General features: G+C 32.3%; 15 protein-coding genes, 1 non-coding gene and 5 pseudogenes across 34 annotated transcripts in view; 16 read left to right on the forward strand and 5 right to left on the reverse strand.

Moving 5' to 3' along the window:
* The first annotated feature begins 456 nt into the window (after positions 1–456).
* LOC111305414 (Ubiquitin carboxyl-terminal hydrolase family protein) lies at positions 457–3,095 on the forward strand. The gene is made up of 2 exons (XM_089750933.1): positions 457–2,484; positions 2,604–3,095. The coding sequence occupies exon 1, from the start codon at positions 762–764 to the stop codon at positions 1,989–1,991; it is 1,230 nt and encodes a 409-aa protein (XP_089607059.1). The 5' UTR covers positions 457–761; the 3' UTR covers positions 1,992–2,484; positions 2,604–3,095.
* Positions 3,096–4,895: 1,800 nt separating this feature from the next.
* LOC111305415 (ER lumen protein-retaining receptor-like) lies at positions 4,896–8,136 on the forward strand. The gene is made up of 6 exons (XM_022902947.2): positions 4,896–5,148; positions 5,265–5,530; positions 5,613–5,728; positions 6,669–6,742; positions 7,707–7,770; positions 7,857–8,136. The coding sequence occupies exons 1-6, from the start codon at positions 5,058–5,060 to the stop codon at positions 7,891–7,893; spliced, it is 648 nt and encodes a 215-aa protein (XP_022758682.2). The 5' UTR covers positions 4,896–5,057; the 3' UTR covers positions 7,894–8,136.
* A 188-nt stretch (positions 8,137–8,324) lies between these two features.
* LOC111305416 (small ubiquitin-related modifier 1-like) lies at positions 8,325–9,353 on the reverse strand (annotated as a pseudogene). Its single transcript, XR_016331401.1, has 3 exons — positions 9,050–9,353; positions 8,804–8,966; positions 8,325–8,615 (listed from the first exon to the last, which is right to left on the reverse strand). The product of XR_016331401.1 is annotated as a small ubiquitin-related modifier 1-like (transcript).
* Positions 9,354–10,724: 1,371 nt separating this feature from the next.
* Positions 10,725–20,362, reverse strand: LOC111305417 (uncharacterized; annotated as a pseudogene). The gene is made up of 14 exons (XR_016331400.1): positions 20,185–20,362; positions 19,008–19,201; positions 18,723–18,850; positions 18,540–18,580; positions 18,021–18,114; positions 16,832–17,679; positions 15,925–16,056; positions 15,274–15,346; positions 14,711–14,783; positions 14,226–14,292; positions 13,080–13,157; positions 12,819–12,991; positions 11,259–11,511; positions 10,725–11,166 (listed from the first exon to the last, which is right to left on the reverse strand). The product of XR_016331400.1 is annotated as an uncharacterized LOC111305417 (transcript).
* Positions 20,363–25,596: 5,234 nt separating this feature from the next.
* Positions 25,597–27,442, forward strand: LOC111306609 (putative xyloglucan endotransglucosylase/hydrolase protein 1). Its single transcript, XM_089751093.1, is given in 6 exon segments — positions 25,597–25,641; positions 25,689–25,758; positions 25,935–26,035; positions 26,153–26,355; positions 26,482–26,858; positions 27,093–27,442. Coding segments are annotated over 6 exon segments (1,146 nt in total).
* LOC111305833 (xyloglucan endotransglucosylase/hydrolase protein 2-like) lies at positions 27,442–30,722 on the forward strand. Its single transcript, XM_089751094.1, has 8 exons — positions 27,442–27,507; positions 27,664–27,774; positions 28,360–28,420; positions 28,476–28,528; positions 28,609–28,885; positions 29,451–29,551; positions 29,633–29,754; positions 30,194–30,722. Exons 1-8 carry the CDS (start codon positions 27,442–27,444, stop codon positions 30,585–30,587), a joined length of 1,185 nt encoding a protein of 394 aa, XP_089607220.1. The 3' UTR covers positions 30,588–30,722.
* A 2,657-nt stretch (positions 30,723–33,379) lies between these two features.
* On the reverse strand, positions 33,380–38,837 carry LOC111305427 (uncharacterized; annotated as a pseudogene).
* Positions 38,838–39,910: 1,073 nt separating this feature from the next.
* Positions 39,911–41,558, forward strand: LOC111305421 (putative xyloglucan endotransglucosylase/hydrolase protein 1). Its single transcript, XM_022902959.2, has 5 exons — positions 39,911–40,036; positions 40,169–40,323; positions 40,485–40,585; positions 40,702–40,901; positions 41,079–41,558. Exons 1-5 carry the CDS (start codon positions 39,966–39,968, stop codon positions 41,458–41,460), a joined length of 909 nt encoding a protein of 302 aa, XP_022758694.2. The 5' UTR covers positions 39,911–39,965; the 3' UTR covers positions 41,461–41,558.
* Positions 41,559–41,970: 412 nt separating this feature from the next.
* On the forward strand, positions 41,971–45,070 carry LOC111305424 (xyloglucan endotransglucosylase/hydrolase protein 2-like). Its single transcript, XM_089751095.1, has 6 exons — positions 41,971–42,103; positions 42,835–42,887; positions 42,968–43,244; positions 43,807–43,907; positions 43,989–44,110; positions 44,550–45,070. Exons 1-6 carry the CDS (start codon positions 41,971–41,973, stop codon positions 44,941–44,943), a joined length of 1,080 nt encoding a protein of 359 aa, XP_089607221.1. The 3' UTR covers positions 44,944–45,070.
* Positions 45,071–53,866: 8,796 nt separating this feature from the next.
* On the forward strand, positions 53,867–55,664 carry LOC111305423 (putative xyloglucan endotransglucosylase/hydrolase protein 1). The gene is made up of 5 exons (XM_022902962.2): positions 53,867–54,024; positions 54,157–54,311; positions 54,473–54,573; positions 54,684–54,883; positions 55,061–55,664. Exons 1-5 carry the CDS (start codon positions 53,954–53,956, stop codon positions 55,440–55,442), a joined length of 909 nt encoding a protein of 302 aa, XP_022758697.2. The 5' UTR covers positions 53,867–53,953; the 3' UTR covers positions 55,443–55,664.
* A 1,379-nt stretch (positions 55,665–57,043) lies between these two features.
* LOC111305422 (xyloglucan endotransglucosylase/hydrolase protein 2-like) lies at positions 57,044–59,039 on the forward strand. Its single transcript, XM_022902961.2, has 4 exons — positions 57,044–57,248; positions 57,799–57,899; positions 57,981–58,174; positions 58,532–59,039. Exons 1-4 carry the CDS (start codon positions 57,053–57,055, stop codon positions 58,923–58,925), a joined length of 885 nt encoding a protein of 294 aa, XP_022758696.2. The 5' UTR covers positions 57,044–57,052; the 3' UTR covers positions 58,926–59,039.
* A 692-nt stretch (positions 59,040–59,731) lies between these two features.
* On the forward strand, positions 59,732–64,892 carry LOC111305420 (uncharacterized). Its single transcript, XM_022902955.2, has 5 exons — positions 59,732–60,091; positions 61,147–62,406; positions 63,176–63,325; positions 63,412–63,592; positions 64,534–64,892. The coding sequence occupies exons 1-5, from the start codon at positions 59,840–59,842 to the stop codon at positions 64,713–64,715; spliced, it is 2,025 nt and encodes a 674-aa protein (XP_022758690.1). The 5' UTR covers positions 59,732–59,839; the 3' UTR covers positions 64,716–64,892.
* A 2,348-nt stretch (positions 64,893–67,240) lies between these two features.
* Positions 67,241–70,542, forward strand: LOC111305425 (uncharacterized; annotated as a pseudogene). Its single transcript, XR_016331056.1, has 11 exons — positions 67,241–67,400; positions 67,473–67,568; positions 67,748–67,824; positions 68,442–68,521; positions 68,729–68,789; positions 68,881–68,948; positions 69,070–69,151; positions 69,275–69,355; positions 69,456–69,533; positions 70,026–70,140; positions 70,242–70,542. The product of XR_016331056.1 is annotated as an uncharacterized LOC111305425 (transcript).
* Positions 70,543–71,120: 578 nt separating this feature from the next.
* On the forward strand, positions 71,121–74,635 carry LOC111305418 (G-type lectin S-receptor-like serine/threonine-protein kinase At1g67520). Of its 5 annotated transcripts, XM_089749879.1 has the most exons (8): positions 71,556–71,769; positions 71,890–72,806; positions 72,899–72,997; positions 73,092–73,273; positions 73,370–73,580; positions 73,658–73,916; positions 73,996–74,149; positions 74,247–74,635. In XM_089749879.1, the coding sequence occupies exons 1-8, from the start codon at positions 71,603–71,605 to the stop codon at positions 74,550–74,552; spliced, it is 2,295 nt and encodes a 764-aa protein (XP_089606005.1). In that variant the 5' UTR covers positions 71,556–71,602; the 3' UTR covers positions 74,553–74,635. The 5 variants fall into 5 exon arrangements, with proteins under 5 accessions (XP_022758687.1, XP_089606003.1, XP_089606002.1 ...); XM_022902952.2 differs by having other exon boundaries at positions 71,121–72,806; positions 73,679–73,916; XM_089749877.1 differs by having other exon boundaries at positions 71,512–72,806; positions 73,095–73,273.
* On the forward strand, positions 74,555–79,281 carry LOC111305430 (uncharacterized). Of its 8 annotated transcripts, none has more exons than XM_089749883.1 (7): positions 74,555–74,703; positions 76,631–76,692; positions 76,800–77,071; positions 78,103–78,177; positions 78,289–78,351; positions 78,621–78,663; positions 78,862–79,095. In XM_089749883.1, the coding sequence occupies exons 1-7, from the start codon at positions 74,555–74,557 to the stop codon at positions 78,927–78,929; spliced, it is 732 nt and encodes a 243-aa protein (XP_089606009.1). In that variant the 3' UTR covers positions 78,930–79,095. The 8 variants fall into 8 exon arrangements, with proteins under 8 accessions (XP_089606009.1, XP_089606010.1, XP_089606007.1 ...); XM_022902969.2 differs by lacking the exon at positions 74,555–74,703 and adding an exon at positions 75,219–75,705 and having other exon boundaries at positions 78,862–79,281; XM_089749884.1 differs by lacking the exon at positions 78,621–78,663 and having other exon boundaries at positions 78,885–79,281.
* A 238-nt stretch (positions 79,282–79,519) lies between these two features.
* Positions 79,520–83,957, reverse strand: LOC111305428 (uncharacterized). Its single transcript, XM_022902967.2, has 13 exons — positions 83,755–83,957; positions 82,987–83,641; positions 82,723–82,807; positions 82,543–82,632; positions 82,230–82,303; positions 81,864–81,948; positions 81,680–81,769; positions 81,244–81,374; positions 80,914–80,995; positions 80,790–80,837; positions 80,599–80,671; positions 80,390–80,493; positions 79,520–79,940 (listed from the first exon to the last, which is right to left on the reverse strand). The coding sequence occupies exons 1-13, from the start codon at positions 83,921–83,923 to the stop codon at positions 79,821–79,823; spliced, it is 1,806 nt and encodes a 601-aa protein (XP_022758702.2). The 5' UTR covers positions 83,924–83,957; the 3' UTR covers positions 79,520–79,820.
* Positions 83,958–84,049: 92 nt separating this feature from the next.
* Positions 84,050–84,122, forward strand: TRNAK-UUU (transfer RNA lysine (anticodon UUU)). Its single transcript has one exon. It is a non-coding gene; the product is annotated as a tRNA-Lys (tRNA).
* Positions 84,123–84,442: 320 nt separating this feature from the next.
* On the forward strand, positions 84,443–87,472 carry LOC111305429 (Tetratricopeptide repeat (TPR)-like superfamily protein). 2 transcript variants are annotated; one of them, XM_022902968.2, is made up of 2 exons: positions 84,443–86,917; positions 87,092–87,472. In XM_022902968.2, the coding sequence occupies exon 1, from the start codon at positions 84,891–84,893 to the stop codon at positions 86,682–86,684; it is 1,794 nt and encodes a 597-aa protein (XP_022758703.2). In that variant the 5' UTR covers positions 84,443–84,890; the 3' UTR covers positions 86,685–86,917; positions 87,092–87,472. The 2 variants fall into 2 exon arrangements, with proteins under 2 accessions (XP_022758703.2, XP_089606006.1); XM_089749880.1 differs by having other exon boundaries at positions 84,509–86,917; positions 87,089–87,472.
* On the reverse strand, positions 87,465–91,211 carry LOC111305432 (uncharacterized; annotated as a pseudogene). The gene is made up of 2 exons (XR_016331055.1): positions 90,788–91,211; positions 87,465–88,046 (listed from the first exon to the last, which is right to left on the reverse strand). The product of XR_016331055.1 is annotated as an uncharacterized LOC111305432 (transcript).
* Positions 91,212–96,969: 5,758 nt separating this feature from the next.
* LOC111305433 (RPM1-interacting protein 4-like) lies at positions 96,970–101,772 on the forward strand. 3 transcript variants are annotated; one of them, XM_089750319.1, is made up of 4 exons: positions 96,970–97,481; positions 100,054–100,623; positions 101,160–101,354; positions 101,460–101,772. In XM_089750319.1, exons 1-4 carry the CDS (start codon positions 97,476–97,478, stop codon positions 101,487–101,489), a joined length of 801 nt encoding a protein of 266 aa, XP_089606445.1. In that variant the 5' UTR covers positions 96,970–97,475; the 3' UTR covers positions 101,490–101,772. The 3 variants fall into 3 exon arrangements, with proteins under 3 accessions (XP_089606445.1, XP_022758709.1, XP_089606444.1); XM_022902974.2 differs by lacking the exon at positions 96,970–97,481 and adding an exon at positions 97,501–97,655; XM_089750318.1 differs by lacking the exon at positions 96,970–97,481 and having other exon boundaries at positions 99,677–100,623.
* A 1,936-nt stretch (positions 101,773–103,708) lies between these two features.
* The window catches only part of LOC111306161 (cell division control protein 45 homolog), a 2,456-nt gene continuing 2,443 nt past the window's right edge, over positions 103,709–103,721 (forward strand). The window contains exon 1 of the mRNA XM_022904067.2: positions 103,709–103,721. This exon is cut by the window's right edge and continues 2,443 nt beyond it. The gene's annotated coding sequence lies outside the window, so the exon portion shown is untranslated.

Consider the following 103,721-nt stretch of genomic DNA (forward strand, 5'->3'; position numbering starts at 1 on the left):
TGATATTCATCTTAATAACAGAGAACCATTATTGACAATGCAATTTATATATTTAACTTTTTTTTTAATTGATAAAAAAAAAAAGAAGTGTTAAATAGTGTTGCTCCATTTGCACCAATTAAGATGATATATATTTAAATAAATATTTTATGTAATCAATGTACTAACCATATAAAAATAAAATTGATTAAGAAAATACATTAAATGAAAATTTATTTTTAAAATAAAATCTTAATTAACTTTAACAAATTCTTATAATTATTTTTTTAATGTATACACCTTAAATGATGAATCTAATTTCATTAATTGCCCAAAAAATTTTAATTTAATTAGAGAAATATAAAATATTATTGTAAAAATTAGTTTATTTTACTTATTTTATTTTGTTTCTCTTGAAATACAATTCATGGCCAAAAAAAAGAAAAATCAGTAATCACTTCTTGAAAGATTGTACCCCAAAAAACGTCTCAATTCCCTATTGCTTCCAAAATGGAAAAATTGCCATAGAGGCCACCCAATCTCCTTTTTTTTTTTTTTTTTTAATCCTTTCGCCCTCTATCTTCAGTGTCTCGCCCCCTTCGGTCTTGGGTTTGGCTCTTGTTACGTCTCTTTTAACTCTCTAAAACCCTAAACCCTAAAATTTTGCTCATTCACAAATTCTGATCTGAAGTCAGCTTCCCACTGGGAATCCTAAGAATTATTGCTGTGTTTTTTTAATCTGATCAATTGCTTTGGGGTTTGTTTTCCTTTAATGCTCAGGTATGCTCTTCAAATCCCTAACCATCTCTTATTCCGTTTCCAATCCAAACCTTACCTTCAAATCTTTCTTAAACCCTAAATTCGCCCTCCAAATCAACCCCATTTCAAGTCTCAAAGTCATTTGGAGGAAAGATTGGAAGTTAGACCAAGCCATAGAAAACGATAAACGATACAAGCTCTGTGCCCGGGTCGTCAAGGAAGTCCTAAACGAACCGGGTCAAGTCATCCCTCTCCGATACTTAGACAAAAGGCGAGAGAGATTACGCCTTAATGTCAGAGTTCAAACCTTTATTAACAATAACCCAGGTCTTTTCGATACTTATTATGATCGGATTAAACCCAAATCCGAGCTAGTCCCCTTTTTGCGGCCAAGTAATAGGCTGAGGAATTTTCTAGAAGAGGAAAAGCGGATTTATAATGAAAATGAGGAGTTGGTTGTTTCTAAGCTTTGTAAACTGTTGATGATGTCTAGATATAAGGTGATTAGTGTGGATAAATTGGTTCATGTGAAGAGGGAATTTGGTTTGCCTAATGATTTTTTAGTTAATTTAGTGCCTAAGTACTCGAATTATTTTAGATTAACCGGGTCCCCTGGAGAAGGGCCATCGTTTTTGGAATTGGTTGAGTGGAATCCTGAGTTTGCAAAGTCTGTTATTGAGCAAAGAGCTGAAGAGGAATCAAGGTTAACTGGGATTCGGGTTAGGCCGAATTTTATCTACAAGTTACCGGCAGGCTTTTTTCTTAGGAAGGAAATGAGGGAGTGGGTTAGGGATTGGTTAGAGTTAGACTATATATCTCCTTATGAGGATGTGTCACATTTGGATCAAGCTTCACGAGAAATGGAGAAGAGGATGGTGGGGGTTTTGCATGAGTTGCTTTCCCTCTCATTGTTGAAGAGGGTTCCAGTGCCAATTTTGGGGAAGTTTACCGATGATTACAGGTTTTCCAATGCTTTTTCTAGTGTGTTTACTAGGCATTCAGGGATATTCTATATGTCATTAAAAGGTGGGATAAAGACTGCAGTGCTAAGGGAGACATATAAGGATGATCAGTTGATTGATAAGGATCCATTGCTTGAGATAAAGGATAGGTTTGTTAAGTTGTTGGAGGAAGGGTGGCAGAAGAGAGTGGAGATGTTGAGGTTGCAAAGAGAACAGGTTAGGAAGGACATGGAAATGATGGCAATGAGAAATGAGGAATTGAGTGAACAAAGTTGTGACGAGGAGCTTTGAATGTGAAAGGATAGAGGATTTGAATAGTATTAATCTGATAGAGCACATTGGTTTAGAGAGGAATTCATACAATCTTTTATTGGAACCACAATAGAGGCCAAAACATTTTTGTCCAGGATATCTTCGGATTGTTGAGTCAATTTTTTAGAATAAGGAGGGGGAATTGCTTTTTTTATCCCAAGTGTTGGGCCTTCTGTATTCTTATGTGGTAAAGCTGCTTCTCAACTCCACAACTGATGATAAATCATGCTTTGTAACTTTCCTTTACATATGAGAAGTAACCCAATTCCAGCTTTTAAAATCTTAAATACCTTTCGTATTGTGTAGCAATGAAAAGAACTTGCATTGTTGCATGCTTTCCTATCATTATATGGTATCTTGAAAAGAAAAATAATGAATTTCAATGAAACTTTACCCGAACTCTTTTATGTTCGAAGCTGCAAGGGAAGATGTTTGTGATGTCAGATGATCGGCTAATTCAAATTAAATCAAGGTAATCGAGAAGGTCTGTATAAATAGCTAATATATCCATGGTCAACTTGAATGTGTACTACAAACTTGGATATCTGCTTATTTATTGATTCTGATTTGAGACATGTAATGAACTCTTAGGAGTGCCTGCAGAGGAAATAATAGGTATGGCAACCTATAGATGGTTAAACTGACAATGCAGCATAAGAATAAGACCGTGTATTAGATCACTGCATTATATGAAGGCATTGTTCAGAACATCACCTCTTTGGTTTGGCGCTAGGTTGACTTCAGTTGGGTGAAAAAGAAAGGCTCCAAAGCACCAGTAATAGAACAGGTAAATGTAATCCTCTGGTATTGTCATGTAATTTGTATTCAAATGAGAGTTGAAACCTCTTGTTTTAATCTGTGGGATCATTTCTCAGCATTACATGATATCTAGGACTAAACAAACTGTGTTCATAATTGTCATGTGGGACTGTCCATCTGGTTTTCCGTTTGTTAACTTTTGTCATGGTTTTGAGGTTGCATTGCAATTTACCAAGGGAAAGAGATGGCGAGATTGTTTGAATGTACCGTGTATGACTTGGATTATTAATTCAAGTGTTCCCTTTTCCTTCTTTCTGTATCAAATTCATAATACCTTGAATACTTTTTGAAAGTATTTATTTATTTATTTATTTTACTTTGGAAATAAAAGAAAGAATAAAGAACAACGAGAGCAAGTAACCTCAAACTTTCCCTAATAGGGAAATGGTCATTTTCTCATTTTCCTCACTTTCTTCTATTCCTAAATAAGTGTGTCCTAAATAAGTGTGCGATTAAACATTTTAATTATTTTGGTATAAATGTGAAATAATGTTGTAAGAAATTAAAATGTCCAAAAATATATACACAATAATAAAATATTAAAAATATAAAAAAGGATCAACTTAAAAAATTTTTATATTTTTTTAATTATTAATTTTAATAGATTCAAAGAATAAACTGGACTCCTTTTTTTTTTTTTTTTTCACTTAACTTTTTAATCTTTTTATTTAATGAAATCAACAGTTAAAATTTTTTTTATATCAATATAAATTGATCTTTCCCTTTAAAAAATATAGTACTAATATAATGATTTTCTCTCTTAAATATATTTTTATGGAAAGTACATCTTAAGGAGCCTTTTAATTTGAACTAGAATGTGTCCCGCACTTCGTGGCAGGATTATATATATTTATGAATATTTACTTTTTATTTTATATGTAACTGAAATAAAAAAATAAATTTTATAAATAAATACATATTTGTAATAATTTATTAGATGTTAATCTAATTTTTATTTTTTAATGATTAATTTTTATTCATTTTATAACTATAGCTAAATATTTTAGAGTTACGGACTTATCTAAAATATCATTTAAAAAAAATTGAAATACATATACATTTGAAAATTTGCATCATTGTAATGGGAAAAATTTAAAGAAAAAAAGTTATAGATATTTGCAACATTTGATATTTATATTATATACATAGATAGAGAGATCGGTCAATACTCCCGTGCCAACATTGTATTCGAATATTTTTGTATATTTAATTAATTATCGTATTGAAAGATTTTAAAAACACTTTTATGGAGCCAATAATTATTTTTTGCTCAAAATATATTTAGAAAAGTTATAAATTTTTTATTCGAAGTTCTACTCCTTAGATTTTTAAATATTAATTTATTATACATTTTGAATATATATTTTTTCAATTTTATTTTGTATAAAATAATTGAATAAATTATCACAATAATAATAATAATAAATTATTAAAGAACATAAAAAATGTTATAATAAATATAACTCAATGAAAAATTTTTAAGAATTATTTTTTATATGGTTTGGGGGCTTTGAGCTTAATATTGGAATTGATTGTCTAATAAATTGGATGATACTCAGATTAGATCAAGCTAAAAATTGTTTTTCTAAAGTGCAGGCTATTTACTTTCCTTCAAAACCAATAAAAAAAATTAATTATTAAACCAGTTCATAAAACTAGACCGGTGTCAATCATTAACATGTAAGGGATTCTTTCAATAAAAAAGTATAGATTTGTAAATTAAAATTTTAAATTAAAAATTATAATTTTATTATTTAAATTAACATTGAATCAAAAGCCAAAATGAAGGCAAAGAATAATTTAATAAAGTAGGTCACGATAATGTTCCAAGGTGAACTTCTTTTGACAGTACGCCAGGAATTCACCCTTTTCACCGTTTATTGGAAAAGTGTCAACTCAATTCAGTCTTCGGGAGAAAAAAAAAAAGAATTCAGTCGCGCAAGGACCGGACGCTGACTGCCTGTCTGGAAATGGTGATGACGTGTCAGTATCTTATTGGTAAAGAAACGTTGTCTCCAGTTCTTCCGTTAAGTCGTTCGATTTTAATTAATAAAAAAATACAAATGAAAATGAAAAATCTTGGAAACTGCACGATCTAATCTAACCCGATCTCCCTCTTTAAAGAACAAAAACAAAAAAAAAAAAAGAAAACCCGTTGGAAACGTTTTGACATTTTTGATTTGGGAATTGAAGAAAATTTAGGGTTTTGGATCTGGAAGAGCGAAAATGAATATATTCAGATTAGCCGGTGACATGACTCACCTGGCCAGCGTTCTTGTCTTGCTCCTCAAGATCCACACTATCAAATCTTGCGCTGGTAATATTTCCTCTCTCTCTCTCTCTCTCTCTCTCTCTCTTTTTTTATTTATTTTCAATGCTGATTTTCTCAGTTTTTGAGATTCAATTTTTATTTTTATTTTTCTAAATTGGCAGGTATTTCTTTGAAGACGCAAGAACTTTACGCCATCGTTTTTGCTAGCCGTTACTTGGACATTTTTACTGATTTTATATCTCTTTACAACATTTTGATGAAATTAATATTTTTGGGAAGCTCCTTTTCCATTGTTTGGTACATGCGTGGCCATAAGATTGTTCGAAGGTCTTATGATAAAGACCAAGACACTTTCCGCCATTATTTTCTTCTATTGCCTTGCGTGCTTTTGGCCCTTGTCATTCATGAGAAATTCGCCTTCAAGGAGGTCTCTTAATTTTTTAAACTTTTTTTTTCAATTATGATTCATTTTATATTTTTATTTTGATTTATGAAAAATGGGGTTCCAGGTAATGTGGACCTTTTCGTTGTATCTAGAAGCTGTTGCCATTCTTCCTCAGCTTGTACTCTTGCAAAGGACTAGAAACATCGACAACTTGACTGGCCAATATGTGTTTCTTCTTGGGTATACTTTAAAATTTTCCAATGTTCTTAAACTACTATTGTTTATATAATTAATTGACAATATCTTAGATTTTGTGCTTTGTTTGCTTCATTTTAGGTTAATGCATTTGTTGTTTGAATTGGTTCTGTTTATGTTTAAACTTTTTTTTTTTTGGTTTGATAAGGGGGCAGAACCCTACAACAAGGGGAAGGGAAGAGGCTGGGGTTCGAACCCCAGTCTTCGTGTCTTCTTAAGGCTCGCTTGGCCACTAGGCCAAGAAGCTGAAGACTATGTTTTAACTTTTAATCATATATTAGAGACAATATCTTTTCGATTAAAAGTCTGTAGTTTGAACAGGAGACTTATCATTTGACAGTCTCAGCATCAACACTTGGGGCTTTCCTTTGCATCACATTTTGGATTCTTAACTAATGTTGTTCTTTAGGACTCAATGAAGTTTAGAATCTTTGTGAGTTTATCATTTCTCCAAACTTATGAAGGTTTAGTTTGAAGCTTCAAAACAGATAATGACTTAAGATTTTTGCTGCCCTTAGCCTGATACCGTTACTCTTCTTCAGGGTTAGATATCATCTCTGCCATAGGACCAAAAGAGAAAAGAATGATAGGCCTGAATTAGAAAGCTATAGCTTAAATTGAAGAGAGCTAAATAAAATGAATATTTTACCTAACTAAAAATAGAAATTATAAGCAGTTGTTCTGCATACGGTTCCCATGTAAACTCCAAGTATTGTATGCAATATGGTAGCAAAAAACCAATGCATCATTAAGCATGATATGAAATTTGTGAATGCAAAAATTACTTATTCTTTTTTAGAATATTTACTTAATGATGCCTTCCGAGATGTGTAGAGGACTTTGAATTTTCCTTTTGGTATGTGCATGTGCATGTTTATGTGTGTAATGGACAGATTTGCTTATATGTCTTTCTCTTCTATTACAGTGCATATCGAGGATTATACATTCTTAACTGGATTTATCGATACTTCACTGAACCACACTATGTCCACTGGATACGTAAGTCTTCTCTCTTTCTCTCAGAGCATGTATTGCTTTGGATGCCCTACATTCATCACAAGGTTATAAACTGCAAAGAGGGTCTTTCTTCTCTTTCCTTTTTCTTCTCCCTTTAAACTTTGAAATATTGGTGGGAGAGGTGAGCAACCCTGACAATTCATCCCTTGGCATATGTTTCTAGAGGCCTCCACATCCAGTTTATACAAATCCGAATATTTGTTTTTGATCTATTTATGCTCAATATGGCAGATTTTTTTTAATGGTTGATTGTTAAGATTTCTATGACCTCTTTGTCTGCCAATAGTGGTTGTTACACCATTAAAAAAATTAAAATTTAGAATGTTGCTATTATATGAAGCTGATGTTTGTAGCATAGTGCATATGTTGATATGGTCACTCCTTTAATGTTGTAAATAATGATTTTCATCTCTTGGTATCTAATACTGGAAATAACTGTAGTAGTAACTCAAAAAGCACTTGGTTTGCATAATCCGTGAATTGCTTCACTTGGCTCTGGACCTAGCCTTTTTCCCTGCTTTACAAAACTGGACAGGGTGATGATCATGGATTTACCTTGGCAAACATCATTAGCATCTTCCTGGTTGTGTTGGTTAGCTACTAGCAACACAGCATATTGTGATAGTACTAGCTTTGACATTCTCAAGAGGTTGGCTTTTTGTATGTGGTATAATAACTTTTGGAGGAATCTTCTGGCTTGTAGATCTGTTTGCATCTCATAAGTTATCCCTGGTTTGTGAATGGTTGAAATTGATGACCAACTTTATTATACTGAATAAAGCTAATTCTAGAAAATTTAACTCTTTTGAGTACTATACTTTGGATCTATTCAATTACCCTTGTGCACATGGGCTTTTACCTTCTCTTGATATATTCTTGTGTGCTTCAGTAGGCGTTTGCTTCTTACATCATTTCTTTTTCATTCATTCTTTTATGGCTATTGCAGCTTGGATTTCTGGGATCGTTCAGACACTCCTTTATGCCGACTTTTTCTACTATTATTTTGAAAGGTGAAAGTCTAAAATTTTGATATATGAAGTTATGCTTGTTAATCTGAATCATCTCTTTTATATCGTATGCTTCTTGATGGTTGCAGCTGGAAGAACAACAAAAAGCTAGAGCTGCCAGCTTGAGTTCCTCATGCTTCATGACATGCAAATGATTCCCAAGTTCCTATCAATATCAGTGCCTGGGATTTGCTAATTTCTAGCTAAACTTATGTTAAATTTTTTTATACTATCATCACATTTTACATTACATTTAGGGATGTATACCTTTTTAGATCAAAAGATCTATTAAACTGCTCCATTGTTAATTATGTGCACAAATTGCTGAATCAGATATCCGAATTACCGGATTGTATCCCTTTATTTTGAGATTTGCGGTCTATGACTAGCAATTAACTTCATGGTCACGGCATGGATTGAATTTTACATTATCTGGATGACCAACCATATGGTTAGAGTCTAAAAGCACTTGGTCATTGAGATTTGGTGATTCAATAAACCTCGAAGATCGAAATTGCAAGCTAAGCCAACGATGATTTGCTTAAGAAAACTTAAAATGACCACAAAGCCAAGAGCAATATTTTTTTGGACGCGTCTTATCGATATATACTTCTTCATGTAGTATTAAAACACAAGGCCAGACTAGGCATAAGAAATTCACTACTAGAATAGCTAACCAACAAAACTACTGTTTCATTTACATTGATATAACAAATTATGGTACTCCTACTTTGCTCCCAGTCTTCCCTCCCTACCTGAGTATTTTAAATGAGCAGCTATGGGCTTCCACATCCGCCACCAGTCTGGTGCAGCATTGCATCAATTTCATCTCCATCCTCCATCTCGAGCTAACCACCCATTGAAAAAATCCAGAAAAAAATCACATGACCATGATTTATCAGCTCAAAAAAAAAAAAAAACAATTTACATTTAAGATGTCTCCTCAGAGCACTTGTTGAAATTATCAGTTCAAAAGTAAAAGTTGCAACTATCAAGACAAGTAGAGCGGTGTTTGGAAACAAGTAAGGAAATATACCTCATCAGGAGTCTGCTCTCCTCGGAGCCTCCGCCCATCAAACAAGAAGGCAATTGAGCTCAAATCAACCGATTGCCTATCGCAATATGCAATCATCAGTTTTCTAAGCTGAGTGCTTCTCTTAATCCTGTCTCTTAATCCTGAAAAACACTTCATTTCCATCCTACGAACAAACCACCAAAAAGAATAAATAATGAGAAAATTAAAAATAAAAGGAAAACAAAAGAGATGATCTAAAAGTAAAACCTGGCCCTTGACTTTGAGATTAATGTGGGCAGATTGATCGGCCAGCTTCTTATCCTCCTCCTGTCCTCCGCCACCAGCTCCGCCGCCTGCGCTTCCTGTCGCTGACATTTTTCACTGTGCCGCTGTCTTTTAACTTTTAGGGCTCGTCACCGTTCATGTACTTGTGCGTATGGATTTAAAAGGGGCAGTTCGAAGGGTAGCAGAGAAACCATTGGTTTTACGCCATATATACAACTGTAAACCACTAAGTTGACTCCAGTCTCTCGATTCACACTCCCGGTGTCCTCGCGTCGCGGCATTTAGATAAGTTAATCTAATTCATATTAATAAAAAAATCAGATTTTTTTATTTAAAAATAAAATAAATATTACATAAGTTTATTTTGGATATATTATTAATATATAAATATTATATATTATTGATAAATCAAATTATAATTTATTAATAAAATGAATCAAATTATAATATCTTATTAATATTTCATTAATGTTAAGTTATTTTAAATTGTGTATATATTTTTTTAAGAATTGAAATTTATTCATAAATTTATTGATAGTGTGTAAAATTTATACATTAATAATATATCAAATATAAATTAATAGTTCATTATGGGTATGCAATCGACATAAATATGAATTTAAATTTTTATTAAATACAAAAATAAGAATGATAATATAGTATTTGTCTCGTACACATACCTTACATGTATATTTATTTATATTTAATAAACAAAAAAATTTTAAACAATATAAGTTATTATGTTAAATTAATTAAAATGAATATATTTTTATTAAAAAATATATTAATATATATTTATAAAAAATTTAAAAATTTAAAAACTAAAAAATAAATTTTTATTTTTATTTTTTTAAAAAGTTTTAAATATGAAAATTACTCATATATGTTAAATATTTATAAAAATAAAAATAAATTTTAAATACTCATTATATAAATAATAAAAATATAAATAATATAAAAATATAAATTTACTATCAATAAATTTCTGAATCCAATTATTAATGTGGTAACTACCCAAACTCGGATGGTTTATATTTAGAAATTTTAGAAAATATATCTTCTTTTGTTTCCATAAAAATGCTAAAGTAGGGTATTAAAAACTTGGTTCTAAATCCAACTTAATTTGATCTAAAAGTTAAAATTTTCAAAATGACTTGAAACAAACCAATTTAACTTGTTTAACAAAAATATATCAATCATGTATGATTTAATTTGTTTAATTAAAATAAATATTAGATGTGACATTTTTTTAACTACTAGTATGCTTTGCCAACTGAAAGACGCATCCCTTGCTTTAGAAGTGAAATCTTTGAAGAAAATGGCATTGACCTATTGCTCATTCTTCATGGTTTTTGGTTTGTGCATGCTTTGAATGTATTTAATCAAACCGAAGGAAGATGGTAATTGTTCTTGATGAGATTTTAAGAAACAAACAATGTTATGGAATATTTTTCTATGAAAGGAAGCTGTATCTGGGTTTATTTATGGTATCCAGGTTTTAATAAACAGTTACTTTGTTTTCTTAATTTGATTATTTTCATCCACTTCAAGGCATATGTGACATTATTTCTGACCTTACATAGGCATGCACACTAAGTTCGACTTGAGCTCAGTTATTGTGGAGTGAAAGCTTTTGAAAGAGAGGTTCTTGACTAAATTTAGGGCTAAAAAATAAAGCGGAAAGGCCATTATATTGAATATGGAAAATTACCTTTACATGTAGACATTGTCAAAATATTGAAGCTTGTAACGTTCTTAACTTTTTCTAGCTGATTTCTTATCAGCATCAGGAACTATAATCTCTTGACATCGAACAATCCTGGCTGCTCCTCCATAGTACAGCCATCTCTCACTACCCTTGTTCATGTACCATCTCACTCTATGCATTGCCACAATCTTGGAAGGAAATACTTCTATTTCATTTCCAGTTTGTTCTTTCTGTGTATTTCTTGGTTCTTCAGTTCTGATTGCCAATACTTGATCATCGTCAGCTTCCTTCTTCCCGTTACTTTTAGATTTTTGTTTCCTTTTGCTTTGAAGAGCTGCCAATGTTTCCTCATATTCAGATTCCACACCAGGATCATTGCCATAAAAAAGGGCTGCAACAGATTTAAGAACTTGTTGGCTGTTAAGAAAGAAACAGAGCAGTTGACTAGGAATATCTGATTAGCAACCCAATTGTCAAGCTTACCTAAAGTTTTCTTATTGGATGCTGGAACTTTTGCCTTCCTATCCTTTGCATTTTTACCCTGGTTTGACTCAGTTAAGAATGCCCGCATGGACCTTGGGCCCTCCCCATAATCATTACTCGGCTTCTTCAATGTCATAGGAATATCTGGTAATGGAGTGTTAACCATTACAGCGGATTCCTCAGTCAAGGATCCGCATGGGAAATGCGGCGCTCGATGTCCAGAAAAATCTTTGTCCACTGCTTTTGATGTAAGCTGGTTATAAAAGCAATACCATCAATCGAAGCAAAAGCTCAGAAGCAGCTTACCAATTTACAGTGAATGGTTTTAAATTATATTTTGAAAGAAATTTCAAACATTGATGACACATAATTTAATGATATGCAGCATCAATGAAAGGACTTCAATAGTTTTAGGCTCCATTTGGATGGGTGATGAGATTATCTTTGGTGAAATTGAAAACAATAATAAAAGTTACTGTAACTGTTATTGGAAAAAAAATTACTGCAATTGTGATTGAAAAAAAAAAATCAATGAGAAATTTATGCTAAATGGATCTCACTAGTGCTAGTATTTGGATTCAACTAGTAGTACGGTGAGCTCAATTGTACCACACTGCACCTGTGGTGGAATCCAAACTAAGGCTTACATTGCCAGTTGACTACCAACTAAAGCCTAAGGCTCGGTCTACTAGGAAATGGAGTAAACATGAATTACTTGAGAAATGCAAGCCGTGAAGCAACAAAAAGAACTCGGAAGAACAATTCTCAACCATCTCCAAGAGGAATTCTCAATTGAAGGCTAGGGAAAGAAAAGAAAATATTTATATTTTGGGCCCAAAGTCCGTCAGGGAAATATTATAGCAAACATTGTAAACAAAGGTAAACTAACTTGCCTGAAAACGGGTAACAGTACCATCTGCACTGCAATATGCAACCATGACTAAAATATAAATTCACTAATCAATATATATTTGAAATAACACGCTGAAAAATCAAGTTACAAACATATGTAGTGACATGCAAAGACACAAAATACTAAGAGAATTTATGACTATCTGGTAATGTTGCAGCAAAAAAACTAGTTCAATAAGGAACATATCACAAATTAAAAAGAAAATGTAGTTATTTTTCACATTTAGAACAGTTTTATGCTTGTAAACAATTTAATCTAAAGAATGTAGAACCCATTTTATATAGCATCTACCTCGAAGGAGCAAAATTTCTTTCTACACTATGCCCATACAATTTTGAACACATTTCTAGTCAAAACAGACTTAAACATAAATTCATTGATTTTGCTACCTTTTGTTTGATCTTTTGGTTTCATATCTTGTTCTTCAAAAAGTTTTCAGGTTTATGCACACTAAGATTTAATTTTTCTTTTAAAAAACAAACTACAATTTGAGTTATTAACTAGCATATTAGGTCCACTACAATTTTTATTTTAATGAAAAACAAAGTTAACTGTAATTTTTCGTGCACATATATTTTGTGTTTGAAGGCTACTTCTCTCATGAAAAGACAACATTAATAATGTAAGAAAATCAATGCCTAGCACACCTGTTAATCGTGACACTTTTACACTCAAGATAGCAAAGGACGAACAATTATAAAGGTGCAGTCCTTGTTGCTTGGTCCCAGTGGAAGGTCTTCCAGTGACAGGTACATCACATGCTGCATGAATTAAGCTGAGCATTTTCATTTTTCCATCATTGAAGGATAGAATGACACACCTAAAGACATAAAAAGTTGCCTCAAATCTAGTTGGAGAGAAGACCATCAATTCCAAAAATAATAGGAAAGATCTCAAGTATAGCCTACCTTGGTTCTGGCAGCCAATCCAGGCTATATATGAACTTTGGTGCTGGATGGGCATCCCACAAAGGAAGGAATGGATCACTGCAAACAACCATCAAACTATAGCTTAAGTGACATGTAATCATGCGACCATAGCAACTAGAACAGGTAAAATTCTTAGAGAAAAATGCTCAGTACAACATTCATGTGTGTGTGTGTGTGTGTGTATATATATACACACACACAGGCACACGCAACACACCAAGAGGACACACTTTCAGTCCTTTTAGTTGAAACGAAGCCAGAATTCAGGATTCCTCCCCTTAAACATCCATGGAAACCTATTTAATAGTTAACTTGTGCAAATTTGTCCTCCATGAAATCCTAGAGAATTCTCTAGAATTCTTTTAGAAGTACAAAGTTCAAATTTTGAATAATTCAGAACTTATAAGGAAATAGGAAATCACTCAAACTAAAAATTGCAATTTCCAACTTAAGAGGTCTGACAGTCAGATCAACCAAGGAAAATCAAGTACATGTAAAGATCAAATTAAGCCTCAAATTGATGTGTACCAGTATTTCATCTTAATTGCTAATTGCATCAGCTACTATATGCACAAAATACAATAGACATGCCTATTCATTTATCATCTACTTAGTTACAATAGTTGATATTCTAATTTGTAGTAATTTACAACTGGAGGTAAAATAAATTAGAGGAAACACTGACGAGAATCCAGCCAACTCCATTCACTAAATAAAGAGAAAAACATAATTTAATTTGACTTCTCAGAATATAAAAGCTTTAACTTCAGCTGAAGCTTCTATTAATCTGTAAAATTCATTAAATCATGGAAGTTTATGGCACTTGAAAAGAATCATGAAGAAAATGAAATACATAACAATAAATTAGAAGAGAAAACATTAAACTGTCAGTCTACACTACTTATGCTATGTCATACAACATGCCATCTCTAAGAAGATTTAGAAAGTTTAACTAAACTTTATAACTATACAGTGAAAGAGTTCAATCTTAAGAAATGAAATAGAAGCCAACAAGCATCTGAATTCAATTGAGATGAATGCATTGGGAACAGGAGAGGCAAAAGCTGAAAGATAAACGAGATACAAAGTGATCAAACTTAAAACCAAAACAGGCTATCAAGTTACCATTTGTCCCAAAACTTAAGACCTCCAAAGTCCAGCATTAAGAATAACATTTCTGCTCTCCATGTCACTGAAATTAAACAACAGAGTTTTATTTATGACAATAAGCAAGCATCACAGTATCAAACATAGTTGAGTAGGTCAACAGTTTGATAACGACAACAATATCATATTTTAGTTTCTTTATGTGCTCCTCAACATCCCCATAGAAAGGAGCTTGAATCTGGCTGACTGACAAAAACAATTGGCTAATAAAGTGGTTCCAATTCATTAGCAATTGCCCAGCAGAGGACAGATAGCCCATAAACTTGGAATTTTAAAACAATAAAAAAAAAAGAATAGATGCAATATCAACAAAGGTCAGTCTCCTTTGCATTTTAACCACCAAATTACCAAAAGGTACTTTTTGTGAACTGAAGAAAGCATAGCCACATATATAGCTATACAAAATTTTAGAATGGAAAAGGAACACTGAAGATATTACTGACCTTCCAGATGGGGCCCATGCAACTGATCTAATTGGAACAGTATCTGCACTAAAACAAAACAGAGGTCTTGTATCTGCATAATAACAAAGTTTGAAATAAAATTCATCTGTTGATTTGATGCCCATAATCAAAGCCTTCTATAAACCACATGAATAACCAAAAATAATTGACTAATGCATTGCCATTATCTTTAGGTGTATCACTTGCAGAGAACTTCCACAAAGCAACCCGACAAAAACTATGTTAGTACTAATACCAAAAAAATTCAAAATTATGAGTAAATGACAATCTTATTCATTGAAGTGATAATGTTAGGAAAAATCTAAGCAACTTAGCAGATGTTCAATCAACATATTAATGCAAAAGGAACTTAATTTACAAATATTCCCTGGAAAAGTTATATTGATTATAGACTAAATTCATAAACAAAAAGAATACTTCTACCCCATTTATGCAAAGGCATGATATCAATTCTCTCAAGAGTCAAAACAAATATTACATAAGTTAAATTTTTATAAATAAAAAAAAAAAGTAGATAAAATAACAACTAACTGACATTATACCATTCCATCATGGCATCCAGCTAGTAGGTAATCATGTGGAAATGAGGTTGACCACTCAACTGTTAAAGGGATGCTGTACAATAAATAGAGGCCTGTCTATTAGTGATAAACGAAGTAGAATTGAACACACAACAAGATCAAAAAGGAAAACTGTAAGCAACAAAAGGTTGTAGAACTAATGGAAGAATTCTACAGATTGAAGGATAAGCTTGTAGAAGCAACCAAAGTAAAGCTTTTAATTAGTAAACCATTTAGTTGAATTCTATGTTTGCACTGCATCTGCATGGCACATTCTATCGACTGCATCCAATCTATTTGCAATACTGCAGTGCACACTATGCTGCACTGAGTATCATGATATTAATTGCCTATATATAAATAGGGATCCATGCAGAATAATAGCCCACACTTCCACAACCTCCCCACTTCTTCCTCCATTTTCTTTCTACACATATCATAAAACATCCCTAACTCATTAATATTCTAATAAATCTTCTGTTTCCATCATGTTTTGAAAATTCTAAAGAATTATTGATAAATGTTTAGCCTCCATCATGTTTTAGAAATTCTAGAGAATTTCTGCAATATTAGAAGTAGCACGTCTATATCTTGAAAATTTTATTAGAGAAAAATGATAGATTTGCAGATTACCCCTGTATATCACCACATTTTAAGTTTAAGCACTTCAAAACTAGCTCCAATTTTACAAAGCAAGGATCAGTACCCTGCTTAGCAGAAGATGAATAAACATTCCTGATCATATTTGGAAGAGGAACCTCCTACCTGCATTGCATTGGTGGAATCAGGACATAGAATCAACAGACATTGTCAATGATACACCATAATGAAACATATAACCAACTAATTGCTATAACCTAATGCAAAAGTGGACGATATGGAACTGACTTAAAAATGAGAAACAGGGGTAGCTGTCATGGAAAGCTAAGATTCATAATAGGTTAGGGAAAAAGGATGCCTTTAAAATGATACAGCAGTCTAATTTTTTAATGTTTACTGCAGTATTTTTTATTTCTACATTTCAAGTATTTGACAAACACCTTCTACCCCTCTCATTTACATACATGTTATGCATCAAAATCAATTTGCCATATTGCAGAACCAAATTCTAATCTTTGCATAACATTCTACTTAACTTCCATCATTTACTTCAAAGTTTTACATTACATGGCTGTTAATATCAGAATTATTCCAAATATTTCCTTATTGTTGAAACCTCAAAATGACATACAATACCAACATAATTGTTCTTTGGATTATTATCCAATCCGCTGCTAGTGCAGTGCAAACACTCCACAAGCAGGATTGTTTGATGCAATGCTTCCATTTAACAAAATGGACATAGAATTATGAAGTTAACCTAACTGCTAAATAAGGCATGAAAACAGAACAACCCCTTGAAGAGCTTTTGTGTTCTATTATTGGTGTATAAGATAATGATGTATATTCTTTTATGACTAAGTCCTAAAGGATGATAGGAAAAAGTATAACGAAGAAAATTTTGAATACAAAGTCTAGACAACTAAGGCAGATGTCTTACACTTCCAAAGATCCATTTCCCAGTAAGACAGCCAGATGGCCCATCCGTTGGTTGCATTTAGAATCATTGACATCATAAGGCTTCCATTTTACATCCCAAGCAACTTTTCCATTATGAGCTAGAAAGAGGACAGCTCTTGGCAGTGCAATGTCACCTGGAATAGAAGAACCCAGGCTGACTTAAAACGAATTACTATCTAAACGATTATTTGGCACAGTAGCATCCTGCCCAGAGTTGTAACAAATTTGTTGGTTTATTGTCAATGAAGATTCTGTTTCTTCATTTTGAGTCAATAATGGGAGGCATTTACCACCACTATTAGCTTTTGCTTGTGCCTTACTTTTCAATTTTCTACTTTCCACAGATGTATTAGGGGCTGCATCAGATGAAAATGCTGCCTCTTTGTCACCCTTTTGTTTTTTATGATGATTCTTATCTGAAACATTTTCTTGCGTATTTCCAGGAGTGTTGTCCATAGAAACTGGCTCAAACAAACCTTCTGGGTACTGAACAGCGATAGGTTGGAAAGGCTCTGCATTCTGATTGCTGTTTAGAGTTTCACCAATTGATTTGTTTGTAGGTCTACCTGTTGGCCTCTTAACCTGATCTAGTTGAGATTCATCTATTGGCTTCTTTCTAGGTCTTCCTCTAGGCCTCTTTGACGAGCTCTCCTCCATGGCCCCTGTATTTTGAGATCTCCGTTTTGGCTTTTTCTTTAACAGAGGAGCTTCTTCCTCATTCACCCCAACATTTACCATACACCATATTTGAATGATGCCTCTACCAGTAAGTGGAGTGCCCATCTTGTGATAATAAGATTCAGGAGGATGAGTAGAGACAGCAATGAACTGGGACAAATAAGGCAAAAAAAAATGTCAAAACAAGGACAGCCACACAAGATTGCAGCATTAAGATGGTGATAATTATTATTAAAAATCCTACTTATTAAGCATGCAGGCAATATTTTAAACCATTGTTTAAGAACAAATCTAGGCTTTTGTCTCTTTCATTCGAAATACCCAAGTAGATTGAGGTTTGGGCTACAATAATGTGAAGCCCATCAACAAAAACATTTTAATGCAAAAACAAATTGAAGCTCAAATACACAAAAGAAAAAAAGAATAAATAAATGAATAAAAGGTTCCCAGAATTAGGTTAGGAATTTGAGAGGGGAGAAGTGGGGAAGTACCTCACATTTGACAGGACTGTTAGGGTTCTCATGAACTCTAGGACACCAATCTAATGCCCAAACAGACCCTCCAACGTACATCACAAAGTCCTTGCTGCAAGAAGATTGTACTTTAATCATGTCATTCAACAAATGTATAAAACATACCATTTTGCAGCGGTGTTGGCTTTGGCTCTAAATTTACTTTAACAAATAAAAATATTTGGTAGCCCATACACAGATCTTAAATAAGAGGAGCAATAATAACACCAAGTTCTTATCTTATAACATGTATATGCAGCACAGACTAACAAGGGCAAACAACATCCATAACATGTTGTTCATAAGAGTTAAAATTTTTTTTTAAAAAAAAGGAGGAATCCTGTAGAATAGCAGAACTTTTATGGCCAATTAACTTGCATTTATGCTGGTCAAGAATAAAACTAAGACCTTTTCCAAACCCAAAGTACACCACCCTTTTACCACCTAAACCCAATAATATTGGAAACTGAAATTGTTCAAACCAAAATCCAATCTTACCTGGATTCCGGAGATGCATTGCTTCCACATAGTCCTTCCTGCTGCTTCCATAAGACAAAAAAAAAAAACAATGAGTATTAACAGAATATTATGCTATAACAAGTAAAAACTATTCCAGAAGATTTATGCAGTCATTGAACATTCCTCCAAGTGGGGGACCCAAAATAAAAAGATTTCTTTCACCTTGGGAACAGTTGCTGATGAAAACTGAGGCAAGTTTATGCCACCAGAAAGATCTTTACCCAGTGAGTCTCCAGAGTTCGCTAACAAACCTAATGATCCTCGGTTCATAATTAAAATGCCTCCATTCCCTAAAAGCATGTTTAATAGTAAATTAAGAACTTGTACATTTCTATATTGGACAGATAAATCTAACATAAAAAAAAAAAAAAAACCTGACTTACATCAGCAAAGTCAATTAAATCACATATGGAAGTTCTAAATGCACAAAGTTATGCATAAATTTACCTTAAGAAAGTGATTGAAGAAGAGAATCTCTGGATATCAGTTTCATCAAGACCATCAGTCTTGGGCTCTTCACAAATCTTAAAGATCGTATCCATTGCCCTAAAATGTTTCTCAATTGAATAATCAAATATAGAGACCCTAACTCCAGAACCACCATTTAAGGGTCGTTCTTCCATTTTTCTATTCCTTTTTTCCTACATGTAACACATCTTTCATCAATCACTCAAATATGAGACATATAATACTTGAGAGTTGATTATAAGAAATAGAACCTAAACGATAACTCAATGCTAAATTTGATACTTTAACTTAAAAAAAATTCAATTCAAAAAATTTTTGGAGCCCTAACTCTGAGTTGCAATCAACAATATAATTTAATTTAAACAATATAAATGTAATATGGAACATCAGATTCAATAATAATTAAAATTCTTTCTAAACCTTTTTCATCAATAAACTTCAAGTTTTTCCCTCTTAAACAAAAGCAACAAAAATATAAAATAAAATCCATGAATTTCATATATTTTCCCTCTGAAAATTTCGTGACCCAAACATACCAGTAGGCAATGATAATTAGCTCAGATGTCCTGATTTTATTTCAAACCAGACAGATGGTGTGTAGGTGAGAAGCCTAGTCATGTATCAAAGGCTCAAGCATTTATAACCACCTAATGCACACAGAGCACGTCTATACATGAGCATGTGGAACTTGTATGTGATATTTATAAAGTGAAAAAATATATATTAAAATTTATAAATATGACAAACACATTGCAATGAGAAGCTAAACTACAAAATAAATTAGAATAATCACCAAGAAAGAAGTTCTTGGGATAAACAGAAACAACAATCAGTTTACGACTCTTACTATTGGTTGGAAAAAAAAAACGAAAAACACATGTATAAGCAGACAGAAGCACCAATTAAAACCCATTTAAACACAACAAAAGAAAAGCAACCCAGACAAATCAAAAGTATAAACTGCCATCAGAGGGAATATCTAATTAATTTTTTTTTCAAAGTCCCATGATGCTTTTGCATCAAAGGAACTCAAAGCCCTTGCGCAAATTTCCCAAACATCACTTGGCAGTTTCAGTTTAAGATTTGTTTTTTTTTTTTTTAAGTAAATAAACAATCACATAGAATAACAAGAAAATCGACTGCTAAAAGAGCATACCTTGAACTAAAAAAGGACAATAGACGAGAGTCAGAGGGTACAGCAGCGAAAGAAAGGAAGAAGAAAAGCTAACGGAAAACCAATGCCATTGGCAGAGTGAAGGTCTTTTACACTTGTTACCTTCATTTGTACGGCCACAGAACTGGGTCATTTGGGCTCCAATTCTCACTGAAGCAAAAAAAATTTTTTTTGAGGAAGGCGAGACCTGACCGTGAGGCGTGAGAGAGGTGGGCTGGAGCTATGATAAGAAGAAAGAAAACAAAGCTGGGCTTTTAACTCAGATAAAAAAGCTCCAGAGCCGGATATGGTTGAGTTTGGGCCTTTAAACTTTGTTTTCCTAATTCACTCTCATGATTTTTAGAAAATAAATTATTGTTACAACAAAACAAAATCTGAAAATTTAACTCAACCAAACAGCAGGTTTTCTTTGTAACCGAACATCACTCCAAATCAGAAGAAGGAAAATAAATTATTACAACATGGGTTACTTTCTTAGCCTTTTTTGTTCAGTTGGTTGAACTGTTTAGTAATGTGTAGCATCACGGCCGAATTAGAAGGTATCTTACATCTGAGGACTGGCCTGATCCTGCATCCTAGGGTAAACCATGGTATGGTCTGCTTATTTTGTTAAGAAAACATCCTGAACACTTTGTCATCAACACCAGATCCAAGGGCCAGCTAACCCTGGAGTTCGCCTCTTTTGTATCTTTGCTTTCATAGAGTAATGGTTTCTATTAGGGCGAAGCTCAACCACTTCCTCTTCGTTGCCACTGATGATTGATATCTATTCACGTTAGAGGCATATAATTTTGAAATAAAGACATTATTTTAGCCTCAAAAACTGCTTTTTTTTTATTTCTAAAAATTTAATGTTAATTAGAGGCAAATAATTTCAATTATAAAGACAGATATTATATGTGCCTCTAAATGATGAAAATTAAAGGTAAATAATATTACATTTAAAGACAAATATGATTTAATGCCTTTAATCCATTATTTTAACAACTAATATTTATGTGTAGCTCATTCTTTGCCTTTAATTATTGGTTTTGTTTTAATGTATAAAAAAATAATGTATATTATAATTTTAGTTATAATTAGCTAAGTTTAGGCTTTGAAGGTTGGACTCAAGGTTCGATTTACATTTTAAATGAACTTAAAGATCTCAACGAGTAGGGTATGAGACGAGTAGAATATTTTTTCTCATTCTTGAAATTTTATATTATATTAATTTACATATCCTTATTCAACAAATATTTTGAAGTTATTCATATTTTTGTCTACGCAAGTATTTAATCGATGCCAATAATTCTTATACTCTTAGCATTTTAAAAGAATAAAATTTATTTTTTAATTTATTTTAATTTTTATCTTACATATTCATATAAATTTTTAATAATATATTAATATATATTTAAAATAAAATATATATTAATTATAATTAATCTAAAATAAAATTTTATATTATTTAATATCAAATTTATTTACTAAATATATAGGTAACGGGTATAAGACAAGTGTTGTATTACTTATCTCTGTCCCTCTATCAAATAAGAAATTTAAAATCATATTCATCTCTTGCTTAAAATTTAATACTCATCCCCATCCCATTGGATAAAAAATTAAATTTTTTATTAGATATGGATAAAATTAATATTCTTAAATAAGTTTAATGTTTTGCACAAATCTATTTAACAATTTAATATTTTTGTTTAAACCTTCAAAAAAATTGAATGAGCCCTCAAACTTGAATGGATAACTTGACCATTGGATAAATCTATCAAAATATTCAACTTTTTTTATAAATGTAAAACAAAACAAAACAAAAATAATAGTAAATATAGTTTGAGTTTAATTCATAGATAATATGGATGGTATTACTTATAAGAGTAAGGATCCACTTATACCGAGGTAAGTTTTACATTTTTTTAATATTAAAATTAAATTCATGATTAATTTAAATTAAAATAATATTTTAATCTCAATTATTTTGACCTAATAATAAAAAGAATGTAAAACTTATTGCTCATCTTACCTGTAATGGTAGACAATGAAAGACTCTCTCTAAATTTCTAATTAATCCACTTTGATATTTTGCAAATAGATTTGTTGAATAAGAAAACAATCCAATTTAATTGCAATCAATTTACAGTCACAACAAAACCAAGTCCTAATTCCCATTTCTTTTTCAATTAGCCTATTTACTTGCCGTCAAAGATCTTTTTTTTTTTGTATTAGAAATTTTCGAAAAAAAAAAAAGACAGATTTCACAAGTAAAACATTAAAAGACATTAAATAAAGATTTAATTGAACAAAAATAAAAATAAAAATTAGAAAGACATGATGATTTGTTTGGAGTAAGATGATGGGTTTATAGCTTTCAAAAATTCAGTTTGATAATTACTCATGATAACAAGTAAAAAAATTGTTAGGCAGGTTTCTCTTTTATCTAGTTATCTTATAGAAATGTCAAGTAATCTATAAACTTCCATATAAAGTATATAAAGTAGGTAGGTTTCTCTTTTATCTAGTTATTTTATAGAAATGTCAAGTAATCTATAAACTTGCATATAAGGCTTTGATTGTGAGATTGATATAATAAATTCAAATAAATAATATAATCAAAATATTCTATTTCTAAAATGAACCTGCCTGATTTAAGAGAAATGGCCAATTAATTGAATTATAGAATGTGTAGACATCAAATTTATCTGAATTTTTAATTAGGTCTTGATTTAATAGTTATCGGATATCAAGTTCTTAGGTCGAGGCCTAATTTCGATGTAACCAGGTTGAAGGCCTTGATTTCGATTCAATGAGCTCGAGGCCCAATTCTAAATAAGTTCGAGGCCCAATTTCGTCTTTTTAAGGCACAAGCCTCTATTTATTATTTATTATTTTATTTTATTAAATAAAAAATAAAAAGAGAATTAAACAAAAAAAAAGAATAAAATAAAAGAACAAAATGCCAAACAGAAGAAATCAAAAACAGAATAAATAAGGGGACAAGAGTGCCTGGTGCCATGCACAGCACCACTAGCATCACCTACCCTTGCCAGGGCCCTGTGCTATACAAGGCCAAGGCCAAGTAGAAGGAAACAAAAAGGGCATGAGGGTTGGTACTTAGAGTGCCATACACGGTGCCTTCTTTTTGCCAGGCCCTATGCCACTTACTTAGGCATAGGACCACAGTTGGAGCTTTAGCTCTATAAATAGAGCTTCGTGGCCGTCTAAAAAAAAAGAAGAAGAGAATAAAACCTTGTAAAAAAAAAGTTTTCAAAGTTAAAAAAGAAAAAAAAATCACGCAAACAAAAATCACAGTCCTCGCCGAATTGGCGAGGAACCTAGTGCCAAGCAAGACCTGCAAAAATAAAAAAAAAAGTCAGTTTTAGTTTATAAAAAAAAAAGAGATCGAAACTTTAAGCCCCAATCTACGTCGATTGGGGCTATTTCGATGAAAAAGAGGTCGGATCTAGAGAGATGAGGTTGAGGGAAACATTTTAGTGTTCTTTCGATCACCGACAATGGGGATCGACTACCGATAACAACGACAATGGTGGCGAGACATCGATCGGCTTGCCCCGTGAGTTTTGGCTAAGAAAGAAAAAATGATTTTTTTTTCTAAGAAAGAAGAGAATGATTGAAAAATAATTTTGGGCCTTTTATATAAATTACAAAAACCAAAATGACGTCGTTTCAATAAAGACTAAAACGACATCGTTTTGAGTCCCCATGATCCGTGCGTTAGCTTATGACCAGATCCAGGGTCCACAAACCCAACTCGACGACCCGTTTCACCTTTAGCTTCTGACTGATCCAATTGAACTGACCCTGAACCATCGAATTGACTGGACCAAACTGGCGTTGACCGGATCATTGATAAATTTGGTTTAGGTAATTTTTTTTAAATTTTTTTTAAATTTTTTTTGTTATTTTAAATTTTTATTATTAATATTTATGCATGTTAAAATATTTAAATTTGTTAAAATAAAATTTTGTTGTTTTATAATAATAATTAATAAAAATAAATAATAAAATATAGTTAAAATTTTTATAATTTTGTTAATAATAATAATACAAAATTAATAAAAAATATAAGAAAAGAAAATTTTCATCCGACGATGAGATTCAAAAATATTCCGAGTAGTGATACTTATGAAATAATAAGGTGAGAAGATTTTTTTAAATACTATCAGTGTATTGAAGTATTTATAAAAAAAAAATTTCAATGCAATAAAAAATTTTTTTGTTATAAAATAGTAAATAAAAATTAACTCATAAATTAAGAATAATGAGCAAAGAGGAAATATTATTCGATGACGAGATTCTAAAAATATTTCAAGTAGAGATGCTTTAAGAAATTTCTACGTGAAAAATTTTTTTTTAAGTATTATCAGTGCATTAGAATATTTATAAGAATCTTCAATATAATAAAATTTCTCATTGCTTCAATAAAACAATAATAATAAAAACAATAATAATAAAAATAAATAAAATTTCTAAAAATAAAAAAAATATGTGCATAACATATTATCATTTGCATCACATGCATGGCATAGTTTTTTACCAAAAATAAAATTGAGCCTCCAATTATAATATTCTAAGGTATTTCGAGAAACGATGTCTAAGAAATCTCTAGGTGATAAAGAATTCTTTCAATGTTACCAATGTACTGAAACATAGAATTATTTCAATAAAAAAGGTTTTAATTTATTTTTCTCAAATAAAATTTGAATAATAAATTTTTAATAAATAAAAAAAATTACAATAAACAAAAGAAATCAAGGAAATTATTTTTCAAACACTGAAAATGAAACTATTTTTATCAAAATTAATAGATAACATATAATTAATTGATATCGTTTCAAACGGGTATCGTGGGATTACTAATTCTTCCCCACGTGTAACTAACTCTTAGATCCAGACTGTTTCGTAGATTATAAAATCATATTTTTAATAAATTTTAATTAATTTTAAAATCTTATTAAAATGATATATTTTAATAAGTAACCAATTACACTTAATCAAAAAAAATTTATAATAACTTCATTTTTATTTTCAAATTCGTCGAGCGGCCTATGACATAAGGCAACCAAATCGACTTACTCTTTTCTTTTCATGGATGAATCTAATACTATTGCTGACTATATAAGAGTCTTCTGATCAGATCACTAACATGCAAGTAAATTATAACAATCGCTTTTATTATTTTTTTAGTGAATATATGATAAGAAGTTCATTAAAACTTCCAATTATTTACAAGAAGAAATACAAAGATACGGAAGTTTTCTCCTTTTGCAATTTCTTATTCATATTATTGTTTCAGACATATATATATATATATATATTTCAAGATGATTTTACTGTTGGATTTTCTTTTTTATTAGTCATCAACCTAATTAATAAATAAATATGGAATTGCACAGGTTCTTCTTTGGTCTTCTCCTTGCAGCTATAGTAAGTGCAATCAGAGCAGGTGATGTTAGTTTTGATATCACGTCACATGGGGAAACTCTCATGTGACTTCTCTAAACCAAGGAAGAGAAATTAATCTTTTAATGGATAATTCTTCAGGTTCGATACATGAAAGCAACTAACTTATACATTTGCTTGCATGTATAAACGTATATAAAAAAGACACGTGCATATATATAATCACTCGTAGCTAGCCTTTTAATATATGAAAATATAAATTAAAAAACAAGGATTTACTAATTGTGGTTTTATGGCTTATTTTGAAAATAATGCAGGGGCTGGGTTCCAGTCCAATGTGGGGTATGCTTCAGGGTTTTTCCAACTGAAAATAAAGACACCCAACAAGGATTCTACTGGAGTTGTTACAACTTTTTATGTACATATTGCTATATCTTTTTCTTTGCTTAAAAAAAAAAATTCCTGTCTTCTCTAGCATGTATTAGTTAAAGTATAATTTAATGAAAATTTTCGCGGTTTGATGGCATGCATGCAGTTGACATCAAATCCACAAAACACAGGAAACCATGACGAGCTAGATTTTGAGTTTTTGGGTAGCAAAGGTCCTCCTTTTACATTGCAAACAAATGTTTTCGCTAATTATAGAGGAGGCCGAGAGCAAAGGATTCATCTTTGGTTTGATCCCACTGCTGATTTTCAAACTTATGGAATTCTTTGGAATCAGCATCAAATAGTGTAAGCAAAAACTATTCTCTTTAAACTAATTTGATTCTAATTTAACCCATTACAACATTACTTTGAAGTCCTTGGTTTTATGTTTTATGCATGGTTCATGCATGGAATTTAACATATCTAATTTACGTCTCTCCAAAACAATTTGATTCTTTAACCCTAATTTTCTTTCAAGAACAATACAAATATTGGAGTAAATTATCCTTCACAACAATTAGTGATTCAAGGAAGCCTATGGAATGGAGAAGGTTGGGCATCAGGTGGAAGAAAAGTTGATCGGAGTCAAGCTCCATTCACAGCCATTTTTCAAGGGTTCAACGTGGACGGTTGTCAATTACACGACACTGCGACCAAAGCGCAATGCTATAATTCTAACTTGTGGTGGAATGGAAACAAATATTTGGAACTAGACCCTGCTCAGCACAAAGCATTACAGTATGCAAGAACCAAGTACATGTTTCAAGACTACTGTACTTCTTCAAGTGGCCGGTACCATAAAGAATGCCGAAGTAATACATAAATGAAGAAATAAATATGTTAAAATTTCTGCTTAGTTGGATTGTTTTATATACAATATATAGATAGAAAATAAATTAGAATATTTTAATTAAAAAATTATAAACATTGGCATTCTTATCTTTGTACAAAAATGGAAATTATCATGTTTATGCCTTTTAAAAAAAAAGCAAAATAATAAATAAACCATACAAATGTCAAATTTGTTAGAAATTTGATTTTCAAAGTCAATCCCAAAGTTGCTTTTCCAATCACAAATGAGAATGACGTCAAGCCCATCTTTCTGGGTCACATTTGTTGGATAGTCAATCCCAAAGTTGCTTTTCCAATCACAAATGAGAATGACATCAAGCCCATCCTTCTGGGTCAGATTTGCTGGATTGTCAATCCCAAAGTTGCTTTTCCAATCACAAATGAGAATGACGTCAAGGCCATCCTTATGGGTCAGATTTTTTGGATAGTCCATCCCCAAGTTGCTTTTCCAATCACAAATGAGAATGACGTCAAGCCCATCCTTCTGGGCCCACAATGCGGTGTAATAAAGGCACTTTCACGGCGTTGGGTATCTTCTCCATGATGGCTGGATCCGACAAGCCACAATTTATGAACTTTGTTAGAAGGAAAGGGTCGTTCAATAAATTGGTAAGTGAGTTAAACGTTCAATTCCAAGCCTATCTAATAAAAGATTTTATATTTCGTACAAAAAATTTTATAAAAATACTTAGAGCATTAGAGCACCAAAACTAAAAAGCGCACATGAACATGTGGAGGATATAAAAGTTCTTTCTTGCACTGCAGTTTGTCTTTGTTTTCCCACGCTGCCAACTTTCTCTTCTGAAGGCCAACCCGTGTTTGTTATTTTCCATAGATGAAGCTCTAGGTACTCTCTTTCAGCCTTGCCGTTCCAATGTAAAAGGAGTCTCCTCCTATATATAAAATGCTTATTTGATTTGGTTTGCCCAACCGTGTCACCCTCAAAATGATTTTATTTTGGTTCGGTTGGCCTTAATTTGATGCCATTGGTACAGCACATGGAAATCGAGTTATTTCTGTTTAGTCATACATTTACCATTCGTGAAGAATTCAACTTTTTTGGTTGTTTTTTAATTTAAAGCTAAATTAATTTTGAGATTGTTTCTGACGTCTAAATTAATTAGACGCATACAAATATAATTTATTATGTTTGTTTGTTTCAAGAGTAATAAAATATATTTATAAGCACCAAAAATCAAATAGTTTTATATATACTCAACTTCTATTCCTAGAGTGATGAATCAATTAACTTGATCCAAATTTTAAAAAATTTATTTAATTCACCAATTCTAAAATCTAAACTAATTTAATTTGATTAAAAAAAATCATTGACATGGATCTATTCAACTTAAATTTAAAATTACCTAAAATTAAAATGATTTAAACTTAAAATGAATCAAAATGATTCAATCCAAACTCGTTTAATTACCATATCTCTTTAAGATCTTTTGAACTTTGCAGACTTCAAACTTGGGGATTGTTAATTCTTCAAGTTATGTAGGAAAAAGAAACAGTTTAATGTGTTAGTCCTCCACAATCATTTGTAGTTTGAAGTTTCTTCCAATTGTTCAAAGCAGTGCTGGATAGAATACGTGTAAGAGGTTTGTTATATGCGGATAACAATGAAGAAGTCAATAGCGTGTAGGCAAGTTGGATCAAATGGTGATACCTTACACTTTTCTTTTCTTTTTTGGCTTTTTTCATGGATAGCTCTTAGTTGGGAAGCTGGCAGATCAAAACATCGATTCTTATATAAACTCACCAAATGATAATGCAGTCGTTACTAAAGATATGGAAATACAATATTTTTCCCTGCAGCTAGGTTTACTTTCATCAATATTTTTCCTTCTTGGCTGCTGCAGCCTGTTCGCAAATGCTACTGATATTGTTAGATTTGATGAAAACTATGAAATTACATGGGGAAGTGATCATGTTTTGTCTTTAAATCAAGGAAGTGAAATTCAGCTCTCAATGGATATCTCTTCCGGTTATCTTCTTTCTCTCCTAACACTCACTTAATAGCTATAAATACAATATAATTTATGGTACAGAACATTATGCATGCTTTTTTTTTTTTTACTTTTTATTTTTTTTAAAGAAAAAAAGACATATTTTTCATTTGACTTAGTTGAAAATTATGTCACATGGTTTATGCCATCTTAGAGAATCTTTTATTTTTCTTAAAAATCTTAAATATCAATATTTATATGATACATTTATAGAGTACTAAATTATTAATTTCAATAATCAAAATTTAATTTTTAATAACTTTAAATTAATATATTAAAAATATTCAAACCCTAATCATTAATAAGAATCTAACACTATATGAATAGATACTATCATTGTTATCACTTATAAAGGATTGATTTAATCCACTGTTCTATCTTGAAGTGCGGAATGTTGAGGTGTTTTAAAATGTGGTGGAATTATTAAAAAAAAAAAAAAACCAATTACCAAATAAATCTTTGTGATATTCCCACTATATTTAACTTCTTCATTTTTTTTTGTCACTATTGTTTATTGAAGAAATTAAAAATGATCAATTACAGGAGCTGGGTTTGGGTCGAAGCTGAGTTATGTTAGTGGATTTTTTCATTTGAGGATAAAGCTACCCAATAAGGATTCTGCTGGAGTTGTTACGGCTTTTTACGTAAAATATTTTTCATTTCTGTTTAATTTCCTCTTTAATTTACCAATATTCTTATTGATTATTTGTAATGACAATTAACAGCTGACATCAAAAGGCAAGAGGCATGACGAGCTGGATTTTGAGTTCTTGGGTAATAGAGAAGGCAAGCCGATTAGCTTGCAAACCAATGTGTTCGCAGATGGTGTTGGGAATAGAGAGCAAAGGTTTCTTCTGTGGTTTGATCCTACTGCAGATTTCCACGATTACCAAATTCTTTGGAACCAACACCAAATTGTGTACAAATAATCTCCCCTTCTCCTTTTTCTGCATTGCATGCCTTAATTAATATGATTATTTTCGCATCAATAATTTTGTGAAAATATATTTTTTTGAATTTAAAATTTAATTAAATTAATTTATGTACTCATTTTTAAACAATGAAATCCAATGAATTTAATATTTAAATAAAAACATTTATAATTTCTTATTTATCATTAAATTACGCTTATGATTGACTATACGATTATATTTGAAATATATGTGGTTTTAGTTAAATGGGATGAGAATCTCTTTTCACTGCACTGAATTGCCTATCAAAATGGACACTATATATATAACTATATGTATAGGTATATTTATGCATATGGATGCCTGTGTTTACAGATTCTACGTGGACGACATCCCGATCAGGGCGTTCAAGAACAACGACGATATTGGAGTTGGGTACCCATCACAGCCGATGAAAATAGAATTAAGTTTGTGGGATGGAGATAGCTGGGCAACCGATGGAGGCCGAACAAAGACTAATTGGAGCATGGCACCTTTCAAAGCCCATTTCCAAGGATTTGATATAAGTGGTTGCCCAATAATTCAGAACTCGAGCAATATTCAACAGTGTTATTCTCCCAATTATTGGTGGAATTCAGAGAAATATTGGAAGTTAGACTCCAAGCAACAAGGAGAACTGCAAAATGTAAGAAAGGAATACATGAACTATGACTATTGTTCGGATAGGCCTAGATACCCTGTTCCTCCTCCGGAGTGCCTTCATCAATAGCAGGCTAGAGTTCGTGGGGATGGGTTAATTTAAGTTGCTATATTAAATAACAATGCAGCTGATGTAATAAAAGAAAATGTTAAATTGTTCCACTTTATAAAATTATTATAGTTACTTTTTAATACTTTTTAATAATACATATTTACCCATGATTATTGTTACATATTCTACTATGAATTAGGATCGATTATAGTTAGTAACAGCACAAGGTGACCATTTCTCTCATGGAAAACTCATGCTTGAACCGATCAAGTTACAACAAATTAACACAAAAATACTTGATTTTGGTTTTGATTTGATTGCTTCTTCTCTTTTACTATATTTTTCCCATAAAACGAAATTAAACATATCGATGAAGAGAAATGATAAAAAGTTTATTACAATTATCAAACAGTAATAAAAATTAAGGCAATATAATAAAATAATAAATTTTTTAATTTTTAATTTTTAAATCGATTAATTCATATAATTATATAATATTTTTTATATTCAAATTCTAAGGTTTATAATTTCTTCTTATACTCTTGTGCTATCTTGTTACAATCTCTTTAAAAAATAAATAAATATATTTTCACCGGCTAATTGCCTAATTTATAAAGTTGTCACATGCTGATTTGTTTTTATTATTCATAATCGAACGGGCTTATAAAGCCTAATCTACGATCCAAGAACTCCCATCTGTAATTGGCCGAAAAAAGAGAAATTGTATAATTAAAACAATTTCTTATACTAACTCATCAATTCATGCAATGTTGGATTGCTTTTGGATCCGTCAATGAAGAAGGCAAAAAACAAGAAGAAGAATTCAATGAGGAACTACTATTGAAGCCGTTGCCAGATCGCAAAGTGTTCGCCCATTTCCATTTTCGAAGCTCTGCCTCTCTTTCCACCTCTAATGGCGGCCACCACCACTTATTTCCCAAAGCCATTTCTCAATTGGTACTTTTTTTATTATTATTTTTTATTTTTTCTTTTGGGTCACCAAGAAATTTTAGGCTTTTTTTTTTGGGTATTTATGTTCTTTCATGTTGCTTTTGTTTAAATGGAGTTAGAGAAAAGTTAGCTTAGCCAAGTCAGGTGGCTTTCTTCAGTTTCTGATCTATTAGTAACTTAGAAAGGTGGTAGAAAAACCCAAGACTTAAATCTTTCCTTTGCTCTTCATACATTTATTAGCAAAATATTTAATCATTGTGTGGTGTAAAGAGGATTTTGGGTTTACTTGCTTTTGATCTGCTTTTGTCTGTATGTTGATTTTTTAAGTTAACGTAATGTTGGAATAAATATTAATAAAATAATAAAAAATAATATATGTATATGGATAATTAAAATTAACAAAAAAAAATTCTATTGATTATTATTTAGATAAATAGTAAATAATAAAAAAAATGATTCATTATAATAATTTTTTTATTTATAACTTTTTATTATTTATAATTTTAAAATATTTTTAGATCATGATATGTTTGTTATTTTATTTAGCCTCAAAATTACTATTATATCAATGATTTTTAATCAAGTGAAATATAAATTTATTTTATAAAAATGCATTAATAAATTTTTTGGTCATTGTCAAAATTTCAGTACATTATCACTTTGACGATGTATACATATAAAGCTATTAAATATAAAAAATACGATCATATGAAAACATTATATACTAATAATTATGTCCTTTTTGTACCAAACAAAAAGTAATAATATATTATTATATAATTGTTTAATATAAATTTATTTTACCAAAAGGAGATGATTTTGAAAAAATTATAAGAAAATTGTGATGTAATTTTATTTTTTTTTACTAATTTTCTAGTATTAATAATAAAATTAGATATAATAATCTTTTTATAAAAGTAAAATATTTTCAATTTTCAAATTTTTTAGCTTTTTTTCTAAATTGGAGTATTAAAAAAATGAAGATTACAAAAAAAAAAAACAAAAGTTATTGAGTTTTCACGTATTTTTTTTAATTAAAAATTTATCCACACAAAATTTTTTTTCTGTTTTCATTATTATTTTTTATTTCTCTTTCTTTTTCTTTTCCTCCCCTTAATCCAATCACACAGTAAGGATCAGGTTAAGTAGGGAGTAAGGACTATGGACTGGAGATGTCAACTTAGGCTGAGTCAATTTAAGTATTTAGTGGACTGCATCAAGGTACCAAATAATCGGGATTTAAAATTTTGATTTATTAGCTTTTGTTTCATGACGAAAAATCGATGCATTATAAGGTTAAATCTTATCATTATTGTCTTTGGAGCACTCAGCTTGGCCTGAGTCAATTAAGGTAGGTCATACAGGCTCTTTTTTTCTTTAAAGCCTTCTATTAGCTTATTTACATAAAAAATATCATTCAACCTATCTCTGCATTTTCCTAATCAAGTTATGATTAGTTCATTGTTTTCCGCATTCATAAATATACATGAGAATGAAATGTTCTTATGAACTCATCCAACCTTTTCAGCAATGTTATGTCTGACATGAAGTACAAAATTGGCTACAAGTTTACCTGAAAAATATTATGCACGAATTGTGTATGTCTTGCATTAATTTGTCTATCTCTCTTTGTGTAAGGTAAAGATAAGAGTCTTGATAAACTTCCCATTGTAGATTTTAAGAAATTAACAACTAAGATAAGTAGCTTTGTCGTAGGTATTAAAAGATTAACAATTACTCTAGTTGTTTTTATATAGGGACACTGGCCCTCCCCTGTGCCCAAAACAATTAACAATTAAGATAAGTCTTTGCAGTATTTGAAAGCAGTGCATGACGATGAATATATTTGAACAGGTTCAGAAATTTAGAGTTAAGGAATTGGAGCTGTCTTTCACACAAGGTCGCTGGAACTATGAAAGCTGGGGTGGATTTGATCCCATAACAACTAACTGACATTATACCGTTCCATCATGGCATCCAGCTAGTAGGTAATCGTGTGGAGATGAGGTTGACTACTCAACTGTTAAGGGGATGCTGTACGATAAATAGAGGCCTGTCTATTAGTGATAAACGAAATAGAATCGAACACACAACAAGATCAAAAAGGAAAACTGTAAGCGACAAAAGGTCGTAGAACTAATGGAAGAATTCTACAGATCGAAGGATAAGCTTGTAGAAGCAGCCAAAGTAAAGCTTTTAATTAGTAAACCATTGAATTCTATGTTTGCACTGCATCTGCATGGCACATTCTATCGACTGCACCCAATCTATTTGCTATACTGCAGTGGACACTATGCTGCACTGAGTATTATGATATTAATTGCCTATGTATAAATATGGATCCATGCAGAATAATAGCCCACACTTCCACAACCTCCCCCCTTCTCCCTCCATTTTCTTTCAACATATATCAAAAAACATCCCTAACTCATTAATATTCTAACAAATCTTCTGTTTCCATCATGTTTTGAAAATTCTAAAGAATTATTGATAAATGTTTAGTCTCCATCATGTTTTAGAAATTCTAGAGAATATCTGCAATATTAGAAGTAGCACATGTCTATATCTTGAATAATTTATTAGAGAAAAATGATAGATTTGCAAATTACCTCTGTATATCACCACATTTTAACTTTGAGCACTTCAAAACTGGCTCCAATTTTACAAAGCGAGGATCAGTACCCTTCTTAGGAGAAGATAAATAAACATTCCTGCTCATATTTGGAAGAGGAACCTCCCACCTGCATTGCATTGGTGGAATCAGGACATAGAATCAACGAACAGTCAATGATAAACAATAATGAAACATATAACCAACGAATTGCTATAACCTAATGGAAAAGTGGATGATATGGAACTGACTTAAAAATGAGAAACAGGTTAGCCGTCATGGAAAGATAAGATTCATAATAGGTTAGGGAAAAAGGATGCCTTTAAAATGATACAGCGGTCTAATCTTTTAATGTTTACTGCAGTATTTTTTATTTCTACATTTCGAGTATTTGACAAACGCCTTCTACCCCTCTCTCATTTACATACATCTTATGCATCCAAATCTATTTGCCATATTGCAGAACCGAATTCTAATCTTTCCATAACATTCTACTTAACTTCCATCATTTACTTCAGCGTTTTACATTACATGACTGTTAATATTAGAAATATTCCAAATATTTCCTTATAGTTGAAACCTCAAAATGACATCCAATATCAACATAATTGTTCTTTGGATTATTATCCAATCCGCTGCTAGTGCAGTGCAAACGCTCCACAAGCAGGATTGTTTGATGCAATGCTTCCGTTTAACAAAATGGACATAGAATTATGAAGTTAACCTAACCGCTAAGTAAGGCATGAAAACAGAACAACCCCTTGAAGAGCTTTTGTGTTCTAATATTGTTGTATAAGATAATGATGTATATTCTTTTATGACGAAGTCCTAAAGGATGACAGGAAAAAGAATAACGAAGAAAAGTTTGAATACAAAGTCTTGACAACTAATGCAGATGTCTTACACTTCCAAAGATCCATTTCCCAGTAAGACAGCCAGATAGCCCAACCGTTGGTTGCATTTAGAATCATTTATATCATAAGGCTTCCATATCCCAAGCAACTTTTCCATTGTGAGCTAGAAAGAGGACAGCTCTTGGAAGTGCAATGTCACCTGGAATAGAAGAACCCGGGCTGAACTCGAACGAATTACTATCTAAAAGATTATTCGGCACAGTAGCATCCTGCCCAGAGTTGTAACAAATTTGTTGGTTTATTGTCAATGAAGATTTTGTTTCTTCATTTTGAGTCAATAATGGGAGGCATTTACCATCACTAATAGTTTTTGCTCGTGCCTTACTTTTCAATTTTCTACTTTCCACAGATGTATTAGGGGCTGCATCAGATGAAAATGCTGCCTCTTTGTCACCGTTTTGTTTTTTATGATGATTCTTATCTGAAACATTTTCTTGCGTATTTCCAGGAGCGTTGTCTATTGCAACTGGCTCAAACGAATCTTCTGGGTACTGAACAAAGAGGTTGGAAAGGCTCGTCATTCTAATTGCTGTTAGGAGATTCAACAATTGATTTGTTTATAGGTCTACCTGTTGGCCTCTTAACCTGATCTAGTTGAGATTCATCTATTGGTTTATTTCTAGGTCTTCCTCTAGGCCTCTTTGACGAGCTCTCCTCCATGGCCTTTGTATTTTGAGATCTCCGTTTTGGCTTTTTCTTTAACAGAGGAGCTTCTTCCTCATTCACCCCAACATTTAGCATACACCATATTTGAATGATGCCTCTACCAGTAAGTGGGGTGCCCATCTTGTGGTAATAAGATTCAGGAGGATGAGCAGCGACAGCAATGAACTGGGAAAAAGAAGGCAAAAAAAAAACGTCAAAACAAGGACAGCCTCACAAGATTGCAGCATTAAGATGGTGATAATTATTATTAAAAATCCTACTTATTAAGCATGCAGGCAATATTTTAAACCACTGTTTCAGCACAAATCTAGGCTTTTGTCTCTTTCATTTGAAATACCCAAGTAGATAGAGGTTTGGGCTATAATGATGTGAAGCCCATCAACAAAAACATTTTACTGCAAAAATAAATTGAAGCTCGAATACACGAAAAAAAAAAAAAATGAATAAAAGGTTCCCAGAAGTGGGTTAGGGATTTGGGAGGGGAGAAGTGGGGAAGTACCTCACATTTGACAGGACTGTTAGGATTCTCATGAACTCTAGGACACGATTAATCTAATGCCCAAACAGACCCTCCAACATACATCACGAAGTCCTTGCTGCAAGACGATTGTACTTTAATCATGTCATTCAATAAATGTATAAAACATACCATTTTGCAGCGGTGTTGGCTTCACAAATAAAAATATTGGGTAGCCCATACACAGATCTTAAATAAGAGGAGCAATAAGAACACCAAGTTCTTATCTTATAACATGTCTATGCATCACAGATCAACAAGAGCAAACACCATCCATAACATGTTGTTCGTAAGAGTTAAAATTTTTTAAACAAAGGAGGAATCCTGTAGGATAGCAGAACTTTTATGGCCAATTAACTTGCATTTGTTCTGGTCAAGAATAAAACTAAGACCTTTTCCAAACCCACAGAACACCATCCTTTTACCACCTAAAACCAATAATATTGGAAACTGAAATTGCTCAAACCAAAATCCAATCTAACATGGATTCTGGAGATGCATTGCTTACTCGTAGTCCTTCCGGCTGCTTCCATAAGAAAAAAAGAAAGAAAAAAAAGAAAAAAAAAAACAAGAATGAGTATTAACAGAATATTATGCTATAACAAGTAAAAACTATTCCAGAAGATTTATGCAGTCATTGAACATTCCTCCATTTGGGGGACCCAAAATAAAAAGATTTTCTTTCACCTTGGGAACAGTTGCTGATGAAAACTGAGGCAAGTTTATGCCATCAGAAACATCTTTACCCGGTGAGTCTCCTAGTTCGCTAGCAAACCTAATGATCCTCGGTTCATAAATAAAATGCCTGCATTCCCTAAAAGCATGTTTAAGAACTTGTACATTTTCTATATTGGACAGATAAAACTAATATAAAAAAAAAAAAAACCCGACTTACATCAGCAAAGTCAATTCAATTACATATGGAAGTTCTAAATGCACAAAGATAAGCATAAATTTAACTTAAGAAAGTGATTGAAGAAGAGAATCTCCGGATATCAGTTTCATCGAGACCATCAATCTTGGGCTCTTCACAAATCTAGAGATTGTATCCATTGCCCTAAAATGTTTCCCGATTGAATAACCGAATATAGAGAACCTAGCTCCAGAACCACCCTTAACACATCAGATTTTTCTGTTCCTTTTTCCCTGCATGTAACACATCTTTTCCTCAATCACTCAAATATGAGACATATAATGTTAGAGAGTTTTTTTTTTTTTTTTTTTTGTTCATAGGAGCGCAAACGCTTGTATAAGAGAAAGGGGATAACGAAATTAGAATTTACGTTCACATATCTTTTTAAAAGTCTCTTAACCATTAAATCAAAAGATAAAAGATGTATAATGCTAGAGAGTTGATTGTAAGAAATAGAACCTAAACTATAATTCAATGCTAAATTTGATACTTCAACTTAAAAAATATTCAATTCCAAAAATTGTTGGAGCCCTAACTCTGAGTTGTAATTAACAATATAATTTAATTTAAACAAAATAAATGTAATATGCAACATCAGACTCAATAATAATTACAACGCATTAACTTAAAATTCTTTCTAAACCTTTTTCATCAATGAACTTAAGTTTTTCCCTCTTAACCAAAAACAACAAAAATAAAATAAAATAAAATCCATGAATTTCATATATTTGCCCTCAAAATTTCATGAACCAAACATACCAGTAGGCAACGAGAATTAGCTCAGATAACCTGATTTTATTTCAAACCAGACAGATATTATATGTACCTCTAAATGATGAAAATTAAAGGCAAATAATATTATATTTAAAGACAAATGTGATTTATAACTTTTATCCATTAATTTAACAATTCATATTTATGTGTAGTTTATTCTTTGCCTTTAATTATTGGTTTTGCTATAGTGTATAAAAAATAATGTGTATTATAATTTGAGTTATAATTGACTAAGTTTGAGCTTTGAATGCCGGGTTCAAGGTTCGATTTACATTTTAAATGAACTTAAAGATGTCAAAGGGTAGGGCATGAGGCGGATAAAATATTTTTCTTTTTCATTCTCCAATGTTTATATTATATTAATTCCTATATTTATATCCAATGAATAATTCAAATTTATTCACATTTTTGTCATGCAAGTATTTAGTTGATGCAAATAATTCTTATACTCTTAGCTTTTTTAAAAAATAAAAATTATTTTTTAATTTATTTTAATTTTTATCTTACATATTCATGTAAATTTTTTTATAAATATATTAATATACATTTAAAATAAAATATATAATTAATCTAAAATAAAATTTTTATATTATTTAATAACAAAGTTATTTACTAAATATATAGACAACGGATACAAAACAGATGTTGTATTACTTTTCTTTGTCCCTATATCAAATAAAAAATTTAAAATCATATTCATTCCATTCTTAAAACTTAATACCCATTTCCATTCCATTGGGTAAAAATTTGGATTTTCTATCATATATAAATAAAATTAATATCCTTAAATGAGTTTAATGTTTTGCACAAATCCATTTAATGAATTTAATATTTTTGTTTAAACCTTCAAAACTATTGAATGAGCCTTCAAACTTGAACGGATAACTTGATCATTGGATAAATCTATCAAAATATTCAACATTTTTATAAATGTAAAACAAGACAAAAACAAAAATAATCATAAATATAGTTCGAGTTTAAATTCATAAATAATATGGATGGTATTACTTATAAGAGTAAGGATATATTTATACTGGTTTAAGTTTTACACTTTTTTTATATCAAAATTAAATTTATGCATTAAAATAATATTTTAATCTCAACCACTTTGATCTAATAATAAAAAAATATGTAAAACTTATATTAATACAAGCGGATCGCTCATTTTACCTATAATGGTATACAATGAAGACTCTCTCTAAATTTTTAATTATCCACTTGATATTTTGCAAATAAATTTGTTGAACTTAAAAATTCCTTCACTGAATAAGGAAATAATCCAATTGAATTGCATTCAATTTACATTCATTGAATATGAATGGTACAACAAAACCAAGTCCTAATCCCCATTTCTTATCGAATTAACCTATTTACTTGCCGTCAAAGACTTTTTTTTTATTAGAAATTTTCGAAAAGAAGTTGACAAATTTCACAAGTAAGACATTAAAAGACATTAAATAAAGATTTAATTGAAAAAAATAAAAATAAAAAATAGAAAGACATGATGATTTGTTTGGAGTAAGATGATGGGTTTATAGCATTCAAAATTTCAATTTGATAATTACTCATGATAACGAGTAAAAAAAATGTTAGGTAGGTTTCTCCTTTGTATAGTTATCTTATAGAAATGTCAAGTAATCTGTAAACTTCCATATAAAGTAGGCAGGCTTCTCTTTTATCTAGTTATCTTATAGAAATGTCAACTAATCTATAAACTTCCATATAAAGTAGGTAGGTCTCCCTTTTATCTAGTTATCTTATAGAAATGTCAAGTAATCTATAAACTTGCATATAAGGTTTGATTGAGAGATTGATATAATAAATTCAAATAAATAATATAATCAAAATATTCTATTTCTAAAATGAACCTGCCCTGTTTTAAGAGAAATGGCCAATTAATTGAACTACAGAAGGCAACCAAATCGACTAACTCTTTTCCTTTCGTGCATGAATCTGAGACTATTGCTATCTATATAAGAGACTTGTGATCAGATCACTAACATGCAAGTAAATTATAACAATCGCTTTTATTATTTTTTTTAGTGAATATATGATAAGAAGTTCATTAAAACTTCCAATTATTTACAAGAAGAAATACAAAGATATGGCAATGGAAAAGAGGTTTTCTCCTTTTGCAATTTCTTATTCATATTATTGTTTCAGACATATATATATTTCATGATGATTTTACTGTTGGATTTTCTTTTTTAGTAGTCATCAACCTAATTAATAAATAAATATGGAATTGGACAGGTTCTTCTTTGGTCTTCTCATTGCAGATATAGTAAGTGCAATCAGAGCAGGTGATGTTAGTTTTGATAAGAATTATCACGTCACACGGGGAAACTCTCATGTGACTTGTCTAAACCAAGGAAGAGATATTCATCTTTTAATGGATAATACTTCAGGTTCGATACATGAAAACAACTAACTTATACATTTGCATGCATGTATAAACGCATTTAAAAAAGACACGTGCATATATATAATCACTCGTAGTTAACCTTTTAATATATGAAAATATAAATTAAAAAACAAAGAATCACTAATGGTAGTTTTATGAATGCAGGGGCTGGGTTCCAGTCCAATGTCGGGTATGCTTCAGGGTTTTTCCAAATGAAAATAAAGACACCCAACAAAGATTCTACTGGAGCTGTTACAACTTTTTATGTACATAAAACTATATCTTTTTCTGTACTTAAAAAAAGATTTCATGTCTTCTCTAACATGTATTAGTTAACGTATAATTTAATGAAAATTTTGGTGGGTTGATGGCATGCATGCAGTTGACATCAAATCCACAAAACACAGGAAACCATGACGAGCTAGATTTTGAGTTTTTGGGTAGCAAGGGTCCTCCTTTTACATTGCAAACAAATGTTTTCGCTAATGATAAAGGAGGCCGAGAGCAAAGGATTCATCTTTGGTTTGATCCCACTGCTGATTTTCATACTTATGGAATTCTTTGGAATCAGGATCAAATAGTGTAAGCAAAAACTATTCTCTTTAAACTAATTTGATTCTAATTTAACTCGTTACAACATTGCTTTGAAGTCCTTGGTTTTATGTTTTGTGCATGGTTCATGCATGGAAATTAACATATCTAATTTAAGTCTCTTAAAAACAATTTGATTCTTTAACCCTAGTTTTCTTGCCTTTTCAGGTTTTATGTGGATAATACACCCATAAGAGTTTTCAAGAACAATACAAATATCGGAGTAAATTATCCTTCACAACAATTAGTGATTCAAGGAAGCCTATGGAATGGAGAAGGTTGGGCATTAGGTGGAAGAAAAATTGATTGGAGTCAAGCTCCATTTATAGCCAGTTTTCAAGGGTTCAACGTGGATGGGTGTCCATTCCACGACACTGCGACCAAAGCGCAATGCTATAATTCTAACTTGTGGTGGAATGGAAACAAATATTTGGAACTAGACCCTGCCCAGCACAAAGCATTACAGTATGCAAGAACCAAGTACATGTTTCAAGACTACTGCACTTCTCCAAGTGGAAGGTACCATAAAGAATGCGGAAGTAATAAATAAATGAAGAGATAAATATGTAAAAATTTCTGCTTAGTTGGATTGTTTTATATGCAATATATAGATAGCAAATAAATTAGAATATTTTCATTAAAAAATTATAAACATTGGTATTCTTATCCTTGTACAAAAATGGAAAGTATCATGTTTATACCCTTTAAAAAAAAAACAAAATAATAAATAAACCATACAAATGTCAAATTTGTTGGATATTTCAATTTCAAAGTCAATCCCAAAGTTGCTTTTCCAATCACAAATGAGAATGACGTCAAGCCCATCCTTCTGGGCCCACAATGCGGTGCTATAAAGGCACTTTCACGGAGTTGGGTATCTTCTCCATGATGGTTGGATCCGACAAGCCACAATTTATGAACTTTGTTAGAAGGAAAGGGTCGTTCAATAAATTGGTAAATGAGGTAAACGATCAATTCAAAGCCTATCCAATAAAAGATTTTATATTTCGTACAAAAAATTTTATAAAAATACTTAGAGCACCAAAACTAAAAAGCGCACATGAACATGTGGAGGTTAGAAAAGTTCTTTCTTGCACTGCTGTGCAACATGTTTGTCTTTGTTTTCCCACGCTTCCAACTTTCTCTTCTGAAGCCCAACCCGTGTTTGTTATTTTCCAAAGATGAACCTTTAGGTACTCTCTCTCAGCCTTGCTGTTCCAATGTAAAAGGAGTCTCCTCCTATATGTAAAACGCTTATTTGATTTGGTTTGCCCAACCGTGTCACCCTCAAAATGATTTTATATTGGTTCGGTTGGCTTTAATTTGATGCCTTCGGCATAGCACATGGAAATCGATTTATTTGTGTTTAGTCATACATTTACCATTCGTAAAGAATTCAACTTTCTTGGTTGTTTTTTTTAATTTAAAACCAAATTAATCTTGAGATTTTTTCTGACGTCTGGATTAATTAGGCGTACACAAATATAATTTATTATGTTTGTTTGTTTCAAGAGTAATAAAATATATTTATATGCACCAAAAATCAAATAGTTTTATATATACTCAACTTTTATTTCTAGAGTGATGAATCAATTAACTTGATCCAAATTTTAAAAAACTTATTTAATTCACCAATTCTAAAATCCAAACTAATTTAATTTAATTAAAAAAAATCATCGATATAGATCTATTCAACTTAAATTTAAAATTACCCAAAATTGAAATGATTTAAGTTTAAAACGAATCAAAATGATTCAATTCAAACTCGTTTAATTACCATATCTCTTTAAGATCTTTTGAACTTTGCGACTTCAAACTTGGGGGTTGTTAATTCTTCAAGTTAGGTAGGAAAAAAAAGCAGTTTAATGTGTTAGTCCTCCACGATCATTTGTAGTTTGAAGTTGCTTCCAATTGTTCAAAGCAGTGCTGGATAGAATACATGTAAGAGGTTTGTTATATGCGGATAACAATGAAGAAGTCAATAGCGTGTAGGCAAGTTGGATCAAATGGTAATACCTTACACTTTTCTTTTCTTTTTTGGCTTTTTTCATGGATAGCTCTTAGTTGGTAAGCTGGCAGATCAAAACATCGATTCTTATATAAACTCACCAAATGATAATGCAGTCGTTACGAAAGATATGGAAATACAATATTTTTCCCTGCAGCTAGGTTTACTTTCATCAATATTTTTCCTTCTTGGCTGCTGCAGCCTGTTCGCAAATGCTACTGATATTGTTAGATTTGATGAAAACTATGAAATTACATGGGGAAGTGATCATGTTTTGTCTTTAAATCAAGGAAGTGAAATTCAGCTCTCAATGGATATCTCTTCCGGTTATCTTCTTTCTCTCCTAACACTCACTTAATAGCTATAAATACAATATAATTTATGGTACAGAACATTATGCATGCTTTTTTTTTTTTTACTTTTTATTTTTTTTAAAGAAAAAAAGACATATTTTTCATTTGACTTAGTTGAAAATTATGTCACATGGTTTATACCATCTTAGAGAATCTTTTCTTTTTCTTAAAAATCTTAAATATCAATATTTATATGATACGTTTATAGAGTACTAAATTATTAATTTCAATAATCAAAATTTAATTTTTAATAACTTTAAATTAATATATTAAAAATATTTAAACCCTAATCATTAATAAGAATCTAACACTATATGAATAGATACTATCATTGTTATCACTTATAGAGGATTGATTTAATCCACTGTTCTATCTTGAAGTGCGGAATATTGAGGTGTTTTAAAATGTGGTGGAATTATTAAAAAAAAAAAACCAATTACCAAATAAATCTTTGTGATATTCCCACTATATTTAACTTCTTCATTTTTTTTTGTCACTATTGTTTATTGAAGAAATTAAAAATGATCAATTACAGGAGCTGGGTTTGGGTCGAAGCTGAGTTATGTTAGTGGGTTTTTTCATTTGAGGATAAAGCTACCCAATAAGGATTCTGCTGGAGTTGTTACTGCTTTTTACGTAAAATATCTTTCATTTCTGTTTAATTTCCTCTTTAATTTACCAATATTCTTATTGATTATTTGTAATGACAATTAACAGCTGACATCAAAAGGCAAGAGGCATGACGAGCTGGATTTTGAGTTCTTGGGTAATAGAGAAGGCAAGCCGATTAGCTTGCAAACCAATGTGTTCGCAGATGGTGTTGGGAATAGAGAGCAAAGGTTTCTTCTCTGGTTTGATCCTACTGCAGATTTCCACGATTACCAAATTCTTTGGAACCAACACCAAATTGTGTACAAATAATCTCCCCTTGTCCTTTTTCTGCATTGCATGCCTTAATTAATATGATTATTTTCGCATCAATAATTTTGTGAAAATATATTTTTTTGAATTTAAAATTTAATTAAATTAATTTATGTACTCATTTTTAAACAATGAAATCCAATGAATTTAATATTTAAATAAGAACATCTATAATTTCTTATTTATCATCATATTACGTTTATGACTGACTATACGATTATATTTAAAATATATGTGATTTTAGTTAAATGTGATGAGAACCTCTTTTCACTGCATTGAATTGCCTATCAAAATGGACACTATATATATAACTATATGTATAGGTATATTTATGCATATGGATGCCTGTGTTTACAGATTCTACGTGGACGACATCCCCATCAGGGTGTTCAAGAACAACGACGATATTGGAGTTGGGTACCCATCACAGCCGATGAAAATAGAAGTAAGTTTGTGGGATGGAGATAGCTGGGCAACCGATGGAGGCCGAACAAAGACTAATTGGAGCATGGCACCTTTCAAAGCCCATTTCCAAGGATTTGATATAAGTGGTTGCCCAATAATTCAGAACTCGAGCAATATTCAACAATGTTATTCTCCCAATTATTGGTGGAATTCAGAGAAATATTGGAAGTTAGACTCCAAGCAACAAGGAGAACTGCAAAATGTAAGAAAGGAATACATGAACTATGACTATTGTTCGGATAGGCCTAGATACCCTGTTCCTCCTCCGGAGTGCCTTCATCAATAGCAGGCTAGAGTTCGTGGGGATGGGTTAATTTAAGTTGCTATATTATTAAATAACAATGCAGCTGATGTAATAAAAGAAAATGTTAAATTGTTCGACTTTATAAAATTATTATAGTTATTTTTTAATACTTTTTAATAATACATATTTACCCATTATTATTGTTACATATTCTACCATGAATTAGGATCTATTATAGTTAGTAACAGCACAAGGTGACCATTTCTCTCATGGAAAACTCATGCTTGAACCGATCAAGTTACAATAAATTAACACAAAAATACTTGATTTTGGTTTTGATTTGATTGCTTCTTCTCTTTTACTATATTTTTCCCATAAAACGAAATTAAACATATCGATGAAGAGAAATGATAAAAAGTTTATTACAATTATCAAACAGTAATAAAAATTAAGGCAATATAATAAAATAATAAATTTTTAAATTTTTAATTTTTAAATCGATTAATTCATATAATTATATAATATTTTTTATATTCAAATTCTAAGGTTTGTAATTTCTTCTTATACTCCTATGCTATCATGTTACAATCTCTTTAAAAAATAAATAAATAAATAAATTTTCACCGGCCAATTGCCTAATTTATAGAGTTGTCACATGCTGATTTGTTTTTATTATTCTATAATCGAACGGGCTTATAAAGCCCAATCCACGATCCAAGAACTCCATCTGTAATTGGCCGAAAAAAGAGAAATTGTATAATTAAAAAGAAAAAAGTCTTCACTGATCAGGTAATTTTTTTGAAAGCTACGGGGAATGGGTATTCCCATGGCGGATTTTCTATATCCAGTAGCATATTTTCAGTTTGCTACCCAGTAATGGCCCTTCTTCAAAGACCCTTTTTTGTGCTACTTCTTATACTAACTCATCAATTCATGCAATGTTGGATTGCTTTTGGATCGGTCAATGAAGAAGGCAAAAAAACAAGAAGAAGAATTCAATGAGGAACTACTATTGAAGCCGTTGCCAGATCGCAAAGTGTTGGCCCATTTCCATTTTCGAAGCTCTGCCTCTCTTTCCACCTCTAATGGCGGCCACCACCACTTATTTCCCAAAGCCATTTCTCAATTGGTACTTTTTTATTATTTTATTTTATTTTTTCTTTTGGGTCACCGAGAAATCTTAGGCTTTTTTTTTTTTTTTTTTGTATTTATGTTCTTTCATGTTGCTTTTGTTTAAATGGAGTTAGAGAAAAGTTAGCTTAGCCAAGTCAGGTGGCTTTCTTCAGTTTCTGAATCTATTAGTAACTTAGAAAGGTGGTAGGAAAGCCCAAGACTTAAATCTTTCCTTTGCTCTTCATACATTTATTAGCAAAATATTTAATCATTGTGTGGTGTAAAGATGATTTTGGGTTTACTTGCTTTTGATCTGCTTTTGTGAATGTTGATTTTTTAAGTTTAACCTAATGTTTGAATAAATAGTAATAAAATAATAAAAAAATAATATATGTATCATTATTTGGATAATTAAAATTAAAAAAAAAATTTTATCAATTATTATTTGGATAAATAATAATAAAAAAATGATTCATTATAATAATTTTTTTATTTATAACTTTTTATTATTTGTAATTTTAAAATATTTTTGGATTATGATACGTTTGTTATCTTATTTAACCTCAAAATTACTGTTATATCAATGATTTTTAATCAAGTGAGACATAAAATTATTTTACAAATATGCATTAATGAATTTTTTGATCATTGTCAAAATTTCAACCACAAACAACATTTCACATATTTTCCCTTTGAAAATTTCGTGACCCAAACATATCAGTAGGCAACGATAATTAGCTCAGATGACTTAATTTTATTTTAAAGCAAACAGATAATATATGTGCCTCTAAATGATGAAAATTAAAAGCATAATAATATTATAACGTAACGTTTGAATAAATATTAATAAAATAATAAAAAATAATATATATAATTATTTGAATAATTAAAATTAATAAAAAAAATTCTATCGATTATTATTTGGATAAATAATACAAAAGAAAAAAATGATTCATTATAATAATTTTTTATTTATTATTTTTTATTATTTGTAATTTTAGAATATTTTTGGATTATGATATGTTTGTTATTATTTAGTCTCAAAATTACTGTTATATCAATGATTTTTAGTCAAGTGAAACATAAAGTTATTTTATAAACATGCATTAATGAATTTTTTGATCATTGTCAAAATTTTATCACATTATCACTTTGACGATGTATACATATGAAGCTATTAAATATAAAAAATACGATCATATGAAAACATTACATACTAATGAATTATATGTCTTTTTTGCACCAAACAAAAAGTAATAATATATTATCATATAATTATCTAATATAAATTTATTTTACCAAAAAGAGATGATTTTAAAAAAATTATAAGAAAATTGTGATGTAGTTTTGTTTTTTTACTAATTTTCTAGTATTAATAAAAAATTAGATATAATAATCTTTTAATAAAAATAAAATTTTTTCAATTTTCATTTTTTTAGCTTTTTTTTTTTTTTAAATTGGAGTATTAAAAAAATGAAGATTACAAGAAAAAACAAAAGTTATTGAGTTTTCACATATATATTTTTTTAAATTAAAAATTTATCCAAACAAAATTTTTTTTTCTGTTTTCATCATTATTTTTTATTTCTCTTTCTTTTTCTTTTCCTCTCCTTAATCCAATCATACAGTAAGGATCAGGTTAAGTAGGGAGTAAGGACTATGGACTGGAGTTGTCAACTCAGGCTGAGTCAATTTAAGTAGTTAGTGGACTGCATCAAGTTACCAAATAATCGGGATTTAAAATTTTGATTTATTAGCTTTTGTTTCATGATGAAAAATCGATGCATTATAAGGTTAAATCTTATCATTATTGTCTTTGGAGCACTCAGTTTGGCCTGAGTCAATTAAGGTAGGTCATACAGGCTCTTTTTTTTCTTTAAAGCCTTCTATTAGCTTATTTACATAAAAAAATATCATTCAACCTATCTCTGCATTTTCCTAATCAAGTTATGATTAGTTCATTATTTTCCGCATTCATAAATATACATGAGAATGAAATGTTCTTATGAACTCATCCAACCCTTTCAGCAATGTTATGTCTGACATGAAGTACAAAATTGGCTACAAGTTTACCTGAAAAATATTATGCACGAATTGTGTATGTCTTGCATTAATTTGTCTATCTCTCTTTGTGTAAGGTAAAGATAAGAGTCTTGATAAACTTCCCATTGTAGATTTTACAAAGCGAGGATCAGTACCCTTCTTAGGAGAAGATGAATAAACATTCCTGCTCATATTTGGAAGAGGAACCTCCCACCGGCATTGCATTGGTGTAATCAGGACATAGAATCAACGAACAGTCAATGATAAACCATAATGAAACATATAACCAACGAATTGCTATAACCTAATGGAAAAGTGGATGATATGGAACTGACTTAAAAATGAGAAACGGGGTAGCCGTCATGGAAAGCTAAGATTCATAATAGGTTAGGGAAAAAGGATGCCTTTTAAATGATACAGCTGTCTAATCTTTTAATGTTTACTGCAGTATTTTTTATTTCTACATTTCGAGTATTTGACAAACACCTTCTACCCCTCTCTCATGTACATACATCTTATTCATCCAAATCTATTTGCCATATTGCAGAACCGAATTCTAATCTTTCCATAACATTCTACTTAACTTCCATCATTTACTTCAGCGTTTTACATTACATGACTGTTAATATTAGAAATATTCCAAATATTTCCTGATTGTTGAAACCTCAAAATGACATCCAATATCAACATAATTGTTCTTTGGATTATTATCCAATCCGCTGCTAGTGCAGTGCAAACGCTCCACAAGCAGGATTGTTTGATGCAATGCTTCCGTTTAACAAAATGGACATAGAATTAGGAAGTTAACCTAACCGCTAAGTAAGGCATGAAAATTGAACAACCCCTTGAAGAGCTTTTGTGTTCTAATATTGTTGTATAAGATAATGATGTATATTCTTTTATGACTAAGTCCTAAAGGATGATAGGAAAAGAATAACGAAGAAAAGTTTGAATACAAAGTCTTGACAACTAATGCAGATGTCTTACACTTCCAAAGATCCATTTCCCAGTAAGACAGCCAGATAGCCCATCCGTTGGTTGCATTTAGAATCATTTATATCATAAGGCTTCCATTTTACATCCCAAGCAACTTTTCCATTGTGAGCTAGAAAGAGGACAGCTCTTGGCAGTGCAATGTCACCTGGAATAGAAGAACCGGGGCTGAACTCGAACGAATTACTATCTAAAAGATTATTCGGCACAGTAGCATCCTGCCCAGAGTTGTAACAAATTTGTTGGTTTATTGTCAATGAAGATTCTGTTTCTTCATTTTGAGTCAATAATGGGAGGCATTTACCATCACTAATAGTTTTTGCTCGTGCCTTACTTTTCAATTTTCTACTTTCCACAGATGTATTAGGGGCTGCATCAGATGAAAATGCTGCCTCTTTGTCACCTTTTTGTTTTTTATGATGATTCTTATCTGAAACATTTTCTTGCGTATTTCCAGGAGCGTTGTCTATTGCAACTGGCTCAAACGAACCTTCTGGGTACTGAACAGGAAGAGGTTGGAAAGGCTCGTCATTCTAATTGCTGTTAGGAGATTCACCAATTGATTTGTTTGTAGGTCTAGCTGTTGGCCTCTTAACCTGATCTAGTTGAGATTCAACTATTGGTTTCTTTCCAGGTCTTCCTCTAGGCCTCTTTGACGAGCTCTCCCCCATGGCCTTTGTATTTTGAGATCTCCGTTTTGGCTTTTTCTTTAACAGAGGAGCTTCTTCCTCATTCACCCCAACATTTAGCATACACCATATTTGAATGATGCCTCTACCAGTAAGTGGGGTGCCCATCTTGTGATAATAAGATTCAGGAGGATGAGCAGCGACAGCAATGAACTGGGAAAAAGAAGGCAAAAAAAGAAAAAGACAAAACAAGGACAGCCTCGCAAGATTGCAGCATTAAGATGGTGATAATTATTATTAAAAATCCTACTTATTAAGCATGCAGGCAATATTTTAAACCACTGTTTCAGAACAAATCTAGGCTTTTGTCTCTTTCATTTGAAATAACCAAGTAGATAGAGGTTTGGGCTATAATGATAAATTGAAGGTGGAATACACGAAAAAAAAAAAAAAAGAATAAAAGGTTCCCAGAAGTGGGTTAGGGATTTGGGAGGGGAGAAGTGGGGAAGTACCTCACATTTGACAGGACTGTTAGGATTCTCATGAACTCTAGGACACCATTAATCTAATGCCCAAACAGACCCTCCAACATACATCACGAAGTCCTTGCTGCAAGATGATTGTACTTTAATCATGTCATTCAATAAATGTATAAAACATACCATTTTGCAGCGGTGTTGGCTTCACAAATAAAAATATTTGGGTGCCCATACACAGATCTTAAATAAGAGGAGCAATAATAACACCAAGTTCTTATCTTATAACATGTATATGCATCACAGATCAACAAGAGCAAACACCATCCATAACATGTTGTTCATAAGAGTTAAAATTTTTTAAACAAAGGAGGAATCCTGTAGGATAGCAGAACTTTTATGGTCAAGAATAAAACTAAGACCTTTTCCAAACCCACAGTACACCATCCTTTTACCACCTAAACCCAATAACATTGGAAACTGAAATTGCTCAAACCAAAATCCAATCTAACATGGATTCTGGAGATGCATTACTTACTCGTAGTCCTTCCTGCTGCTTCCATAAGAAAAAAAGAAAGAAAAAAAAGAAAAAAAAAACAACAATGAGTATTAACAGAATATTATGCTATAACAAGTAAAAACTATTCCAGAAGATTTATGCAGTCATTGAACATTCCTCCATGTGAGGGACCCAAAATAAAAAGATTTTCTTTCACCTTGGGAACAGTTGCTGATGAAAACTGAGGCAAGTTTATGCCACCAGAAACATCTTTACCCGGTGAGTCTCCTAGTTCGCTAGCAAACCCAATGATCCTCGGTTCATAATTAAAATGCCTCCATTCCCTAAAAGCATGTTTAATAGTAAATTAAGAACTTGTACATATCTATATTGGACAGATAAAACTAACATAAAAAAAAAAAAAATACCCGACGTACATCAGCAAAGTCAATTCAATCGCATTTGGAAGTTCTAAATGCACAAAGATGAGCATAAAGTTACCTTAAGAAAGTGATTGAAGAAGAGAATCTCCGGATATCAGTTTCATCGAGACCATCAATCTTGGGTTCTTCACAAATCTAGAGATTGTATCCATTACCCTAAAATGTTTCTCGATTGAATAACCAAATATAGAGAACCTAACTCCAGAATCACCATTAAATGGTGGTTCTTCCATTTTTCTGTTTCTTTTTTCCTACATGTAACACATCTGTTCGTCAATCACTCAAATATGAGACATATAATGCTAGAGAAGTTTTTTTTTTTTTCTGTTAGTAGGAGAACAAACGTCCGTATAAAGGAAAGAAAGACAGCGGAATTAGAACCTACGTCCATAAGTCTTTTTTAAAATCTCTTAATCATTACATCAAAAGAAAAGACATATAATGTTAGAGAGTTGATTATAAGAAATAAAACGTAAACTATAACTGAATGCTAAATTTGATACTTTAACTTAAAAAAAAATTCAATTCAAAAAATTGTTGGAGCCTAACTCTGAGTTGCAATCAACAATATAACTTAATTTAAACAAAATAAATGTAATATGGAACATCACATTTAATAATAATTACGACGCATTAACTTGAAATTCTTTCTAAACCTTTTTCATCAGTAAACTTAAGTTTTTCCCTCTTAACCAAAAACAACAAAAAATAAAATAAAATAAAATCCATGAATTTCACATATTTTTCCTCTCAAAATTTCGTGACCCAAACATACCAGTAGGCAACGATAATTAGCTCAGATGACCTGATTTTATTTCAAAGCAGACAGATAATATATGTGCCTCTAAATGATGAAAATTAAAGGCATAATAATATTATATTTAAAGACAAATATGATTTATGCCTTAAATCCATTATTTTAAAAATTAATATTTATGTGTAGCTTATTCTTTGCCTTTAATTATTGGTTTTGTTGTAGTGTATAAAAAATAATGTATATTATAATTTGAGTTATAATCGACTAAGTTTGGGCTTTGAATGCTAGTCTCAAGTTTCAATTTACATTTTAAAAGAACTCGAAGACGTCAAAGGATAGAATATGGGGCAGGTAGAATATTTTTCTTTTTTATTCTCAAATTTTTATATTATATTAATTCTTATATCTATATTCAATGAGAATTTTAAATTTATTCACATTTTTACCTACGAAAATATTTAATTGATGCAAATAATTCTTATACTCTTAGCTTTTTTAAAAAATAAATTTTACCTTTTAATTTATTTTAATTTTTATCTTACATATTCATATAATTTTTTTATAAATATATTAATATATATTTAAAATAAAATATATGTTAATTTTAATTAATCTAAAATAAAATTTTATATTATTTAATAATAAATTTATTTACTAAATATATAGGCAACGGGTACAAAATATGTGCTATATTACTTGTCTCTATCCTTGTATCAAATAAAAAATTTAAAATCATATTTATCCCATTCTTAGAATTTAATACCCATTTTAATCCCATTGGGTAAAAAGTTGGATTTTCTATCTGATATGGATAAAATTAATATCCTTAAATGAGTTTAATGTTTTACACAAATCTATTTAATGGGTTTAATATTTTTGTTTAAACCTTCAAAAATATTGAATGAGCCCTCAAAACTTGAATGGATAACTTGACCATTGGATAAATCTATCAAAATATTTAACATTTTTATAAATGTAAAACAAAACAAAAACAAAAATAATCGTAAATATAATTTGAGTTTAAATTTATAAATAATATGGATGGTAGTACTTACAAGAGTAAGGATACAGTTATAATGGTGTAAATTTTACATTTTTTTTATATCAAAATTAAATTTATGTATTAAAATAATATTTAATCTCAACCACTTTGATCTAATAATAATAAAAAAAAAAATGTAAAACTTATATTAACACAAGTGGATCGCTCATCTTACCTATAATGGTATACAATGAAAGACTCTCTCTAAATTTTTAATTATCCACTTGATATTTTGCAAATAAATTTGTTGAACTTCAAAATTCCTTCACTGAATAAGGAAATAATCCAATTGAATTGCATTCAATTTACATTCATTGAATATGAATGGTACAACAAAACCAAGTCCTAATCCCCATTTCTTATCGAATTAACCTATTTACTTGCCGTCAAAGACTTTTTTTGTATTAGAAATTTTCGAAAAGAAGTTGACAAATTTCACAAGTAAGACATTAAAAGACATTAAATAAAGATTTAATTGAAAAAAATAAAAATAAAAAATAGAAAGACATGATGATTTGTTTGGAGTAAGATGATGGGTTTATAGCATTCAAAAATTCAGTTTGATAATTACTCATGATGACGAGTAAAAAAAATGTTTGGTAGGTTTCTCCTTTATATAGTTATCTTATAGAAATGTCAAGTAATCTGTAAGCTTCCATATAAAGTAGGCAGGTTTCTCTTTTATCTAGTTATCTTATAGAAATGTCAAGTAATCTGTAACCTTCCATATAAAGTAGGTAGGTCTCCCTTTTATCTAGTTATCTTATAGAAATGTCAAGTAATCTATAAACTTGCATATAAGGTTTTGATTGTGAGATTGATATAATAAATTCAAATAAATAATATAATCAAAATATTCTATTTCTAAAATGAACCTGCCCTGTTTTAAGAGAAATGGCCAATTAATTGAACTATAGAAGGCAACCAAATCGACTTACTCTTTTCCTTTCATGCATGAATCTAAGACTATTGCTATCTATATAAGAGACTTGTGATCAGATCACTAACATGCAAGTAAATTATAACAATCGCTTTTATTATTTTTTTTAGTGAATATATGATAAGAAGTTCATTAAAACTTCCAATTATTTACAAGAAGAAATACAAAGATATGGCTATGGAAAAGAGGTTTTCTCCTTTTGCAATTTCTTATTCATATTATTGTTTCAGACATATATATATTTCATGATGATTTTACTGTTGGATTTTCTTTTTTAGTAGTCATCAACCTAATTAATAAATAAATATGGAATTGGACAGGTTCTTCTTCGGTCTTCTCATTGCAGCTATAGTAAGTGCAATCAGAGCAGGTGATGTTAGTTTTGATAAGAATTATCACGTCACATGGGGAAACTCTCATGTGACTTCTCTAAACCAAGGAAGAGAAATTCATCTTTTAATGGATAATACTTCAGGTTCGATACATGAAAACAACTAACTTATACATTTGCATGCATGTATAAACGTATTTAAAAAAGACACGTGCATATATATAATCACTCGTAGCTAAACTTTTAATATATGAAAATGTAAATTAAAAAACAAAGAATCACTAATGGTGGTTATATGAATGCAGGGGCTGGGTTCCAGTCCAATGTCGGGTATGCTTCAGGGTTTTTCCAAATGAAAATAAAGACACCCAACAAGGATTCTACTGGAGCTGTTACAACTTTTTATGTACATATATCTTTTTCTGTACTTTAAAAAAAAATTCCTGTCTTCTCTAACATGTATTAGTTAAAGTATAATTTAATGAACATTTTGGTGGGTTGATGGCATGTATGCAGTTGACCTCAAATCCACAAAACACAGGAAACCATGACGAGCTAGATTTTGAGTTTTTGGGTAGCAAGGGTCCTCCTTTTACATTGCAAACAAATGTTTTCGCTAATGATAGAGGAGGCCGAGAGCAAAGGATTCATCTTTGGTTTGATCCCACTGCTGATTTTCATACTTACGGAATTCTTTGGAATCAGCATCAAATAGTGTAAGCAAAAACTATTCTCTTTAAACTAATTTGATTCTAATTTAACTAGTTACAACATTGCTTTGAAGTCCTTGGTTTTATGTTTTGTGCAGGGTTCATGCATGGAAATTAACATTTCTAATTTAAGTCTCTTAAAAATAATTTGATTCTTTAACCCTAGTTTTCTTGCCTTTTCAGGTTTTATGTGGATAATACACCCATAAGAGTTTTCAAGAACAATACAAATATCGGAGTAAATTATCCTTCACAACAATTAGTGATTCAAGGAAGCCTATGGAATGGAGAAGGTTGGGCATCGGGTGGAAGAAAAATTGATTGGAGTCAAGCTCCATTTATAGCCAGTTTTCAAGGGTTCAACGTGGATGGTTGTCAATTCCACGACACTGCGACCAAAGCGCAATGCTATAATTCTAACTTGTGGTGGAGTGGAAACAAATATTTGGAACTAGACCCTGCTCAGCACAAAGCATTACAGTATGCAAGAACCAAGTACATGTTTCAAGACTACTGCACTTCTCCAAGTGGGAGGTACCATAAAGAATGCGGAAGTAATAAATAAATGAAGAGATAAATATGTAAAAATTTCTGCTTAGTTGGATTGTTTTATATGCAATATATAGATAGCAAATAAATTAGAATATTTTAATTAAAAAATTATAAACATTGGTATTCTTATCCTTGTACAAAAATGGAAATTATCATGTTTATGCCCTTTAAAAAAAAAACAAAATAATAAATAAACCAAACAAATGTCAAATTTGTTGGGTATTTCAATTTCAAAGTCAATCCCAAAGTTGCTTTTCCAATCACAAATGAGAATGACGTCAAGCCCATCCTTCTGGGCCCACAATGCGGTGCTATAAAGGCACTTTCACGGAGTTGGGTATCTTCTCCATGATGGTTGGATCCGACAAGCCACAATTTATGAACTTTGTTAGAAGGAAAGGGTCGTTCAATAAATTGGTAAGTGAGGTAAACGATCAATTCAAAGCCTATCCAATAAAAGATTTTATATTTCGTTCAAAAAAATTTATAAAAATACTTAGAGCACCAAAACTAAAAAGCGCACATGAACATGTGGAGGTTAGAAAAGTTCTTTCTTGCACTGCTGTGCAACATGTTTGTCTTTGTTTTCCCACGCTTCCAACTTTCTCTTCTGAAGCCCAACCCGTTTTTGTTATTTTCCAAAGATGAACCTTTAGGTACTCTCTCTCAGCCTTGCTGTTCCAATGTAAAAGGAGTCTCCTCCTATATATAAAATGCTTATTTGATTTGGTTTGCGCAACCGTGTCACCCTCAAAATGATTTTATATTGATTCGGTTGGCTTTAATTTGATGCCATCGTCATAGCACATGGAAATCGATTTATTTGTGTTTAGTCATACATTTACCATTCGTGAAGAATTCAACTTTCTTGGTTGTTTTTTTAATTTAAAGCCAAATTAATCTCGAGATTGTTTCTGACGTCTGGATTAATTAGACTCATACAAATACAATTTATTGCGTTTGTTTGTTTCAAGAGTGATAAAATAGGTTTATATGCACCAAAAATCAAAATGTTTTTTTTATATACTCAACTTTTATTCCTAAAGTAAATAATCGGTAAACTTGATTCAAACTTTGAAAAACTGATTTAATTCATTAAATTTAAAATCCAACCTAATTTAATTTGATTAAAAAAATCATCGATATAAATCTATTTAACTCAATTTTAAAATAACTCTCAAGTTTAAATTCAAAGTAACTTAAAATTGAGATGATTTAAACTTAAAAACAAATCAAAATGATTCAATCCAAACTCACTTAATTACCATACCTCTTTAGGATCTTTTGAACTTTGTGACTTCAAACTTGGGGGTTGTTAATTCTTCAAGTTAAGGAAAAAGAAACAGATTAATGTGTTAGTCCTCCACAATCATTTGTAGTTTGAAGTTGCTTCCAATTGTTCAAAGCAGTGCTAGATAGAATACGTGTAAGAGGTTTGTTGTATGCGGATAACAATGAAGAAGTCAATAGCGTGTAAGGAAGTTGGATCAAATGGTGATACCTTATACTTTTCTTTTCTTTTTTGGCTTTTTTCATGGATAGATCTTAGTTGGGAAGCTGGCAGATCAAAACATCGATCCCTATATAAACTCACTAAATGATAATGCAGTCGTTACTAAAGATATGGAAATGCAATATTTTTCCTTGCAGCTATGTTTACTTTCATCAATATTTTTCCTTCTTGGCTGCTGCAGCCTGTTTGCAAACACTACTGATATTGTTAGATTTGATGAAAACTATGAAATTACATGGGGAAGTGATCATGTTTTGTCTTTAAATCAAGGAAGTGAAATTCAGCTCTCAATGGATATCTCTTCCGGTTATCTTCTTTCTCTTCTAACACTCGCTTTAATAGCTATAAATATACATAACATTATGCATGCCTTTTTTTTAAAAAAAAAAAAAAGAAAAACAGGCATTTATGTTTTATTTTGACTTAGTTGAAAATTTTGTTACATGGTTTATACCATCTTAGAGAATCTTTTATTTTTCTTAGAAATCTTAAACGTCAATATAATATTTATATGATACGTTTGTAGAATATTGAATTTTTAATTTTAATAATCAAAATTCAATTTTTAATAACTTTAAATTAATATATAAATAAATTTAAACCCTAATCATTAAAAATAAGAATATAATACTATATTAATAGATAATATCGTTGGTATCACTTATAAAGGATTGATTTAATCCACCGTTCTATCTTGACGTGTGGAATATTGAGGTGTTTTAAAATGTGGTGGAATTATAAAAAAAAAAAACCAATTACCAAATAAAACTTTGTGATATTCTTACTATATTTAACTTCTTCATTTTTTTTTTTATCACTATCGTTTATTGAAGAAATTATAAACAATCAATTACAGGAGCTGGGTTTGAGTCGAAGCTGAGTTATGGTAGTGGATTTTTTCATTTGAGGATAAAGCTACCCAATAAGGATTCTGCTGGAGTTGTTACTGCTTTTTACGTAAAATATCTTTCATTTCTGTTTAATTTCCTCTTGAATTTACCAATATTCTTATTGATTATTTGTAATGAAAATTAACAGCTGACATCAAAAGGCAAGAGGCATGACGAGCTGGATTTTGAGTTCTTAGGTAATAGAGAAGGCAAGCCGATTAGCTTGCAAACCAATGTGTTCGCAGATGGTGTTGGGAATAGAGAGCAAAGGTTTCTTCTCTGGTTTGATCCTACTGCAGATTTCCACAATTACCAAATTCTTTGGAACCAACACCAAATTATGTACGAATAATCTCCCCTTCCCCTTTTTCTGCATTGCATGCCTTAATTACTATGATTATTTTCGCACCAATAATTCTGCAAAAATATATCTTTTTGAATTCAAAATTTAACTCAATTAATTCATGTACTTATTTTAAAAAAATAAAATCTAATAAATTTAATATTCAACTTTGAACATCTATAAATTTTATTTATCGTCAAATTATGCTTATCACTTACTGTATGATCATATTTAAAGCATATGTATCTTTTAGTTAAATATGACAAGAATCTCTTCTCATTGCACTGAATTGCGGACACTATATATATAACTATATGTATAGGTATATTTATGCATATGGATTCCTGTGTTTACAGATTCTATGTGGACGACATCCCGATCAGGGTGTTCAAGAACAATGAAGATATTGGAGTTGTGTACCCGTCAAAGCCGATGAAAATAGAAGCAAGCTTGTGGGATGGAGATAGCTGGGCAACCGATGGAGGCCGAACAAAGACTAATTGGAGCATGGCACCCTTCAAAGCCCATTTCCAAGGATTTGATATAAGTGGTTGCTCAATAATTCAGAACTCAAGCAATATTCAACAGTGTTTTTCTCCCAATTATTGGTGGAATTCAGAGAAATATAGGAAGTTAGATTCCAAGCAACAAGGAGAACTGCAAAATGTAAGAAAGGAATACATGAACTATGACTATTGTTCGGATAGGCCTAGATACCCTGTTCCTCCTCCGGAGTGCCTTCATCAATAGAGTTCATGATCATGGGTTAATTTAAGTTGCTATATTAAATAATAATGCAGCTGATGTAATAAAAGAAAATGTTAAATTGTTCCACTTTATAAAATTATTATAGTTACTTTTTAATACTTTTTGAGTGATGAGTTATTTAAAAATCAAGTAATATAAAATCTAAGGTGTAATTTAGTTGATTTGAAATAACATTCAAATTATAATATTTATAATTTTTTAATAATGTATTTACCTCTTTTGATTTATATATGTATTTAATAATGCATATTTACCCATGAGTTAGGAAGTAGATTTTTATTACATTATCTTCCATGAATTAGGAACTAGAATAGTTAGTAACAGCATAAGGTGACCATTTCTCTCTTCTAACACTCACGCTTGAAATGATCAAGTTCCAATAAATTAACACAAAATACTTAATTTTGGTTTTGATTTGATTGCTTATTCTCTTTTATTATATTTTTTCCATAAAATAAAATTAGACATATTGATGAAGAGAAATGATAAGAAATTCATTGCAATTATCAAGCAATAATAAAAATTAAGGCAATATAATAAAATGATAAAATTTAAAATTTCAGGCATATAAATTTAATTACATTAATTCATATAATTATATAATATATTTGAGATTTAAATTTTTATATTTATAAATTTTTATTGTCGTTTATAAAAAGAAAAATAAAATTTCACCGGCCAATATGTTTTTATTATCCTAAAATCGAATGGGCTTACAAAGCCCAATCCACAATCCAAGATCTGCATCTGTGATTGGCCGAAGAAAAGAGAATAATTAAAATGAAAAAAGTCTTCACTGATCAGGTATTTTATTGAAAGTTCTGGGGACCGGTAGCTCACATGGCGGATTTCGTATATAAAGCAGCATAGTTTCAGTTTGCTAAGAAAACCCAGTAATGGCCCTTCTTCAAAGACCATTTTTTGTGCTACTTCTTGTACTAACTCATCAATTCATGCAATATTGGATTGCTTTTGGATCGGTCAATGAGGAAGGCCAGAAACAAGAAGAAGAATTCAATGAGGAACTACTATTGAAGCCGTTGCCAGATCGCAAAGTATTGGCCCATTTCCATTTTCAAAGCTCTGCCCCTCCTTCCACATCTAATGGCCGTCACCACCACATATTTCCTAAAGCCATTTCTCAATTGGTACTTTTTTATTATTTTATTTTATTTTTTCTTTTGGGTCACCGAGTTATCTTGGGTTTTTTTTTTTGGGTATTTATGTTCTTTCATGTTGGTTTTGTTTAAATGGAGTTAGAGAAAAGTTAGCTTAGCCAAGTCCAAGTGGCTTTCTTCAGTTTCTGAATCTATTGGTAACTTAGAAAGGTGGTAGAAAAACCCAAGACTTGAAATCTTTCCTTTACTCTTCATACATTTATAAGCAAAATATTTAATCATTGCGTGGTGTAAAGAGGATTTTGGGTTTACTTGCTTTTGGTCTGCTTTTGTCTGTATGTTGATTTTTTAGGCTTAAGGATCAGGTTAAGTAAGGAGTAAGGGCTATGGACTGGAGTTGTCAACTCAGGTTGAGTCAATTTAAGTAGTTAGTAGACTGCATCAAGTTACCAAATAATCGGGATTTAAAATTTCGATTTATTAGCTTTTGTTTCATGATGAAAGATCGATGCATTATATTTGAGGTTAAATCTTATCATTATTATCTTTGGAGCACTCAGTTTGGCCTGAGTCAATTAAGGTAGGTCATACTGGTTCTCTCCTTTTTTTAAAGCCTTCTATTAGCTTATATACTTAAAAAATATCATTCAGCCTATATCTGCATTTTCCTAATCAAGTTATGATTAATTCATTATTTTCTGCATTCATAAATATACATGAGAATGAAATGTTCTTATGAACTCATCCAACCTTTTCAGCAATGTTATGGCTGACATGAAGTACTAAATTGGCTAGAAGTTTACCTGAAAAATATTACGCACGAATTGTGTATGTCTTGCATTAATTTGTCTATCTCTCTTTGTGTAAGGTAAAGATAAGAGTCTTGATAAACTTCCTTTTGTAGATTTTAAGAAATTAACAACAAAGATAAGTAGCTTTGTTGTAGGTATTAAAAGATTAACAATTACTCTAGTTGTTTTTATATAGGGACACTGGCCCTCCCTTGTACCCAAAAAAAATTAACAATTAAGGTAAGTCTTTGCAGTATTTGAAAACAGTGCATGACGATGAATATATTTGAACAGGTTCAGAAATTTCGAGTTAAGGAAATGGAGCTGTCTTTCACACAAGGTCGCTGGAACTATGAAAGCTGGGGTGGATTTGATCCCATACCAAGCAGCAATGCAAAGCCCCCTGGAGTTGAGTTATGGGCTGTCTTTGATGTCCCACAACATCAGATTGATGCTTCCTGGCAGAATTTAACACACACTCTCTCAGGTCTTTTTTGTGCCTCAATCAACTTCCTAGAGTCTACTACAACTTATTCTGCCCCAGAATGGAGTTTTCCACCCGCTTCAGGCAATCTGAGGTATGGTACATTGCCCCGTGAAGCTGTTTGCACAGAGAATTTAACTCCATGGCTGAAGTTGCTTCCTTGTCGGGACAAAGCTGGGATTGCTGTGTTACTGGATAGGCCATCAATTTACCGAGGATTTTATCATTCTCAGCGGTTGCATTTGACCTCAACTGGATCTGGTTCAGAGGGGATGGTTTCGGGCATCATATTAGAACAGACACTTACAGTTGTACTCCAGCCTAATAGTCAAAGGGCCGGTATGGCCTATGCTAGTGAAAGACATATTCAACCAAGCTGGTCTCTTACTTCAATTTTTGGGAAACAAGTTAGTGGAACATGTGTTCTTGCCAAGTCTAGTAATGTGTATCTTCTGCTTGACAGGGGCTTAGTTGCCGAACTAGAGCATCTACATAAAGAAAATGAAAAGTCTGCAGAAAATGGTTTTACCTCACAGAATTTTTGGACTAAGCCCAGCTTTGAGTTGTCTGCTGATCCAGACAGGATATTTATAGAAGAAAACAGTTTGCATAGCAAGGGCTCATCTGTTCTGTACAAGTTCCAAGTTGAGAAATACAGTGAATCTGAGCCATTTGATTTGAGCCTTACTTGGAAGATTCCTGTAGTTTGGTTGAGTCAACAAGCACCGTTACATGCTAGTAGGTTTTTGATGGGAAGTGGGAATGAGAGGGGTGCCATTGCCATTTCCTTAAAATCTACACAATTGAGTGAGGGATTCATGGGTGCTAATGCTGATGATGAAAGGTGTGACTTGCAAGTCAATGTTTTTCAAGTTGTGCCTTGGTATGTCAAGGTCTATTTCCATTCTCTGCAAGTGTTTGTTAATCAACAACCTAAGGCTATTTCAGATATTATTGAGAAGATACATGTTTCACCTTCCAAAGACAAAGTGTCTCCTGGCGTGATGGAGATGGTTCTGAAACTTCCTTGCAAAGTGAACTCAGCTGCTTTAACCATAGAGTTTGATAAGGTATGCTTTTCATTATGTCTATTTAGCTATTAGTTGATAGTTTTATAAATTCTATTCAATCAACACAAGTTATTTGTTTTACATGAGAAGTGAATTTGTTATTAAGGATTTGTTAAAACTTCTACTGTGGTCTGTAAAGGTAAGATGTTAGGCTAAGTAATATCAGCACTAAGTATTGGTGAGTTCTGCTGCTGCGTTGTAGTCCAATTTTTTTGCTTAAGACAGAAAATCTGTTTGTGTAAAAGCTACATCTGATAAAGTAGCCATATAAGATAGCAAATTGAATACCCTGAGTATACCTAATACTGACAGTCAGTGTATCTGAATTCAGACTTTGTCCATAAATGTTTGGAAGTTTGAACAAAAACCAATTAACTAATTCCATTTGATACAGGCAATCCTGAAACTTCTACCTATCCCAATCTATAGATTCTCAACCCACTGTTTAGTCCTTGAGCTGGATGCATAGGATGAATCCCACCGATACCTTCAAATTATATAATCTTTGCCTATGAAAAAAAAGGATAAATATTGCAGAAACTGCTGCTTCATTATAAAATGGAAAAGTAGCTGCTATCCTGATATACCACTATCAATCTAAGACATTCTCTGCTTTTGGATAATGACTATCTGTTTTGATGAAATTAATTATTTTGAACTGAAACAAAAATAGCATGCTTCTTGCTTGATGAATGATGACTTTAGTATGATTTCTGCTTCTTGGGGTATTGTTGATTAGTTGATCCTCTATTTTGATATGTCTGAATAGGGTTTTTTACATATTGATGAATACCCCCCTGATGCTAATCAAGGATTTGACATACCATCAGCTATTATAAGCTTTCCCAACTTCCATGCAAGCATGATTTTTCTCAAAGATGACTCTGTGAACAAGTCACCCTTGTTGTCAAAGTTTCAGGTATTAACCTCTTGATATTTCTAGTTCTAAACATGATCAATTTGTATTCTTCTTCTCATTTGATATTGACTTGATTTGTCATGCAGGAAAAGAGTCCTGTAATGTCTTACACAGAAGCATTACTGGTACCTTTGACAACTCCTGATTTTAGCATGCCTTACAATGTTATCACAATCACGTGTACAGTGTTTGCATTGTATTTTGGATCGTTGCTTAATGTACTCCGAAGGCGTGTTGCTGAGGAGGAGAGATTTCTTAAAGAAAAAGGTAAATTTATTTCATGAAATAGGTCATTATCAGTTCTCTTGAGAATGTGGTTTTTTTAATTATGGTTTTAAATCGTAACATTAATCTCTTATATTATCATGGCAATAGCCCTTTTTGTGTAGTTAGTCAATACCACACAAGTCCAATTTGTCAAGTTCAATGCAAACTTTGGTAACATCTAGTAACAGCCATGTCTATCAGTATATCTAAGTACTTAACCTCATGGTCAGATGAGCAGGTTTGGAGGTGAACCTGAAATGAAAGGTGTTATACTTCACTTGTAGCTAATCGATCTTGAATATTTGGTCCTTTTAATAGTACTAGCTTCTAGTTTCTTGTTCTGATCTGGGATCTCTCTCTATCTTTCTGGTTGGCAATAGGGATATTCTCTCTCTCTCTCTCTCTCTCTCTCTCTCTCTCTCTTCTTTGTTTTGATTTTTCTTTAACAGGCTTTCATATTTGTTGGGAGAATGCAGGTTTATTACATAATTTGTAGTTCCTCAGAACATCAATAAAAGGTCTTTAAGGATTGCATACTTGGTAGTGTACAAAGATTGGACTTTATTAAAAATCTGAAGTAAAAGTAGAAAACCACAATTTTTAATTTTTGCAGCTGAGTTCAGCTTTACTTTGTATGCTCTTGATTTGCTTTAAGATGAAATAGGCAGTTGAGGTCTGATATCTTCTAAACGTCCATCTTCATTAATTTTCCTCTCCCTGTCATTTCTAAAGAATATTGGTTGGAAAGGTAAATATTGGTTGGAAAGGTAAAGGAAGATCAGGAGCAGCCACCAGAAACCAAAATTTATGTGGTTTGGTTATTTAATTACATTATATATGGTCTGGCAAACCAGTGCTCATGTTTTGATTGCAGCTTTTGATGATTTAACTATCTCATCTTCCCTCAAACTGATATTTACCTTTTATTGTTCTGCTTGCAGCTGCCAAGAAAACTGGTCGGCTATCTCTGCTGCTATCGAAGTTGTCTGCCAAGCTTAGAGGTAGACAATGGGAACCTCCTTCTTCACCCCCAGCTTCATCATCCTTCATTAACGCTAAATTAGTATTCAAAGTCATACTGGTAGCTGGACTTGCTGTAGGTTGGCAATACTTTTTTTCATGAAGTTAAAAATATAGAGTTTTTCAGTACACAATATGAGCAGAACGACAGAATACTGAACCTCAGAATTTGTGAAAAGATCATGTTCTTCCAAAATCCTATGTGACTCAATTTTGTATCATTTTGAGCTACTCATAATATTCTTTTACTTTTTGAAATTTGACTAACCTTTGTTTCACATATCTATTCTCATCTGCATAAGGTCATTGAATTTCGAGCTCCTTTGGTTTAAAGGCTTGTATAAAGATATACTGGTACGAAAAGGAAAATTGATCAATTGTCATTTTTAGCATGTCTGCTATGGTTATTTCTTGAGGCTGTTCCTCACATTGCTGAAGTTTAACCCCTAATAATTTCTTTTCTCATCATTCATAAAGTGGCCATTAAGCTCAACCGTTGTGGGTCTAGCCCGAATGCTCGAGTATCGAACCAAGGTCCTGTTTCTGGCCATCCCATGCCACGAATCGAACTAACTTCGATACCGAAGGACAGAAAAGCTTGATTGATCTTGGCTTGTCTCTGCTATCACCAGACATCCATTTCAATCTCTCTTTTTAGCGTTTCTTCCTTTAGCTCTAGAAGCTTTGTTGCATGGGTACAGATTTTTTCTTTTTCATTTTGTATTTGATAATCTTACGCTAGTTTGCTTCTAACTTCCGCCGACTTCTGGAGCTTAACCACTTAAGGCTGTGACATGGCCCAGTTTACTTGCCTTACACATGGATCATGAAAAACGAAGGGATTAAAAATAGAGGTCTCAAACTATTGCGGGTATGTTTGTGTCACAGTCCTCACATGAAATCAAAAATCTCACATCGGTTAAGTATTAAAATTAATCTTGAGATATAAAAATAAGTTATGAAATATTTTTTATGAAATAAAATTATAAAATCAAATAGATTAAAGCGGATAATATTTTACAAAAGTATGAATTGTGACAAGTAAATTGATTTAAAATATTGAATGTGTGCATATTCAAGTCTTAGAGTCGGACGAGTCTAGAGGTTGAGTTTCGACTTGTGACAAGTGATATCAGAATTAATTTTGAGAGTACTAACAATGTACCATCAAGGACGATGAATCCTCATTAGAGTGAAAGAAGATGTCACAGTTCTGAAATGAAGTCAGAAATCTCAAATAGATTGAGTATTAAAATTGATTTTGAGATATTACGAATTTGAACAGATAATATATACATTCAAATCATTATCAACAGAAAAATAACTTTTTTTATTAACAGAAACATAAGATGAATAATAGATACATTCAAATCATTATCAACAGAAAAAGAATTTTCTTTATTGACAGAAACAGAAGATGAACAGGAAAATATCGATTCTGATGATTGAGTCAAAATTTTGAAATTTTTATTCAATATAGTTATAACTAATCCCGACAATCAAACAATTATAAAAAAATCTAATGAAATAAAAGAAATAAGTAAAGAAATTCCTCGATGGTCATACAAACTACTCGACATTTTCGAACAACACCATAGAGAAGGCGAGGAACACAGGGCAACAGATTATGCAATTCGTTCAAGAATCTTTCGGTACGCAATAATTTTTTCTAAGAAGGAGTTAAATGATGATTTTATTATACTAAACGATATACTTGTGACAAGTGATATCAAAATCAATTCTGATAGTACTAACGATGTACCACCGAGGACGATGAACCCTCATTAAAGTGAAAGAGGATGTCACAATTCTAAAGTGAAATTAGAAATCTCAAATGGATTGAGTATTTGAATTGGTTTTGAGATATAAGGGTTTATATTTTTTTTTTTTTAAGATAAAATTGTGAGGTTAGATAAGTCAAAATGGATAATATTAGGATTGGCATCAGGTCGGATTCGAGGCGGATTTTGCTCACCCCGAACTCGATCTTACCCGAAATTTTTTTTTTTTTTTCATACCCGAACTCGAACTCAACCCGATATTATATAAATCGTATCTAACCTGACCCAAAATTAATAAAATATTATTTTTTAAATATAAATATTTAAAAATATCATTATATAAATATATATATATAATTTTAAAAATAATTAAAAAATTATTTTTATATATATCGGGTCGGGTAGGGTCGGGTTTGCCTAAAATTCGACCCCGACTTTTTCTTCATGCCACCCGACCCGACCCTACACGATACCCGATTTTCAAAAAAAAAAAACCGACCCTAAAAGGTCGGGTCAGACAGGATTCTCGTCGGATATGAATTTTTTTAACTTTTTTAGACAATATCTTATAAAAATATAAATCATAGCAAATAAATTAATTTAAAATATCAAATAAATACATGTTCAGATCTTAAAATTACATTAGTTTGGAGGTTAAAGTTTCGGCCGTAACATTTGTAGGTGCTTGGAACGAAGGTTCTTTGCGTGTGAGCTAATACCGAGGGCGACCCAAAGATATATAAAGAGAGGGAATCAAATTATTGCCAAAGAAAAAGGCAAGAAGCAAAGGGAATGATCCAAACCCGAAATTGCCATGGCTTTCCAATGCTTGGAATACTTATAGAATCCTCATTCACAAACCAATTTCTGCACTTTTCAACGGTTAAATTGTTGGGTTTTCTTCCAAGAATCCCTTTTTTCATATAAACCCCATTTCTTGTCATTTTTCCCTTCATATCACGATCCTAACCTTTCTTGGATCTTGTCTTCGATGCAGCCCCAACAAGGTATGTTTCATTCATGCAGTTTAATTTAATTTTTGGAATTTATCATTTACTACTCTTTTCATTATACAATAGAAATTCCTGTTATGGTAGTAAAAATGAAATCGCTTGAAGAACTTGAACCATTGGGATTCCCACGGGACCGAGCAGTTCGGGCACTTCATTATTCAGGTGAGCTTTTGAATGCAAAATGTGATGCATTTACAATATTTATTCAAAAAATATGTGCTTTACTTTCCCATGTAATTTATTTTCAAGGTTAAGGATATAGTTTGTCTGATGTCTTCTTCTAGAGCTATTGTGAACCTATATGTATATTTTATTAACATGAATCTTTCTGAACTGCGCAGGTAATACTACCATTAAGGCTGCTGTAAATTGGCTCATTGATCATGAGAACGATGCAGAAATTGACCAGATGCCCTTGGTAGGGTTTTCACCTTCTTGATAGTGTTTCCTTCGTACCATTTTATTGGACTTTTCATAGGTAACACATCCCATTAGATGAGTACTTGGTTTTAGGTTTTCAATCTTAATCTTATAAAATGCAGTTGTTTTACGCCTTTTTTAAAAAAGTAACATAGGAATGTTCATTTACATAAATCATGACTCAGAGCAAGCTGAGAAAAAGTTTAGCCTATTGAAGGATGAAACCGACTCTCTTTGAAAGTTTTAAAAATTGTTAAAAACAATTTGTTGCTTTGTAGTGTATGCATTAGGCAAAGATGTATGGTTCCCATCCAAACCAGCCTCTCTTCCCACACCATAATCAGCTATTTAGTTTATTTTTCTTTTCTCTAGTTTCTCCTTGCCATGTTACTAGGTTCTAGGTTCCAGATATATTCTTGAAATTTTTACTAGTATCTTTTAGCTTCAATTTCATAGGTCTCATTGCTACATTTCATGAAAGAAGTATCCGATTTGGTTCATATATCGATATATTTTGCATGGAAGGGCTTGAAAATCTTCAGTTTTTATTTTGAATCCTTTGTCACAAGAATTTCTTCTCACAAGAATTTCTTCTCTTTGTTCAATTAAATCCAGGTGGCTCTAAACATGGATATCGAGTCCCCTCAGCCATCTGATATCACAGAAGCAATACAAATTAAAGAACAGGAACTAAGGTTTGACTTCAACAATCCCTTCGTGAAGAAAGCTCTTACACCCTTTCATGACTGTTAAGCTTTCCTATTTGATTGTCTTCCCTCAGCATCTATAACTACCCCTTTATGTTTTGATGCTTTATTCTATCTTGATTTTGACTTTGTTAAGACTCATACTACCCTTTTCAACCTGTTCCTTTTCATGCTCATTAAGCTGCTCACTCTTAGGGACTGAGTTCGCAAAAAGAAAGAAGAAGAAGAAAAGAAAAGTGAAAGTGAAAGGGAGAAGGTGTTGTTTAATCATTGATTTTGTTGGTTTTACCACTGTTTGCATCTAAGGCATTTTAGTTAGTATAACCTACCTTCTACACCTTTTGCAGGAAAGAATTCGGGCAGGTAAAGAACTGCTTGAAGCAAAGAGAATTGCAGAGGAAAATGAACGACAACGGTTTGTTTTAATACTCCATACATATGATCTTTCTATGCAGAAATTTTGTGCCTTATATCTCCTCTACTTTCTTAAAGCAATGACACCATTCCTTATCAATTTCTCGATGCATATTTATCAGCCTTTTAGCCTTGCGAAAAGCAGAGAAGGAGGAAGAGAAAAGGGTAAGGGAAAAAGTGCTTCAGCAGTTAGAAGTGGATAAGGTCTTTTCTAATTCTTACTATTTTCTGACCAAAAAGGGGTACATAAATTCTTACTATGTTATTTTGAATCTCATTATGTTCTTGAAACTGCATGTGATTCTAACAGTTCTTATAACTTCACAGTTAGAAAGAAAACGAGCACTTGGATTGCCACTTGAAAGCTGAGCTGTGAAACCATCTGGACCTATTATACAAGAAAAAAAGGTTATATATATCTTTCAAATAGTATCTCAAAACACAAGGAAACTGTATTTTATGGAGAATATAAGAGATCTTATTGGGCTTGATCCTGTTAAAGTTGCAGAATTCCTTGCCTGTCGAGTCTGTTAAAAAGGCTGACCGCATGAGAGAATGTCTAAGGTCTCTGAAGCGCACTTACAGGGTAAGCAATTTCTTAACTCATTGTTTTCATAGCTAATTGAACAGAACAACTAATAGCCTATATATGTTAGAATTGTCTTCATGTGTATGAAAATGTAAATCTGGAAACCAGATTATGTCATTGAATTTAGTAAATTACGGATAATCCTTCTAGACAACACTGATGCAACTAGAATTTTTAGAAACCTTTAATGAGGTGAATTGTCTTTATCCACACCTGCTTAACTAGTGTCACTGCTTGGTTTGAAAGCAATTTTAAATCCATTTTCTTATTAACTCACAGAACTTTAATCTTGAAAATATCCATACTAATTGCAGGTACACATATTTTAAGCTCTACAATCCCCCCCCCCCCCCCCCCCCCCAAGAGTCTGATAGAATTCCTACTTCCATTTTTATATTTTGCAGGCTTAAACAACATTGTCCGTTTTATGTACTCTGTCTAGTAAATTTTACTTTAATCAACATGATTCTCTGGTTAATTTTATTCCAGGGTGATAATGCCAGAGTTAAAAGGGCATTCCAAACCCTGTTGATTTATGTCGGAAATGTTGCAAGGAGTCCGGATGAGGAAAAGTTCAGGAAGATTCGACTTAGTAATTCCAGGTAAGGTGCCTTTTTAATTGGTGTCATTATCTGATTGAAGTGTGCGGAGACCTTCTCTATGTATGTATCAGTATTTTTTTGATGATGATGCACTTTTCTTCTGATCAGGAAAGGGTTGGAAGCCTGAAAGGAGGGATTGAGTTTCTTGAGCTTTGTGGGTTTGAGAGAAGTGAAGGGAACGACTTCTTGGTTTTTCCTCGTGACAATGTTGATATAGAATTGCTTAACTCAGCTGGTTCTCTGTTAAAATCTGCAATTACAAATCCCTTCTTTGGTCTTCTTGAACAGATAATAGAAGACTAGCGTTGTAATATCAGGTTTAATGGACATTAGTTGAGTGTGAATGCTGAGAGGGTGACCATAAATGAATAAAAGATTGGAATGTATAGCAAAACTTCTAGTAACTTTCATGTGTCTCAGTGTTTACTAATGTTGCACAAAGCAATTGCTCTGCACAATCTTTAGAGTTTGGAAGTAAGTGTTTGATGTATTTTCTTTATCTTTTCACGTCGAGAAAGTTAAAATTTCAGCAAATAAGGAATCATGAGAGGAACTTCTGGAAAACAGAACAAATAACAGTGACGAAGAAAGTTAAAAAGGCTTGCCTATCAGGACCTTCTCGACCACAAAAGTGGACTGTAAAATTATATTCACTAATGTTACATCCTTCTAACACCGAAACTCAACTAGCCTCCAATTTCCCTAAACTTATTAAATGCAGTTCACACTAACCAACGCGGATTCTCTTCGAGCTCTACATAAAACTCTTATCATCTGTCACCTAGTCTAACCCTGTCACCTTCCTGGCACCTTCCTATCACTGTCTAAACACCGTCATGCAGTCCTTATATAAGGTAAACAGGTGGTCCACGTATGCTCATGAATAATCCTTACAAGTTCTTTACTTTTAGGCTTTTCGTACACTCCATCTTCTTTCTCCTCCGACCCTCATATATTTACGTGTATCAATTAGTTCGTTTTTGTGTAGTTAAAACCTAAAAAATATACTTTTCTCCTTCCGATCTTCAGCATGCAGCTTGGATCCAGTTCTAATTGAGACTACATAACTGTTACTTTGAATGTTCAGTTCCATTTGAAGCCACATAAATGTTACTTTGAATGAACATTCAAGCCGAACCAAAAGGGCAGGTTGCGGCTAAAGAAGAAAATTCCGAAAATGCTGACTGTGGAACAGTTTGGTTGAATTGATACTTTCCAATTTTGTATGTTAAAGTTTTCACATTCCTTTCAATACTTTTCAAGAGAAGTATTAGTTTCACCCAAAGGGGAAGAGCTCAACTTTTAGAAAAATCAATTCAAAGGGCAAAAGAACAGGTCAAAGATAATTCCGTGTATGTAATTGGCTTTAGAAAGACCAGTCAATTCAAATGTCACCATAGTTTTTCTGACAGGTATATAATCTCATAGCACAAACATCAATCAGATGTTTTTGTCTACAATTTCATGGTGGTCATGAAAGCCAGAGGATTTAGCACTGTGGTTTTCTTCCTCATCCTATCATGTTTATGGATGGAAGGGCCTTGCACATCTCATGCACAGACTGACACCCTTAGACCTGGGGAATTCATCGGGTTCTTGGACTCACTTGTTTCAGCTAATGGGAGATTCAGGTTAGGTTTCAATCGTTTTGTCGACTCCAGCAACAATGATTACCGTTATTTGCGAATATCGTATGATGAAGATGGCGCAACAGTGTGGGTGGCTAACCGAACCACTCCTGTTTTTGGTAGTGGTGGCAATTTCACGATGGATGCAGATGGCTTTTTGAAGATTATGCACGACCAAGGGAGTCCAATAGTCTTGAATCCAAATCGAGCTTCGAGAAACTCATCAGCTCTCCTACAAAACGATGGCAATTTTGTATTGACAGAATTGAACCCGGACGGCTCCACCAGGCAAATCCTGTGGGAAAGCTTTGATTTCCCAACAGACACCTTGCTGCCTGGGATGAAGCTAGGTGTGAACTTACGAACTGGGCAAAGGTGGGTACTTACTTCTTCCATAAGTAATAATGTTGCTACCCCCGGAGCTTTTTCTCTTGAGTGGGGTAACAACGGGAGTGGCATAGAGCAACTAATTGCAAGACGTCGAGGAGAGGTCTATTGGACAAGCGGGGCCTTGAACTTGAATGATCGCAGCTTTGAAAACATTTTATGGATGACATTTTTTCCAAGCAACTATAATTTTAGCTATATTTCTAACGAGAACGAGAGCTACTTAAGCTATTCTGTTCTGGATGGGGCTCTTTCAAGATGGCGCTTGAACCCGGAAGGGGGGATTTCTGATATCCTGAATCCAGTCTTTTTGTCTAGTGCTGCATGCTACAGGAGTCCGGGTTGTCAACTCCAAGAACCAGCATGCAAAAGTGAAACAGATGCGTTTTTGCAGCGACCAGGTTTATTTAGGGGTTTTCCATTATCATCTGAGGGGAATTTAAGCATTGGTTTAGGAGACTGTTCGGCTCAATGTTGGAACACGTGTTCTTGCGTCGGTTATGCCACTCTTCATACAAATGGAACTGGGTGCGAGTTGTGGAGCAGAGATTTGAACTTTTCAGTAATTGAAACAGGAAATAGCCGAATTGTCTACGTGTTAAATTCGACGTTAGCAGAAGGTGGATCAGATGCAGTAAATGGTAATGGTAATGGTAAGTCTCTCCTGAAAAACATAATTTATCTTGCTTGATCTGGTTGCACTTTTTGTTTTAATCTCTTCTCTGTGTTCTCTTTTTTTGTTTAGAAAACAATTGGTGGATCTGGATCATCATTGCATTTGCAGCCGTGCTGATAATACTTGCCTTGGGCTTCTTGTGTTATCAGAGGAGGAAGAAACTCCAAGGTAAAATCCTCCCCTTTCCCGCAGACTCAGAGGCAATATGTTTGTTGATACAAAAATTGATTCTAACTCTAACCGTGCATCCAAATTTGAACAGAAGATAAGGAAAGGGAGGACGAAGATATATTACTCGAATTAACTACCTCAAATGAGATTGGCAATGATGGGAGGAAAGGTCATGATTTGAAGGTCTTCACTTTTGCTTCTATAATGGCTGCTACAAATGACTTTTCATCTGAAAACAAGCTTGGAGAGGGTGGTTTTGGCCCTGTGTACAAGGTAAATTCTAACAAGGACTATCAAGAAACTAAGTTATGTTCTAATTGACATCGACATTTGAGGCTTAAGTACTTTATTTCTATACAATCTTATCAGGGAAAATTACCCGATGGCCAAGAAATAGCAGTGAAGAGGCTGTCAAGGAGTTCGGGACAAGGACTAGTGGAATTTAAGAACGAACTCATTCTTATTGCCAAACTTCAGCATATGAATCTTGTCAGACTTTTGGGTTGTTGTGTTAAGGGAGGAGAAAAGATGTTGATCTATGAATTCATGCCCAACAAAAGCTTGGACTTCTTCCTTTTTGGTTTGTATTACTTTCCCACTTTCCACTCGTATCTTCTCCATTGCTAGTGTTTGATTCGATCATTATGAATCAAAAAGGGACACGTACAAAATTTGCAGATCCAACTAGAAGAGAGCTACTGAACTGGACGACACGGTATAGCATCATTGAGGGAATTGCTCAAGGACTTCTTTATCTCCATAGACACTCTAGATTAAGAGTCATCCATCGAGATTTAAAAGCAAGTAATGTTTTGCTTGATGGTGATATGAATCCAAAGATTTCAGATTTTGGAATGGCTAGAATTTTCGGCCGAAAAGAAACTGAAGCAAATACGAACAGAGTTGTCGGAACATAGTAAGTAGATGCTAAAATGATGATACATTTTCTTATTTGTATTCAAAAGGCCAAAACATTTTTATTTTCACTATTGCAGCGGTTACATGTCACCTGAGTATGCTATGGAAGGCAATTTCTCGGAAAAGTCAGATGTTTATAGTTTTGGAGTCTTGTTATTGGAGCTTGTCAGTGGCCAAAAGAACAATAGCACTTTTCATCATCTTGATCGGCCCATGAATTTAGTTGGATATGTTGGTTTTCTGAATCTCAACTATTTTTCTTTGTTGTTAATAAAGCTTCTGATCTTTCAGGCTAACCCATTAGTCCTTGGCTGGTTTCTACTTGCAGGCTTGGGAGCTTTGGAAAAGAGAAAGAAGCATTGAACTACTTGACTCCAAAATAGGTGACAAAAATTTTAGATCTCAGGCATTGAGATGCATCCATGTGGGTCTCTTATGCGTGCAAGAGTCTGCAATAGACAGGCCAAACATGTCTGATGTCATATCTATGCTTGCAAACGAAACCGTGCCACTTCCAGCTCCTAAACAAAATGCATTTTCCACTCATCAAAAATTGGTGGAAATATCACTGTCTAGATCTGTACAAGAAAGTTGTTCAATCAGTGCATCAGTTTCAGATATAGAATCTCGGTGAAGATGCATATATTCTTACAACAGGGAAGTTATACAGAAGTAGTAGCAGAAGAGCTCGTTCGTTCTGCTCTACAGAGATTTCAAGTTTCCCCTATTTTCTTTTATTTATTTCTGTACACTAGGAAAATGATCCCATCAATCTTTTATACGAGGTAAAATTATGTAATAGATCTTTATATTTTATTTAAATAGCGAAATAATTTTTTTTATCTTTTCGAATTAAAATTTTATATTTTAATAAATTATTAAATTTAATCAAATTATTAATGATTCAAAATTTTTGTATTAAAATTAGTGACCTGACCTATTAAATGTTTTACGTTGCATGTTGATTTTTTAACATTTTTCTTTGTGACTGTTAGCTTTATTAAATGTGTTAAGTCCACGTAAAAAAAATCATGACATGGCAAAAATTTTTGTCTAATAGATACAAACATTTAAAATATTGACTTGTTCGGCGTATCACTGGGATTAAGGACGAGACAAGACAAACCCAATTTATGGAATTTAGATTGATGGGCTTCTAAGGGGCATTACCGACTCTTTATCCTTTGTTTTTGGTTTTTTAACGAAACGCCACGTTTTGGTTCATCATTCTAGTCGGTTTTGTTAGAGGAACTAATTCCCAAACGCTCTTTATAAAAGGAGAAAAATTAAATTCCCAAACAGTCCCTTCGCTTCAATCATTCACCAAATTCGAAAGCCAAACAAGTGAAAAGAAAATTTTAGCTAATCTACAAACTGGGGGAGTGAGAAACTCCGCTTTTAAAACAAATATCTTCAAATTCCTAATAAGAAGAAATCAATGTATTTTTTTATGCATTTATATTTACTCAATACAAAATAAGGGCGAGGGGGTTTTTGATTTTTTTTCTTTTTTTTTCCCTTATGCTAAGCTAGAATTTTTTTTCTTAGTTTTAAAGTCCTCAGGAAGGGCAGTTTTTCTTTCTTAGTTTTTGATTTCGTCGGCTCTTTCTCTCGTGATTTATAAAGATTAGGGTTAGGGTTAGGGTTAGGGTTAGGTTTTTTAATTGGCTGATAGAGATGTATGCTGATCGAGTGGATGAGGGTTCTGGCAAAAGGTCGGTAAAGGAGAGACTCAATGGCAACTCCTCCGACAACTCTATTTGGCGGCGTCAAGTCACTGGCAAGAGGTTTCGTTTTGTCTTTATTTCTGTTTGTTTCCACGGAGTATAATTGGTGAAACAAAACTGGGTTTATTTGCCTTAATAGGAATTTTCCTTTTTCACTTATTTATTTTAGTGTAATGCAGTAATTTAACTGTTTTCCATTGTGCTTGGCCCAAAAAAAAAAAAAAAAAAAGACCTGTTTACCATTGTGTTGGTATTTTTGGATGATGAATCAATTTCGCTTTTGACTTTGCCTTGAATATTTTAGTTTAATATGCTGTGAAAGATTTTAGATAGAGTTGATGAGTGCATTGGAGTTAAAGACTATTTAAATAAAATAAACATGGTTTTTATTTAAAGTAACTAAATTCAGGAGTCAGATTTGTGTTGTCCGTTTCCTAAATCCTTGAAATTAAGTATGATGCATAGAAAGAAGGGAGGGGTTGGGGGCAGAGCCTTTGAAATTTTAGCTTTCAAAGTATGTTGGTTGCAATGAACGTAATGAGTTATTTCCTTTTTACTATAAAGTATTAAGTATTTTGCATTCGGTGCTCAATAAGCGGTCTACTCGCTTCTCCTAGGGGTAAAGAAAGAAAACGGAGGAAAGTCCAAGGCACTGTCAGTTTACTGATGTGGTTTTTATCTTTTGATCTACTTCATTCTTTTGACCCGCTCCAATTTTCTTATTTGTGCTTCTTGCTTATGAACTTAGGCATTTGTGGTTTGAGTTTGTAAGGGTTGATTTTGCCTCTTGGGCATCAATATTGCTAAAATATATATCCTTTTCATTTAATGGTGATAGATTTCATCTGATATTAGCTGGCATCAGTCGAATTTGGTTTATGTTCCCTTATGTCCACCCAAAAGAAAGAAGTTGAATTTGGTTTATTTGCACTTTGTGCCTTAATTCTCCTAATCTGTGAACATCTTCATGCCATATCTTTTGCAGGCAGAGGCAAGATGAAAAGTGGGAACATGATCTTTACCAAGACGATGTACCTCAAGTTTCGAGTATGGATTGCCTGACACAATCACATGAACTAAAATATTGCTGCTATAGTTGGATGCAACTAAATTATCTCTATTTGGTTTTGACTTTATGTTAATGGTTTGTGAAGATCGTAAAGTCGATGCTCGAGATCTTCGTTTGAAGCTCCAAAGGAAAAGTCTCCAACATGTGGCTCAAAGTGGAAGGGGAACTCTCTCAAGTGTACATGATCTTCGTGAAAAATTATCTGGAACAATGAATACACAGCCAATAAATGTTGATCCATCAAAACTGAAAGTGGAAGTTGCCAAACCAGCCAGGAAAAGTGTTGCAGTTGAAACTCCTGAACCAGAGCCCAAAAGGGTTGCACATACAACAGCAAGAATGAAGTCTCAGCAAAAGGCATAGAACTTCTGCTCTTTTTGCTTATTATCTTCCCTTACCATTTTAGCTGTTAGGAACACCCCCCATCTTCTCCCTCTTCCCTAAGTTAACACAAGACAATGGAATTGCTAGCATTTTTGTTTGCATTTTATCATAATATATGTCATGATATTTTTATACCTTGACATGCAATATTTTTTAGTGCTTTATGTTTGTTGGACAAGCATGATACATCAAAGTTCTGTTTTATCTTCTTCTCTGTTTTCCTCATGTCAGAGGTGTATGCATATGTGTTTAGGTGGGTGGATGGGCAGGTGGGTGGGAGAGGGGGATTTTAAAAACCTGCTATGTAATGGCATGTGTATCCCTAGGGCTTGTTTACAATGGTTTGTAATGCTTGATAAAGTGAACTCAGTAAACTTGACCTGTCAACTTTGGATTGCGGGGGGAAGGGTTCAAAAACCTGCTATGTAATGGGATGTATATCCCTAGGGGTTGTTTACAATGGTTTGCAATTCATGATGAAGTGAACCGAGTGAACTTGACGTTGTCAAACTTGGATTGCAGAGGGGATGGGGAAAAGTTGACCTGTCAACTCTGGATTTTAACCCATCATTAACTGAAATTGGAATGTGCTGCATAGTGTTGGCAGTTTGAAAGTCCGATAGGTGGGGCAATGAACCATGTTATGACGCTTTAATGCTAAGTTATGGATTTTGTGGAATATTGAAAAAGAAGTTAATAAGTGTTCTCGTAAATGGAATTATAACTGTCCCTGAGTTTGCACTTTTATATCTTTTTTTTTTTTTGGTTCCCTTCTATTCTTATTTAATCCAAAATGGTTATTTTGTACCCATTCTGCTCTTGCTGTCTGATGACTTTTTAGGTTCTGAACCCCAAATAAAAAGGATTAAATGGATAGCCTATGTTAGCTGTTTAAGGTGCAATTCAAGAGCCATTCCCCCATTATGTTTTGAAATCCTGAGTCTTACCAATATGTGCTGTTGTAGTTATATTTTCGTGTCTAAGCCATGTGGTTTCTTATGCAGGCTGATACATCAGTTGAGGGCTTCCTCCAGTCTTTGGGTCTTGAAAAATATGCAATTACTTTTCAAGCAGAGGAAGTATGTGGTTTTATGCTTTCTTCTGTATATTGTAAATTTGCCCCTTTTATTTTAAATCATACGGTAAAGGAATTTATGCGCCCATTATAAGACATAAACCTCGTTCTGCAGGTTGATATGACTGCTCTTGTACACATGACTGATGAGGATCTGAAAACTTTAGGCATACCAATGGTAACTTCGAACTTTAGACACATGGATGCAATTACGTTACTCTTCCACTTTGTTTTGTCCAGTTTTTAAATTTGAGATTCTCCAAATGTTTTTCTCTTTTAAAGAGCCAAGGCATACCTTCTTAACTTTATGAGGATGTCCCTTTTTCACCTAGAAAATCCCTTTATTTTGCTTGCTTTTCTTCTACTTGCATATGATCATTTGGGAGTGTTATTGGAATTAATAGTTTAAATGCAATTAAATTCAATTGGAATTCTTGGAATGTACAGATAATTAATGATGAAAGCAGTCTTAGAAAATCCTTTTATCAAGGTAATTTGAAAATATGTCACTTTACTTCTTTAGTCCAATATAATGCACGTCCTTTCAGCTTACAGGCTTTAAAGAATTTCCTTCACGAAGCAACCTTTTACTGTTTATCTTTCTCTTTTTCTGTTATATGCATGTATCGTGAGTATTCTAGTTTCCCTATTTTCTACTTGTTTTCTCTTCCCTACACTTTGGTTTCAGGAAGTGTTTGGGTTTACTTCCAGGGCCCGAGAAAGAAGATAATTCTCGCGATGGAATCTAGAGGCTGATATTTGGAGTTTTAGCAAGTGGTTGTTGAGGGCTTGTGTTTTGGCTGATAAGACCTTGCATGTAGCAATTGTTTTTGGTATTTATTTTTTCTCAGCATTATTGACAAAAATATAGCTTCGTCAGCTTGTTATTGAAATCAAAGGATGGAGTTTTGTTAGATTACAAGTGGGTGGGAGTTCCTTTTTTCTTTTTTTTTTTCATTAGTGGTTTCAGTTAGAAACTTTAAAGAAATGTATGTGCCGCATTGTCTTAATATTTTAGGAAGCTTTCTGAAATCTAAATCAGTGTAAAGGGTGATTTTGAGCTGAAATAATGTGTCACGTAATGAGAACCCCGCTTCTTTATATATCATGGGGCCAGCAACTGTGTTATAAGCCACTCGAATATACAGTCTGTGTTTTATTTTTACCCCCTAGATGAAAGATAAAAGTTTTAACTTCTGCATCTTTCATTGTTAAGTAAATGTAGTTTTCTTTTCCTATGGTTTTTGTCGTCAAAAGGCTTTAATAAAAGGAAGGGGCTTCAAGAATACGCTACACTTCTGTTGATTTTCATCGCTAACCAATAACAGTCTGCATATATCCAAGACTTCTACCCATCAAAATAGTCTCAAATTCTTGATTTTTCATGGCTAACCAATAAAAGTCTGAATATATCCAAGACATACTACTCATCAAAATAGTCTCAAATTCTAACATTTTTTCTTAATAAATTTTCTATGGTATATGACATCAGGTAAATTGCTACAGATACAAGCACGCATAACGTGTTTCAAAAATCGTGTTTCTCCCAAGGCTAAATTGTTTTTTGAACTTCTCCCGTGGCTAGTTATCTTCCTATCTAGCTGTTGCAGCCTTTGCTTGATGTCAATCTTCGATCCAGGGAAAAACTTAAGATGCTGTGTTTGATTTAGCCTTCCAAGCTAGATACTTGGCCTTTTCTTTCTTATATCTTCTCAATTCTCTTAAAGCTGCAAGCCCAATATGCATAGAAACGGGCAAAAAGAACGGCTGTACAAATAGAAGAAATGTCATTGAGATTTGTAATCCAAGTCCAATAGATCAATACAACTAATGGTAACCTTGTAAATAATTTGCTTTAATGAACATAGATACTAGTTCAGAAACCAGAGGTGACAAGAATGCAGACTAAGAAGAAAAACTTGCAGAATGCTATGTTGTAAAGGAAAGGAAAAATAATTCACAGGATTTTGTATGTAATTTCCAGCTTTAGATCATTTGGAAGATAATTTTCCCTCCCTTCCATGGCCAATGAATACTTCATATATTCTTTTTTACATACCTTCAATTGAGTATTTAACTGTCAGAGACCACTTAATGCCAATAGCACTCAAACGAAATCTCATGATAAGAAGCAATAAAGAGCATGCTTCGGTAAGAAAATCTCAATTTCTGATTAATCATTATCAAGAGAGGCATGAAAGTTTCATTTAACTAACCGAGTAGACAGCAAAACAGTGCTCAAAGGAATAGTAGCTGACAGACATAATAGATGGGTGGAAAAAGGAATCCTCTGCCAGAGACCTTGCTTTTCTCGAGGAAGCTGACAAAAAAGTGTAAAATGTTTGTTGAAGTGGACTAGCTGATAATAGATTTCGATTTTAAGACACAATTGAACAATAATCTAAAGGTAAGTTTAGGAACATACCAGCTGAAGATTCATATACTCCACTAGAAGCATTACTTTGTGCCAGCTTTGCTGCCTCAAGAGAAAGCTTTACCTACTCAAAGACACCACCATAAAATTAAATACTGGTAGTTCAATGATTATTTTCAAACAGATGCTTACATATGCAAGTGCTCCTATAAATACACTTATAGTCCAGCTTAATATCTTACCTGTTTTCCGATCTCATCCATAATAATCATCCTCGGCAGTGATTGAACCTGCATTAAAATTTGTCATATGTAGCAAAAATTCTTATCCAAATCAGACAGTCCTTTTTCTAACACCAACACATACCAATCTTGAAAGAGATCCAAGGGTTGTAGCACATGAATGAAGATTAAAACATGTGTGCTGCCGTGACAAGACATCCACTTCCCTGGCCAAGAATTGAAAGCAAGAAACTCTCAACAGACAGTATGAACAACTAAATGAGACAATACTATATTTCAATTTTAAGAAAATTTTGATTTAAATTAAGGCTTAAGCAACCATCAAGACGCGGATAAAAAAACTGCGAAATTGAGTTCAGTTCTCTCAGATAAATACTATTAATCCATTATCTGTCTGGCACTAGACATATAACTATCAGTCATAGCCTGGTAGTCACATAGGATTTTATTTTACCACACAGTAAAACCTCTTTCGCTAGGTAGAAGGTTCCAAACGCCTGATGCACCGGCATAAACATTGACAGACTTGAAACCAAAAATTTGCCGGAACTGCCCAATGAATACTTCAAACATGTTCTCAAGATCCTGTTTAAGAAAGTTCATGCGTCAAACTAGAGAAAACTAAATTGAAGCCACCTGTGATAATAGAACATTTACTTCTACTCATTCAATTATTCTCTTCTTTTCCATAGTCCAAGATGGATGGCAATAAATCCACAAACTATATGGTTTGAAACTGATATCTGAACTTCAGTCTCAAACAACAATAATTGCTCTGGAACTTTACAGCATCTACATGGTAATGCAAGCATGTATGTGGGGGAGAGAGAGAGGAGAATGGGAGGGGGGACCATACAGTTTTTTGTTGAATTTGTTATTTATCATCTAACCTGCATGGGAATTCTGTGCCCGGCAGTGGGCTTGTTTTCTGAGTCCTTTAAACAGCCTTGGGGATTCCAAACAATAACACCTCCCCACATCTAAAAGGTTTCAACGGAAGTATTAAGGTAATGTGTCTGACAAGAATAATAGGTTGGTGAAAGGCATATAAATAATAAAGGCTTGATAACTAACTGGAGATATAAAGCCATTTGTCTTGGAAATCTCTCCATTTGGCAGCTGGAGAAGAAGAGGGCATTCCTTTGCAGATGGTACATATCTGGCAACAGAGAGAAAAACGAACAGCTTGAGAAAATGAAACAGGCATGCAAGCAAATCACAAATATGAGAGTGAACAAGAGAGATTATTAAGAAAGGCAGATCAAAGTTGGCTAACAATCCTGAATCAACATTTTCTCCAAAAGTAGCATCAAAATAAAAAATACATTGACTAGGATGGAAATTGGAATCGTATGGTTATTAGGTTGCTACACCCTATACCTCAATAAATGCAATCATTACAATTAGGAAATAAAAGAAAATTTGAGTACAAGAATATACACCACAAATTGCAATATCTTTGATCGCCCACCAGCTGCAATTGAAGTATCCAAGTGCCATTCATTAGAATTTACCTGTTAAAACCATGAGATAATATTACTAGTACATAAAATAAGTTCCCTTGTTTTCCATATAAAAGCTACAATAACTCATGTCTAAACGACAAATAGAAAGAATGATTGACATATCTTGTGGCCAAAAAGCACTAAATGCAAAAACAAACATAAATCCAATTACTAAGACATATTTCCAACAGCATTCTTTTATCAGTAACCTACAGAATCAGAAGAAGAAAAATCTTAAAGAAACATACGAAGAAAGGAAGATCTTTATTACTAAAGACATGGCTCTCCAACTTTTGATTCCAATAGGAGAAAGAGGCCTTTGGTGTGTGGTACAAAACCTAGACATGAGAACAATTAAATCCCAATCAGACGAAAAAAAAATAGAATATAAGTTATGCCCGAAATGAAGAAGGAAGATGATCCTTGACCTGACTCTCTACACTGATGTTAGCCACAGGTCCCAAAGCGTCAATCATAGTGGCCAACAAACTGTCATCAATCTTTCGGAAATCCCTGCACCAGATACAAGGAAATATAAGATGAGCAAAATTCAACACCACCATAACATTCTAATCATAACATGTTTCGTTTAGCATACAAAATCAAAACAAAACCAACAAACGTTTAAAAATTAATCAAATTCATAAAAAAAAAAAAAAAACAAGCAAAAGTTAACAGCAAAGGCCTCATACCAATCATAAACCCAATCACGTGGATCCGCATTGAGTAAATTGAAGGAAAGAACGATCTTCCCATCAGCTCCCACGGGCATAAACTCATTCCGAATCGACCCTTCCTCTCTTCCACCATTCACAAACACCTTGACCAACACCTCCGCAACCTTCACCGCTGCTATCTCCATCTCCCAGCCACCACCAACAACCATCCACGCGTGCCTATACTTTCCCACAACAGCTTTCTCACTCTCACCCTTCACCACCACCACACTGTACTCCTTAGTTTTCCCGCTAAAAACTGACTCCAACTTCTCATCGACCGCCACGTCATCGTTCTGAACAAAATCAGTGGCGGTGATCGATCCGCACTGGTAAGAAATCGAATGTGGAGACGAAATTGGGAACCGAAGGCAACGGGGGCCGAAGTCCACGGTGACGGAGAGAGTGTAATTGTTGGAGCATTTAGGGTTTTGAGAGGTTACTTTGGTAATTTCGGAGAGGATTGACAGACGGATACGATCGGGATCTGAATCGAAGCCGATGAAAAGGGCGTGGAAATGGAGCGGGAAGAGTAAAGTATCGGACCGAAGCTGAGTCAAGAGCGAGTCGATTTCGCGAAACGGCAGAGGAGACCGGTAGATTTCGACGGATTTCCATAAGAACGGGAAACCTGAAATTCAATTTTAAAAAAATATTAAGAAGAAGAAATTTTATTTGTTTATTTATTTAGGAAAAAAAAATAAGAACTATAATTAAAGAAGCGTCAGAGATTTAGAGGCAGACCAAGGAGGAAGGAGAAGAGGACGGTCAAGGTCAGAAAAAGGCGCTTCAATCCGGGTTTGGTTTCACGCATTAATTTCGGGTCGAAGTCGGGTTGGGATTGGGGTTGAGGTGGTACTTTACTAGCATTGTCCGGTAATTTGGAGGAATCGGAGTCTGAGATTTCGGGCATTGCTGGAGAAGCTGGAGTTTCTTCTGCTCTGCACACTGCGGTGATAGACTGACTGCTCTAAATCTTGAGGTTGATCTTGTTTTACTTTGTAGACGAGAAAAAAAAGATAGTGTGATCCGATATGAGGCCGTCTTAGCTCAGCCGGTAGAGCGCATGGCTTTTAACCATGTGGTCGTGGGTTCGATTCCCACAGACGGCGAGCGTGTTGCCCTTTTTCTCTTTTCATGTTATCCAAAGACCAGTCGACTATGAAATCATTGCAAATGAATCCTTTCCTTTTTATTTTTTTTAAATGAAAGTGGCAATGAAATATTTATATTAATTTCCATATGGGTTCTTTCCGTTCCAGCAAATCTTCATCTTTCTCATGTACGAAGAAGTAGATAATGGCTTGTTAGATGAGCAAAATACAAAGAACTCAATGTACCATGCTACTACCAATATTGACGGAAATGGAAAAGTTTGAGGGAATTAACATTTTCTTGAACAATAAATATGGTTCCCAATTTTATGACCAACACTAACAGCAAGTCTCCCAGCGTCTTCTTTCTCTATTAAAATTTTCTTCACAAAGTGAAAAATTCTGCTTTCGGGTGGCAAATGAAGCTGCTTGCCTACCTTTGAACATTAAAGAAAAATAACTGTAATGATTGGAGCAGAAAACCAAATAACCATCCCGTGCAGACTCTGATTGCATATATACCTATACTAGTAACTCTATTTTGTACTACCATATCTTTATGGGTGCTTGGAACCGAGTATGAATTCTTAAGCATTTCTAGCTACTTTTCACAAAGGCAGGCAGGGTCCATGTGGGTGGCATGGGTGAATGCCTGCATCTTCTGAAGAATGTTAGTTTTTAGCAGCAAGCTCAGCCAAAATCTAATTTTAGTAGGGTGAATCCCTCCTTTTCCAGTTGGTCTTTTTTGCAACGTCTATAACTTTCTTGCTAAAAAAAAGCAGACAAATGCAGGCTCTTAAATGGCAAAAGCATCTTAAACCTCTCCTCTTAGCCTGCAAAGACAAAAAATCCGTAGCTAAAATTCACGCTTTCGTGATTCTAACTGGCGTTTACATACATAAAACCTCCGTTGGCAATCTTATCGCATCTTATGTACGAGTTGGTGATATCTTGTCCGCTCGTAAAGTGTTTGATAAATTGTCTACCAGAGGCGTAGATGCATGGAATGCAATGATCGTTGCCTATTCTCGTAATAGTTTTCCAAAACAAGTTCTGGGTTTTTATCATCAGATGATTCTTGAAGGCATCAGGCCTGACAGCTCCACTTTTACCGTGGCTATTAAGGCGTGTGTTAGTTTGATGGACTTGGAAATGGGGGAGGAGATTTGGCGTAAAGCGGTAGATTTTGGATATCAGAATGATGTGTTTGTAGCGTCTTCTGTTTTAAATTTGTATGTGAAGTGTGGAAAAATGGATGACGCAGTGATGGTGTTTAACAAGATGCCAAGAAGGGATCTTGTCTGTTGGACTACTCTGGTAACAGGGTTTGCGCAGAGTGGATGGGCTAGTGAGGCGATTGATTTGTATAGAAAGATGCAAACGGAAGGGGTGGAAGGAGATAGTGTTGTGATGTTGGGGTTGATTCAGGCTTCTGTAAATCTTGGGGACTCAAAGTTGGGACTTACAATTCATGGATATATGATTAGGAAAGGTCTTTCGATGGATGTTGTGGTTCAGACTAGCCTTCTCGATATGTATGCTAAGAATGGATATTTGGAATATGCTTCGCGTGTCTTGAAGAAGATGCCAAGTATGAATAATATTTCTTGGGGTGCATTGATTTCTGGCTTTGCTCAAAATGGTTTTGCTAGAAATGCATTGGAGTTATTGGTAGAGATGCAGGGTTATGGATTTAAACCAGACTTGGTGTCCCTTGTGGGTGGTCTTCTGGCATGTTCACAAGGTGGGTTGTTGAAATTGGGTAAATCCATACATGGATATATCACTAGAAGGCTTGATTTGGATCAAGTTTCTGGCACTGCTGTGATTGACATGTATGCAAAATGTGGAGTGCTTTCTTATGCCCGTGCACTCTTTGATCGGATAGATTCTAGAGATAGAATCTCTTGGAATGCAATGATTGCCGGCTATGGAGTACATGGGCATGGAAAGGAAGCTCTATCACTCTTCCTCCAGATGACAAACATGAGCATAAAACCAGATCATGCAACTTTTGCTGCACTTCTCTCAGCTCTCGGCCACTCGGGACTGGTTGAAGAAGGTCAATACTGGTTTAATCTCATGGTTAATGTATATAATATCCAACCAACTGAGAAGCATTATGCTTGTATGGTTGATCTTTTAGCTCGTGCAGGACTTGTAGAAGAAGCTTATAAACTAATAGATTCTATGGACAATGAACCTGGGGCAGCTGTTTGGGTTGCTCTCCTATCTGGCTGCTGTAATCATGGGAAGTCGTCTATTGGGGAGATGGCAGCAAAGAAGGTACTTGAGTTAAATCCAGATGACTTGGGAATTCATGCATTGGTCTCAAACTTCTTTGCCATGGGAAACATGTGGGATGAAGTAGCTGCTGTAAGGAAACTCATGAAAGAAACAGGATTGAAGAAAGTACCTGGTTACAGTGTACTGGATGTGAATGGACAGCTCCATGCTTTCCTTATGGCAGATAAAAGCCACAATAAATATGAAGCTATAGCATCTGCATTGGATAAATTGGACCATGAGATGAGATTGCATGATCAAAATGAAGGGCTTCCTGTTGCTTTTGGCCTCTAAAACTCGGTTAGGATCCTTACTGCTGATCATGAGAAACCTTAAGATGGGAGAGAATGACCATTTTAACCAAGTTTTAGTGCAAGGACTGTGGGAAGAGGATCGTTTTGGGAACCATGAAGCAGGCTCTTCGCTCCCAAGTCCCAACTGTAAAAACAGTCTATACCTGGCAGCTTCTATGATACAGTGAAGAACACCAGCTTGTCATAAATTCTGTAATTCCTATTCTTCCATATGTAAGTCCTCCTTTCTATCTTCACTTGACAGGAAGCACAGCCTGGCCTCTTTTTCACATCATTTTTTTATATTTTAGAAAAATTAAAGCATGACGTTGGCAACTTTTTATCTACTCCTTTTTGTGTTTATTATAACCGTTTAGCTCAGTAAAGTTAATTTGGTACTAATAGCAGGGTTGTTGGAAGATGTTGAGGTACTAATAGCACGGTTGTTGGAAAATGTTGAGGCTAGAACAATCCCGTCAATGTGCCACACTAACAAGGATTGTGTTGGCAAATGCTATCCTAGTTGTGATACTGGTACGTGCAATTTTGTTCAATGTGTTTGTGGACACTTCCGACAAAAGGTCACTGCAGAAGGCATCTTGGGTCCATCTCAACACACAATTGCCTCTGTATGTGAACAGACCGCCATACTCTTTTTTGTTGCATGCTTGATATGATAACATTGATGATCTCCCCTTAAGTGGCTTCTTTTTGTTACTGTTTATTTCCTTGCCGCTCAAAATTTTCCTTCTTTTGCGAGAAAGGATGCAATAAAAAGATCTATTGTTAAGCACGGGCAGAATTAGAAACACAAAACATAAAAGGATGAGTAAAACTGATCAATTCTAGTCCTAGATTCAAGAGAATTACAAAATTTTTCAACAGTGCAGAGGCAAAGCTACTTTCCACCATTGCATATATCCCTTTTACCTCCTTAAGAAACACCAATCAGTAACCTGAACACAAATTTCTCTGAGCCCTTCAAAATTTCCTCAACTCTTGTATCCTAGAGCTTTATTCTGAAGATTTTGGTTATCTTCTAATAAGCGATCATACTCAAGTAGCAATTCCGCAGATTGTTTTTGGAGGGAAGCAACATGTGCTTCAGCAGTTTCAATACTTTTGTCTTTTTCTTCAGATTCCAATTTCAGCTTCTTCAAATTCTCTGATAGAGTAGAAATTTCCTCTTTCAGTTGCTTTATCTCCTTGGAAGCTTTTTCTTCCTTCTCTTTAAGCTGCATTCTCTCTTTCTGAAGACGTTCCAATTCCTCTTTTGAAGATCTCACACTACTCCTCAACCCAATAAGTTTTCTAAGATAATGGTGCATACGATCAATTACGAACCCGAGAAATAGGGTAAAACCTACAAGATCAAGTTCAGACAGTCAAATATGTATGATACCACCAAAAGAAGGGATAGAAATAGAATAATCATTCACTCAATATTTAAAGGCATGAAGCTTATTCAGTTTATGTTCAATGATTGAGCAATTCTCTTCACTGTCAGATCAGCAATAGCATAGAACCAAAATTCACAGCTGGCAATGGAAAAGATTCAACTTTTAGAAATCCTCAATTTTAATGTACCATTCTGTAAACTGGTGACGCGTAACAACAGAGAACTGAGAAGAAGCCCAAATTAGATAACAGCAACACCCCGCAAGAGGCCAGAAGCTATAAAGGGTTATCCATTGAAACATCTTTATATTTCCAAATTCTGGACAAGTCAAAATGATGCACCCGCCTGCATCATTTGACAACTCAACCCGGACCTAAAGGAGTGTAAAAGTAACAAGAAACAAGGTATCTCTACACCTCAGAACAATGTACATATTTGGATTGTTTAGTGAGAGTCCAGTCAGAGACAGCCTCTTCACTGAAGTTCCATGAACTTGAATAGAGATTTGGAAGAACCAGATGCCTTCAGCATTTGGCCTCATTATTGCAATGGACCTGTATAAGATTCTATTCCACTCCAAGCCCTTATATTGGCAGACGTAGTAGTGCTATTCTTGCCCTAGATTTCATTCCCATATAAATTTGAACCTTTCAAAAGCTAAACAGTAGCTTTTGGAATAGCGATTTGGCCACAAAGTCACAATTTAATGAAATACAATTCATCTTATCATCGATGTCACACTGAATAACTTATCAGTTGTATGCATATGTGAAAGATAAACTAGAATATGTTTGTTTACCATATGTAGCATACAACTATTGCATATATATTGAGAAAAGAGTTACCTATTTTTCAACAAAAAAAAAAAAATGAGTTAAATTTGAGAATACTCTTGCAAATCCTTGCTAGCAAAAACCTTGAACTAAGCACATTGCATGCTAATAAAGCTTTGAACTGTTTAATTTCAAGCAAGGGTTTTATTACGGGACATCCTAAACTTTAATCTGGTGTCCACTGTAACTACAACCTTTGCATGGTTAATCATGAATTAACAACTAGTTTACAAAAGGGCTTATGAAATGAGACCATACTAGTTACAAGACCCTGTTACAGTTCATAGGGAGAATAGTCCTGTCAGCTTTGTTACATACATAAGCTTATTTAAGCCAACTGCTTCTAATTCTATAAGCTTCACAAAGAAGAAACACAAATGCAGCAATGCTAGATTATATATCTTGTGTTATTTGTAGAATGTACCAACTGATAATGGTGTGAAGTCTATAATTGCAGAGTTTTGTTTACTCCATTTTTCCATCGGAAAGCCAACAATTATCAGTCCATAAATATCTCAAATTCTAGATAGATCAATTAAATCTAGACAACAGCAAATTGGATAAAAAGATCCACCACGAGATTCTTGGTATAGAAGCATGAAGTAAAACACTATACATAACAGAAAAGATATATACTCCATAACTGTTGGTGCATATGTGGGTGCAGGGGAACTGCATAAGACTGAAATAACCAAACATTTGCAAGAACAAGAGACAAAATATAAGAATGAAAGAGGCAAAGGCAATGGCCTGATGCTAACCACACCTAACCTCCAAAAGAAGGTCTTGAGCTCAAATCCACATCGCCAACTATTGCATACAAAATCTATTTCATTTGCCAAAATGCCCTAATCACTTATCAGGCAAATAGACAATTTACCACAATCTTCAAAAGGCTATATAACTTAATACTTGCACATCATATGATACATCATGCATCAATATCTAAAGCATTTTACCATCACTTAGTGATCCATGTAGGCTAAAATCATGATCATCACACGGTGCCTTGATATCCTTGTTAAGCTGCTTAATAGAAAATTTATCTAAATTTATTATTACATTAACATAGGCAAGGTGCCTGACTAGGGAACGCTGCAGCAAACCTATATATACAAACATGAAACCCCACTTGAGAAACTCCCCATACAGTGTCGAGTTAAGACTACCAACTCTTCCTTAAGTGCCATTGACCAAATTCACATTAAAAGATTAAAGCACGACTAATTTCTCTAGGGAGAAATTCACTTGATAATGAGTCAATAGGTAAATGGGAAATATGATTTTATAGCATACATACCAGATTCATGATACCTAATATATTAACATGGCTTTCCTCTGATACAGAATGTTTTTCCCAATGGAGACTCAAACTACTCAAAAACCATGTGAGGTTAGTCTCGCCTATATGCCCTGCAGTTGTCTTCAGCTGAGAAGTTTGTTCTCTTAGTTTTAACACCTACATCTCAGGGTTTTTGAGTCTTTTTTCTGTATTTCATTAGATTTTAGGAGTTATTTCCTATTGTTTCAGTTTTCAGTTTTGTCAATTGCCTATGTAAAGTTAATACTATATTCTAGGTTAGGCCAATCTAAAACTTAGGAAATTCATAGAAAACATAAACTAAATGATTATGGTTGATATTTTAAAACTCTTAAAACCAAAGGTACCCAACAAAAACCTGATTTTCTCTGTGCTGCAGCAACTAGACCTATTAGTCACAAAGCACTTTTCTTGCCCTCTATGACAACAATGATCCAAGAAACATTGTGGAGGCTAAACAAGGCAGTAATTTAAAACTCAGCAGAAATACCCAAGTTACTAACAGATAGATGCATAAACCAAATGACCCATGAAAAGTAGCAGAATCATACCCATGAGTGAAGCCTCAAGCAAGTGGGTTCTCCACAGAACCTGATCCATAGGTGACATAGTACCAAGCTTTGCACCCTTGTTCTGGATCTTGACAATGCTCATGAGACTTGATAAAAGAATCACAGACATTGTACCAGCAATAGTTTTCATAGTAGCTGGACCTTTCCCCGCCTTCAATTGATCTAAACTCTTTATGACAAGCTCTCTGAGAGGCCCAATCTTTACCAATAGAAGGAATGCCACAACGCCCTCAGCAAAAAGAACCAAAAACAATAACTGAATCATCTTACCACCCAACTCTCACAAAGATTTGATTTTGACTCAATACAGAAAAAAATGAAATTTTCAGCAAGGAACTACCAAGAATCTTTGATTCTGATTGCTGGCTTTTAGTTTTTCAACTAAAACTCAAAAACCCACATAAGAAAGTAGGTTTTATCTTCGGAAAAAGACGATTTAAGGCTAAAGATCTGTACATTTAGCCCTAATGTAGAAAGCAAGAAGCTCTTTCGAAGAAACTTACTATTCACAAGATGAGTTCACTAATGCAAGTTAAAATGTGAAAGCTTGGGGATTAGTGGTGTGTAATCTGCTAATGGGCTTGCTTTTGTAGGCAAAAAAAAAGAGGGGGGCACAGGCACAAGTCAAAAGTTAGAAACAAAAAAAAAAAAAAGGTGGATGTACAAAAAAAAAAAATCCTACAAGCAGACATGAAAAGAAAATAATTTTTTTAGGTTAAACAGAAATTATGGTAAGGCCGTGTTTGGTCGTGGGTAAGATGATGGCCCCTTTGTCTGGTAACGTGTAATAACATGAATGGAGTGTTTGATTGGATGAAACAGTTGCTGTACTCTTTTCTTCTACAGTAAATATACAGAATACATAGTAGATAATATGTGCGGATGGACTTGCTATCTGGAGAAGAGAAGAACTTCTTGCAAAAGCCTGCACGCTTCCCTATATTCACGCATGACAAAGCTACCAATGGCAGTACATTGAGAGTGAATTACGCAAATGCCATTCCGAGAATCCAAGTGGACTGTGTCTGTCTGAATGTCTGTCTTTCCCACTTTTTCGGCTTCCTTGTCATTTCCTTGCCTTGATTGTGAAAAAGAGAACAAAATCTAGACAATGATAGCCCAATAGGCCTCTGCCTACTGGGCCAAATGACACACACAGTATTGGACCAGAGCAGCTGCTGCCTTGTATGCAGGTTATAAGTCCAATTCAAAGAAAATGTGGCTAAGCTTTATTTATTTATTTATTTGAAAAAAAAAAGATCGGAACTCTTTTAATGTTTTAATCCGACATGTAATTTTTTATGTAATGGATAATTTTTTTTCAAAAAAATTATATTTATATAAAAAATATAAGACCACTAATGGGTTTATTTTATTATTTTTCTTAATTAAATAGATTATTTGACTCGTAATATTAAATTCGATTAAGAATAATATAAATAAATATATATCACTAAATGATTAAATTTTTTCGAATATAGCAATAAAAAATAAATAATTTGAGATAATGTATAGTTGTACCAATGATGAAGCTTGAAAATTGCCACGGTACTATGCAAGGAGGGGTGCAAAATAAATTGTAGGATACATGTGGCTCATCCAAAAACACTTGAAATACCGGCAGCTTTTGAAAGATTAAAATCTTTACTTGTATCGTCGGCAAGAGAATCCTAAAACCACGGTCCCATTGAGAAAATAACAGTAACAAACCAAAAGAGCAATTAGAAACAAATAGAAAATAACATGGCACCATCAAAATTTTGTAGTAACTAGTAATTTTTTTTTTTTTTAAAAGAGTAGAGATTTGTTTCAAATTGCAAATATTATTCGTTTTTATTTTACAAAAATTATCTGATGAATATAAATTTAAATTTATATATATCATAACAATTTTTAAAATATTCTTATAAAATTAAAAGCGTTAAAAATATTTTGCATCTTCTCTTTGTGACAAGCAAAGACTCCTGTCCTTAATTACTAATCTAATAATTTATACAAAAAAATTTCACATCATTCAAAATTTATAATCACAAAACTCTTTTTAACTAATAATTATGAATTGATTTTTAATTTTATTTACTCTACCAGTTTTCTGAACTATGACATTAGTTTTTTTTTTGGCTAAAATAAGATGAATATTTATATATATATATATATATATATTAAGTTTTTAATTTATCTTTAGAATTTTTTATTCAATTATATAAATAATTAATATTATGCATTTAAATTTTGTTCAACCGATAAATTTTAAATATAAATTGATTCAAAAAATAATCAAATATATATATATTTATGTATTTATTTATTCATATATTCTTACAGTTGGTGCATAATTGCCTCTCCTTTAGGCGGTTCTGAGAATTATAAAAATCTGGACCTAAACCTGACACGACAATCTTTATAGGCAGGTCGTAAGTACGGACAAGAGTCTTAAATTCATTAATCATGAAATAAAAGTGGTTAGAAGCATTAATTTAATTTTGTCTGAATATGATTTTTTTATAAAATATTAAATATAAATTTAAAATGTTTTGATTTGTTAATTTAAAATAATATATAATGAAAATATAAAAATAATTAAAAATATAATCTAATATAAATTTTATAAAAATTGTATATAAATATAATAAAAAATTTTATACATTTAATATTTATATGAATTATAATATATAATTTTTATAAAAAATTATATATAAATATATAAATTATTAATTCTACCCTTTTTTTTATACCGTTTGAAATATATGTTATTGCATTTTATTTGGCCATTAACTTTTAAAAGGTAGTATATAATAAAATTGATTTTTTTTTTTTGTAGAAATTAGTAGCACTAACCTGTTTTTACAAAGAATGATTAGTTCAAAGGTAGAGCGTTTCAAATCTTAGCATATAAAAGTTTTTATAAACTTTTGGCTTCAAAATGGTCGTAATACTGCTTTCTTTCTTTCTTTCTTTCTTTTTTGGTACAAATTAATAATTTTTTACAAAAAAAAAAAGATATTTATGCACTTTATATATATATATATATATATATACAATATTATGTGTAAGTGAAAATGATAATAATGAAAAAAAAAGAATAATAATAAAAATTAAAAATTTAAAAATGGCAATGGATTTTACATGAACCAAATGTTTCAGATACAGATTATGATTTTTTCAAATAATTTTATAAAATAATCATAATAAGTAGTTCAATTGGTAAAAAAATTTATTTTTAATCAATCAAAATTTAATTTTTATGAAAAATTCTTTGATTTATAATAAAATCATGAATGCATAAAAGTCGATATATGAATAAATGTGTCTTAAAAATCGTTCAATTAAAAAAATAAATCTAAATAAATTATAATGATATCGTGATAAAATAAATCATTAAAATAAAATTAGACATTTAACTAAAGAAAATAATTCATGCAAAGTTAGGATTCAATTTTCAACATTTACGAATTATTTTTCTCGAAATTTTTTCAAACCTTGGTTTCTTGTATATAAAAAATATTTATTAAAATTAAACTAACTTATTACTAAATTAACTTGTGACATCAACATGCCAAAGTTGACAAAACCCCAAAGTTGTTCATAAATGTAGACACTTCTTACTTATTTTCCAACCATTCCAGAACCACATGTATATATTTTATATAGAACGTGGAAAATATGTTTTGTCTTACTAAAATCATCCACCGGTTCTAATGGCGGTTTTGAATAATTCTCCATCCCGGCCGCGCGTATGTCAAAATTCAAACATCCTTTTGCCCTTTTTACCGACAACTTGTTAAGAAAATTCATTGACCTTTTTTGGGTTCTCGTTTTTTTTTTTTTTATCGACGTAGAATAGAAAAAACGATTGAAGGATTATTTCTTTGATTTTAATAATGAAGTGCACGACAAGAATGTATGGATGTAAAGCCAGGGCACGTGGCATTTTGGTCCGTCAAAGAAGCCGGCCACATATTAAAAAATATATATATATTTTTATTTTACGTAGTCATAAAATTTTTAATTATTGATAAAAAAAAAATCCATTCTCTTAAGCGTAATTTGGAGGATAATATTTGAAAGGCACGTGAGCCACTATAGCATTCAAATAATTAGAATTTGAAATATTATATTAAAAATTAATATTCAAATTGATAGTACGTGAATTAATATCAAAGGTGTTCATACTTTAGATCAAATCTATATTTTTAAAGTCAAGTTCCAGTTTAGTTTAGATGACTTTTATGCATAATAGTTTTAGTATTAAAATAGTAAAATATTATCTTATATTAATATTTTAAATTTATTATTATTATTAAAAATATATATTAATCAAATTGAACTAGCTTAAAACTAAATTTCTATGCAAAACTTTACCCTAATCATGTCGGGTTCAAGGGTCTCAATAAACAATCCTTCGCCTTATTTATGAAGACTTTTAATTTATAAGATACCAGAAAATTATATTATTTTTTACATAATTCAAATTCCTCATCTTCAAATGAAATTGAAGGAGTACAATATTATAATGAGATTATAGAGCATTCATGAACGGAACTAGGAGCAGGGGGCGATCACCCCCAAAATTCCTAAAATTTTTTAATTATTTATAAAGAAATTTATATTATATATTTTTAGATAAAAACAAAAATGATTGTTTCGTCTTCAAAATATTAAATATAAAATTTGTCCCAAATTGGAAATTCTGGTTAAAATATTAGAGTTGACAATAAATTAACAATTAAAAGCCAAATTAACTCTAGGTTTTAACATAACAATGTTTTAAGGGCCTTTGGCAACCATCATAGGTAAAAAGTTAGAGAAAATAATTGAATAATTATCACAACATAATTTAATGAAACATCGCCAGCCTCTGCCATGTTGGCAAGTCACATCACCAGTCCTCTCAAAAAAGCTGGAAACATAAATGCAAATTAATAAAAACATTGAATATGAATAACAATAGCTTAATTGTTGTGTACCAGAACAACCTTAAAAAAAAAGCTCAATAATATTAAATTTGTGATTTGTAGATATTTATATTATATAAAATATAAAATATTTATATTATATTTAATATAAAAATTATGTATCATAAATTATAATGATATAAAAATATAAAATATATTTTTTATTAAATTTATATATAATTATTAATAAAATTTTAAATCGTATTATTTTTTATATCGTATTTACATTATATAAATATATAATATTTTAAATTATTGAATCTGAATAATACCACTTTAAATAATTTAATAAGATTAGATATTAAAATTAAAAGAGATTTCAAATGACATTATTCAATTTCTCACTCCAAGAAAATTGAAACTTTACCAATAAATAGGTGTATTTGACAATTGTCTTTAGTAGTTTAACTTCTATGATTCCCCAATTTCAAAGAAATTTTATCAGAACAAGAAAAGTAAGTTTCATTGCTTATTTCTTTTTTCAAACTCTATAATTAACTTCCAATTGCAAAGAAATTAGTATTTGTTTTTTGAATTTACATTAGTTCATATATTTATATTTTATTACAATTATAGTTAAAAAAGACAAGATAAATATGCAGCATGTTAAATTTTAATTTTAATTCATTTGATACTTAATAAATTTAAAATTCAAAATGTAACATGTACTTTTTTTAAATTGTGATTTTTTTTATAAAAATATGCATTTTCCTTTATAATTATGATTAGATAATTAAAAAGAATTAATTTAATCATTATAATATATTGGAAAAGCCACATAAATTTGATAAACAAAATATTATCTACAAAACAAACCATCAAAATTTTCCAAAAATAACATAATAAGAATATTACCGAAAAGGAAAATTCCAAAAATGGACAACATGTGCTTATTTGTTTCCTTTTAAATTTTACAAAAACCAAATGTTAAATTAAAATTCTAGTTTGGGAAAAAAAATTTAGCAATATTTAAAAAAGTTTTGAATAGTTGGAATGGAACCAGAGAGGTCTGCATAGAAGCCGACAAAGAAAAAAATAAAAAAATATTAATATTAACCGTGGAAAAAGACAGACTCTCAGATTTTAGGACAAGTCAGCCGCCATTAACAGTAACGGCGTTAAATTTTTGACTCTTAACAGTTTGCCAGCAGAGCCTTAAGAGTTAAGACCACTATCCTCTGCACCAAACTTATTCCTTCCAATCGCCAATGACAGCTGCGAATGGATGGGGAGCGGCTGTACACTGGTGTGGAAGGAGTGGAAATTTACCCGCTACCAAGTTATTAGAAAAAAAAAAAAAGCCAAAACATACGGAAACATACGGCGACTTGGTTGAGACTTGAGAAAGACATCTGAAATTGAGAAGAAACGGAGATTTTTACAGAGAGAAAGAGAGGGCGAGAGAATGGTCAAACATAACCGGTGGCGCCGGTCCATGGTTGATAAACCTCTCTCTCTCTCTCTATTTTTTCTCCTTTCTAAATTCTCTCTTTCTCTCACTAAAGTTCGCTTCATCTCTCTCCCTTATTTATCTCCTTTTCTCTTCTTATCTTTGAATTTGGGTTGGATGGTTCTTTAAAAAGTTTTTTGTTGTTTTTTATTTTTTCCGGGTTTTGTTTGTAATTGTTTGATTGCAAAAGAAGCTGATTTTTTTTTTTTGTTCTTTTGTGGATTCTGGGTCTTGTTCTTTGTCAAGTTTGCTGAAGAGAGAAATGGCAGTAAGCTTTTATCTTTTATCTTTTTCTTTTTTTCTGGTTCTTTTGTAGTTTTTGCTTTGGTTTAGTTTACATTATTCTTCTGTTTGTTTCCTGAGAAACTTGCAAAAGACGAAAGAAAGATGGAAATTGTGAATTTTTTTGCTTTGTTGTGTTATGTCATTTTTATTTTATCAGGTAAGCTAAGCAAGATTGTTGCTTTTTATTTTTTTAGTTCTTTAATTGAGTTTTTATATGATCTATTTGAGATTCTTTATAATGAATTTTGTTTTTTTTTTTTTTTGACGTAATTGATTTATAGAAATAAGCTTAGAATGGTTGAGACTATGGTCTTTTATGTTGTTGATTCTTTATTGATGTATTTTAGGATGAACTTATATAAAACATGACTGATTATTTTGTTGATCTGGTTTTATGATGTATAGTTTCCAAAATATGGATCAAATTACCTTATAAAATTTTGTTTTTTTTTTTTAAATTGATAAATAATAATGCAAAAATTAAGGCATCTGACAATGTGGATTAAAAAGGATAAAGAAGATGAAGAAAATTCACAATTTAAAATTTAAGTTTCCTCTTGATTGCTAGAGGGGTTTGCTTGTGGAGAAGGTTGTAGAATGACTATGAATCCAGAAAGAATATGAAAAAATAGAGAACAGGAATAATTTGGTTTAGATTTTTTTTTTTTATTATTTACGATGGATTATGTTGATTATGTGAGCCCTTTGATTAGGACCATTATTTCCTGTCAGTTACTTATTGGATGACACATGTGTTGATTAATATTGCACCGATGGACTTCATGTGACAAATATTAGGTAAGTTTTACTGATAGCTATGTGCCTATCTCCACTAGTTTCTTATGATCACAAAAGAAGGATGTGAGTCAAAGCACCTTAAACAGGAAAATACCTCAATATTGTTGTCAAAATTCATAACCAATAATGATCATTATCTAATGTTCATATAGAGGGACCACTTCAGGACTTCATTAAAAATTTTTCATTATATTTACATAATACTAAAGTGTTTATCTTCTACTCGAGTTCATTGTTTTTATTTGAACAAACTTAGTGTTGTGAATTAAGAGGGTTCAAGCAGATTTGTTTGATTTCTGAGTTGTTTCCATTGATTAAACATGTGCTGTTTACAAAGTCGCATTTAGTTGATAGTATATTACTTGCATTTCTAATATCTTGATAGGGTGTTCTATTGTTTAGTGATGTAGTGCAATGACCTCTTAGGAGCCCTTTTGCCTGAGACCTGAATTTGTCTTCTTAGCTAGTTTGATAAGATGAAATTGATGTTCAAAATTAAGAGTTATTCTTTAATCTTTTTTGAGAGGTACTTTCTTGTTTTAGAGTTTAGCTTTAACAGTGGAAGGATTTTTTTTTTTTGCCGGAGGAGCTTGAATATCATTTTTTTTACCACTGGTGTGCTGTATGACCTGCAAAAGGGGATTAGTAACACATTATATGCATATTTGTCCCTCTTGTTCATCGTTTTTTACCTAATTTATGAACAATCCTTTTCACTTGTTTTGATAAAAGTAATCAAAACAGCTAAATAAGCCTTTGGATTTGGTCAATGGCCAAATGCATTTCCTGGTCAGTTATTTTTATCACCTCCTATCCAAGCAGAATAAAACTTTATTGGAAGTTTCATAGTTAGAAATTTTAGATTTGTGTTCAGTTTCTGAATCAAATGAAAGTGATTTTAAGCTATCTTCTGTTCACTTGCATATTCTTATCTTCCCGATCTATGTAATTTTGTTGTAACTAAAAATCTTTTGGAACCATATAAACATCATTTATACATCTATGACAAGAAGCATAATTAGATTACTTCTTCTCCTGCCTGACTGTCCCTTATTTCATCCTTATTTAAGTTCATACTAGAATGGTAACTTTCTGTGGTGCTCATTTGGTTTTCTGAATCTTCCAAATGAATTATCCAATGGAAGATGAATTGGTGGAACTTGTATTCTATTCAACCTTAGGTTCCATGAAAATAACGGGCTAGGTAGATTCAACATTGATTGAATAAAATAAAAACAATAATTATATTGATCACACTCTGCAATACAGAAAACCTTTTTGTCTGATTTACTTCTAGCAAGAATAATATCTTTCCAGCCTTACTCTTCAATTGATATTTAAAATGTTGGAACAACTTTGAACAATTTGATGGAGGCAAGCTTTTAAGCAGTGTGAAGACAGAAAGCTTAAGAGTTATGCCACTTTTGAACATGTATTAGCCAAAATTAATTCTTGGTGAACATTAAATTATATACATGCTCTTCTTTTTGTTTGTTGACAATAAGACATGTATTGTCTATTATCACAAATTCATTGCGTGTTTGATTTCTTTTGAGGTGATAAAATATAGTGTTTTACCCTGAAATTTGAACTTTGTGGAAAATCTTCTGGCTTTCCTATTTTGAGCCATCTTTAGGTGTAAGGATCTTGGAATTATTTTTGGTCCATCTCTGATCTGCTAATCTTTGTCCTCATTGATGATAAAGGAGAATTTTGCTTTTGTCTTATCTAATAACAAGCTTTTGTTGCCGTTGCAGCAACGTTCTCATGTACCCAAGTTTGGCAATTGGGAGAATGAAGAGAACGTTCCCTACACAACTTTTTTCGATAAGGCCCGTCAGGGTCGCAGTGGAGGAAAGATTGTAAACCCGAACGATCCCCAAGAGAGCCCAGACTTACATCACGATTATGTAGCTCCATCTAGTGCTCCTCCTGCTTCAAGAGCAAAACCAGAATTGGATGAACAGGTAGGACATGGACCTGCTAGAAGGGCACATGAGCGTGGAAGGAGCAGGGAAGAAGGTGAACTCAGACTCTATGCTGACTCTCCAGCACGTCATGACAATGTCAACCGTAGAGCTTCTGGGGACTCTACAGCTTCACGTTATGGTCGTGGAGTAAGTTCTGGTGAAGCCACAAAACGACCTACAAGACCAAGTATTGGATCTGAAAACAGCATAGATAAATCACCACTCCATCACCGGGCACGGATCACAGGGAGTGGTAGCATGGCATCACCTGCATGGGAAGGAAAGACTTCATATGATAGTAGCCATGGTACTCCTGGGAGATCCAGATTGAGGCCAAGTACTAGAGGCGATGAAAGCGTAAATTATCGTTCTTCTTCCTGTCATTTTATTCTGTCATAAATGGCATAAAAATAAATGTTGTGGATCTACTGGTTGGCTTGAAAAAGCCATTCCATTTCCTTCTTATTACATGTTGCTTAATAATTTTCTTCATTTTCTTTTTCTTCTTTTCCTAAAAGGTTCAAACGTAAAGCATAGCATATGCATAGCTTATCAACAACTTGAAGTCTTCTGGATTGGCAGCCTAAACGGCACTTGCCTCATGAAAACCTTCTCTATCTTAGATCATGTTCTCATCCAGTAGGAAATTTTTTTCTTTTACTTGAATATTTTTGTACAACTTGATAAAGCATCATAATTGTAATGCATTATGCCTGTCTTATTCGGCTTGGGATTGATGTTGTGAACCTTTGCTTTTATATCTCCTCTTTGCCCTTTCCCCAGATGATGACTCCTTTTGAGACAAATTGATCCAAATGTAAAAAATGTCACTTTATTTAAGTTTGTTATTTTCATAAAGCTTGTCACTAATAATCTGGTATCTGATGTCACAGCCTGAAAAAGGTGCTGCTGTTCCAAAATTTGGTGACTGGGATGAGAACAACCCAGCATCAGCTGATGGTTATACTCACATTTTTAATAAGGTGCGAGAAGAGAGGAACAACGTGGGCAGGGTACCGGGCATGCCGGGTGAGCAATCTCCATACAACACTGATCGGAATCGGAAGCCAACTAATAGCAGTGCTAAGGTATGTTGTTTGGGAACCTCACCAAACACTTTGATTGCTGTGCCTCTAGTCTCTGAAAATCTTATAAACACAATTCCTAATTTTGTATTTCTTCATTTCCCCCAGAGTTGCTGCCTTCCATGGTGCAGGAAATGAGGCCCTGTGAATTTGTGGTTTTCTTATAAGTTGTGTGCAATATTGTAAATACATTGAAGGCTCCTTCAACACAGAGTAATTTCAGTGAAGTCGCGGTTGCTATCTCTACGTATGTGTGCTTTTTTTGTTATGATGAACATAGTATTCTGTTTGGTAAACATGTATTTTTCGCCTTTCTCTCTGTCATCATCTATTTTTCACTCTTAGCTTGTCTTTTGTGTACCTATACCACTTTACATTGCAGTTATCTTTGGTTAGAAAACACCAGATGCAGATTCTTTAATTGTATTCTAAATGTATGGTGTCCATATTTGCGCTTCCAAACTGAGAGTGCTGTGATTGAAGTTTTTAACTAGGTTATCCGCTCATATAATTGTTTCAACTCTAGGCTGTTTGCCAATTGCCACAGACACATTCATTCCTGTTTTAAAACCTACTCAGTGCTCATCATTTTTTTTAAGTTAGTTTGGATTGATGGGAGAGTAAGAAAAAGAAAGTAAAGTAAAGTAAAGGAAACAAAACCTCCTTTTGGATAAATATTTAATTTAAAAAAAATGAAAATCAAATAATTTTTGTTTTCGTTATAAACTCAAATTTTTTAATATTCAATTCGGAGAAAAAGCTAAAGCTAAAGAAAGTAAAGTTGAAATTTTTTTTTTTATAAAAATATTATTATGTTTATATTTTTATTAATACTAAAAGTTTAGTAAAAAAAATTTAAGTAGATCATAATAATCTTAAAATTTTTTTCAAAGTTATATATTTTTTAAGTTTCATATATATCTTTCAATATAAAATTTTTTTATAATTTTTGATGATTTGATTTTGATAAATGATTAAATATAAATAAATATATTTTTTAGATTTATGAAATATCAGATTAACTCAAAATTTATTAATATATATTTGTAAAATATTTTTTTGTTTCACTTGATTAAAAATCATTGATATAATAATAACTGTACAAAATAACAAATATATTATGATTCATGAGTGTTCTAAAATTACAAGCAATAAAAAATTATAATTGAAAAGAATTATTATAATTGATTTTTTTTTTCATTATCTATCCAAACAATAATTATTAATTTTTTTTATTAATTTTAATTATCTAAATAAGAGTTACATGTATCATCTTATTATTTTTTAAAATTTTTTTAAAATTTTTTTTATTAATATTTATTCAAATGTAGAATTAAAGGAGCTTCGATAAGCTACCATTGTTTTGTTTTTACTATTAACCAGGCATGGATAATGGATGAATAGAATTAGGATGTAAGGAATCAGGTATCAGTGCATCAGGCTCACGGCATGTATTTTTTCTTTAAGCTTCGAATCAGGTTGGCAATCCAATCCAAATTCATCAGATTTTAACCCAATCCGACCCTATTGAGTCTTTTTTTTTTTTTAATCTGATTTCAGGTTAGGTTATATATATATATATATAACATTTTTTATTATTTGTTTAATTTTATGTTTATATTTAAAAAATAATATTTTATTAATTTTAAATTAAAACGTTTGAGATTTTAATTTATGCACATATAAATTGAATTGAATATAAAAATAATATTTTAATATTAAATTGGATTAGATTCAAATATCTATTATATAAAATTGAAATCAGTTCTCGATCTGTTGCAATCTACATTTAATCTCATTTTTCACAGCTTTGACCTGCCAATAGATGATTAATTATGTATTTTTTTGATATAATTGTTAGGAGTTTGAAATTATTGATTTGATTAAATTCAAAATTTAATATAGTTAATTTATTCGATCATTATTTTTAAAAGATACCATTATATAAGTATGAGGTCGTAATTTAACTATAAGAGAAAGTTACAGATGCTACAATTTGAATCAGACTTGCTTAATGTTGCTTGAATCAAAGTCAATTTTCTAATTCAAATTTTGAGATGCAGTTATTAAATTGGAAAAGAAAAAAAGTCAAAATTGACCGGGCCATCTAAAATCTACAATGTTACAAGTTGTAGACAAGCGAAACTTTAACACGTTCCGCAGTCGGCAGTACCATTTGTCCTTTATTTCATTTTCTACGCAAAAGCAATTCAATCCTGACCGTTGATTTTTAAAGCAAGCAAACGGATAACAAAGAACAACAATCTGACGGCGTCAGTCAAACTTAAGAGCGCCAAAATTTCGCGGTCGCTCAAAACAATTCAAATTTCAACAAAATCCCCAAAATTCAAAAACCAACATAACGTCACG

The sequence above is a fragment of the Durio zibethinus genome, chromosome 21 (assembly GCF_047325235.1).
Source record: "Durio zibethinus cultivar Kanyao isolate XHJ-2024 chromosome 21, ASM4732523v1, whole genome shotgun sequence".
NCBI lineage: Eukaryota > Viridiplantae > Streptophyta > Magnoliopsida > Malvales > Malvaceae > Durio > Durio zibethinus.

What these genes read in the sequence shown, in the direction of transcription:
- LOC111305833 (XM_089751094.1), top strand. Translation starts at nt 27,442, where the DNA reads ATGGCTGGATCCGACAAGCCACAATTTATGAACTTTGTTAGAAGGAAA. An exon ending in TTCAGCCTTGCCGTTCCAAT is followed by an intron (nt 27,775 to 28,359) that starts GTAAAAGGAGTC and finishes TGAACTTTGCAG; the next exon opens with ACTTCAAACTTGGGGATTGT. An exon ending in GTTGGGAATAGAGAGCAAAG is followed by an intron (nt 29,755 to 30,193) that starts GTTTCTTCTGTG and finishes CTGTGTTTACAG; the next exon opens with ATTCTACGTGGACGACATCC.
- LOC111305433 (XM_089750318.1), top strand. Translation starts at nt 99,994, where the DNA reads ATGATAAAGGAGAATTTTGCTTTTGTCTTATCTAATAACAAGCTTTTG. An exon ending in GTACTAGAGGCGATGAAAGC is followed by an intron (nt 100,624 to 101,159) that starts GTAAATTATCGT and finishes CTGATGTCACAG; the next exon opens with CCTGAAAAAGGTGCTGCTGT. An exon ending in CAACTAATAGCAGTGCTAAG is followed by an intron (nt 101,355 to 101,459) that starts GTATGTTGTTTG and finishes CATTTCCCCCAG; the next exon opens with AGTTGCTGCCTTCCATGGTG.
- LOC111305414 (XM_089750933.1), top strand. Translation starts at nt 762, where the DNA reads ATGCTCTTCAAATCCCTAACCATCTCTTATTCCGTTTCCAATCCAAAC.
- LOC111305429 (XM_022902968.2), top strand. Translation starts at nt 84,891, where the DNA reads ATGCAGGCTCTTAAATGGCAAAAGCATCTTAAACCTCTCCTCTTAGCC.
- LOC111305418 (XM_089749876.1), top strand. Translation starts at nt 71,603, where the DNA reads ATGGTGGTCATGAAAGCCAGAGGATTTAGCACTGTGGTTTTCTTCCTC. An exon ending in GAGGAGGAAGAAACTCCAAG is followed by an intron (nt 72,998 to 73,091) that starts GTAAAATCCTCC and finishes AAATTTGAACAG; the next exon opens with AAGATAAGGAAAGGGAGGAC. An exon ending in CCATGAATTTAGTTGGATAT is followed by an intron (nt 74,150 to 74,246) that starts GTTGGTTTTCTG and finishes TTCTACTTGCAG; the next exon opens with GCTTGGGAGCTTTGGAAAAG.
- LOC111305424 (XM_089751095.1), top strand. Translation starts at nt 41,971, where the DNA reads ATGAACATGTGGAGGTTAGAAAAGTTCTTTCTTGCACTGCTGTGCAAC. An exon ending in ATGCGGATAACAATGAAGAA is followed by an intron (nt 42,888 to 42,967) that starts GTCAATAGCGTG and finishes TTTCATGGATAG; the next exon opens with CTCTTAGTTGGTAAGCTGGC. An exon ending in GTTGGGAATAGAGAGCAAAG is followed by an intron (nt 44,111 to 44,549) that starts GTTTCTTCTCTG and finishes CTGTGTTTACAG; the next exon opens with ATTCTACGTGGACGACATCC.
- LOC111305423 (XM_022902962.2), top strand. Translation starts at nt 53,954, where the DNA reads ATGATAAGAAGTTCATTAAAACTTCCAATTATTTACAAGAAGAAATAC. An exon ending in TTTAATGGATAATACTTCAG is followed by an intron (nt 54,312 to 54,472) that starts GTTCGATACATG and finishes ATATGAATGCAG; the next exon opens with GGGCTGGGTTCCAGTCCAAT. An exon ending in GAGCTGTTACAACTTTTTAT is followed by an intron (nt 54,574 to 54,683) that starts GTACATATATCT and finishes GCATGTATGCAG; the next exon opens with TTGACCTCAAATCCACAAAA.
- LOC111305415 (XM_022902947.2), top strand. Translation starts at nt 5,058, where the DNA reads ATGAATATATTCAGATTAGCCGGTGACATGACTCACCTGGCCAGCGTT. An exon ending in CACTATCAAATCTTGCGCTG is followed by an intron (nt 5,149 to 5,264) that starts GTAATATTTCCT and finishes CTAAATTGGCAG; the next exon opens with GTATTTCTTTGAAGACGCAA. An exon ending in TTCTACTATTATTTTGAAAG is followed by an intron (nt 7,771 to 7,856) that starts GTGAAAGTCTAA and finishes TGATGGTTGCAG; the next exon opens with CTGGAAGAACAACAAAAAGC.
- LOC111305428 (XM_022902967.2), bottom strand. Translation starts at nt 83,923, where the DNA reads ATGCCCGAAATCTCAGACTCCGATTCCTCCAAATTACCGGACAATGCT. An exon ending in ATAAAGATCTTCCTTTCTTC is followed by an intron (nt 82,304 to 82,542) that starts GTATGTTTCTTT and finishes TGGTTTTAACAG; the next exon opens with GTAAATTCTAATGAATGGCA. An exon ending in CAAATGGCTTTATATCTCCA is followed by an intron (nt 81,770 to 81,863) that starts GTTAGTTATCAA and finishes GAAACCTTTTAG; the next exon opens with ATGTGGGGAGGTGTTATTGT.
- LOC111305420 (XM_022902955.2), top strand. Translation starts at nt 59,840, where the DNA reads ATGGCCCTTCTTCAAAGACCATTTTTTGTGCTACTTCTTGTACTAACT. An exon ending in CTAAAGCCATTTCTCAATTG is followed by an intron (nt 60,092 to 61,146) that starts GTACTTTTTTAT and finishes ATATTTGAACAG; the next exon opens with GTTCAGAAATTTCGAGTTAA. An exon ending in CCTTGTTGTCAAAGTTTCAG is followed by an intron (nt 63,326 to 63,411) that starts GTATTAACCTCT and finishes TTTGTCATGCAG; the next exon opens with GAAAAGAGTCCTGTAATGTC.
- LOC111305430 (XM_089749881.1), top strand. Translation starts at nt 74,555, where the DNA reads ATGCATATATTCTTACAACAGGGAAGTTATACAGAAGTAGTAGCAGAA. An exon ending in TTACTTTTCAAGCAGAGGAA is followed by an intron (nt 78,178 to 78,288) that starts GTATGTGGTTTT and finishes CTCGTTCTGCAG; the next exon opens with GTTGATATGACTGCTCTTGT. An exon ending in AAACTTTAGGCATACCAATG is followed by an intron (nt 78,352 to 78,620) that starts GTAACTTCGAAC and finishes TGGAATGTACAG; the next exon opens with ATAATTAATGATGAAAGCAG.
- LOC111305422 (XM_022902961.2), top strand. Translation starts at nt 57,053, where the DNA reads ATGGAAATGCAATATTTTTCCTTGCAGCTATGTTTACTTTCATCAATA. An exon ending in CTCAATGGATATCTCTTCCG is followed by an intron (nt 57,249 to 57,798) that starts GTTATCTTCTTT and finishes AATCAATTACAG; the next exon opens with GAGCTGGGTTTGAGTCGAAG. An exon ending in TGGAACCAACACCAAATTAT is followed by an intron (nt 58,175 to 58,531) that starts GTACGAATAATC and finishes CTGTGTTTACAG; the next exon opens with ATTCTATGTGGACGACATCC.
- LOC111305421 (XM_022902959.2), top strand. Translation starts at nt 39,966, where the DNA reads ATGATAAGAAGTTCATTAAAACTTCCAATTATTTACAAGAAGAAATAC. An exon ending in TTTAATGGATAATACTTCAG is followed by an intron (nt 40,324 to 40,484) that starts GTTCGATACATG and finishes TTATGAATGCAG; the next exon opens with GGGCTGGGTTCCAGTCCAAT. An exon ending in GAGCTGTTACAACTTTTTAT is followed by an intron (nt 40,586 to 40,701) that starts GTACATAAAACT and finishes GCATGCATGCAG; the next exon opens with TTGACATCAAATCCACAAAA.